The sequence below is a fragment of the Lineus longissimus genome, chromosome 10, assembly GCF_910592395.1.
Source record: "Lineus longissimus chromosome 10, tnLinLong1.2, whole genome shotgun sequence".
Taxonomy (NCBI): Eukaryota; Metazoa; Nemertea; class Pilidiophora; order Heteronemertea; family Lineidae; genus Lineus; species Lineus longissimus.
Window position 1 is genome coordinate 11,037,237 of NC_088317.1, and position 144,179 is coordinate 11,181,415.

The 144,179-nt window shown below is 43.4% G+C and overlaps 3 protein-coding genes and 2 long non-coding RNA genes across 6 annotated transcripts; 4 read left to right on the forward strand and 1 right to left on the reverse strand.

Annotated features, from left to right (window-relative positions):
* The first annotated feature begins 3,227 nt into the window (after nt 1-3,227).
* On the forward strand, nt 3,228-7,181 carry LOC135494314 (uncharacterized). Its single transcript, XM_064782227.1, has one exon. It carries the CDS (start codon nt 3,228-3,230, stop codon nt 7,179-7,181), a length of 3,954 nt encoding a protein of 1,317 aa, XP_064638297.1.
* Nucleotides 7,182-29,297: 22,116 nt separating this feature from the next.
* Nucleotides 29,298-43,581, forward strand: LOC135494767 (uncharacterized). Its single transcript, XR_010448453.1, has 3 exons — nt 29,298-29,373; nt 42,479-42,570; nt 42,839-43,581. It is a non-coding gene; the product is annotated as an uncharacterized LOC135494767 (long non-coding RNA).
* Nucleotides 43,582-57,709: 14,128 nt separating this feature from the next.
* Nucleotides 57,710-60,415, forward strand: LOC135494763 (uncharacterized). 2 transcript variants are annotated; one of them, XR_010448447.1, is made up of 5 exons: nt 57,710-57,751; nt 58,419-58,482; nt 58,833-58,908; nt 59,116-59,186; nt 59,407-60,413. It is a non-coding gene; the product is annotated as an uncharacterized LOC135494763 (long non-coding RNA). The 2 variants fall into 2 exon arrangements; XR_010448446.1 differs by having other exon boundaries at nt 59,116-60,415.
* Nucleotides 60,416-67,509: 7,094 nt separating this feature from the next.
* LOC135494315 (uncharacterized) lies at nt 67,510-109,225 on the forward strand. Its single transcript, XM_064782228.1, has 25 exons — nt 67,510-67,532; nt 70,826-71,170; nt 72,601-72,863; nt 73,735-73,794; nt 74,432-74,500; nt 75,785-75,853; nt 75,998-76,111; nt 77,485-77,553; nt 77,832-77,960; nt 78,094-78,258; nt 78,573-78,602; nt 78,800-78,829; nt 79,021-79,050; nt 79,236-79,319; nt 79,690-79,761; nt 80,156-80,235; nt 82,497-82,598; nt 82,910-82,999; nt 83,368-83,445; nt 83,752-83,823; nt 84,214-84,419; nt 84,694-84,967; nt 90,532-90,689; nt 106,672-106,909; nt 107,249-109,225. The coding sequence occupies exons 2-22, from the start codon at nt 70,966-70,968 to the stop codon at nt 84,699-84,701; spliced, it is 2,025 nt and encodes a 674-aa protein (XP_064638298.1). The 5' UTR covers nt 67,510-67,532; nt 70,826-70,965; the 3' UTR covers nt 84,702-84,967; nt 90,532-90,689; nt 106,672-106,909; nt 107,249-109,225.
* Nucleotides 97,995-101,871, reverse strand: LOC135494316 (uncharacterized protein K02A2.6-like). Its single transcript, XM_064782229.1, has 2 exons — nt 98,970-101,871; nt 97,995-98,704 (listed from the first exon to the last, which is right to left on the reverse strand). Exons 1-2 carry the CDS (start codon nt 101,869-101,871, stop codon nt 97,995-97,997), a joined length of 3,612 nt encoding a protein of 1,203 aa, XP_064638299.1.
* Nucleotides 109,226-144,179: the final 34,954 nt, after the last annotated feature.

Below are 144,179 nucleotides of genomic sequence, written 5' to 3' on the forward strand. Positions count from 1 at the left end.
ACTTAAGGACGTGTTGTTTCGTTGTGTAGAGTTGAGCAACGCATATGTCATTTTTTATAAACTTCTTTCATTCCAGTGCCCTTGATGAACGGTTGAATGAAATGCGCCATGCAAGACCAGCGGCACGATGGAGAGACTTACCAGCAGCTCCAAATCCCAATGACGCCATGCAGCAACCACAACGAGTTAATCCGCCAGTACTCCGCTCATTGGGCAGACAAGCGGCAGGTGAAATGAGAAACCCGTTAGATGATCCCGATGCTGACCAGCTTCCTGATTTGTTCCAAGACGCAGCGTTTCCACCCATTTATGAACTTGCTGCCCCACATGTGCCCCAGCCAAGACCAGCAGGGATCCGTGCGCATACCCCATACAGCCTCCGCCGCAAGAGGCTGGTAGACAGCATCAGCCCCAGGAACCCCAGCCAAGACCAGTGGGGACCCGTGTGCCTGCCCCCATACAGCCTCAACGACTTTGTAGACAGCAGCCCCAGGTACCCCAGCCAATACCAGTGGAGATCCGTGCGCCTGCCCCAATACAGCCTTAACGACAAGAAGTTGGAAGACCGCAGCCCCATGGACTCCAGCCAAGACCAGTGGGGATCCGTGTGCCTGCCCCCATACAGCCTCAACGACAAGAAGTTGGAAGACCGCAGCCCCATGGACTCCAGCCAAGACCAGTGGGGATCCGTGCGCCTGCCCCCATACAGCTTCAACGACAAGAAGTTAGAAGACAGCAGCCCCAGGTACCCCAGCCACGACCAGTGGGGAACCATGCGCCTGCCCCCATACAGCCTCAACGACAAGAAGTTGGTAGACAGCAGCCCCAGGTACCCCAGCCACGACCAGTGGGGAACCGTGCGCCTGCCCCCATACAGCCTCAACGACAAAAATTTGGTAGACAGCAGCCCCAGGTACCCCAGCCACGACCAGTGGGGAACCGTGCGCCTGCCCCCATACAGCCTCAACGACAAGAAGTTGGTAGACAGCAGCCCCAGGTACCCCAGCCAAGACCACTTCGTGCGCCGAGGCCGGAACCTGCGCCTCCTCAGGTAGCTCCAGAAAATGATCAGAATGATGTCCAGGCCGCGCAAAGAAGGGAGCCACTTTGGGCTATTGCCAGAAGGAACCAAGAAAGGTTCCAAGATAATCTTGACGCGCATGAGCTGCGAATGCAGCGTATCGATCTTTTTTTAGATCATATTGGGGTGTAAATTAAATGGCATTCAGTAGAGTCAGAGTCTTTTTATACAGGGTCTGGTCACTGGTTTCAACATCAAAGCCACAGCCCCGTTGGGACAGAGCTCTCTCGGGTACGCACTTTCCGAAGCCAATTCCGCACAACTGGAACATGATCAGTCAATCTTCGATCAGTTGAAGAACGCCATTACAAAGCTCCATTTTAAAGCAAAATCAAGCTTCAAAAGCACTGATTTCTATAAAACTAATCAGATGTAGTGTCAAAGAAAATATTGATATGAAAAGCGATATGTTTCGACTTTTACTTTTCGGCTGTTTTGGATGTGATGTGATGGAGCTGATTTGAGAAATGTAGAAATGTTTTTTTTTGCTCTAAATCATCGCATAAACTTACGTTTTAAACCTTACATGCATTTATGATGTGTACATTTTGAGTACATGAATAACGTGTCGGGTCACTAGTTTTGCCATTGAGTACAACCCAATTTAAAATGAAAAAAAGGAAAATACTCGGAATTCGTTGTAAAATGGTAAGTTAGGTTCAAAAGTGTGACATTTCAAATTTGGTCAAAATCTTGTTCATGGTTTGTTATTTGATCAAGTTTCAAACTGATCTGTGAGTGCATGCAGCTTAATTGTCTTTTAGTCTTTTGTTTGGCAATTAGCAGCCAATCGAAATTCGCTAAAGACGCCTGCTTTAAAAATTGTTAGATCGTTCACATCACATTGATACAAATGTCAACCATTTATAATGAATGATAGTATTCGTAACTCGACGAGTATGGTATTTGTTGTTGAATTTTTAGTCATTCTCTCATTGTTTTGCCCCTAAGCTCAGTTTGTTGCTGAATTGAAATAGGCATCATGATGGCTTCTAGTTAATTGCCCGAGACAGGTGTGGGATCAAAGAAAACTTGCCGGTGACCAGACCCTTTATAGAAAGACTCTGGTAGATTGAACCATCATGCAGTTGAGCAATCTGTATGGCACGCCAAAGCGGAATCAATTGCACATGATTAAAAACACATCAACATTACAAAAAATTGGGTCCATGATTTTTAAAAGTGGTCAAGATTTTCTGAAAACATATCAACATTTTTGAAAAACTAAATTCAACTTCAACAGTTTTTTAAACATGCCACCTCTTAAAAAAAAATTTTTCAACTCTAAAAGGCCAGGAATATTGTTCGTTCAACACTGAAAAATCGGCAAGACCGCGCACCCTCTGTCGTCAGCTGACGGAAACCATAGGCAGACTGGATCCTGGTTGCAGTTTACCAACTTCGCGCTCAGGGTGTATACAAGATGTGTGCAAACTCCCAATGTAAAATGACACGTGAATCCCTGGGGACGAGGTGTTTTTCATCAAGTGGAATTGATTCCGCTTTGGCGTGCCATACGCGATAGGTAGGCTTAATCATTTACTTGATTTTATTAAATGATCAGTGTTTATGTTTTATTATTTTTTACGTTTTATCATTTGTACCGAGAGTGAGAAATACTTCAGCCTTATGTTTACGTGACTTGTTAAGTTTAAATAAAATTCATTATAGACATTACATAACCAAGAATCCCATTCATTTTATTAGTCTACACAAATACTCGTAGAAGTGGCTGGACGTTGTAAAATGCAACACCTACATGTATGGTTGTTCCTGTCAGGAATTACGCATTCCTGAACCAAGTCATTTCCTGAATCAAGTTATTAGTTCGACAAGTCGCTGCAGCTGCATGGAGCCAAGAAGTCTGAGGAAATCCTTGCGGATTAAGCTAAGCTTAATCGTCTAAGCACCTTCTTTCATCTCTTAACATCTGTTAATTTGTAATCTTGTTTACTTAGTCAATAGTTTGTAGAAATAAAGTCAGTTGTAAAAAAGATACGATAGAGTCAAGTTCACCATCAATTTGTAGTCAGCAACTCCCCAGTAGAAAACCCGAAGTGCGGAGTTTTCGACATGGTGCCGTGACCAGGATCTGGGAAATTCACCGAGTAAATACACAACGCAATGTACTAACGTAAAGGTCGAAATGGATAAAATCGATCAACTCAAGAAAAACAGAGACTTGTTACAGGAAGCCTTGGACACCGGTTTCGAACAGGCAAATGCCGTGATTGAAAAGGAGTCACCAACGAAATTCGAACTGTCAAAAGTTGAAGCATGTTCAACAGAAATCGACGAAACGTTCGTCAAGTTACAAAGTCTAAACGTGGAAATAGCGAAACTAGTTACAAAACAGAAGGAAGATGACCTAACCAAAGAGGAAATCTTACAAACGAAACAGAGGAATATAGACAATCGAACTAAACTAGTGCACGTGAGTAAGTTTGTAGAATTACAGTCCAAGAAAACGGTCGCAAAGCCAGCGACAGTCGACGCGCCAGCCGCGTCAGTACCCAAAACAGCGCAACTGCCACAGTTGAAATTACCGACATTCGATGGGACTTACACATCATGGAAATCCTTTTGGGACACGATTGAAGCAGATGTTCTCAGTGCTAACTATGCGGATATCACGAAATACAATTATATCAAGGGACAGTTAACGGGCTCAGCGACAGACGCTGTTGCTGGTCTTCAAGCTTCAGGGGAAAACCTGAAAGTACTGGTAGAAATCTTGAAAGAACGTTTCGGACAACCCCGAAAAATCATTCGATCACATGTGAATAACCTCTTAGAAATGCCAGGGCCTGCAGGACATTATAATGCTCTCCGCGAATTCCACAACCGAGTAATGGGGGACATACGGTCCCTAGAAAACCTCAACGTCGATATCTACAAATGCGCTCCGTTTATTGTTCCAATCATCGAAAAGAAGTTACCGAAATTCTTCCGGGAAAAAATGGGAACCTCAGGGCAACAGGATGCTTTTGACTTAAAGCGATTCATGCAGTCTTTCTCGGAACAGCTTGAAAACGTTGGAGAACGCGCAGATGCTCCTCCACAGTCGGATATCAGTCATAGGAAAAGTACGCAGAATCAGAATCGAAACCTGAACGGGAGTAAAGTTTCATTGGATTCGTTTGTAAGTGTGCCCGCAGCCAAACTCAAAATGTGTCAATTCTGCAACTCCGGTCACAGTTGTTTTGAATGCACTCTATCACCAACAAACCGATACAATGCCGTTTTCAACAAACGCCTGTGCAGCAACTGTCTTCGAACATCTCATATCGCCAAGGAATGTAACAACCGCAGCAAATGCCACACGTGTGGTAAAAAGCACCACACCAGTCTTCACGAATACTTTGAACAGAAATACAGAAATTCAAGTAACACAGGAATGTGTGCCGTAACCCCCAAGTACTCCGATGTACGAAAAATCGATATCAATGATCACGTGGGATTTAAAACAACAAACGTATACTCCAAAAAACGCGCAACCAATAGGCCGTCCACAGTTCTACTAGAAACAGGGTATGTTACCTTACAGAATAAAGGGAAGGAAGCCACAGCAGGAGTGCTGATTGATAGAGGAAGCATGTCCTCTTACATTCGCAAAGATACAGCACAAAAGCTTCAACTCAACCCGGTGCGTTCCCAATCCATAAGTGTTAATGGCTTCGGAGGCCACTCTTCAAAACGGCAATACGACATTGCAAATGTTGAAATTGCAACCACTGACGGCATCAAAATAATTGAAGTTCTCATCACCGATGAAATAGTCAACCCCATCAATCAACGAGGATGGAATACATGTAAGGAGTACCCATACATAGCGAACATTGAAAACAAGTTAGCAAATAACTTTAGTGCCGATGAATTCACCGTGGACATCATGATTGGATGTGATCATGCCTTCCAGTTCCTTGAAAATCGTCTAGTGAAAGGGGACGGGCCGACAGTACAGTATTCAAATTTGGGATGTTTTGTGTCAGGACCACTGTTTCCCGTTAAAATCGAACACTCCGTGATTACATCAGCAGATCGAATCAACACAACCGCAAACGAACATATCATCGAGGACAATGATCCCGAGATACAATCACTTGAGGAATTCATCAACAGCAGCACTCTTCAGCCGACGGATGAAAATGACACTGATTTCGATGAACAGTTTAAATCGGACTTCATGCAAAAAATCGAGTTCAAGGATGGGAACTATTCGGTTCCGTTACCATGGAGACCAGACCACGCGGAACTACTCACTAACAGAAGGGAATGCGAAGCCAGGCTACGTCAAGTCATGGCAAGATTACGTAAGTTAAACCTTCTCAACAACTACACCCAAGTAATGCAGGAAAACCTGGACAAGGGTTTCATCTCAGAGGGCAGCCCAGATGACTGTGACACCGGCCACTATTTGCCTCATTTTCCCGTACTCCGTGACAGTGAAACAACCCCCCTGAGAATCGTTTTTGACGCCAGTAGTGGCAGCCCATCGCTCAACTCATGCCTTTATGAAGGACCTAATATGCTTCAGGACCTAACTGAACTGATCATGCTCTTTCGGACCAAACGGATTGGTCTGTCCGCAGATATCGCTCGTGCCTTTTTAGCTGTGCATTTGTTAGAATCGGAGAGGAAGTGGGTTAGATTCCTCTGGTATAAAGACAATGATGTCTCGAAAGAACTGATTCCTTATCACTGTAACACTGTCATATTCGGAAATGTTTCCAGCCCATTCGCCCTCGCTACCACTCTGCACAAGCATCTGTCTAGTTACGATACCCCAGTTGCCAAGGATATGAAAACAAAATTCTACGTTGACAATCTGTTAACCGGAGTCGATTCAAATCAGGAAGCTTTGGATTACTTCCAGGAGTCTCGTGAGATCATGAACCACGCGTCTTTCAATTTGCGCCAATGGAGTTCAAACTCGGACACACTCGATGAAAGAATCAGATCGGAAGGAGTACAAACAAAATCTGACATTGTAGGGGTACTTGGACTGAAATGGGATACCAAATCTGATCAGATTTCAGTCGCGAAAAAGGATCTCAAATCATCAGGAGAACTTTCAAAACGTAAAGTAACATCTCAGACCGCATCAATCTTCGACCCGCTCGGAATTGTAGCACCGCTGACAGTCCCTGCTAAGTCTTACGTGAACAACCTGTGGAGAGGCAAAAAAACCTGGGATGAACACTTGTCAATCACCGAACGGGAAGAATGGGAAACAATCAAACAGGAGTCCCTCTCTCTCACGCACATGCTATCTATACCCCGTTGGCTAGGGGGTGACACCAGCAAACCGTTACAAATCGTAGTATTTTGTGATGCATGTCCCACCACCGCCATTGGTTGTGTCGCTTACGCTAAACAGAACAATAAAGTCGCCCTCATCGGCTCTAAGAACAAAGTCATCTCGGAGAAAAATGTCAATTTCACAGTCCCTAAGCTTGAACTGATGGCCATGGTCTTGGGGGTAAATTATGCAGAGACCTTGCGAAATACCTACATCACGCAGTATCAGACAATCGAAGTGGTATACAGCACTGATTCAGAGATAGCGCTTTATTGGCTCAGATCCAATAAAAAACTCAAGCAGTTTGTTCACAACCGCGTGCAAACAATACGTCAGAAGTCAGACTTGACTTCTTGGTACCATGTGTCAACCAAACAAAACGCTGCAGACATCTTATCACGTGGTGCGACACATCAGGAATTGAAGGACTCTTCATGGCTGCAGGGACCAAAATGGCTCAAGGATGATAAAACCACGTGGCCTTTAACCGCACTTTCCGACCTAACCTTGAACAGTTCCGTCTCTCTGACAGCCGCGTTTGAAATGCAAAATGACTTCGTTGTTACAAGCATGGTCGCAACAACACCTGTCGCAAGTATCAGCGACGTTATAGCACAGGACAAGTTCAGTTCATGGAATAGACTTCTGAGAATTACCGCCCTAGTATCACGCGCTTTCAAACCCGGACTCAAAAACAGGAATAAACTGTCTGCACAAGATATCGCTAACGCGGAAGAAAAATGGATTACAAATCTTCAAAACGAACACTATAAGCACGTTACGGATTACTTGAAGTAAGAACAAAGTGGAAGGCATAAGCTGCCTTCTCGACCCACAATCATCAGTCAATTAGGGCTCGTTCTTGACAAAAAAGGAACAATTCGTTGCGGCGGGAGGCTTACTAATTCAGACGTCAGCTCAGACAGGAAGTACCCAATTCTCCTGCCAAATCAATCCTACATAACAACGTTAATCGTCCGGAACGCCCACCACAACGTGGTACACTACGGCTTAGGGTCCACCATGGCTTATCTTCGGGAGAAGTATTGGGTCACATCAATGCGCTCAACCGTTAAGAAAATCATCGGACATTGTGTAATCTGTAAGAAAGTGTCTGGGCGTCCATATCTGACTCCCATCGCACCACCACTGCCAGACTTTCGGATTAACGACTTGTCAGCTTTCAAGTCCACTGCTGTAGATTTTACATCACACCTCTACGTACGAATTAAGGACTCGATACAAAAAGTGTACGTTTGTCTCTTTACGTGTTGCACCACGCGAGGCATACATCTTGAAATCACGCCGGACTTAACTGTTGAATCATTTCTAAGAGCTTTCAGACGTTTCACTTCAACACATTCAGTGCCTAGCCTCATTTACTGTGACAATGCCAAAACGTTTACAAGCGCCGACACCGAGCTGAAACGGCTGTACAACATTGTGGGAACAGAACAATTCCAAAACCACCTGTCTAAGAAAGGAATAACATTCAAATATGCACCCGTACAAGCCAGCTGGTTTGCTGGCGTTCATGAGAGACTGATTGGTGTGACGAAACTTGCACTTAAGAAAACCTTGCGTAAATCACTCGTTCCAATTGATGAGTTTCAAACTCTCATCAAAGAAATTCAAGCAACGGTAAACAACAGACCACTCACATATTTGTCATCAGATCCAAATGAACTCAAAGCGATAACACCGAATAATCTGATATACGGACATGATATGTCTTTGTTGCCACACGAAGGAGAAGATAACTTGGATGTAACATACGCCGGCAGAGATAAACTTGAGAAATTGGCGTACAAACGCGCAGAACGACTACAAACATTCAAGAAACGTTTCTATGACGAGTATCTCGCTAGGCTACGGGAACAACACCAGTACGAACTTAGCAAACAAAATGCCAAAGCTGACATCATTAAAATTGATGACGTAATTCTTGTACACGACAAGGATGCCAAGAGGAGACACTGGAAACTTGGGATCATAAAAGAACTCAACAGAGGCCAAGATGGGCTGACCCGATCTGCGCTTGTCAAAACTGCCACAGGGCAATCTAACCGAGCAATCGGAAAATTGTATCCGCTTGAGTTAACCGTTGACGAGAGCATCGAACGGTCTGCGCAAATCAAATCTGTTCAAAAAACAAAATCTCGACCAAAACGGTCAACCACTGACATTACGAGGCTCAAAATCAGAGAGCACTTGGATTACTACGGACAGTAGATATTGTGGCGTACGTGACATTCCGTTTTAATATTCACTTCGTCAAAGCTATACACTTGGGCAATGTATAGTAATGTGGATGCTCCCCTCCGTCGGGGTTACGACGCCTGTCGTCCATGAGAAACTGAAGAGACAATCAACATAATCGAATTGACATTTGAATTTCATCTATATTGAAATACTAGAACATTATCATGGAATATTAGTTAGTTGTAACATGTTTGACACCATCGTGCTATAGATATTCATCTTTTGATCATCATCATCTCGACATTTAGTTTAGAAACTTTAGAATCTCAATACGGATTAATCTCTTTAACGTACTTTGCATGAAGCTTATCTACCATCTCATGTTTACTTCAAGTATTTTGTGTAGTTAGCGGTTTCGAACACCGTTTAGTATCAGTCAGTCTGGATTGCAGACCACCGAGGATGATTAGCCAATCACTGTTTAACTATTCAGGGATTAAAATAACCATGTGCTTGCGGGCGGGGGGAATGTCAGGAATTACGCATTCCTGAACCAAGTCATTTCCTGAATCAAGTTATTAGTTCGACAAGTCGCTGCAGCTGCATGGAGCCAAGAAGTCTGAGGAAATCCTTGCGGATTAAGCTAAGCTTAATCGTCTAAGCACCTTCTTTCATCTCTTAACATCTGTTAATTTGTAATCTTGTTTACTTAGTCAATAGTTTGTAGAAATAAAGTCAGTTGTAAAAAAGATACGATAGAGTCAAGTTCACCATCAATTTGTAGTCAGCAACTCCCCAGTAGAAAACCCGAAGTGCGGAGTTTTCGACAGTTCCAATCCCATATTAGCAGGGGAAAAGACAGGAAATCATGTCACTCTGTCTTTCAGCGCACAATCCAGGAAACGCCCGACAAATGTTCGCACTCGGGATGTCTAAAAGACAGCCTTCGTCGTTGGAACGCCTACTTAATCCCAGTCTTTGCTCCCTGCTTTTGGATTCAGGGACATTGACACTCCCCGCCCGATATTCGGCCAGGAAAACATAAATAATATTTCAATACTATGGAAGTTTGTGCATATTTATTGTTATTCGTAATGTTCCGGTATTGCCTGGGGTGTTTTTCCTAAGGGGGGACAGGCCCGGGGACAGGACGATGTGCATGGATAAATGGCAGCAGGCAAAATGGAAAAGAGTGAAGACAACGCATAAGTAAATAACGATTTGTGTTTGTACGAAGTTATTGAAAATGATAATGTTTGCATTTACAATCGTTACAGAGGCTGTCATTTGAAGCGGACTCCCTCATCAGGTGACAAAGAATTAATTTAATTGCATGGTTTTATGTAGTGTGATGAACCCCACCTGTGCCACTTGTCCGGCTTCATGATCGTGGTGACGTCACCGGGAAATTATCAATTACTGGCCCAATTTGAAGATTTGTTCAAGAAGCATTTTAACCTTGTGACGACCTAACGAATTGTGTTTATCAACTCGATATGGCCCTGTGCCAGGCAAACACACACATCGGCCACTTTCGAGAAAAGGTTTCTACTATTTCTGTACCGTCCTTTCATTATCGAGTACGTCTTTAAATGTCGTATTGCGTGTTCAACCGTGATGCGGCACGTTGCGTGTTCTCGGTTGAACATGATACGCCTCTCTCGTCCTTCTCCACGCAGTCGATTTGCTTTAAATGGCGGCAAGATTGGATCTTCACATGGGTATATCCTGTCTGCCAGAAGGTATGTGCCAGCAGGTAGGTGGAGCTGGCGGTTGTGGCCCAGGGTTGGCATAAGACGGAGTTGACCGACATCGTTCAGATGGCCAAGGAATCCAGACTAAAATGTAAAAGTATTTTCTTTAAATATATCTTGAAATATACATGGAGCAGCAAGAAATACGGACTGTTTTTCTTTCTGAATTTTTCAAAAGCAATTAATTGCCAAAAAATAAGTAATGCATGTACGTGTATGCACAAACTTTACACGTTTTCCTAGTAAACACACGCAGAACGGCCGTGCAGAAAACAATACGCGGGAAAGCAATTATTGGCAGAAATGTAGCCAAAATGTGTCCGCCCAAGATGGCATCCGCCGTTGGTTTATATTGGAATAGGCTAGAGAAGCAGGTCCGGTTATGTCCAAACAATACTTACCTGCAAATATCGAATGTTTCCTTTCACATCCGCAATTATCTGTGTCGATAGAGCGTGACGATGTCGGTGCCCGCTGTAGTATTGGTGTTGTGGTTCTGTCTCGGGATGTAGATTTCCGTCACAGTACCATCAATGGTACCAACAGCATCTGGAAATGATTCCCATTGACCTCTCATCCTCTGCCACTCGTCACCAGTTGGCCATTTTATGCCTTCTTGAAGGTAGTCCCAAAGACAGTCGATAACTTGCCTTGTCGTCCTCATCACCGTCCCTTTACTAACGTCAAACATGGCACAAAGGGTGTTAAAGTCAGGGTACTTTCGCAACCAAATCAACGTCATCAGAAGTCTGTTCTCGGGCGACAGCAAATATCGTTCGTAACCATCTGTGATTAATCGATCCTGAACATGATGTAGTACTTCTATGAAGGATTCTGGCGTTTCCCCCGTCTCCAACCAAAAGACGTGATGGTGGTGCTGCAATCTGGCGAAAACGTCATTTCCAACAAACGGGTGACCAGGCTCTGGGAACATAATCGTTTTAAATGACGGAGGTGAGACATTTGGGAGAAAGCTGCTGGCATCCAAATTGGTGAACGCTGCAAGTGCTAATGCAAAGCAATCCTGGCTTTGAACGGGAGGAAACAGAGACATCGACGCTTCACACATCACCCGAAGACGTTTTAAAGTCTCTCGATGTTCCATCTTCAAAACTTTCAGAATCCAAAACAATGCAACAACATTGACTATGCGCGGCTAAATTTGATCGAATATTGGTCAGGCTTTCGAACACCTCTGCTTATGACAAATTGGGGTGGAATCAGTGCATGGTGTTATGAGATTACTCAATAATGGTCAATTAAGTTGTTTTCAATCTAGATGTCTATTACTACTAAATTGAATTGATTGGCGCAATTGGCGCTATTGACAGTGATCTCGTTGAAGCTTTAAACCGCTGGCTTGCTGGCGAGCGATGGTTGTATACATTATGCGCTAACCAATGGGAGTGAAGTGGGGTAGTTCATGAATATTTATTACACCGAGATTGACCAATTGTAGTACAGTGCCGCGATTACGGTAAGCGATAAGGCGATGACCTAAGACTCTCCAGCACAATTTATGTGATCACTATTGTATTTATTTTGTAAGCTGAATAACCCTTTTTTTGAAGAGTATGCAGGTCGACGCAGGTTACGCGGTATACGTCCGTCCTTTGGTCATGTCGTGGAGGATACCTAGTGGCCCCTTCGTGTGAATGTAGAAGATGTGAAATTGATTTACTTGTTTCGAAAGAAGGTGGATATGGTCATTTCACCTAGAAGTAGTGTCTATACGGTATACCTGTCCATCACTTCAGGAAATTCAAAAGGGCTACACTGTTTTCAAGAGGCAGAACAAAGAAATCCTTTAAAGATTTCTTTGGTAGTTAAGAATTTCATGCAAAGTGATGTTTTAATATGTTTGTTCTCAATGGGCAGCTGGATATACACCTCGTCAAAAAATTAAACAATTCAACAATGTGTTCAGGTTAAATTTGACAATGATGATTTGTCAAAACTCAAGTACATAATCATTTTCGGAGGAATGACAAAATTTTGATAATTGATCCCCGTAACTTACATGTATTTACCCAAGTCGAACTTTATCAAAATCTCTTTGTACAAATCAAAACAAACAACACGTGTATGAAAGCTAAAAATAAACTGTCTCGTTGGAAACTCCAGTCATGTTGTAGGCTACTCTGTAAGAGTAAAGGCGGACACAGACTACACACTGTTTAAAGTTCTAGCTCACCAAGTATTGAAGGCAGATGTGGCCAAGTTGGTCAAGTATCTAAACAGAGCATGGACAGACAGACTAACATCTAACTCTCCATTTTAATTGAATCCATTCATCTGCGGTGCGCTACCCAAGAATAAAATCCCCTTGACCTTGATGATTCTGGAGGGAAAATACAAAGATGGCTACTGTTGATATGCTGACATTGCTTGTCCAGAGGAAGAGAAGGGCAATTTCGAATTTATTTAGGGATTTGATATGCTTGTTCTTGTATTCTTTTGACGTGACATCCCATATCCCTGGTCGATCCTGTACCAGCTCTATGAATTTGAAGGTTTCCGCCGTAGATATGTTACAAGTATCTGCCAGAGCTCTTCTTCTATTCAGTATACAGGATACTACTGACCACATGCCCACTACACAGCATCTTCAGACAAAGGAATGCAATCTGGTATCACTCAAAACACCAGAAATAGACCTATTTTGAGGTCATTACCATTGACCAACTCTGTTTAGATACCAACACACCTGTCAACAACAGGCTAAGATAAACAAATTGCTTGGTGAGAATAGAGCAGTCTCCCTAAGCGGCCAACACTTGGCAAAGTACCTCCCCGGTATCAAATTACTTTGCAAAGAAAACTTTGTGGACCAGACACACTGCCATGGAAGTTACCTGAAGGGATGGTATCAATTAAAACACTTTAGATAGATGGTAGTCTGTGTCCGCCTTAACACCGAATTCGTGAGTCATCATAGGCCTACCTCGCTTCGACGCCGACTCCAAGCCCATAGTTCATAGATTAAAGGCCTTTTCTGTGCAAATCAGATCGTTATCACCGTGACTTTGCGGTGTGATCATGTCAATGAGATAGTTATATATATGCCGGGTGAATCTCAGATAGGGGTTAGCTTCCTGTCTAATGGAAAGCTTAAATGTATTTTCTGTGAATTATTTGTTTTTCAGGTTAAACCCCCACCTTGGCTATAAAAGGAGCTCATTGGCCAAGATGGCCGTGATGTCATCTGGAACAGTTTTTGAAACCAGAAGAAATGAAAAAGCTCCAGGAAATTTTTACAGTACTCATTTTATCATAAAACAAATTACCAGATTTGGCAGAGATATTTATGAATATTCAGAGAAAGCAAATATGTGATCATTTTATAAATAAACCCTTGGTTATAATGGAATTAACAGTAGAAAATTCGAAAATTTCAATATATTTTGTCAGTTTGGAATATTCCATATGAATTTGTAGGGATGGTGAGGTTTTGCCTCCATGGTAACCATTTGTTTACAAAATGGCTGCATATGCTCATTCAGTCCATGCCAGAAATCGGGCGCGATCACGCCCGCGCCCGCAAACTACTCCGCACGAGCGCTATCCATAACGCCCGCCGGACACTTGAGGGGCGTGTGCCGCCCGTCATAAAAAAACACCAGCGCGATAACGCCCGCCGATTCCCAGCATGATCGTGATTCATTTCCCGGTATCCATAGTTCCATTTCGCGGAAATCCAGAAGTATTAAGGTAGCAGGAAGGGTTGGGCGTTTGTGGTTTCTGAGTCTGAGGGGGTTGGTGTCTGTTGACTGTGCTTTAAGAGAGACTAGGCATGGCGCCAGTCTCTCTTAAAGCACAGTCAACAGGCATTTGGTCTCAGTATTTGGGTTTTGATTGCCATGACTGTACCCATGTAAAAGTCCGAGGAGGAGAAGTTTGGAATGATGAAAGCATTGAAGAAGAAGAAATGTTATTATTGAGGAAAGCAAAATTTATTATGAGACTAGAAGGCAGTGTCCTGACTTGATTATTTTGAAAATGGCGGTCTGAACACATTAAAAGGTGGAACATGGCATTTTATCGACTTTGAAGTGTTCCGCAGTTAAAGGGAGACTATAGGCAGCAGCTAGGTAGGCAAGATAAAGTCATACAAATTTGCCAATAGGGGTCAGTCATATCTCTAGGCATGGCGCCAGTCTCTCTTAAAGGACAGTCAACAGGCGTTTGGTCTTAGTATTTGGGTAAGTACAGAATCAAGGCAGCTCAGAGAGCAATGATTGAACGATGCTGTGGACAAGTCCAAGGATACTGCATCAGTCACGACCAACTTCTCATCAGAAAGCGTCACCACCAGCATATTCAATGTTCAATTCCAACCTGTACCAGTCCAATGCACGCCTGTCATGGTCAGCAGTGGTCAGCTTAGCGCGATATGGAACATTCTTCCGAAACTCAAGCGAGGGAAGTCTGCTCATTAGCCTATCTCGCGCACAGCTCCTTCTTGTCAAACATCGTAGTGAAATCGTGGTACAGTGGGGCGTCCTCGAGGATTGCAGCTGGTCGGACAGACGTGAGGTGGAATGTGGGCGGCTGCACTTCTTCGTTGATGTGCGATGGCAGATAGCACAGTTGTTGCGTTGCATGACAGCTGAAAGTGAATGTGATATCATAGAACTGAGGCGTTTGCAATGAGACTATGGGTGAAGTAGAAGGAAGGAGTGAAATGGGCCATCTTCCAGTGACTAATATACAGAGTAAGGGCACTGGGTGTTGTTAGATTCAGCATTGAATGTATTCCTCGTACAAGCGTGAATAGTGTGGACATACAGTGAGAGGTGAGAGACCCCTATTGACTACTTCTTGTAACTTTATCTTGGATAGTGCCCCTTTATCAAGACTGAAACCCACTGTGCGGGGCTAAGAAATTACCTTTATAATCCTAGTTGGATAACCACTGTGTAGATGATTTGAAGAGTGCTCTGTGGATGTGTGCCTGTAATGTCAATGAAAGTATGATGAGGTGATGACGATAGTGGAATGACGAAATATTGGAAAGAGATCTATTCCTAGAAGAACATATGTCCTGTTTTGACTAGGTGGCGCATTTTAGAATCAGCAGTGAGCACTGTGTGTAACATGATGGAGGCAGCGGAGATAATAACTGTGTCGAAAGTATTGTTATAGGGCCTTCCCTAGGCCCATGGGGTTAAATTTACAATCCACGATTGAAAAGACGTAGTTTGATCGCATTCAACTATAAATACATTGAACAGTTGTGTTCCTTTAGTCAACCGATGACCTTTTGTTGGGCCATGATCGGGGATTGTAAACTGTAAATGTATTATGGACTGGGAGACGGGGGAAACACAAGTGAAACTGAAATAGACCAAAACAAGTGATTTTGGGGCTTTGGTTTAGACGCATGCCCCACATGCGCCATGCGGGATTATACGGTTCATGTGAACTTGTTGACATCTACATGATCTAGTGCTGTTATTGGTCATGGTACATGGTAGGCCTAATCATCATGGCTATATGTTTCAGGAAAAGCTCGGAGTAAAATGAACTGCCGATGAATAATGATGTTGTTCATGTTTACCATGTTTGCTAGTACATAGCCATAGGGTATGCACTGGCCAGTGCACTTTCTGCACGTCGTCATGGTCATGTACGTGATTACCTTGCATATTTTGTTTTTTGAATGCGCATGCTTTTTGGGCAAAATCACTTGTACCAACACTAATGAATAATGTCTTCTTATCCCCATGACTCCATACACAGTGAGGGCATTGTCCCATTCCCATCAAATGGTAACTTATTGTACCGTATTAGGGTGGAAGTTGGGGAGCAGATACCTACCGTTGCACGCCTGTCATAATCAGTAATGATGAGCTTAGCGCGATATGGAACATTCTTCAGAAACTCAAGCGAGGGAAGTCTGCTCATTAGCATATCTCGCGCACTGCTCCTTCTTGTCAAACATCGTAGTGAAATCGTAATGGAAAACGTCTGGCTTTGCGCCAGAAGTTGAGACTAATAAGTGAAGAACTAACAGGTAAAGAACTTCTACTTGCGCGAGACTGATCTGATAAAATTATCATTGCAGAGACTACGGTGACGTACACATATATTTTTTACAATCAAAAATGCCCTCAAAAGACGAAATGGAATGATTATTTTATTGATATTTCCTACTATATACCTTCCGATTATCACTTTATACAAATAGATCGGCGTTAGGTCGCATGCTTTTCTTTCCTGGTGACACTATAAAGCAAAATAGTTGCAACCCCGTAAATGCGCTATAAGTCCAATAATAAGTGACGGTGACCCGTTATAAATGTTTCGCCAGCTTCGCTTTTTTGCCGCTACGCGGCGCGTTGGGCCCTTGCGTCTAGAGTCTCACTCAACGCGGTAATTATGCCGTTTAGCGCTGGGTACACGCCAGGCTGTACACTTCGCTATAGTTTGCGGTTGCTGCAGTGCGCGGTTCTAAGCACGTTTTGACATGCGCCTGGCAACGGCAGCATTCCTTCAAGATGAAACTAAAGACAATGTTGGGATAGTCGATCGACAAATAAACCATTGGGTATAAACTCAAAGACGATGGTGAGACTTTAGACACTGTTTGGTGCAAATTATGTGCCAAGCATGTAAAAAAGGTCGAAGCTAACAGGTGTCTCAAAGGCCGCGTGTTGGGGGAGTGGAGGAAGGCATACGTTCAAGGTACGACCTAAATAACAAAATATTCCGTCACCAAACACTTTAGCAGATCCCAGGCGCATACAATTGCTATGTCTTTTGAGAAACTTGAGACTGCGACTGCTAGTGGTGGGCCCTCAGTGGCCGAAGGCACAGCCACCGAAGGGCCGCCACCAAGAAAGCAGCCACGCATCGACGACACCATAGATAAACAGGCAAGAGTTGGTTACAGAAAGCTACTGAACACTGCGTACATAATGGCAGTGGAGGGCATGCCGCTCTCCTCCTTCCACACTTTAGTGAAAGTACAGAAAGCTAATGGTGTGAAACTACTGAAAGGGATAGACGACTCAAAGAAGGCCAAAGAATTTGTGTGGTATTTGGCAGACGCCATTCGCGACAAACTAGCCGTGATATTGTCAACATCCAGAGCTTACTCTGTCCTAACTGACGGGAGCCAAGCACGAAAAACTGGTTCAGAGAAAGAGCTAGTGTTCGTGCGTGTGGTTCAAGGTGGAGTACCAGTGTACTACGCCATTGCTCCTCAAGACATCGACGAGTATGGGGATGCGACGGCGGAGCACATCAAGACAGCAATTGATGATGCCTTCATTGAGAAGATACACTGCTCGGAAGAAAGGTAAGTGTGGGCCTAGCTAATTCATGCCAATAAATAAATAAATAATCATTGCACTTACTACAATTTTTTGGTTTGTTTGAAATTACATGTACATGCAGTTGCCGCATTATTTGTGTGTTTACTGTCACTGTGTCTTCATTACGCATATGTCTGTTTTCTTCAGAAAACTAGAGCGCTTTTAGACCTCTGATTAGCTGTGCTGTAACGATAGCAACGTGGGATTGTGGTTATATTGTAAATTTATTGTTTTGATATTTTGATAGTAATGTACATTTGGGTGTTTCGTGCCTTATATGCAAAGATTGTGTTTTGGCCAATAAATTTCATTTCATTTCATTTCATTTCATTGCTTGTTGAGTGCAATGGTCGCTAAAAATAGAGCATGCTAATCAACGAAGTCATAATTAATGTATACGCTCCGCCCCGCGCGCTATTGGCCAGCGGTTGTAGGTACGATGACACGGTATAATGATGATTGACATCGTAACGATGGCAACGTTCTATTTGACCGTTATGCTAGACACACACCCTCCCGACGCACCTTGTCTAATGTTGTTGAATCTGATATCGTTATCGGTGGGAGTGTGCGTTATTTATGCACCGACTTCAAGGCACGCCGGCGGGAAACGGGCAATGTGAAGTCACAGGCAGCTCCACAGGCAATTGGATTTTTTGTTTCAGTCTTGATCTGTAGGCTTATCATTTCTTTTTCTTACAGTTATGCATACTCGCTCATCAGTGCCACATCTGTGGGTGCCAGCGTGAACTTCGGCATATACAACGGGATTCTGACAAGGATGAAAGCCACCAGACCGTGGCTGATAACCAACCGTTCATTGCGCTTTGCATCGTGTTGAATTGTCGCTGTCTGACTCTCTCAAGAAATTTAAGTCCTTCAAAGATATGCACGACTTCATGGTCACCTTGTTCTACACTTTCAAAAGATCGGGAAAACTTAAACGCTGCCAAGGCACTTGACGTCACCTCGTATAACTTCCCCAAAGTGCACGGCACCCGTTTCATAGCCCACACGAGGCGCGGCCTAAATCACTTGCTGAAGAATTGGGTGTGCCTTGCAAATACAATTGAAACCATGTCTGCAAATCGGGAACATGGCAAAATTAAGACCTTGAATGCTAAACTTGGTGGTATTCTTAAGAGGCTATTAGATTTCGTTTTCTCGCTTACTGTTGCTTCTACAGTCATGTTCTCAACATTGTAGCACAACTGTCCCTCAAACTTGAGGACAGTAAGCTTCTGGTGTTCGAAGTTGGCCCACTGATTGAAATGGCTATTAGCAGTATTAATGATCTAGCTGAGGGCCCAGAAGATGTGTTGTTGCATGATGACCATTTGCCAGCAGCGTCTGTTGACTTCAGAGTCAAAGATACCGGTACTTCTAAGAGCATTGAGTGTGACCTTGTGAAGTATGGTGACATGAAAAAGAAGCCTGCATCGCGTGAGTCAAACAAGGTGCAATTGGGAAACATGAAGTTTGTGCTTGAGAATACAAATGATGTGATTACAGGTCTAAGTGGGCAGCTGACACAAATCAGTGATTGCTTGGAGGACAGGTTTGGATCATTTAGGGAGGAGGTGTTCATGTCTATGAGTTGGGTTGATCCAGCTAACGATAGACCAGAGTCTAATCTCGTTGACATTGAGAAGCTTGCAGACTTCTTTCAGGAGCCCCTTCAGCACAGTTCTTTTGATAAGTCGAAGCTCCGTCGTGAGTGGAAAGACTTCAGAATCTTGGCGCGCAACCTTTACAGTGGTTGCACATGTCGAGAACTTTGGAGGAAAGTCTTTCAGTTCCAACAAAAGTCGTTCCCAAACATCTGCATTCTTGCAGAACATGTCTTGTGCATTGGAGCCACCAATGGCCTAGTCGAGGCTGGCTTCAGTCACCTCACCGCTATGTTGTCTGATCGCCGCCTCAGCACCAGCCACAATACTATGGAAAACCTTCTCCTGATCAAAATCAATGATTTCAGTTGGTCTGACCAAGATAGGGATGAAATCATTGATTCTGCTCTGGAGAAGTACATGGAGAAAAGGCGGTTCCTGAGGACAGAGTCTTCCTCATTCAGCGCTGTAATGTCCAGGGGTCTTGATATGCATGAGCCGGTAGAACCAGAAGACCCTGATATAGAATCAGATGAAGATGAATCTGATGCTGAATCAATCATGTCGTCGATTGATGATGAGGATGAGATTGGCTGGGATGAGGATGATGATCTGCTGGATGACCTAGATCTTGACATTGAAGACTAATCCAATGTCCTCGATCCCGATCATTCACACATGGAGGAGGAGTTCGACAGCGACCATGATAGGAATCACCAGGAAGACCAGGAGAACCTGGTTGACATGGGCCGGAATGACGATCAAATGGTAGGCTAAGCAGGTACATGTATTCATAAATACATGTACTGCATTTGGGTTACTGTTAGTATTAGATGTTATGCTGTTCTTGTCGTGTCATTTCATGATGTTAGAGCCACAGTTTGTTTTAGGCTACGTTTCAACTTTTCTATTCTTGTAACATGCCATATGGTTTATTGTAAGTTCATTACAGCAGCAATGGCTAGTTAGGTACTACTAGCATATTGATTTATTTGGTAACCTGTAAGGCACTATTTGTAGTGTCTGCTCTGGTCTCTGGTTTTAACTTCTTTGTAACGGTACAGTGTTTGTGTAAGCATTCAGGACAGCCGAAAAATCATTAATACTTACATGTTAGTGTCATTCTGATCAGATTTATATCAAGGCTTTTAGCCAGCCACAGTCAGTAAGTTTTGACTTTGTGTTTAGTTTATTCTGTAACCATGCCTGGTTTGGTGTCAAATTTCAGTTCAGGGCAATTTGCAAATATCGTTTTGTTTTAGTTCTTCTTGTTAAAGTTCTTCTTGTTTTAGTAGTTGACATTGATTGTCGTTTGATTCAGTGATAATATAAATAAAGCAATTTTATAGAGTATAAAAGTTTATTGCCTTCTCTCTCCTTATTTACACTTGTATAGTCAGCATAATCAAGACATCAAGCAGCAGTAATTTTTGGCACCCCTCACACTTCAAGGCTACGTGTGGGTCCTCGGCTGACAGAGTTAAACCACACTGCCTTCTTCCAGACTTGGGACTGGCCACATCATTATTCTTCTTTGTCCTACGCTTGGTGAATTTTACAGTATGATACATACAGTGCGACTAGGAAATGTGTTATCTATAGCTGTTTCGTTAGGACATCTAAAGGACAGACAGGATAAGGACAGAGGAAGAAGAATGGTGTAGGTGGTTTAGTACCAAAGGAAATACTACAGGCATGCAGGGAAAGTACCAGCACCTAAGCTACATACATGCAGAAAAAATCAGGGATGCCGAGATAGCCTGGTTCTTCTGGCCTACTCCAGAAATACGTTCTGACTCATCTGCGTCGCCATCGGGAGCCATCGGAACCACATTCCGCGCATCAATTAGGTCACATCCGGGTACCTGTCACAGCCGTGTGCGGTAATGGCATATCGAATCAGGATGGAACTAATGGTGTGTTCACACTGGATGCGAATTGAAACCGAATTCCGTAGAGCGCTCTCCGGAATACGAATTGGTTAATCCAGTTTCAGAACGGTCGCGTCACACTGGCCCGAATACGCATTCAAATCGGTTTAAAACGCGCCACACTCAATGCATACTAACGACGCGCCATCTATTATTATTATTATTATTATTATTATTTATTAACCTCCCATATGGGGGAATAAAATTTACAAGTACAAAACATATAAGTGTATAATATCACAGTATCACACAGTCATTATTAACAAGTTAAAATCGCGTAAGGTGCTTGACCATTTCCATCTCCCGGCCATGCCTATTGCCAAAGTTCGGGTCAAAGAGGAGTGTCCTCAGCGAGTCGACACCACCGTCGCTAAATGCGGAGAATCCCGGCCTCGCCCTCGAAAACGAGGCCAAAACCGGGGAAAACCCCGCCGCGACGATGTTGCTGACCAGTGTACCTTTGACCAACGAACCGGCGGCAACATACCTTGCCAGGAAATGGAAATGCAAGTCACGTGCAAGGGAGTTGATTTTCCCTATTCTATGGCATAACGAAAAACGATTTGAGTTAATGAGATAATTTAAATACATCAGTTAACTAGTTCGGAGCACTAGTTCCCGCGGTCAAAGGTCACTTTCCATGCGCCGGGCGCATGCGCAGTGCGATCGAAAACCTTAATTCGTATCAAGCGCGTCACACTTGAAATCTCAATACGGTTTCGTTGATTCGGATTAGCTGATTCGCATTCAATTCGGTTTAAGAACCGTGTTGGTTTAAGCGGATTGAGATCGGTATGAACCGAATTGAGTGTGACGCCCCAATACGTATCAACGTTTTAATTCGAATTCAATTCGTGTTAAAACCCCAGTGTGACCACGGCATTAGCATTACAAAGTGGATTGTAGGCGTTTTGAGAATGTTTCTTCGCCGGGAGTTGGCTGCAAAAAGTGCATAGCAGATAAAACTAGTTTTTTGTCTAAATTCCTTGTTCATAATGTAATAAATTGCCATGCCCGACGTGCAGCATGACTTAGTCCTGCGACTTGCCTAGAAATTGTTTTACTCTTGAATTGCTTACAGGCGTCTCATGCGGCCGGAGGCGTGATCGCGCCCGTTTCCTGGCAGTAGTTTGCGGGCGCAGGGGGCGTGATCACGGGGGCGGGCGTGATCACGCCTGTTAACTGGCATGGCCCGCCCACTGGACAGCTGGCGGGAGTGAAAAAAATAGTGCCCGTGGAAAGGGTTGCGGGAGTGACTGATGGTACCCGTGGATTTTTCTCATGGCAGGCACTGATTTTTCATGTTGCCGTAAAAAATCAAAAGTGGCTCTATCTGCTGTAAACTTCCTCGCATTTTGCCCGAGGCAATAAGATCATGTTATGCAGCCATGATACCAATTGTTACCAGATCTAAGAATTTAGAGCTTGGGGGTTAAGGGCCTAGTTTTATTTATTTTGGGTCATGTCAGGACAATGGTTCCTTACAGGGTAATTCAGCAGTAGGCCTATTTCCTTTGTGATTCTAATATTGGGTGTAGGCCTATGTGGCTTCTCCCTACCTGTGTTCTGGGCCATTTGACCAGTTCATGTCCGTGTGAGAGGTTTAAAATATATATCTATATCATTTACAGAAGTGTCATAAGTTATTGCTCTGAAGAAGAAAGTCTATTGTCATCCGGAAGAAGCAGTTTGTCTGTCTCCGGCTACACAATCATTGTGAAGGCTATTCATTTAAGGATCTATGTTTTATTTTTGAACTTTGGTACTGTTTCCATTTCCCCTGGTAAGAAAGAATTTGCTCTATTTCACTCCTTGTTCAAGACATGGGGTGACAAGTAAACTGCCGACAGGCAATTGCTGCAGGCTATTTTGGAAATTTCAGATTAGGTTATCATAAGAAAAATTATTAAAATCTACTACTTTGGGAGCTATATATGCATAGCGAGAACATGACCTCAAAATACATTGATATGAAATGAAAGGGGTCAATCAAGGCCATTTTTGAAAACCTGTGGTCACCTGTGTGTGGGAGAGAGTCCTGTGCACTTAGGAAATATAATGCTATGTCGGTAATCATATTAAAATCTTCATTTGTAGGTGACAGCAGAGATAGAAAAAACAACAAGAACGCCGATGATAAAATTAAAGAAATTATGGACAAGATACGGCAACGCAAAGGAAACGTGAAATCAAGCTGTGGAAAAAAAGCGAGGGTAAGTTTGAGGAACAAACAACTTGTCTCTTAACAACTTGAAAATGATTGTTGGTGGTTGAATTAACCCCTTGCCTACGGGGGCCCGTCATATGACGGCATGCATGGGAGTTTTAATAGAAAACGTGGCTCTCCGTGCTTTTAGTTATCTGGGCTTCTCGCAGATTGCTCTACTGCTCAGTGGTTTATAGTTTACGTTGATCAATGTGCGCTCCAAGTTGATGCAAACCTGCAAGCTCCACCAGGTTTCAGTCGCAAGAGCCCTCCTTCAATGCTGTGGGACCTTGAAACCAATGCCATCTGCGTGGATAAGTTGTAATTATTTTAATGAAAATGTAATAAAGTATTTCAGTCACTAAGGTGTACTGGTATTATACGAAATAATGTTTAAAAGAAAAGAATTAGTTATGAGCTGAATAGAACCAAGCGCGACTCCGGCTGAACACCGAGAATACGCTGTCGTAAGTTTTTCGCCAGGATTGAATGCAGGCAGCAAAATTTACACAGTGTTGCAGGGGATATTTATTTTTCTTTTCTTATTATTGCAGAAAGGCAGTGATGTGTCAGTCGAGGCAAGGATGACAAGGACAAAGAATACCATTATCAGAGTTGGCTGGAAACATCACAAGCCCACTGGCTATAAGCAGGTATTTGCATCTGATGGGGGCAAGGTGAGAAAAATTCCACAACATACGCTAGATTTTAATGTGTGGAGGATATCATCGATGAAGCGAAGGTGTTGTTTTTTGAGGGTGGAAAATCAAAATTCGGATCACTTGCAGATATGGATTTAAGTCTGGGCGATAGGGAAGGAAACATACCGACTCACTTCGTGGACATTCAGGGTAACCCCTGTAATTATGGCCAATATCTTAAAGCACGTTGATTTTACACGACGGACTGTACACTTTATTTGATGTTAAGGAAAAAAGCTGTGGTTGAAGATGCCCCAATGACTAGTGCAAATCCCCCAACAGACCTTGGTGGCGCTTATTCAACTAAGTCCGAAGCCGGTGGTGAGGGTGTGCCAGCAACTGAGACCAACAATGGAACGTCATTTGATAATCAATCTCGAAAGGAACCATCTCGAACCGCGACCATGTACTCCAACAACTGGATTGTTCCTGATGATATTCTTCCAAAGAGAGACCGACTAATTGTACAGCAGGACGCTGGTAAGGAAGATGAACAGGAGGCAGAAAGTAGCCAACGCGAAGCAGATCCAGAGAGATCAGGAGCAGAACGCGACGGTGAGGAGGATGAAGATATGGAAGACCAATGCCGTGGCAAATCGAGGTCAGAGAAAAAATGTTCCAAACACTTAGACAATGAGGGTAAAGACATTGATGAACGTTACGGAAGTGAGTCGGGGTCTAAGATGAAAGGTGCTGTAGACATAGGCAAGGACGGTGAATATATAGGAGAAGGTCGCATGGAGGGCAGGGCAACAAGAGAGGACAACAAAAGTCTACAAGAAGAAGACGTTGGTGAGGGCAGGAGATATCTTGGTTTTGCTGGAGGAAAAGGTGGGCTTGAGGGAGTTGCTAGAGAGTTGTGGGCAAATAGACGGGAGGCTATTATAGGAGACAGAGATGAGGGATTGGAACAGATTGCAGATGACATTCCAATTAGTTATCAGACAGTAGAGGCTGCAATCGGAAAGGCCATTGACTATGAACCTGAAATCCCCCAGCGAGCCACTTTTCGCATAACACAGGAACAGTGGGATACTATGCAAGAAGGGGCATCTAAAAACTACCTTAAAAGAGGAATGTGGTACAAACCGATCGTCAGGGGAATAAGGGAAAGTAACCCGTACTGTACCATGTTGGTGAGGAAACACACCAGAGGAAAACAGGATCCGTTAACCGCACATCCCGATTGTGCGCATTTTAAAACGGAGCTATGTTCAATCGACGCAGTCGTTAAACTCGATCGGAACCTAAATGCGAGGGTTATATACAGGGGAACAGTTTGTCACAAAATGCGTCAGCAGCATGCGCGTCCAGTCCGTGGCCAAGAACGACGAGATCTCCAAAGAATTTTTGCATCTGGAGAGATGCAACACAATGAATATCTCAAGCGCATCACTGAGAAGGGTTCAGACCTGTTGGGGGTGCATGGAAATTGTGATGATATTGGAAAGACTAGTCAGGTTTTCCGACAAATAGCGCATGAGGCAAACATGCAACTTGCATTCGACAGAGATGAAACGACGAGTCTATTCAAGATGAAGTCCAAAATGGCGGCTGATAATAATGAAATGGTCCAGGGACCATGTGCTCACCTGTGTCGAAGGGGAGGCTATGGAGTCAGTGATTCTGACATTGGTAAAGCTGTATATATCATTTTATGGTCAGACCAGCAATTGTCAATGATCCCTGTATGGTGCACATGATGTGCATTTGTAAATACAAGGTCTAATTTGGTGTGGTAATCAGTTGTTGACCTTTGGCCCCCTATTGGCCAAACCGTAAATCGTATGACGCCACGATTCAGTCTCTGAGTAAAGGTCACCCAAGGGTATATATGTACCAAGTTTGAGTTCAATAGCCTCAGCGGTTACAAAACGTGCCACCATTGACTAACAGCGGTGCCGTCGGCGAACTTTGACCTATCTTACCTTGAAAATTAGGTCAAATCAAAAACTCGGAGGATATGTGATGTCCCATTAGTAGAAGTACCTACCATATTTTTTTCAAATATTTCGGACCAGTAATAAGGGAGAAAACGCATTTCTTCATTTTTTACCTTTGGCCCCCTGGTGGCCAAACCGTGAAACATATGAGACCGCGTTTTGGTCTCTGAGTAGTGGTCACCAAGGGGTACATGTGTACTAAGTTTCAGTTCAGTGGCTTTAGCGGTAACAAAACGTGCCACCCATGTCTAACGACGACGGACGACGACGGACGACGACGACGGACGACGACGACGGACGACGACGACGGACGACGACGGACGCTGCGTGATGGTAAAGGCTCACAGATGAGCCAAAAATGCAAAAATACCTGGCTTCATTCAGTTAATCGCGTTAGACCCATAATTTGTCTTCTACTGGCGGGAAGATGGGATCCGCCTTTTCCACGATCTAAGTCAGAGGGATGCAGCGGTAATCGATGCAACGGGGAAACCCAAGAAAGGGAAGAAGTATTTGTTCTATGAGGTTTGCATGCGGAACCCAGTGGCAGGCTCACCGCCAATCCCTCTGTTTTCAATGCTTAGCACAGTTCAATCTCTTCCCCTCATTCGATACTGGATATCAGAGTTCCGTCGGCATGAAACGTAGATATACGGTTATAATCGAGCAGCAATCCCATGTCAAATAAATATGGACCGGGCTATGGTGTTCATCTTGGCTATCCTCCAGGAGTTTAATGGAGAGACCCTAAAAGGGTTCCTTGAAAGATCATGGAGAATTGTTAAGGGGCAGGCAACAGAATATGATTTGACGAAGAAAACACTTCCACACGCATGCTGCAGCCATGTCATGAAGGACGTCAAAGGTATATTCAAGAAATATTACTCAGCAGACATGGAATGTACTGCTTTAGCACCATATTAAATGCCGGTTTTCTTTATGAGGCTGAAGCAGCTTTGCTGGATTTGTTTATCATCGCACATGGAACTCACCTCACAACCACCGTCCGCGAGGCAGGCGAAAGAATGAGCAAAAGAATAAACAGCATCAAAAGAAGTGAAAAGAAACAAGCGGGGCGGAAATCTAAGGATACTTCAACCGATGAGTTCGGATCAGTTGATGAATTTCTCGTTGAATCGCTTGAAGACACTAATGATAGCGAAGAGGACTTCCATAATAGGGCAGAAGGAACTCGATATACTGAGTGGGCTAAGGTCACAGTTCAAAAAGGGTGTGATATTGCCGGAGAAGATGAGGTCGTCGACGAACCGGAGAATGCCAGGTACAGCCCAAAGTTCATTGAGGAATTGGTAAGGCTCCTCTTACCAACAATCCCACTCTGGTCGGCACTCATGGTCAGTGATCTTTCACAACATAGAGTGTCTTATCCATACCAAAAATATCATTTTCCAGGAAAGGGGAATAGCGGAGAATACCAGAATATAATGAAGGCTAGCATGACGACAAGTCTGCAGGAAGGACGCTTCAATATTCTGAAGAACACAATTCTAAGGGGCGGGGCAAACAACAGGCTTGATGTCTTCTCTTCCAAATTGGAAGAAAGTACCAGAGTGCTTCACATGCTAACGATAAAGTCATATCTGAAGGGAGCAGCAGGCAAAAAGGAAGACAAAACAACTAAACCTGTAGAGGAACAGTGGGATAAAAAGAGCAGGGAACCACCGCAGGTGAAGGACAAGAAATTAGGAAAGTACCAGCAGCCCCGAACAAGATCGATCCCGGTCGTAAAACCTAAACCGACAAAGAAGAAAGAGGATGTCCGAACGACAAACGTTAAGTTTTCTGACATACCTAAAATCCGAATGCCGCAAGAAAAGGAGCCAGGTCCAAAAATTAAATCGCTGGCAAAGGATAAAAATGATGTTGGAAAGACAAGTGCCAAGCCTTTCAAGTTTTCTGACATGTCGGAAGAAAAGAAGCAAGGTCGAAACCTTAAAGCGAGGGCAAAGGCTACGACAGCGACCACACCAATCCGAGAGCCAGTGGTTAGACATGGTAGTGATTTCTTTTCAAGCCTTGTAATCAAACAGATGTTTAACCGCGATAATAACTGTTAGTTCAATGCAACAGTTCAGGCGGTACTGGCTGTTCCGTCTGCAGTGAGAAAAATGATCGGATTTCCAGTAGAGCAGTTCAATGACATTGGTGAGGTACTACAGGAATTCCTTGACTATATGACCAGCAATAAATGTCATAGTGTTCCTTACAACACACTAAATGAAATGGCCAGGGCCATTGTGCTCACCTCATGTGGAGGAAAGATGGATAAAGAGCATGGTATTGTGTCATGTAGTGTTAGGTTTGATGTAGGTCCAAGCAATTACAATTTCCCCAAAATGGCCAATTTACAGTACATTCGACCTCTGTGACCTTGAAAAGTAGGTCAAATCAAAGAAGACCCGGGTGACACACTGAATGGTTGTTAGAATTAGATGTACCTATGATATAAAATTGGTGCCAATCGGGCAAGTAATTACTAGGAATAATGGCATTTTGAAGAATTTAGGATTTGGCCCCCTCCCTGGGGGCAAATCAGATCGCACCAAACTTCGGTACCTGAGATCACCTGACCAAGGGGTACATGTGTACTTAATTTGTGATCAATAGTCATTGCAGTTAAGAAACGTGCCATAGTTACGGCCTGACGGCGAATTTACGCCATTTGACCTCTGTGACCTTGACAAGAAGGTCAAATTAAAAACCTGTGTGACATATACTGTATGGTGGTTAGATGTACCCATGATATCAAATTGGTGCCAGGGAGTTCAGTGAGGCCCAAAATGGCGTCACGCCAAGGGTTTTCCAGAAAATTCACATATTTTCAGTTCATTTATTTTCACAGAAAAATACCATAAAATATCTAACCTTCAAGAAATAAAGCGTAGATATATCATATCTCTCACCTTCATGTGTCATAAATTCATTTCTTGGCGATTAACAAACAAAATTATTCAATTCTGACAGATGATAACAACATGTTTTCCATCCACGTTTAATTGCCGGTAGTGACAAAAATACATTACCGGGAAATTCGTGACCTCAAATGAACTGGTGCCCGATTGGCTATCACAGCAAATGATGGCTCATTTTGCTGGGAATTCCCTAGTCTTTCCCGGTATCCAAGTGGAATTTTTCAAGAAACAACAACCTTGTCCTAGGTACCATATTTTACACACATCACATGGCAACGACCCGGAAACTTACCGTGCATAATGCCGACATCCAGACTGGAAACGAGGTTGCCGATACCGCTGTTCACGGCGCTCAAAACAGTGAATTCGTCGTGATTTTATCGGGGTTTTCGTGAGTAACTTTTTATTACACTTTAACATCTATGAGGATTAATATCTTGTCCATCTATTTAAACCCATTTCACTGATGATAGCGGCCAGGAACCGAGACATTTTGACAATTTTATCTGGCATGACAAGCGCTTCTCGCTTCCGCGATTTAAAAATGGTGTGGTGCGGAGGGGTATCGAGTGCGTCGCCAACAGCCGGTATCCCGTGACGTCAGCAGGTGGAGGACCCAGTGACGTCACTCCCGGACCGCATAAAAGCCCTCGCAGGCCCAGTCTCGGGGCAGAAAAACAACAGAAGTCAACAGAGTAAGTTTATCCCGTATCTTGTCCGGTTTCGTGCACATTTCATACATAATGCACCGTATCATGCTCGCACCTGAATATTCGTGGTAGTGCACACCTGAATCAGCCCGTGGGTCACCCCGTCCGGCCTCTCGCTAAAAGTGGCCGGCACTACAATTGGCGACGAGGATTTCTTAGTTAGAACCCACTGCGGCTGTAGTTTTGCGATGGTGCAAGTCAGTACACTGTGCTGACAACTTCGGGCGAATGTATTTTTGCCTTAGTAAATATATTTAGCTCAGACATTTTGGGTGTGGCAATTAGTATCTCTCGTATCTGAAGTTTTGTAAAAGTTTGCGACTAATATTTCACTTGCACATTTTGAATTTGTTGGTTTATTCCGCACTGTATTTTTGTACCGAGCACCGGCGACGTATACCCGCATATTCAGTCGTATCAGTTTCATTAGTCAGATTGTGAATTATTATTGTGTGCCACGCCCGTCTAGGCCTTTGAATTATTTCTCTCTCGTCTAGTGAATACCTAGGCCCGGTTCTTAGAATTTCTATTCTGATTTCGTAATATTACTATTCGTCCGCCTAGTTCTTATTATTATATTGTTATATTACCATTTTCGTCATGGCGTTTAGATTTGCTTCCGCTTCGGAAGATTATGACAATCCGGTTTCAATAAATAAGTCCTCGGATGAGGAGTTGGATCGTTTGCTTTGCTTTCCTTCTGCCGCTCCGGCGAGTCGGACGGAGTTGGTATCTTTGAAAGAGGCGCGTGCGCGGGGTCAAATATTTCGTTCCTACGACAACTTGTTGTCCATCTTTAACTATAGGACTCTTGACATTTGGCGTAACTTGTCTATTATTGATTTCTCTTCTCCATCAAAGGACCAGAGTGTTCGTCCAAAGGGACGGAATATCACTTGGGGGAACCCTCCTCCTGCCAATGTCGAGGAATTAGGCCGTACTGTAGGCCTATTAGCTCCTAATGGGAGTTATTCTCTTAGGCCCACTGCGCGAGCTCCGCCAGGTTTTGATGCGCGACCACAAGTTGTAAGTACGCCATCGCACGATCGAAGAGACTGGTCTGAATTCGATTTATCGGACGGTCTGGAACCGATTCTGTCACGTGGGCCACCCACGTCACAGTATCATGGTAATCCCATGTTGCGTTCTTCGGTCCAATCTCCGGACGGCAATGAGCTGGGGAGGCGACTGGAGGACGTTGGGATCCCGTCATTGTCTACGTATTATCCACCTCATGTACCACAACGTCCTTGTCCTAATCCAAATGTTCAACAAGGAACATATCACCAGAGAAGTGCTAGTACTGGATACCCAATACCTCCCCCGAATTACATTTCAGGTCAGCACGGACAGGTGTTGAGTCGTGCCCCATTTCCACCATTTCAGGTTCCTCCCTATTTGAGTGCAGGTCCCTGTCCAGGCTTGACTGCGACACCACGTCTCCCAAATCATTTTCAGGACAATAGACAGCCGGAATATAATCCTCAATATTCCCAATATCCCCAATATTCTCCGTTTACAGCTGTGGTTCCACCTCAACCCGGTGTCCAAGTACGTCCATTTACTCCTGCTCCTCCACATCTATCTGCCCATTTTCAGTCACCCGAGGTACGACGAGAGGATGTTCATCGATATGATTCTACTTCCATGATGCCCCCCGTTTCCCATTTTCAGATCCTGGGCTGCAACATCATGCAATTCCGGAACAGATGGATCACTCCAGGGACGACTCACGTCATTCTCATTTCCGTCCATACAATCCACCCCCAGCCCCGCTCCCTATTTCCGATGGTGGTGGCCAGTGATCAACCTTTGATTTACAGATGCAGAGGGCGGCTACCAAGTATAGCTGGTCGGAGGTGGAGAAATTAGATCGTCTCATTGACGCTCTTCGGGGGAGGGCACTCGAGTTTGTGGCGGAGTTGCCTCATTATTACCAGAACGATTACAATCAAATTTATATGAAACTACGTTCCCGTTTCGGGAGGACCGAGCCTCCGGTTTCGTATCACCGTCGTCTGGCTGAGCTTGAACAATATGAAAACGAATCGTTGGCGGAGTTCGCGGAGCGCGCGCAACGTCTTTCGTCCCGTGGTTTTTCCTCTGCGGAGCCCGCGATTATTGATGAGTTGGCGGTGGAGGCCTTCTTCCGAGGCTGCCGGGAAAAGAATGCCGTCATTTTTGCTATGGACAAATGTCCTCTGAACATTGATCACGCCCTCAGATTAGTCCAGTCAAATCTGGATAATCAAAAAGCTATTTGGGGCCGTACAAAACAGTCAAAATTTTATAGTCGTACTACTCTTCCTGTAAGTGATGGTCCAAGCATACGTGCTGTCTCTGCTGGTGGTCTGGAGGGACGTGTTGGAGTTCTGGAGACCGATGTCTCTGTCCTCCGCTCAACCGTCGAGGCGACACGAGAGGATGTCTCTACTATAAAAAACACTGTGTCCTCGACGGGTGAGAAGGTGGACAGGGCACTCCGTTCGCTTGACGGTCGGCAGCGCTCCCGTTCCCGATCCTCCAGTCCACGGCGGGGCTGTTCAAATTGCGGTTCAATGGATCACTTCTTCAGAGTCTGCCCGGATGTGTCATGTTACTTCTGTAAAGAAAAGGGGCACATCAAGGAGAACTGTCTTAAATTGTCTCCGTCACCGTCCCCAAATGCTTAGGGACTGAAATGTATGGCCAACATTCAGTCCCTACCATCGTAAGGCCAACTTTGAGTCATGTTTCTCCCACCATACGGCAATTAGCTGAGTCTCATCCGTGGGACTCGGACAGTCGTATGGTTCAGGTTCCTTCATCTGGATCTGTAAGTGAATATAGTCTCGGTCGCAACTTGTTGGAAAGTCAGTCAGGTTATGTGTGCAAGTCGTCACCGTTTCAGGTCGTGTATGACGAACTACCCGACGTTGCGCCGGAGACTGAGTGGACTAGTGAGTTAGCAGAAGAGCTTTGTCTTGCTGGGACACCAGCCCCTGGCCTACCACCTGGTGGTTTGGACTACAGCGACTTTGGGGATTACGATTTTGTTATGTCTCGGAGGTCGTCCCAAGCGAAGTGGAGTGGTGACATTGTAGCTCCAGATAGTTACATTTACTCTGAAGGTTGTGGCGTGGCTGTCCCAAGTAATCCGTCTCCTGTAGAGTCCAGTTTGCCAGTCGGTTGTGACTTTGTCCCTCCAAATATATCCGGGATGTCCCATGATAGTGTCTGTCGGGTTGTGTCTCGGCCTGTTGAAGGTTGTGACATTGTCCCCTCGGAGGACTCTCGGGGGATGTCTCGTGTTGGAGGTGGTGAAGTGCTTCCCCTTGCTGACTACTTTTTACCATTTACATCAATGATCTAAACAAAGCAAGTAAATTCTTCAATTTTATAATGTTTGCGGACGATACAACTTCACTTAGCGAATTACATTCTTTCTCTACCAAGGTAAACCACATATTAAACACCGAGCTATTAAACATAGCAAACTGGTTAAAAGCAAATAAATTATCTTTAAATATCTCAAAAACTGAATTTATGATCTTTGAACGAACACACAAAATTTTTAATGGCATCCTAGATTTACAAATTGAAGGCACGAAACTCGAATGTGTTGAATCGTTTAACTTCCTTGGATTACTTATAAATAAGGATCTTACTTGGACTTCACATATAAATCATATTTCAAAAAAAATATCAAGGGCAACCGGCATTATCAATTACTTAAAACATTTTATTCCACAGAAAATTCTAATAACGATTTACCACTCTCTTATCTCTGCTCATCTCAACTATCAAATATTATCTTGGGGCTATGATCACAACGAAATTTTAAAATTACAAAAGAAAGCTATTCGTGCCATTACTCTCAGTCATCCTATTAGTCACACTGACCCTTTATTCATAAAGCTGAAACTACTCAAACTACCGGACTTACACAAATTAATTGAAATAAAATTTCTCTATAGATTTTTAAAAAAGGATTTACCAGTGTACTTCATGCACAATTTTTTCTCATTTAACAGTGATGTTCATAACTATCCCACAAGAATTAATGATAAATTTAAAATACCAAATGTAAGACACGAATATGCCAAAATGACACCACGATACAGTTTAACTAAATTATATAATTCTCTCTCAAAACAAACTCTAAGCAAACTCCACTCAAATTTTAGCTTAAAATCCTTTTCAACATACTACAAAAATGAAATTTTGGGTTCCTATAATAAAAAGTGCCAAATTCGCAACTGCTATGTTTGCGACATTCGTTAAACTTTTTTCGTCTTATAACTGTTATTACTCACTCCTTCACTGTAAAATAGAACTGTCTTGTAAATTAAATTGTAAATCCTGTATATAATAATTAACATTGTACTACATGTAATTCATAAGGGAGCAGGCATTAAGCGGCCAATCTGGTCTTGTTCTGCTCCCGACCACAATCAATATCATGTATTTCATTAATGCACCTTGTAAATTTTGTTGGTCGAATAAATATTCATATTCATATTCATATTCATATGACGGGATGCCCCGTTCTGTTAGAGGTTGTGACAATGACCTTTCGGGTCTTTGTCAATCTGTGCCGTTCCAATCCTTTGATCCTGGTAAGAGATGATTGTCACCCGCCCCTGATTCTTCTCCGGACGATTTAGAGCTGGGGAGGGAGGGGGGAGGTGTGGTTTCATCATCTAATCCCGTTTCGGTTATCTCTCATTTTGACCTCGGGTCACCACCAGCCCCTGATCCTTCTCCGGACAATTTAGAGCTGGGGAAGGGGGGAGGAGGCGTGGTGTCATCATCAAATTCAGTCTCACTCATCTGCCCTTTCAATCCTATATTGTCACTTGGTTCCTCAACCAACACTGGAGACATTGGCTGTATCCGGGAAGTAGATTTTGGGGGTGTGGGCGTAGTGGGGGAGAGTGCCGTGGTCCTGGCTTCAATACAGGGAATGGTGGCTGAAGCGACAATAGACAGTGCTGCTCAGGTTACCGTATTGAGTACAGACTACGTGCGTTCACTCCCTGTTGCTCTCATTTCTAAAGAATCCGTAAAACTTAAAGGTGCAGCCAAGGATAGTGACATTATTGCTTCGTATGTGGAGGGGGTGGAGTTCAGGATTAGTGATCAGGTGTTCTTGGTAAACGCGTACATTGCTCCGATATCAGATCCCATTCTGTTGGGGTTGGATTTTCTCAAGGCACAAAAGGCTGTTATTGACCTTCACCTTGAGAATCTAATCTTGAATGATATCCCAATTCCGATTAAGCTGGTACCCAATGTTCCACCGGTTTCCGAACCCAATGTACGCAACATCCGTATGGACTCATCCTCCCACGTTGTTGGGAACTTGGATGAGAAGTCTGATGTGTTGTCTTCGGGACTTAGAACTCCCATTGATCTCTCTCCTAGTTGTGAGTCTCTTCCTCCCGATCCGGATCGCAAGGCTCCTGTTCCTGAGTATTTAATGGATCTATATCTCCGTTCCATAGTACACCTTACGGACGAGCAAGCAGTGAAAGTTGCTGACCTCCTGAATGAATTCCAAGATGTCTTCTCAAAAGACGAATTCGATATTGGAACTTTTTCGGGGGTGCAGCACCATATAGACACTGGTGATGCTGAGCCCATTAAGGTCCCGACTAGACGAACTCCTGTTGCTTTTGATGATGAGGAGAGGCAGAATCGCACTTTGATGTTGAAGGCCACTGTCATTGAGCCTGCTTCATCTCCCTGGTCTGCGGCCCCGGTGTTGATCCTAAAAAAGACGGCAAGGTCCGCTGGTGTTGTGATTGGAGGGGTCTGAACTCTGTTACAAAAAAAGATGCATACCCTGTCCCAAACATTGAACAATGTTACCACACACTGAGGGGGTGCAAGTACTTCAGCACCCTAGATGCTACTTCCTCGTATTGGCAAATTGAGATTGCCCCCATTGATCGAGAAAAAACTGCATTTTCGTCTAGCAAATACGGTCTCTTTCAATTCCGGAAAATGGGGTTCGGACTTTGCAATGCTCCCGCGACGTATCAACGTGCGATGGAGCATATTCTCTCTGATCTGTTGTGGGACAAACTGGTTTGTTACTTGGATGACGTCATTATGGGAGAATTGACTTTTGAAGACCACCTGGTACTCCTCCGTAAGTCACTTCTCAGGTTCCGTGAACACAAACTCAAGTTGAAACCTCGAAAATGCAACCTCTTTCAACTAGCGGCTAAGGTTTTGGGTCACATTCTCGATGAGCGCGGGATTGCAGTCAATCCCGAGAACATCGAGAAAGTAAAGTCATGGGCCCCACCTAGGTGTCTCCGAGAGTTGCAATCTTTCCTCGGCTTCGCTAATTACCACAGATCTCACATCAAGGATTTTTCGGAGATTGTGGTTTCACTCACCGAATTACTCAGTAAATCAGTCCCATTTCAGTGGGGAACAGAGCAGCAGTCCGCTTTCGTACGGTTACGGGAGGCCCTGTCGTCTGCTCCGGTGTTAAGTTATCCCAACGATTCTGACCCCTTCATTCTAGATTGCGATGCTTCTGATCGCACCATAGGAGGGGAACTCCTACAGGTTCAGAATGGGGAGGAAAGAGTCATTGCATATGGGAGTTATACCATGACACCGGAGCAACGGCGTTACTGTACCACCCGTAAGGAGTTGTTGGCGTTGGTAAGATTTACCCGGAAATTCCGGCACTTCCTTCTCGGGAAGAAATTCACGGCCAGAACAGATCATGGCAGTTTGGCTTGGCTTATGCGATTTAAGCATATTGAGGGCCAGTTGGCTCGTTGGTTGGAAGAGCTAAGCTGCTATGATCTCCAAATTATTCATCGTCCGGGTAAATTACATGCCGACGCTGACGCTCTGTCTCGACTCCCTGATTTGCTCCCCGCTTGTGATTGTTATAGGGCGGGTATCTCCTTAGACAGTCTTCCTTGTGGTGGTTGTGCTTACTGTACCAGGGCGCACAATCAGTGGGCACGCTTCGAGGAGGAGGTGGATGATGTTTTGCCTTTGGGAATTGGGATGGTTTCATTAAATTCCTCAGACGACTCTCCTGAGGACCCTATGTTGAACCCCATGTGTAATCCTTTTCTTAGTGTCTTACAAGATCAAGATTTGGACTCAGAGTTGATTTGGGATGGTGAGGAGCTGGATTTTATTCCGGACATTGTCACTTCGGGTACTGGTCGTGTAGACGTACTGCCTTGTTTGTTTGAAGAGCTGGATCATTCAGATTCATTGGTTGAGTTGTGCGACGGGCCTGGGACGGTCGGGGGTGGTTCTGTTTGTGACCCTGTTTCCCCCCCGGACGTATCTGAGCTGGAGGGGGAGCAGGATCTGATAGAGCCGGTGTGCCCCCGGTCCCCTTCTTCCCCGGCGGACAATTCTGGTTGTTCAGATGTTCCCGATCTTTCAAAATATTAATCTCCTGTGAATTGGACGGATAGTTTCACACGTGATGAACTAGAGGCGTCTCAGACTCAAGACCCAGATTTGGGAAAAATCATTGGTTGGCTTAAGGAAGGTGTTGTGCCGTCCAAGTTCATGCTACAGTCATGTGGGCCTGTGGTTAGGCATCTTTGGTTATGTCATACTCAACTGGTATTGGAGAATGGCCTCCTTTGGTATCAGTGGGATGATGTTGTTAATTCCCGTTTGCTTCTTATGGTTCCCTCATCTCTCAAAGAACGTGTCTTTGGTATAGTTCACGATAACATCACATCCGGCCATCTGGGGTACAAAAATACTCTTTCTCGTCTCAGACAATCATTTTATTGGCGAGGTATGGGTCAAGATTGTTATGCATATGTGGCCTCGTGTTCCATATGCAGTATCAATAAGAAACCCTGCCGTAAAATGAAAGGCGCTCTTGTGCCATTTACGGCTTCTGTTCCGATGGAAAGGGTCCATCTGGATATCCTAGGTCCGTTTATTCCGAGTTCTAATGACAATCTTTACATTCTCATGATTATAGATCAGTTTACCCGTTGGATTGAGTGCTTTCCACTCCCCACTCAAGGAGCTGAGCAAATTGCTCGGACGTTCGTCTATGAGTTTGTCGCACGCATGGGTTGTCCGTTCGAGATACACACAGATCAGGGCCGTAACTTTGTTTCAAAGTTATTCGGAGCTGTCTGTCGTCTCCTTCAGATAGCAAAAACCCGCACTACGCCTTATCATCCTTCGTCTAATGGTCAGGTTGAGCGATATAATCGCACTCTTCTTCAATTAATTCGTTGTTTCCTGGGAGAGGACCAGCGGGATTGGGATAATGATTTACCCCTTCTCGCTGGTGTTATCCGCTCTATGCCGAATCGGAGCACTGGTTTCACCCCCAACATGCTTATGTTGGGAAGAGAGGTTCACATGCCCTCCGACCTGGTCCTCCGCCCATTCCTAAAACAACCTCCCGCAGCATCGGCCGGCGAATACGTACTGAAGCTGCGGGAGAAACTTGAGTTTGTACATCATATCGCTCGGCAGCACTTGGGTGTAGCCGAGCACCGTAGAAAAAAGGACTATGATGTACAACTCCGGGAAAAGAGGTATCAGGCCGGGGATATCGTGTACAAGTCTGACACTGCGTCCAAGGTTGGGCAAAGCTCCAAACTTAGACCGCCTTGGCTTGGTCCGTTTCTGGTTGAGAAGGCAATCTCGCCGGTTTTATATCTCATCGACGGGCAGAGTAAGAACCAAGTCGTTCATCATGATCGGCTTAAGCTCTGTCGAGATCGGATCTTGCCGTTCTGGCTTCGGAGAAAGCGTCATCATCTCCTTGGTCCGGACGATTCAGTGATTGCTCCATGTACAGATTCCCCTGACATGGAAACTGGGGTGTTTCCCTTTTGTGCTCTGGATGAATTGGAGTTTGCGGATGTTGCCCAGGGTTCATTAGAGAATATTTCTCCTTCATTACTCTCAGTTTCTCCTCCGTCCGATGATGCGCTGCCCGGACGATCTGTAGAGCTGGGCGGGGCTTCCCGGTTGGAGGAGACAACTTCTCACCATGAAGCCGAGTTGGACCACAGTCTGTCTTCCTCCCCGTCAGTTAGTCTCCCTGAAATCAGTTTCTCTCAGGATATGCCCCCGATTCCAGGGTTACCACTCTGGGGGGTACGTGATGGGTACGACGAAACTGACGAACCACCCTGGAGACTGTCTGATGGACGCGGTGGGAGAAGGCGGCGGTTGCCGGCTTATTTGGGAGATTATATTCTCTAGATTACATGAAACTAGGCATTCCATAGTTGCGGGCTTGGGTTATTTTTTCCCTTTACCTTTCTGTGTTCAAACACTATCTTACGATACGTCCAATTCTCGTCTATCGGCGTATCGATTTCCACTATTTCAAGCTTCTTGAGACTGATTGTTGAATTCTGCCGGAATCAAATTGCCGAAGTTGAATTTCTCGTAGTCCGTCTTTTCCCCAATCGGTTACTCCGTGTTAGTACTCTGTTCGTTTGTCTTGTTCTATGGGGGATTTTATATTTTTTATCCTGTCTGAAATTCAAATTGGTGATCTGTTCCTTTTGTCGATCGTTGATACCTCATTTGTTTCAACATCGATTCAGTGTTGTCAAATTTTAAATTTACAGTTTTGTAGCAAGTTCCTGCTTTGCAATCTTGTCCGTGCCGAGCTGAGATGAATCTCGGACTAAGCACGATTTCCTTGCGGTAACAAAATAGGTTTGTTTGCAATTTCCATGTTAACTGGATCAGGCATGATTCAGCTGGTTTGACCGGCTTCGTAAAATAATTTTTTTTGTGTAAAACCAAAGTCCACTAAAAATCTAAATCAAGCCATTTCTGCATTAAAGCTAAACCGTTCTTTATCAGGATGGTTCAATACCACATTGCGTCATCAGTGTGTTTACACTTCATAAAATCGGTCATTATTTCCTTGTTTCTGGTTACCGCATTACCGTCTCAATGGGGTTGAGTGGTGAATTACAGTTGCAGATAAGCAACCTTCATTTCGTTCTCATTTTTTTAGTTGAGTTCAGTTTTCCGTTTGGGTTCTAATTCTGGTTAAATTAAGACGGGAACCCCATTTTCGTTCTAGTTATTTTCTGTTCTCAAATATATTCGATTCACCATCCGACCCTATTGGTAAAAAGGTTTCTTTCGTTACAGGCAATTATGTCACCAACTAAGGTTCAGTGTCCGGTTTGTCCAGCCAAGGCTGGACATGTCAAGCGCCATGTCCTGGAGGCTCATCTCCCCCCTTTTTTTAACATCAAGATTTTGATAGCCGATAGAGCTAATCAGTATTTTGGATTTCTTCATAAAATTTCTAATTTTGCGTGTGAGGGGGACTTGCGTGAGCTTGTCCCCTATTTGTACGAACGCGGGGTATGTCCGGGTCCGTCTGACACCATCTGGTCGGACCACGAGATTTTATTCGTTCGGGAACTGCGTCTGGCGGAGTGGCTCCCCCCAACCTGGGACCTCTCCGTCGGATTCAGTCTAGCGCACTTATGGCATTGGAGGACGGCGTGTCGGGTCTTGTCGCTGTTCCCGGAGGCCCTTCGGGCCTCGTTCTATCTACCTCCTTTAATAGCGCCAAGACTCGCCCCGCCGCTCTTCGATGCGCATTTCCATCTGGACCGTCTACCTGGTGGGGTGGGGATGGCTATCGATCCCCTGGTTACCGGGGCGGTCGCTAGCTATTGTTTCCCCTCCTCCTGGCCTCGCGCGGGTGGTCCTGGGGTCTCGGATGGCAGGGTCTCTTTTGCTGTGGGACTCCATCCCAGGATCGCCCATAATATTTGCGCGACAAATTTTGGTACCAGATTGCAGGCAGAGGTGGCGCTTCTTGGACCGAGGGTGGTGGCCATCGGTGAGGTGGGGTTGGATTACGTTAGTAATCCAACGCCTCAGGTTCGGGAGGCACAGTTCAGGGTTTTCCGGGTTTGTGTGGGGGTGGCTAAGGACCGGGGCCTTCCCCTTGTTTTACACTGTAGGGGTAACAAGTTGTCCCCGGACTCCGCCGGCCTCGACTGCCTGGACTATCTGAAGACTGTCCTCCCCTCCTCCCACCGCATCTATCTCCACTGCTTTACCGGGGGTTGGGAGGTTGCCCTTCAATGGCTGTCCGCTTTTCCTGCGACTGTCTTTGGCGTGACCATCGTTCGAAATTTGCCGGGGGTGCGGCGAACTCGTTTAATCGCGTTTGGAACTGGCTTCACTGGTGGTGGAGACGGATTCCCCCTACCTCCTTCCTAGCCCTGGCAAAATTACCGAAGTGGTAGAGTATCTGGCCGGGATTGTGGGCGAGTCTAGGAGGACCGTCGCTGAAGCCACCAGCGAGGCGGCTCTACGGTTCTATTCGTTGTAGACCTGCATTTTCGAGCGAGCAGGCCAGGCTTTGTGCAATTTTCCAGGTAGGTCTGGCCTGTCCCGTCGTCCGGTATTTCTCTTTCCGAGGAACGACCAGTGTTGTCATTTTTTAAATTTATTCCGGTTCATTCCTGGGGAGGGTTTTACACTCGGTTTACTTATACGGGTTTGGCCCCTTCGGACAATCAAAGGCTGAGGAGGCCCTAGTTTTTTGTACTAAAATTAAGTTGTCTTGGTAACGGGGTGTCCTAATTTAGTATGCTCCTCGGACTTTGTGAGCTGAGGGGTCCTTAAGGACATTCCAGTTTCCTTTATGTATCTATTAACTTGTCTTTGGAACGGGGTGTCCTACTTTAGCATGCTCCTCGGACTTTGTGAGCTGAGGGGTCCTTAAGGACATTCCTACTTCCCTCCGTGTATATAGTTATTATAATCATGATCTAAAGTGCCCTTGGAACTGAGTGTCCCATCGTAGCACGCTCCTCGGACTTTGTGAGCTGAGGGGTCCTTCTGGGCATTCATAGTCCAAATTTTGTATAATATACTATAAAGTCTAGTTTTTTCATACATATTATAGGCCCGAGTGGGGTTAAGTTTTTTTTTTGGTAAAAAAGCCGGCGTGTCTCTTCGGATATAAAAAGGCTGAGGAGGCTCGTGCAGGGAATTACATTGTACAGTACATCGACAAGATCATGCAGCTCCCAGAAGACGGTGACCACCCTCATCTTCCCGAATCCCGAGACGACCTAAGGGGGAGGAATGTGGTGCGGAGGGGTATCGAGCGCGTCGCCAACAGCCGGTATCCCGTGACGTCAGCAGGTGGAGGACCCAGTGACGTCACTCCCGGACCGCATAAAAGCCCTCGCAGGCCCAGTCTCGGGGCAGAAAAACAACAGAAGTCAACAGAGTAAGTTTATCCCGTATCTTGTCCGGTTTCGTGCACATTTCATGCATAATGCACCGTATCATGCTCGCACCTGAATATTCGTGGTAGTGCACACCTGAATCAGCCCGTGGGTCACCCCGTCCGGCCTCTCGCTAAAAGTGGCCGGCACTACAATGGCGGACGGTTGGTGAAGTTGAAGCGAGCGGGCAGAACGATCGTTCTAACTGCCGTTTCCCCCAAGATTGAACACACAAAATACCTGCATCAACATTTGGAGTAGTTTTAGCGATCAAAACATCATGATATGTGTGCAATGTGATCGGAGAAACGGCACACGGACGGTGAATGTGTAGTGGGGAGTGAGTGCGAATATGTAAATAGCAGTGTACACGGCACACAGTAATGGAATTGCATCTTCATTTTCTACGGTTCGCGCATGCGCATGAGTGCCTTTTTCGTGCCATTAATTGGTTTTCCCCCCTCTGTTATGTGGTACTGCAGGGGTTGAAAAAAAATTTGTTATGAAATGAGCTTGATACTACAGGTAGTCTTCTTTTTTTCAGTTGAGACATGGTAACCAAAGATGAGCTTCTTGCATTGTCTGGATGGCAGTTGCAGGTTATTGAAGATTTGGCACACTAGAAGCCCGTCGAAGGTATGCAGACATGACTGAGTAGGCGTGTGAATTATGTATTGGTGAAACTTGCGCGTCTCATGTTCAGAGAGCTAGAAAATAAATGAATATTACATGTACATGTATAAGAAATGAAAAGTCAGAAAACAGATTTGTTCAAAAATTTATTTCTCACTTTAATGTAAATAAGGAATACAGGAAAAATACTATAGTAGGTCTAATACTTTCCACAAGATAAGATGTTTTTTGTTCTCAATGTCAATCTCACAGTTGATTTGTTTCTTTACAGGTTCATCTCTGGCTGGTCTCGTGCCGGACAATGCCTTCTTCTCATTGCTGATAGAGACAATTGAAGAATCAGCATATCTTTCATTCAAAGACAGCCTTCCATCTGTAATTACAAGACACACGACATCAGACCCAGGGATTCGAGTCTGAGGTTTTATCTTCTTGAGGACTGTACTGCCATTTCACGCCAAGAGATTTATGACACCTTTAGAAATAAGATGGGATGGGTTTAAGTGACCATGCATGTTTAATGTACCGAGCACAATGTCTAATAATAATATTGACGACGTCTTATATTGACAATTCACCACTTTTGAAATGAAAAGTTTCAAATCACTCAGACACACAGTCATGGTCATGGTCATAAGTGTGGGATCTTTTTTGAAAGTAACAAGTCATATACTGTACCTGACTATGCTAATGGCTGGTGTTATTCACTCTAAATGGAAATTAGCTTCTGTGAAAACTTCTGGGGAGTCTTGCATTTTAGAGAGTAGGTATTAAAAACACTGCTATTTTTCCAGAATATGTGGTCTTTATTTTGATACCATACATGCAGTGGTTGGTGTAAAATCTGATTTTAACAGTGCTTGCCCACAATCAAGGCGGCTGACAAAATATAATGTGACCACAAATGTCTTGCCATAGTCTTGGACTCTGTCAGCCATCTTGAATACCTTTAAAAGCTGTAGATTCTTTATAAACAAAGTGAGACCTTCATTTTGATACCATACATGCCACGGTTAATGTAAAATCTCATTTCGACACTGCTCGTCTGAAATCAAGATGGCCGCCAAAATCCAATATGGCTGCCAAAATCCAATATGGCCACCTGCATGTGACATAATGCCATGAACATTGCTTATTACTTCCAACAAATACTCATAATTGTTAAAAGTATGATCATGGTATGGTACAAATTGATACTTACGTGCCTTGAAAGGAGCAATGGCAGCCATCTTGGATTTTGGCGGCCATCTTTGATTTTGTCAGTCATTTTGTATACTTGAAACTTTTGAAACACAGAATTGATACAAAAAACTGAAATTGCACTTTAGTTTGTCAGATATGCTTCCCTTGTTGACATGGTTACATAGTGCTAATTGTGAACCAACATGTTGTGTCGGCCATCTTGGATTTTGTCGGCCATATTGAATCTAGCAGAACTATTTCAAATGTGGTTTTTTGTTCGGTAGGTCATTCTGAGGTTGTGTCCCAAATTTGGTGGTAATCTGTCAAGGCTTTTAGAAAATACAGCATTTTAAACATGTTTAAACAGTGTTTTTTGGCTAAAAACCTTACCATCACATGCCTAGAGATAGAATGCTATGTATTGTATTATGTACAGTGAGATAATGACTGCCTTTGTCTCAAGCCAATTAACGGTGACGTGAAATTGACCGTAGAATCCTAAATAATCAACCGATTTTCAAAATTTTTGCAGTGTTTTCTTTCTTTTGCTCAGCTCTTTCTGGAAATACACTGTATTTCTCTATATACTCAAGTTTAAATTTCTCACTGAACTCCCTAACTGGTGGCAATCGGGCAAGAAGTTAAGGAATAATCACATTTTTAAGTTTTTGGATTTTGCCCCCTGGTGGTCAAGTGGTGAATCATATTGGACCAAACTTCGGTCCCTGAGATCACCTGACTAAGTGGTAAATGTGTACCAAATTTGGGATCAATAGTCATTGCAGTTTAGAAACATGCCGTCGTGTACATCCTTACGGTCAATTTACACCATTTGACCTCTGTGACCTTGAAAAGTAGGTCAAATCAAAAACCCGTATGATATGTGATGTATCCTTGCTAGGAGTACCTACCATAAAATTTTTATTGAAAACGGATCATAAGAGACATATCACACTTTTTATGTTTTAAGTTTTAGCCCCCTGGTGGCCAAGTCATGAACCAGACCGGACCGAAATTCAGTGTCAGAGTACCTCTGACCTAGGGGGTCATGTGTACAAAGTTTCAAGTCCATAGCACAAGCGGTGAAGAAACGTGCCACACAGGATACGGACGACGACGACGACGACGACGACGACGGACACAGGGCTATCGTATAGACTCCCCTAACGGTGAGCCAAAAAGGTGACTGAGAAATCAGGTGGCAGCCTCAGGTTTGGCTCACAAAATGATGCCCATGAGTTCATTTTGCAAGGCTTTGGGGCCATGATGCAATCACTAGGGTTTGTGATGGTTACAGAGCAAGTGGTAAGGTGTGATGCCTGTGGGTTTGAAGGGCGACCAAAAATCATCGAAAATACCGAGGTTGTGGTGCCAGTCACTACAGCACCTACCATCAAATTGCAAGAGATACTTGACGAATATCCAAAGGAAGAATGGCTCACTGGATTTGAATACCAGTGTCTGGATGATGTCAGCACGTACAAGCATACTGAAATACTCAGTCCACCAGACGTGCTTGTCTTTATCGTCTCAAGAAATCAAGGAAGTGGCATTGGAAAGTTGCTAACACCAGTTGAACCATCTGACCAGCTTACGGTAACCGATAGAAAAGGCGTCACAACGTACACTCTGCGGTCTGCTATAGTTCACAAAACACATGCGAACGGACAACATCGGATTGGACACTTCGCTCTCCGTTTACGCAATATGTTTACAGTCAAACCGCAAAGGTGCCCAAATGTTTTCTGTTTTATACTGTACGGGAAAACAATACACATAAATTTGGTGACCAATGGGGTGCTTGCCTGGGTCATATTTGATGTCTCGAATTTTTTTTTCTCAATCAAATCTGTTTTTAATGTGTTTTGCGGAACATATTCCAAAGGGAAAAGGGTTTAAAAGTGTAAACTTCAGGGTTAACTCAACTCACAGTGGGAGGTCAAATTCAGGGATTAATGGAACTATTGTTAACAACTTGGCTTGCCACAGCTTTCTTTGATATTTGACCTCACCCAATGTAAGCCGTGATTGGGTTACAAGTACTCAATGAGAGGTACATTTGAAAAGCACAGTGATTGAGTAAATGTTTCTTCGGTCACATTGACTAAAACGTTTGTGAAGCTTTTAAATTGTAGAGTTGGCCTCCTTCACCATGAAAATTAGGTCTAGGTCAAAATGCTTCTTGCACAATGCTAGACTTGGTAAGAATAACTAAGGCCAGAGCCCTCTATTAAAAACTGTGTACATTACGTGTACATTGTTGTGCATAAGTTTTGGTAAAAAAAGTACACCTTGGACAATCAATCCGCACAAAATTTTATATGTGTCAAGAAGAACCCTTTGCCAATAGCATAATAAAGTTTAAAAACATTCCAATACCGATTGCCTGAGAAAAAAAGATTTCCGTACACCATATCCATCAAAACGTCACTGGCGCATTGATATGGCCCTGTCAAAATACAAGTTCTAAACTGACCAGTGAGACCACATTTTCTTAAATACTGTCTTCTCCCACTTAACCGAGCGCCAGGAAAATGGCTCGAAAATTACTAAGTCCAGAAACATGGCAGTCTGTAATATTTTACGGGTGGGCTGCAAACATTCAATATGACAGCCAATTATAGTGATCAATGGATACAGGAAGACAACCTTGTAAATGTTGTCAATTCAATAACGCCTTGTCGCGGCCAGGGCCAGTAATCCCTGCAGTCAGGGTGATGATTATTGAAGTTACGTAAGTCTATTACAAGTCCATGTAAATGGTTGACCGATCCAGAGTCTTTTAAATGAATTTATTTTATCTAATCGATTATGGAATCGTTTTCTTGTGGGGAAAATCCAATAAAGGGAACTTTCGTGTCAAATGTCATAATTGTTTTCTGCCATCTTGCTTTGACCACGTTCTTCTGGTAAGATGCACGCAATCCGATGGAGTTTGTGGGTAGGCCTAGCAGGCACCCTGATGATCTTAACGTATGGAATGGAGTATGGAGATGATGTTGACAGCCCTGACCCTGATACCACTACTGATGATGATGATGTAGATGATGCTAACCAAGCTGTACCGGGTGCACGTAGGCACCAGAAAAGCTACAGTCTCAATCAGAAGATTGACCTTATCGAGACATACCAATTGGAGCATGCTGTAGGATTACGTCATGCTGAAACTGCGACATCCTGTGCTAGACACCACCACATAGCACCGCAGACATTTAGACGTTCGATAAGCACACAGGATGACTTGTTTGCCCTCAGAGATAGATCAACTCAAGACCATAGAAGACGGAGGAGACAACGGCAACACGGAACTGATGCTCAAGGTAGTTTTTCGTCAAGCATTCTATTCCTCGCTAAATGAATTTCCTTCTTTGTTGGCCTATACTGACTGGAATAAGTCCGCTTCTGTGTCATGGACGGAAGAATAAGTCGCATGATACATCAAAGCGACTGACCCTGACCATGCCTTTTACAATCAGTATTATCGTTCCAGGGACCTTTATTCTTAGGACTAACATTGCGTTCATACCAGTGGTCATCACCAATATTTCCAAAGATGTTAAACGTGTTAGCTTTTTTATTTCAGCATATTCGCCCGAAATGGAAAACAATTTGAACACTTGGTTCCTTGAGCGCCGAAGACTTGGTTTCCCTGTTCCCGGTGAGGATATCAAAGGGCAAGCTGGAAGAGAATTTCGGCAATGGTTGGCAGAGCTTCCGAACGAAACAAAGGCCGAAAGACAAGAACGGAGACCCCTGCGATACCTTTTCCATGCATCTGCACATTGGCTTAGCAACCCTATGGAAAGGTGAGCTTTATTCCTCTGTTGCACGGATCGGCCTTAACGTACGGAATGGATTGTATTCGGTGAATTTCAATAATATGCAAATTCCATTTCAGGAAACAAATCAGCTATCGAAGGAAGACCAAATATTCAAGGGGGTTACCTGATGACAACGCCCAGGCTTTGGTTGCCAACTAAAATATGTCAAGAGTTTCAGGAAAATGGAATTTGCATTTGGGCCATTTCATGGTATTTTGGAAGTGGTATCAAAAATATAAATGTTGGAATCTTAGCAAAATATGAATTGGACATGTTAGAGAGATGTCTGAACCTACTGGAAATCAAAAATCTGGGTCAAAATTTCCACTTCTTCATTATGCAAATTCAGTTTTTTACACGAAACATTGAAAATCAGTGTGTCGGACAGGACACTTGATTTTCTTAATTCTCTCCAGTTGTATTTGATTTCTGATACTTTTTTCTTGTTGACAGGTTAGGTTTCATGTCTAAGTAGATATCACACCAACTTTTTTTTCAGTTTCCAATTTCAATGCCCTCTTAATTTCAACTCGTAGTAGTCAAGTGTCCTGTCCGATGTAACAAGAGGTCCAAGGGCCTGGCGCTCAGCTGGATGACCTAATAACATAGGACGGAGAGTGTAAAGTAGTAAATATCGGCTTTATACTACTGTTTGAAGGTCAAGAGAACACGTTATACCACTAAAATTTCCAATGCAGAGCTGCCAGCTGGATGAAATATGATTGAACTAATCAGCCATGGTATGTAAATATTACAGGAGGCAACGGAAGATATCCCTAGTTCAGTATGTTGTTACGGTAGCTTTACAGAAAAGAAGTGTCAGAGAGGATGAGACTTCTCCATGGACAACGGTGGTATGTCCAGGCTGGGTTGTACAGCACAAGGATACAAAATGCTGTCTGTAATTGAGAGGTATCCTGATTTAACAGAGTTCAAAATAAATAGAAATGACCAGTTTGGGACGAACACCACTGTTTTTTTTTTTAAAAGGTAGAGATTACAGGAGTCAACAAAATTAATTTTATTGAGAGAAATTGACCTTTCCTGCAGGTGATTGGAATTTACAATACAAAGGGTCGTTTTTCATGACATTGTGCTCTACTGCGTATCCCTAGTGAGTCGATCGGGAACCAATCTATCCTTGGCGCAGACAGGTTCAAATTGGCTATATCTTGAATAGATTGAATTGCGATGAAAATCTAATGCAATAAAGGAGCAATATCAAAGAGACAAATTAATCGAACCAATTTTCCACAGACTCTGACCCTGCAATGGCGTGATGTATGCGTGCATATAAAAGTATATCAATTGGTCCGATAGAGATGATGAGGCAATGTCAATATGCCTCGTTCCTTAGTCAGCAATATTCCCCTTTTTATACGGAGAAGAAGGAGAACCCAGATAGGCCTTCACACGTCGGCTTCCAGATGGCTCGAACCAACTGTACTATCACTACTATAACTTTAAAATGCGTGCTCCTCCTACATGTAGCAATGTCTCGGCCAAAAAGGCACTTAGTCGACAGGCAAGCTAGAAGTTCAGCACCGTGAGCAGCTCCTTGGTAAGGCCATGTCAGGTTCCGCACGCCTCTTCAGATACATCAAGTATTGAAAGCCGTGGTGAGCATATAAAAAGACCATGGTCACCTTAATTTGAAAATCCCTTCATAATCAAGGGCTACCTCTGACTAAAACAGCACCCATAAACAATAGACCACCAATTTGACCCCAGCTCCTAACTGCGGGAAAACCCAAGTCCAGCAAAAATACCAAAAATACATTTTTGTTTACATTTGAACTGCACACATGCGTTTGTTTACAATTTCATTTCCCGCGAAATCTCGAAAATCAGGTGACCTGCAATCGTGGATTGAAAATAACATCAACCTGGGTTCAGCAGGTCAGCAGGTATACCGGCTGTTCCAATCATCCCCCTATAGCCAGCTGTTCAAAAGGTAATGTTATTCACCCCACAGGGAGTGCAGGTAATTGATTAAGCCCCAGCATAACTTAACAGCAATGGCTTGGCTTCTGTGAGTGGTAAGGAGAATTGACAGTGTCCGATTAAAAATCCCTCATTACTGCTCCGCTGAAGTAAATTTTTGAATAAAACCAAGACGTTGCATCAGGGTAAGGTGTCACCACCATTCATGCAAAATTTCAAGGCGATCCAACGCCTCTAAGTGTGACTTTATTCGTCCCCCTTCTAATATCTATCATCATGGACTTTAGCAAGGCCTTCGACAAGGTCTCGCATGCAAGGATCCTCCTCAAACTAGAGCGATATGGAATCTCAAAGCAAGCCCGAAGCTGGATCAACAACTTTCTAACCGGACGCAAGCAGCGGGTTGTCATAGAAGGGGAGGCCTCAAGGAACGAACCAGTTACATCAGGAGTTCCCCAAGGCTCCGTCATTGGCCCTCTGTTATTCCTGATATACATAAATGATCTTCCTGAGTGTGTCAGGTCCCACGTACGCCTATTCGCGGATGACACAATCGTGTACCGGCTCATAAAATCAAGATGCGATGAAAAACAGCTTCAAGCCGACCTCCTCGCGCTCGAGATCTGGGAAAGTGAATGGCTCATGGAATTCCACCCTAAGAAATGTGTACTTCTGCCTATATCGAGAGGAAGAGCAATACCACCGCCTGAATACCACCTTCACGGCCACTGCCTCGACAAGGTCGACTCTGCCAAATACTTGGGCATAACCTTCACCAAAGACCTAAAATGGAAAGAACACATTGACAACATCGCCAAGTCAGCAAATTCCACTCTTGCCTTTTTACGAAGAAACATTAGAACCTCTAACCAAAAACTTAAATCCAAAAGCCTACACCACCTTAGTAAGACCCAAGCTAGAATATGCAGCACCAGTCTGGGATCCACATTACCAGAACGAAGTCCACAAATTAGAGATGGTCCAGAGAAGAGCGGCCAGATGGGCAACTGGCAGGCACCACAACACCAGCAGCGTGACCGAGATGATAGGCACCCTAGGTTGGCCCATCCTTGCGGAACGAAGACGCCAAGCCAGGCTCCTGCTCTTCTTCAAAATCCTCCAGCTGCAGGTCGTCGTTGAACACCACCTCATCGCGACAACCAGAAGGACCAGACATGGCAACTCAAGATCCTTCAGGCAGGACCACACCACCACCGAGGCCCAAAGAAATTCCTTCTTCCCGCGTACGACCGTCGACTGGAACAGCCTACCTGAAGCCACAGTGACGGCCGAGAACACCGACGCCTTCAGGAAGATGCTCACCACTTAGACCAGCGCTGATTTTAACTATTTTACCTTGCACGACCTTACATTTTTATCAACTTTTACCATTCACCAACCAAGCTTTTATCTGTTCAACATGCGCCTGGGACTAATGGTCTGCTTAGACTGAAACCCAGTATTGGAAGAAGAAGAATATTATTATATAGAAGATTTAGATCAGCGATGACGTCATTACTGGTGATTCCCAACGTTGTCCAATGAGCGCTTTTTAAAGTGTGCCATTTGGCATGTATTAGCATGCAATGTATTTTATCAGCGCTGCCAATTGTCGAACAGAATGCCGTAGCTCCGTCAATTTTGAATCAATTTTTATGGGAGTAACATTATTGTGTTGCTTAAAACGTCTACTTTTTACTCATGTAAGAATCGTAGTACTAAAAACTAATATGCAAACAGAATCATGCCGATTCACTGCACATACTGTGGGAATTCTCCACTTCAAAATACATCGCAAACAGAGCGTGCACTTCCGATATCGTTTTCACAGAATTGTGGCCAAATTTTCAAGAACTAATTTCTGAAAGTATTCCCTTAAGACCTTATGACTACCCACTGAAAGGAACTAGTGATAATATCGCCTACTTGACTACTTTTTAGCAGAAAATTGGTTACTTGTTGCAAAATCAATCTTCCATCTTTAGACTGGTCACAGTGAGTATGCTGAAATATAGCCTGGTTCCTTGGCCAATTCAATGCGCAGAATACAACTGCGCAACTATACGTCATAACCCGGGCTTTTAAATCGTCAAAAAATCTGTCAAATGTGCCTGTAGCGCCAACTGGCGGTGAAAACTAAACTAATTCCATTACAAGTCAAAATGAAAAATTATTTTAAAATATTCGGCCAGATTTGAAAACAATATTTCCTCTGTGGACCGAGGTATAAAGGAGAGGAAGTTTAAACTTCCCGATGACCTCATTCGCCGAATGTAGGTCGGATCGCGCTGATTTTTGGTTTCTGAGTTCCCCTTGGGCTACTCCTAATTTAGCAGCGCCAACAAAGTGCCTAGGTCTTACGGTTACAAAATGCCCAAAATTGACATGGAAGGAAGGATGGCAGGAAGGACGGACACCATTCCCTTAGTAATATGACAAGCTTCGCTGACTTTGTCAGCTGAGCTAAAAAGGTTTGTTTTTTTTCAAAACTAAGAGACTTATGAAAACAGGATTCATTTTCCTCCTACCTAAGGCAGTATACAGTAATATCATGAAGAAATTTTTAAAGAAAAATGACACACCTCTCAGTCTGCAATCTAGGCCATATTATATCCTTATCTGCTAAAACTCAGCCTCGTTGCTAAAACTCAGCCTCGTTTTGGTACCAATGCATGATAGTGCATTGGTACTGCAATGTACTACCTGTCTGATAGAGAGTAGCCAAATGATTATGTGCCACTAAAAGTGTCCCCTGTGACCATACAGTAACCCACATCTGTTTCAATCTTGCTGATATTGGAGAATAAGTTACTCACTGACTGTTTATGATATTTATCCTCAAACATATTATCCTATTTAGCTCCAGTAGACAGAATAATAATCCTAAATAATCCTGAAGGGTGTGGCTGCCCTTTTTGGGCGTGTTCTGGGAGGCTTAAAGAGCCTTGAGGGTGAAAAATCCACTAGGCCTCTCTCTTGATATCTTGACTAATGGTATGCAAAATGTTGATTTCATATCTCAACTGGTCTCTGCTATATTATTGGTTATAGTCATGAGGGGCAGGGTTCTAAAATGCCAATCAACAGAAAAAAGCTGTCGTCTAAGCGTGGTCTCAGCCAATTAGCTCAGTATCTATGCACATTTTGGCACATAATGATGCCTTCTTTCAGATGCAAGCGGTCTGATGGCTTGAAATTAAAATAGTTCTGAGAAATCTTCAAATAAACAGTGGCTTGATAGATGGGGTCAAACATGCTGAGAGACACATGTTGGGTGCCATGTTCTGTGAGGCTTAGAGTTCAAGACAGTTGATGTATGATATCCATGGGTACATAATGTCCTAAGGTACCAAAATATAGTAATCTTAAACTGAAATATACCACACATGATGTAAAATCAGTACTTTGTTGGTGCTCATTTTGCAAATCAGAGTTAAAAATCCAGGACATGACCTACTTCCTTGATGCACATTCTGTATACCCTGCACTAGTATGCATGTGTCAGTTAGGCGTTGGTGTAGTGGTTGCTATGGCTAGGGCATTTTCACCATTAGTTAAGTTAGTTCATTGTAGAGTTTGAAGTAACTGGTACATATACCTAATTAATAATATATCCCAAGTGTCCACTTATATTAGTTAGCATAGCCCCATAGGTTAATAATATTCATGAATTTTTTTATCTTTCACCCATGGGTGGATGGAGCCCATGTGGTCAGCATGAGCTAGTAGCTAGTTAGTTGTCCAACAGACAACATGCTTGGGGTTGTTTCTTTTGGATTGCTATCCAGTCATCACGGATGCCTCTCTATCCCGGAATGGCTATATTGAGCGTGTCCTAATTAGAGTCTGGCCTGCTTGCAGCAGATATGCCACTCAGCGTAAACCATACCGAGGCCATCAGATTACGCGGGAACTGATATCAATTACATATTCCTGGTCTGGATCGTAGACTGTCTTGGAAAATTTAAAACCAATTTTGTCCTGTCCGACACGTTCTGCGTGTCGGACAGGACAAAAGCCTGGCGGACAGGGCACAAATCCTCCTTTGGTTGACTAATGACTACTTGTTTTGATAGCTATTGCATGTTTCACAATGAATTTACCTTATTAAAGGTTATTTTGACCTTTTTGATTAAATCAGGAACCTCGAAGGATGATTTAATTGCCAATAAATGGCATCTAAAAAAGGGAAAATGGCTTCCAAATAATGAACTTACTCGCAGCCAATCTTTCAAGATTGTATGCCCAGCTCTTTCTGATTACATATATATGTCAGAACTTGTGAATGAGGGAGTCGATACTCCACAAGTGGACGGCGGATCAAGATGGTCCGAATTTGCCAGCAAAAGGGTTAAGATTTAGCAGTGAACAGCTTTTTTAACACTTGACCTCATGCATTACCAGCTTCTTTATTGGTCTATCACCATTCAAACATTTACAACTGCGGTTAGCTTATCCTAAAACATTGTCATGATCAATCTCATCGAAAATGCCCCGGATGTGTTTCATCCACCAAATCAAAGACTCCATGAACATGAGGAATCCTGCTGCCTCAACTGAATGGAGACACTTTGCATTAGGATATGTTGACCAGACTTATTACATTAACAATCAAAGTATATAGTTTGATGAAAGGATGTTGTCAGTTTGACCTGTTCATACAGGTAACAAATGTATGCCTATATCCCACTACATGTATCAGTCTCTGGTCTCATTGTCATCTCACCTCTGCCACAGTCACAACTGATATATACCAGGCTGGTTGTTAGTTTCCTGTGTCTTTTCACGGAGAAGATCAGGGATACTTTCAACCTTCTGCCCACATATCGTACTTGTAGTTGATCTTCCTTCACTGCAATAAACAAGCAATATGACACTTTTTAAAAATGTCTTTATTCTCATTCTCACACAATCAGAACAGTTGATACAATAAGAAAACCGACTGAGTGACCAGTCCGAGTCACCGGATCAGCACCACAATGCAAAAGACGCAAAAGAAAAAATGTCAGGAGCCAGACATGATGCAGAATCGTTGCTGGTTGACACTGTAAAATGTCAGATAGTTACAATAGATCACATTCACATAGATCTTCTTAGAATTCTAGAATGTACTTACTCAAATTGTATTCAAAAGATATCAGCCAACGACTGGAATAAACTGACAAAATTTCGTTCATTGGGTGCAATACCCATCACTGAGCATCTCCGCAGCATCTTCTTCATTTGATCCAAAAATTTTATAATTCCGCCCATGCTGAAAAAAAAATTCATTTTAAAATTCATGATCTATCTCCTATTGGTAACATGCTTTCCATTATCCTCATGATCATTGGTCATGTTGGTGTGGTCTAAATTACTCACTTTTCAGTGAACTGCAAAGTACGAAAAATGACCGATCAGTTTTTATTAACAACTCCCTTATCTTTATACACCCAAATGTCATGAAATTTTCAAGAAAGGCGTCTTTGGTTTATTTACTTCGTTTGCGATTAATTTTGATGACTTTATATCCGACTTTAAACTTATTTTGATGACTTTATATCCGACTTTAATCTTGGTGGATGCTACTGGACACTGGTGGACGCTGTTTAGGATGACCGTTCAAAACCGACAAAAGTGTAGAACTTACCATGTATATGTTGTTAGGCTATCCGGGCCAAGTGAACCTGATCGAAGCATTGAGCACTTATGACTATGAGTCACAGTGCAGTTGATCCGATAGAGACTTTTCAACTTGATCCAGGATGGACTTCTCATCTTCTTCAAGTTCAATACCGACAACATTTTTCGGACTCTCTAAAATTTCCATTGCAGTTTTAGAGGAGTTCCCAGCATGCCTGATGTCGAACAGAAACTGCGACGAGAAAACATCTTTCAGTTTCCTAAGGCTTGGTGACAGAAACATTCCCATTTCATCGGCATTAATATCCGCAACTTTGAAAAATATTTAAGCGTAGTCCAAAAACATGTGAAAAATCCTCCAGTTTACAAAAATCATCAGGGACACATTTGCTGTCCAATACACTATACAGCAGGAGGAGTTAGACGTCCAACATTATTTGTCCAGTGGTCGCACTTTTCAAAACACTAATAGCACCGGTACTAGGCCTGCTAGTATTACATGAAGCGATATTACTGGCACTGGCAGTAATATCTCCAAAGCGATCATATCTCTATAATAACGACATGACGATATTATTTACGACATGTCGATATTATCAATTACGACATGTCGTTATTAATTTCGTCATGTCGTTATTATTATTTCCGACATGACAATATTCGTTATTAATATTGTCATGTCGGGTATTTTGAGCGTTATTTTCGACATGACGATATTACAAGCGCTCGAAAGCGATCACAATTATATTGGCTAGTCCCGCCCACCAATTACTCTGGCCAATTGAAATCCTCCTTACAAATTGATTGGCTGCTGCTCGTCAATCCACGCCATTGTTTGAAGATTCTGTATCTATAGTCACGTGTAGGGGATTGGGATCACTTCTCATTTTTCTTTGAGGAAGAAAGGAGGAAAGCGTTTGATATGGATATGCCTCTGGATTTAACTGTTGATAATGGGCGCATGCCTTTGGCTTTGCCGACCGCTGCACCTCCCCAAGAACCAGCACTTGTGTCGCTCTCACAGCCACGACCAGCAGTGTCACAGCCGCACCCGGTTCCAATTGGTGAGCACGATTCTATAACTATAGTAGTTTGCGTAAATATTTACTGTTAAATATCCATGTAAATCACAGTCCAGCAAACAATGTCAGAAATAATAATATCCTTGAAAATGTCAATGTACAATCATGCTTTTCAGTGCATTTTTTCAATTCAAATATCAACATGAATGATTAATGGCAAGGGTGAGGGTGAGGGCCCGGGTGAGGGAGAGCCCTTGCCCAACCAAATTCCATTCTCCATTATGCCTCGCGTGCGTCGTCAGTCCCGATGATAACCTGAAGTCAGTGAAGATGCCAAATTCCGACTGAAGCGGACGCCAAAAGGCGTCACAGTCGAAGTATAAAGCACTAGTTAGATGCAATCCAGGGATGCAACGGGAATGTCGCGCTGCATGGGCAGGCGGTATTTGCACTACGCCACCACGGGCACCACGCGACCACCACGCCACCACGCGAACAGGCGGAGCGATCATAATGACGATATCAAAACAGACCATCAGACCACAGACACTTGAGAGTTGTGGTTACACCTACCAATTATAGATGGCATGTTGGTATACTGCGTTGTTGCCTGACGGGATTTACGAGTATTTATTATTCACAATGTGATCTTATTTCTGTTCCTGAAAAGTTGTTTTCAATGTATTTTCTCCTTGAAATCGATCACTTCAGGTACTATTACTGTGCATACCTAGCTAAATTAGTGTCTAGTTTCGTCTCTGATGACATTTATTTCGTAAAAATCGCTGTTTTTTTCTAAAAAGGTGTTTTTGTGGTCATTTTGGCTGTTTATTTCGAGGGTACGGTAGGAGGTCATCGTTCACTCGATAACTCTTTTTAAAATGAAATAAAAGCGTTTTAAGATACATGATATGAATTGATATTAATATTCGTTAAGTGGGATTGTCGGTGGACGTTCATTGGTGAACAGTTGTGCTGGAATTACGAAAATATATCGATATCGTTGAGAGTTCATTCATTAGGGGCCTGCTCTCAATTTTCCTTACAACGCCTCTAGCACTGGGCAATTGCCACCATCTTGAAAAGCAGTGCCGCGGATGGCTATCGCATCGCCACTACGCATGAGAACACGATGGCTGCCCTGCGCTGCATTGATAGTTCGTAATAAATTCACATAAAAACACACCAGAAGATCTCCGATTTTATTTACAAAGATCATATTTTGTTATTTATTGATAAAACAAGCCATTTTACCACAGCAGGTGACACATATTAGGCCTGAATAAGACTTTAGAATTTGAAGTGGTGGTGACGATGCCGATATCCAAGATGGCGGAATTATACCAGTGGTCAAATCTCATCTATTTTGGGTAATTGCATCATTATTTCTTTTTGTGATTGGTGATTTGTAAAATTGAGAATGATTGAAAAATCAGTATTTTTTCACCCAAAGGCATGAGTGAACATTTGATAAGTTTATTGTGATTTAATTGGTAATTTGGTCGACATTTTGACAATTATGTTTAGCAATATTTCGATAAATGCGGACCTGCTTCTTCCTCTTTTCGCAGTGACGGTGTTTCGATAACTCAGGTCAGTTTCACGGCAAAAATAAGTGGTAGTTTTGAAATTCGAATGTGCATTTATTGATGTAACGATAAAGTACATTTCCGAGAATAATTAGTGAAAGTTTCAGTAGGTGTCGATTTTTGTAAAGTAGTGTATAGGCGATGGATTGGCTCAGCCATGTGCTCGTCGTGTCAGCGGGGCGCAAGCCGTCAATGGGATGGGGGATGTACACTACTACAATGCACGTGATTGATGGTTGAACATTCATTCTCGTTGACAGTGTAATATTGAAATATTTGATTGTGATGATGGTGTATTGTACTAGGCCTTGCATGCTCCCAACGTGTGGCATATTTCACATTGATACTACCAGTATCAATTACAAAAAAATAGATTGTGAGTAACAATAGGCCTACAAACAATGCTACATGTCATGAGGGTGGGAACGGGGAAGGGGGGGGTAACTGTCTCGACGTCCCGTTAGGAAAAAAGGCTTATCCCGTTTCCCAATACGCAATTTTAGCCGAATCGTGACGCAAAACACGGCTTGTCTCGAATCCCGCTAAAATAAGGGTGTCTATCCCGAATCCCGACAGTTATTTTCGGCCCATCCCAGTGTCCCGAAAATACCCGTTCTCCCCCTCATACATAGTAGACCATATTGTCACATTGATGTTTTCTTTCATTACAGTTAGACTTCGAAATCTACATTTTCGACAAAGGCCTGGTGTAATATTATTACGTACTTGATGAAGGTAATATCAATTTCTTCAAATTTGAAGCATGACGTTAATGGAGTACCAGCACAACTTCATTGACTGCTACGTGGCGCTGGTGGAAACTAACTCCATCGCTCATATCACTTGAAAAAAACATTTACCCTAGTTACGACCAAAGCTGCTTAATAGCAGAGGGCGATACCTCATCAGGAGCGCCACAATCATATCATTGGTGTGAAAGCATTTGTATGAAGTTTTTCAGTTCTCAATGTGTTCGAAACCTTAATTGTGAATTTGTGCACTTCGAATTCAAATTTACGTCACTACGTTAGTTTGACATCCATTGATGTCACGGTAATTTCACTGTTATGCTGTGCTGCTTTCAGGTTTAATGACACGAATGAGTACAAGTACATTACATTTTTCGACGAAGGCCTTCTGTAATTTCATACGCTTCTTACGGTTAGTATTGATTCATAATTTCTAGTAAAAAAGTTAATTTTGAAAGTGAAAAATATGTTACAATACAATAGACCTGCAAATACCATATACGCAAGTTTTGAACAAATATCACACATATTCCCCAGTTGACTTGTGATGATATTGATAATGGTGGTGGTGGTGTTATCATGTACATGGCTTCTAACGTAGTAAGTGTTTTCTTTTCAGCAACATTCAATAGATTTATTTACTGTATTATCATTTCGACCAAGGCGAATTCGACACTTCAATTACACAAGGTTAGTAACTTTTGTTCACAAAATCCAAATGGAGGCAAATACAGAACAATCAAACTTAGTCATTCCAGTCAGTTACTGAAGCACAGTGAAAACTGTCGGGAGCAGTGCAACTGATGGCATGTCAAACTTCCAGTGACTGTCCCTGTCCATATATTTCAAGACAGTACAAATCTTGTAATCATTTTGTTTATGCAATGTACGTTATTATGTATCATTTCAGCACAATCAAACTTAGTCATTCCAGTCAGTTACTGAAGCACAGCGAAAACTGTCTGAATTAGTGCTGCTGATGGCATGTAATTACTCTACTACCACTACCAGTGGCAGTCAATGTCCAAATATTTTCAAGTGTGCGAAATTAGTACTCGTCTACTTCTTAGTGTTATTTGAATGCAATGTATGTTATAAAAATATTTTTTCAACACTATATCAACATTCTCATTCCTGTCAGTTTCTGAAAATCAGCTAAAGCAATCGCTACCAATGCAGCTGATAACAGCAATTCTTTTTGTTCCCAATGCCCATCCATGACAATATATTTCACGCATGTGACAATCATGTAATCATCCTGTTTTTTGTGTTCTATTCATGCAATAAATAAATTCAGTATTTCAAATCATTGGTGCTACAAAACTATTCTCATTATAGATTATTCATATTTTATAAAATGCTGTCATGTCAAATTTTGTGTCCTATAAATCAAAATGAAGTCGGCATTTTATATACAACTTTTGTACTCCTCCTAAATAAACATACAAATCTTGTTTTATGTAAACTTTGTATATGTGACCCGTCACAGCAAAACCAGGCGCATGTCGCTCTGAGCTTGGCAGGTTGAGACGGACTGTTCTAATCTTTCATTAGCGACACCATTTCTTACCAGAGTGCCTCCTTCATTCATACATCTTGTACTTTAACTCAAGATACCCATCTTTGAATATTTTTAGTATACCAAGTACTACAATGTCAATGTATTGAAGTCATGTTCTTGTAGTGTTATTGGCTTTCTATTATCTTGTCAAAATACCACTTGGTTCTCGCAAAATCTCAATAAAAACAAATGCTATTGCATGTATTGCATATTCTAACAGCTATCCACTGTATCGATTTATCCATCATCTGTACTATTTGTCACAAAAATGTTATATTATGTAAATCATATTTCATTACATAATGCACACTGCCAATTACTGCTGAACCATTCATATGTCATTTAAATAAATAATTTTCAACTTTTTAAAACCGTCTTATAGTACTGTTCTTTTCACTTAGCTGAACCAATTGCTCTATAGCATGAAATTTCCAGAAATGCCCCAGGGACTGAAAAGTGCTGTTTTAACAGAGAGGTGTCCTAAACTGAGAAGTCGAGTTGAATGGAAACAACCAATTTGGAACCAAAAACTACTGTCCTTATTAAAGAGGTTGTCCTCAATAGAAAGGTGTCCACAAAAAGTAGGTCCACTGTATATGAAAGTACAAACCCTGGTACATGTAGTGACATCATCTACTCCTCGATGTGGACACCTGCAAATGCAGCGACAATGTCACATCAGTTATTCATTCATCGTCCTTTGTGCAGATGGCACCACCCATCAAACATGTTGGTGACGAATAGTGTCGCAGCATTTCGTCACCGAGCTTTCACGAAAATGCACTGTCATTCATTCAGCCATAAGTGGCACAACACCAGAGCCACCTGCAATGGAATGGGTGTCAAATTGTTGAATATCAAAAACATAAGTTAGACACTGGAATAGAAGGGGTTAATGATTAGCTGAAGTAGAAAAATAGGGATTTGAAATATTAAACTGGATTCAAGCTTTAGAATAAAATTCATTTTGGACAGGGGTTTCGTCCAACTAATGCCAGGGGGCAGCACAGAGGAGAGCTTCTGTACCAGTAGACAGTTTGACTGAGCGTGTGAAATCTGAGGGTACATTTTTAAAAATCAATATTTCTCAAAATTTCCGTGGTGAACCCCACGCAAAATTTTCAGGGTAAGTGGCCCGGATGATGTATATTGACCCCCTAAAGCGGTTTGGTTTGAAACCCGGATTTGATATTTTTCGCTGATTTTTGAAACAACTGGAAAATGACTTAAAAAACGATACCGGTGTTGTGCCAAGTGTAAGACTGTAGGGTTGTTTCCAACCAAAACATGTTCGAAATGTGTCAAGCATTCGGAACACCCAAAGACTGATTAGAGAAGTCAAAATTGAATGGAAACAACCAATTTGGAACCAAAACTAGTGTCCTTATTGGAAAGGTTGTCTTTAATAGAGAGGTGTCTACTAACGGAGGTTCCACTGTATATAATGTAGGAACCCTGGTTGTGACATTGTCCACTCCTCCAGCTGCACACCACCAAATCCACAACAATGTCACACCAGTTATTTAGTTCATCATGCTTATGGTCATTGTACTTTCATCTTATGTGAAATGTAACTTTTTACACGGTTTCAATAAACGATTTGTAATTTGTAAATTATAAATTTCACTAATAATTTGACGCCGCCAATTCCACTGGTCTTCGAAATACGTAAGCTACACTGTTGACGACTATGACACTCCTCACAAACCACATTGTGAATCAGACGCCGATAGGCTTGTTACTTGTTAATGGCAGTCGCAAAAAGCAGGGCTATTATTAAGCCGCTATACATCCGTGTCCAACCGTTTTTCATGAGAGATCTTATCACACCATTATTGTTATCACAATACTGTCACTGCGGAGAAAGTATAGATCGGAGACCTATTATTGCGAATTCGTGTTGTACAGAGACTTGTCCCCGGTAAGGTCCTGTACGGCATGTACGCTTATGCATTGAAGGCCTATTTGGTACACTGATGTGAAAGTAAATATTGTGACCTGTTTTAAAGGTCCCGCCCTATTGTTCGACAATGGTTCAGTGATTTCAAATACCTGACGGGCTCATCTTGCCTATAGGTGTATTGTCTCATGTGTGAACAGTTTCGACGTCCTGTGAGAGGTGAGAGACCCCTATTGGCTACTTCGTGTAACTTTATTTTGCCTACATAGCTGCTGCCTATAGCGTCCCTTTAAACACTATGAAGACTGTGACACTGGTGTGAAAGTAAATATAGTCCACTATTTAAAAGTCCTGGGCCCGGTTGTTCAAAAGAAGAAATACATTTTTAAAGATAACTTAACGTTAAAATTCCTGACTTGGCGTTAAGATAACGTCAAGTTTTATTTTGAGTTGTTCAAACAATATTAGCCTAACATTGGCGTTATCTTTAACGTTAGATTTAACTTACCTAAAACCCTAAGTTAAATCTAACGTTATCTTTAACTTGATTACCTATACCTACCATGGCAACTAACATCAGTGAACCAAGATGCAATATTTACTAACATTAGCGTTAGTTTACCCTAACGTTGTTTTGAACAACCCAAATTTAACGCCAAGTTAGCTAACGCCAAGTTAAGGAATTTAACGTTGATATTTAACTTAACATCAATGAAATTCTTTTGAACAACCGGGCCCTGTTCTATTGTTTGATGGGATTTCATGAATAGCAATATGGGCCCAGGCTTATACATCGTAGACGTATTACAGTCATTTGAAAGTCAGTATAGTCTTCAAAGGTCAGGTGGGCGCGTCGATTATAATAATAATATACAATGTATAATAATGATCACAATATTGAAGATAAGAAGAAGAATTCCCAAGCTTGTTGGCTTGGGAAGCCTAGTGATTCACCTTCCCTAAAGAATGCATAAGATTCGAGACATGTCCATTAAAGGGGCACTATAGGCAGCATCTTGGTAGGCAACATAAAGTTACACAAAGTAGCCAGTGAGTCTCTCACCTCTCACAGTTTGTCCTAACCTAGTCACGCCTGTAACAGGGATACATTCAGTGATGAATCAAATAAGACCTAATGCCCTTACTCTGTTTATAAGTCAGCTAAAGTTGGCCAATTTGACCCCCTGCTCCTACATAGTCCCCCTTTAATAGTAAACTATAGGCAACAGCTAGGTAGGCAAGATAAAGTTACACAAAGTCGCCAATAAGGGTCTCTCACACAACAGTATGTTGAAACTATGCACACGTGTTCGAGTGAGTGATAAATCTAACTCCTCCCCCCCCCCCCCCCCCCCCACCCCAACCCACCCCACCCAAACGAACGGCCACCCCTTTAAAGGGAGACTATATAAGCCACTCGTACTCGTATGGTTTTTGCAGGTCAGTCGTCAGTTGGAGTAGGTCTAGTTACTCAACGGTAATTCAGTACGTATTTCCGTAGTTGGCGTACGCCTTTATTCCAATAATCCCAAGAACGGGCATCAGAGAAGCTAGGATAGCAGCCAACGCCATCTATAATTGTTCCAAGAAACCATGATCCAATGAATCGACCGCTATTTTGATATCGTCATTATGATCGCTCCGCCTGTTCGCGTGGTGGCGTGGTGGTGGCGTGGTGCCCGTGGTGGCGTGGTGCAAATACCGCCTGCCCGCTGTATGGCCTAGGGTGGGTTAAAGTGGCGGAAAAGACGCTACTGGACGCCAATTCTGATTAGTGTGCTATGAGCGCGATCCACTGCAGCCAACTCTGGCGTCGAGCGGCGTTCAGTCGCGTTCAGTCTGACAATGTCAATGTACAATCATGCTTTTCAGTGCATTTTTTCAATTCAAATATCAACATGAATGATGAATGGCAAGGGTGAGGGTGAGGGCCCGGGTGAGGGAGAGCCCTTGCCCAACCAAATTCCATTCTCCATTATGCCTCGCGTGCGTCGTCAGTCCCGATGATAACTGTTATGTCTTGATATACTTCATGTGCCTGTGCCAGCTAACGCGCATTAGTATTTCATGCGCCTGTGTAATATTGGTACTTCTGTTGTGTGTTGCTTAATAAATAGTTTGTTCAAGAAGCCGATTCGTAGATTGTTTCTGTGGCCTTCACAGGCCTACATAGGAACACAACAATAACCTGAAGTCAGTGAAGATGCCAAATTCCGACTGAAGCTGACGCCAAAAGGCGTCACAGTCGAAGTATCAAGCACTAGTTAGATGCAATTCAGGGATGCAACGGGAGGGTCGCGCTGCATGGCCTAGGGTGGGTTAAAGTGGCGGAAAAGACGCTACTGGACGCCAATTCTGATTAGTGTGCTATGAGCGCGATCCACTGCAGCCAACTCTGGCGTCGAGCGGCGTTCAGTCGCGTTTAGTCTGACGCGTCTTGCCGCCGAAGTTGGCGTCCAGTGTAAGCATGGAGTCTGTCAAAGGGGATATAATGGGGAAAACTACGCACTCAAATTAAGTCGGTAGATGTACCTGCGTATGGTTCTTGATGAATATACATTTAAGGCAGGCCCATTATAGGGTGATTAATTGGCCATTTTCAGGTGAAACGAACCCGGGCACGAACCTAGACTAAGCAAACCACTCGCGACAACCTATCAACAGTTCAAAGTTAGACTTAGAGCAAAGACCATAGAAAAGAGAGACTCTGCTTAGAGTAACTAGGCTATTGCCGTATCACTGTACTGCGGAATGTATGGCAGACTGCAGGCCTTGCTTGTACATCATTCGTTTTTTTCATCCAGACAGTTAACACTTTTGGTGGTTTCATTTCACACCTTCCTTTCTGCGGAGATTAGTTAATTGCTAGTCATGCGCCTGGGCCTGGGTGCGCTTGGATAAAGACTTTTCTTTTTGTTATCCCCGTTGTTCTCCACCTGTCATTATGTAATCCTTTGTTACTCATATCAGCCTGGTATGACTGGTAACCCACTGTCTAGGCTATAGCTATGCTGGACCTCAATTATAGAGGCCCTCTCGTTTTACGAAGTCTAATATTAAAAACCTAGATGTTGTAGATGCAACACTTTTAATCAAAGAATATTATTCTTGGTGTATTACCCATCCGCATATTTCCCTACCTTCAATTGACGAAGGAGTAATAGAACTAACTGCATGCTTAAAAAATGTTGACGACATCCGCAAAAGGCAAGGCGATAGAAGCTTTGTAAACACAGGTCTGTCCATAGAGTAACTAAACTCTAAGGTCTGTTGAATGTTCTTTTCATATCTGAAGAAAACACAGTACGTATCGTTGCCCCTGCGAGTAGGGGCAATGCCGAAAACATATCAATTACTCTTGACAGCTAATTCGCATATTCCTTTGCACCCAATAGCATGTTTATAAATTAAGGAATATAAGCCATTGTAGTCACATAATTCACACAAGCCAAAATAATGACTTTTCAAATATTCAGAGATGACTAAGAATAGAACAGTTACTGTTGGAACTAGGGTGTCTACAAAACCAAGACCCGAGACCTACAAAACCAAGACTCCCCACCTACAAAACCAAGATCTACAAAACCAAGACCCCCACCTACAAAACCAAGGCTATTGGGCAAATTGCAATGCCAAATGCACTGCACTGTGAGGAATTTCCAGCAAACATGAATCTTTAATTTCAATATTCTTCTATTTGTATCAAAATCTGTTTCTAAGATCGACAAATAATTCCCGCCAAAAAACTTGTAAAATTTCTCGCCCAGCAGCATGGTTTGTCTTAGCACCGATAGAGGCCCCTCGGGTTTGAAGTTTATGATGCGGGTGACGTGAGCAAACCTCCCTCACTTTTCGGATGTTGTTTGGGCCGGGTGACTTCATGACTTTCGTTACTTCATAGTGGTTACTCTTTCGTTCTTGCACTGGCAATTTCGAATTATGTCACGTAACCATTAGACTCACACTTGTTAAATTGTGTTGCACTACTACTATCCACCTGTTGTTGTGTGAGTTAGGATTCTGTAACGTTGTCGTTAGGCGCCTGTAGCCATTCCATGGTAGTTGATAAAGTATGGAATTAGTGAAACCTTGGAAACACTGATAAACCGGTAGTTGATAAAGCTTGGAATCAGTGAAACCTTGGAACCAGTGATAAACCTTGGAATCAGTCCTAAAAATGCATAAAAACATGAAATAATGCCATTCGAACCTAACGTGGTTACGAATCAACATTTGGAGCTTATTCTTACATGATCAGATCGGAATTTTATGGTAATTTAGAAATCTGTCGCATATCCGATTCAATAGTCTATATTTTAAAACAACCCAGTTGTACCTCGCCTCCAGTGTACAGTACTGATCTCCCAAATATGGGAAGACACGCCCACCACACACCCATAATATGGACCAATAGCGCTCCGCTTATAAATACGCCACCACCACACGGGGCCTTTTCGGTCAGACGAGTTGCTTGGGAAGTTGGGGGCCTGTCATGCATTATGCATGGATAAGGTTGACGACTATGTCTAGGCCTGATTGTCTATGATTGACTGATATTTTATAACAAACGATGAATAAAAGAAGCCTAGTCACGTATGTTTATTACCGAAGTTTGCGGATGAAAATTTCCTTCGCCGTGAGCGATTTCTTACATCTTCCAGTACGCATCGAGGGATGCAGAGATCTTTGTGACGTCACCAGTTCTAAGCGGGTTTTTTTATTCACGTGTGTGTTTGTCCTATGATCTCGTGCATCTAGTACCGAGCATAATACTTTATCGTCTATGGAATACAAAACAATCATAAAAACTAATTTTTGCTTCCATTGAAGAGAAATAAAATATTTTAACGACCACAGCGCATTGCCAATTGATGACGTCATCCTCCACATTAAAAATGTTGGCTTCTGAACTAACTGGCAAATTGCTATCAATAAAGTCAGCTGGGACGAGACTGTCAGTTGGGAGGGTATAAATCGTGGAAGGAACGCACCCGATTTCCCGCGCTATTTGCACAGTGATTCCATGGTTTACATTGAATATTCCAAGGTTTATCAGTGTTTCCAAGGTTTCACTAATTCCATACTTTATCAACTACCTGATAAACCTTGTAATATTCAATGTAAACCATGGAATCACTGTGCAAATAGCGCGGGAAATCGGGTGCGTTCCTTCCACGATTTATACCCTCCCAACTGACAGTCTCGTCCCAGCTGACTTTATTGATAGCAATTTGCCAGTTAGTTCAGAAGCCAACATTTTTAATGTGGAGGATGACGTCATCAATTGGCAATGCGCTGTGGTCGTTAAAATATTTTATTTCTCTTCAATGGAAGCAAAAATTAGTTTTTATGATTGTTTTGTATTCCATAGACGATAAAATATTATGCTCGGTACTAGATGCACGAGATCATAGGACAAACACACACGTGAATAAAAAAACCGCTTAGAACTGGTGACATCACGAAAAGATATCTACATCCCTCGATGTGCAGGCCTACATGAAGATGTACGAAATCGCTCACAGCGAAGGAATTTGTTCACATTTTTCATCTCCAAACCCTTCCAAAACCTTCGGTAATAAACCTTCATCTCCGTTTCTTGTCATGTATAAGGTGATGTACGGATAAGTGCCAGCCGGTACTGCATGATGTAGTCAATCTTCTCTGTATCACCCTGTATGATAACACCGCTCCGTAGCTCAAGAAATAGGCCCCGTGTGGTGGCGTAGTAAGCGGAGCGCTGATTGGTCCATATTATGGGTGTGTCGTGACGTGAATGCCCATATTTGGGAGATCAGTAATGTACACTGGAGGCGAGGTATGACTGGGTTGTTCTAAAATATAGATTGTTGAATCGGATATGCGACTGATTTCTAAACTACCGTCAAATTCCGATCTGATCATGTAAAAATAATCTCCAAATATTGATTCGTAACCACCTTAGATTCCAATGGCATTATTTCATGTTTTTATGCATTTTTAGGACTGATTCCGAGGTTTATCACTGGTTCCAAGGTTTCACTGATTCCAAGCTTTATCAACTACCCCTATCCATGACCATGTACATCGCCGGGGTACATCGAGTACCTGGCGCGGCGTGTGTACAATACATACATAACACCATGGAGGTATTATTAATAATACCTCCATGATAACACTAACACGGGGCGGTGTAAATAGAAAATAGTCCCTTGATCATAGAGTCCCCAAGCAAATGGTAGAATGATTAACCCCCGTGATTTTGACGTGTGCTTCAACAATCATTCTCACCCTCCTTCATGCCGACAGCATGATACCTATTTTAATCGATGCAGTAGGTCGAGTCGTCTGCTTCTTATCGATAATTTTTCCGTAATCATTGTAATGTTTTGACGATTTTGGGGGTTTTATGAATTTTTGTAGCCTTAATATCACAGGTACATGTAAGGAGGGGGTAGTAAGATTAGATGATGTTTTGGCTAAAACAAAGGTGTGTTACTTCTAAAATAATCACAATTTTAGCTCGGATGAGGAAAGTGACTTGAAGCCAACATTCCAATGCTGTTTTATTATGTAGGTGTACTCAGCAGTCTGGGCTGGCGAAGGGTGTAGTAGGAGGTTGGGGGGTCAATTCTATGCCTATGGATGTATTGTAGGCCTAGGGGGTCAGGATCCTGGCTTTAACCCCCTTGTACAAGCAAAATTAGGCCTACAAGGCTAGCTGCATTACCATTTCCATTCATAAAGCCCTGGTGTGGCAATTATAGCCCTCAATCTGGGTAATAAAAATAATGTCTGGGTAATAAGAATAATGTCTGAGGACGTGAGGTGTCGAGCGGGGGGGGGGGGGGGGGGGTCTTCAGTTTAGCCTGATCATCACTAAAATTAGCCACCAGCTGTCACTATGCATGTACTGCAAATTTTCTCTCAGGTTTGTTCTACCATGCATATTCACCAATCTGTGACAAAAAACAGAGGTTGAAATTTATCTCAATTCTGAGTGAAATCATAGGAAATCATGATTTTTAGCTCACCTCTTAGCAGAGGTGAGCTTATCCCATACCGTGGCGTCCGTCGTCCGTCGTCGTCGTCGTCGTCGTCGTCGTCGTCGTCGTCGTCGTCGTCGTCGTCGTCGTCGTCCGTCGTCCGTTAGCAGGGCACGTTTCGTAACTGTTAGAGCTATTGAGTTGAAACTTGGTACACATGTACCCTTATGTAATGACACCTTGGAGACGAAGTTTCGGTCCGATTCGTTTCATGGTTTGGCCACCAGGGGGCCAAACGTTAAAAGTGAAAATATGCAATATCTCCCTTAATAGTAGTCGGGAAATTTTGAAAAAAATATGGTAGGTACTTCTAGCAAATGTGCATCATATATCCTCCGGGTTTTTGATTTGACCTCCTTTTCAAGGTCACAGAGGTCAAATGGTGTAAATTGGCCGTTAGGATGTAACGATGGCACGTTTCTAAACTGCAAAGACTATTGATACCAAATTTGGTACACATTTACCCATTAGTCAGGTGATCTCAGGGACCGAAGTTTGGTCCAATATGATTCACCACTTGACCACCAGGGGGCAAAATTCAAAAACCTTAAAAATGTGATTATTCCTTAACTTCTTGCCCGATTGCCACCAATTTGATATCATGGGTACATCTAACCACCATACAGTATATGTCACACAGGTTTTTAATTTGACCTTCTTGTCAAGGTCACAAAGGTCAAATGGCGTAAATTCGCCGTCAGGCCGTAACTATGGCACGTTTCTTAACTGCAATGACTATCGATCAAAAATTAGGTACACTTGTACCCCTTGGTCAGGTGATCTCAGGTACCGAAGTTTGGTGCGATCTGATTTGCCGTTTGGCCTCCAGGGAGGGGGCCAAATCCTAAATTCTTCAAAATGCCATTATTCCTAGTAACCACTTGCCCGATTGGCACCAATTTTATATCATAGGTACATCTAATTCTAACAACCATTCAATGTGTCACCCGGGTCTTCTTTGATTTGACCTACTTTTCAAGGTCACAGAGGTCGAATGTTATGTAAATTGGCCATTTTGGGGAAATTGTAATTGCTTGGACCTACATCAAACCTAACGCTACATGACACAATACCATGCTCTTTATCCATCTTTCCTCCACATGAGGTGAGCACAATGGCCCTGGCCATTTCATTATCATATACCCTAAATGCACTGATCCGGCAGAGATGATCTGAAAAACATCAAAATTTGCCACTAAAATTACATGCAAACTTATTAGTACCACCATGTACATGTGACTCCCTATTGGGCAGTACCCATTCACTTGTTCCCTGGGTACTCCCTGGGTACGAATGTTACCTGTTTAACTGTTGTTGTTTTTTTAATTCATGTCAAAAATTGGTGAAATTGAGAATTTTATTTACTTTGCTTTGAAAGCCATTTTAGGGTGACTTTATACTGTCTCACATTACTTGGAGTTGGAGTGCCCATATGCCAGAGTTTGGTCTCATGTTCACAAGGGTTTCCGCCTTTGGCGCCTATATTTTTGCTTAGCCCCTGTACAACTACAAGTGCTAAATGACTGGGTACATATTTAAAAGATTAGAGATCTGAAGAAACCCAAACAAGAAAATATGTCGCCCAGTTTGAGTTTTGTGAACTTATCCAACCCACAGGCACAGTCGAGGTTCTTGAAATCTGTTTTCAGCTCAGCAGCTGACTGCAAGATACATTAGATGTCCACTGCCAAAACTGTACCCCTTCACAGCTTCCCAATGGCCTAGAAAATAGAATACAAACCAAATATACATACCTCACGACCTGACACTAAAGAATATTGCTATTTTATGCTGAAAACCTTTTTTTGTTGGTTTTATATGAAGTCCTTTTTTACTCTTGCAGGCCAATACAGTAGACTCCGTGCCTCGGTAAATGGGCTAGCAACTGGATCGCAAGCACTTTTAAATGGACTATTGGACCATGCTGAAGCTGCCAGGCCACACAGTTATTCAACTGTGGTCCCAAGGTATGAGATCCCCTCCATGGCCATGGAAATAGGACAGCGATTCACTCGTGAGGTTGTTGAACAACCACGGAAGAAACGAAAGACCAGCAATAAAAAGAAAACTCACGACCGTGCTGGACGGCCGACTGCAACCGTCACCTTTCTTGTTACCTGCTATGATGACCCAGGAGCAGTGATGACGAATAATGTAGATTTGCCATTGCTGATTGAAAATGGTCTTGGTAAGTCCCATTACTACATTTTAAACTCGGTGTCCATCGTCTGACGTCCTTTTGCTGGGCAAGTTTTGTAGCTGTTAACCTGAGCCAGTGAAGTAAATCTACATAATCATGCCTTTGAATGTCATGTATCTTATGACCTTGTGACACTGCATGACGTTATAGTCACTGTTTGAAACTGGCTGTGGGTGGCACCTCTCTGCTGGTGGTGAATATTGTAAAGATTATCGATCGTATGAAGTATGATCCTCACAGAATTTTTTATTTGGGATCTGTTAATTGACTTTTATTCTCCATGTGCACTAGGTGTCGAAACTTTGAAATTAAATGAAGAGGTTTATGATATTGGTCAGAGAAGAAAATGTAATTTTGGTTGGCCTCACTTTCAATGACGCCATAAAGTTTTACCTACACGAAATGGGTAAATATTCTTCAGCCTCAAAAAGTCTTCAGCTGTGCCCTTGGGCCTTTTGTTAATTGAAAGCCTTCTGTCATGTCTGTCATTGTCTGTTTGACCAAATATTGTATTTTGTGGAATGGGAAAACTTTGACATTTCATGCGAAATGCAAACCCAAGGGAAGAACGGCATTTACCTGCCCTTGCTAATTTGGAACTGACGACAAATAGTAAATGTGGTTTCAACTTGACTATTCCCTACTTGTCCTACCATTAACCATGATGTTACCCGCCATGGCATAATGAGTTGCATACATGTCGCTCTGATCTTGACAAGTTGAGATGGACTGGTTGTTTTTTTCACTATTGTCTGCCTCTTCTGAAATTTGAGTAGGCCTACTGGTATGTTATTTTCTTCTTTCATCATAATATGTCTCGTCCTCATTTTGCTGTCACATACACAATGTAATTCGAAACTGTGGACAAAATAATGGTTGGTTTAAATTTTCTCTCTTTAAAACCTATCTTACATGTACCTAAGGTGCAGTGATCCGGTCATGCCGGTGGCGGTTGACTAGACATTGAAAAATTAAGAAATCGATAAACTGATACTGTCTGTCGGTGTGTGCTGTGTCCCAGCTTAAACATATCATTGTGTTTACACCATTTGAAAATGCCAGTTCTGGCCCGGCTTATTTGCATTTACATCTTTGAAATTTTTATATGGATTAGTTTAACCCAGCAAAGATCGTAGGGTCTGACCCCAGCAGGAATGTGAAATTTAAAGTTAAAACCTGAAAAAAATGTTGTGCTTTCTAGGATATTCTATTTCATTATGGTGTGAACAAAAAAGTTTGATTTTGGAACTAGGTTATGCCGGGTCAAATTTGTATGATGCAAAATACTGCTATCGTCTTCTTTGTCCCCCTCTTCATTTGGTGAGAGATTTTTTGTCAAAAGTGAAAATATAAATGCCTTTTAGTTTTAATCAATATTTTTGTGGTATTTCTAAGATGAAATCGTTTTATCTTTGTAGGTGCACCTCAATCAGAAATAACTAATTTGGGGCGTAGAGGGACTAAATTCCCCCTCAATCTGACTGCAGAGGAGTTCCATGCAGCTTTGATAGCTCTGTTCCCTGCCGTCAACCTCATTAACTACCAGATCTGTCGGGCTGGTGTGTCGAAGCGATTGAGCACAATGACAGGGAAAACTCCAAGTGAATTGAAAGGGGAGTTAGCAAGTCGCTCTACCAGGTGTATCTACCTTGTCCCAGATAGGAAGATCACCTCCATTCCGGTAAGTGTTTGGATTTGGATTTTTCCTTGCTTTAGGTTTGTTTTCTGAGTCTTTGGATGAGGGCTTCATGTCGATCTGTTGGAGTTGGGCGAAGGTTTGCCATCTTCACCGCAGAGTCCAGAGGATCGGTGTCAGACAGTGCTACACTAGTCCCTGTGCATTATCTTCCATGCCATCATAGCATGCAGTTAACAATGGGCTCGTGGGTGACGCAGGAGACTAGTGCTGACCTGGCTGAAATAGTTCATAATTTGTGCACTAATTGGGTTTAGAAAAAGACTGGCACATCGCAAGGCTCTTTCCCTATTTTTGCGTGCACAAGCCACATCTGTGCCTACCTATGGGAGGTTATATCGACGGACATCAACAACCAGAGCTCTTGTAGAAAGCCATGGTACTGACACACTATGAATTGCTGCTGTCTTTGCCATTGCAACCACTTCTGGACCCAGATCGATGCGGTGCTTCCCTTTTGGCTTTCAGCGCCCCCTCCCCAGTCAGCCATTTGCGTGCTCCAGTTTTATTGGGTCAGGGTCATTCTGATCAAAACTAGGGTGTAAATTCCCCTAGAAAATGATAAAAAGAGTACTTTTTCAGAAAGATTTCTTGTAACTCAGCCACTCACGGCACAGTTGTCAGTACAGTTCACCTGATTGGTTGGCAATGTGCCAAAGTAGTGTTGTTGCAGTCGTTATTCAGCCACTGCTCAAGGCTCTCGTGTTGGCAGTGCTTAGCATGGTATAGTGCGTTTTGTGGGAAACGACATTTTGCCCCCTGCCCCCCCCCCCTCTTCTCTCGGACAACGTGACTGGCTTCTATATGCTATGCGCTCACATTACATTTTATGTTTTGGTTTTTTTTAATTTTCCAGGATGCGTTATTATACAATCATAAAAGAAGTGCCACACCTGTGAATGGAGTTGTTGTTACAGTAAGTGCATTTTTTATTGTGTCATCAGTACACTTGTAGATTGTATAGTGGAGTTTCCCTCAACCTCTGTTGTCGTGCCTGTGGACTACAATCAAACAGAGCTTATTACCCATCTGGAGTATAAAAGGTTGCGTTAAACAGGTAACCTTGTCATTTGCTCTTTGGCAGGACAGTGATAGGTTAGCACTGTGTATCATGCTATGCATTATGGAACTATGCACTAGAAGCTACCTGGATGAGTCATTGGTCGAGCCCAGGGCTCGAGAGTTGGGGGTTAAACCGCAAAGTCGATTCTTTGTAGTTGACGCAGCACATTTTTTTGTGCTGTTCCTGGAGCTTGATAACCAATCCCCAACTCAACAAAGTTGAGATGGGGCTATTATGTTCTTCTCTGGTTTCGGTGTCGGTGTCTGCACTCCATTCTGCTCTATAAGTAAAATTTAAAAACTGCTCATCCAGCAGACTTGCAATTTTTGTTGCCTCAAATGTTCCCTTTTGATTTTGGCCCGAACCCAAATCCAAGATGGCTGCCAGACACAGACTTTGTTTTTGCATTCCACTGCGTTATTAGAGAACCGAGTGAGTGACTCTTCACAATTCACTATTCACTTATTCACTATTAACTCACTATTTGCAGCCTCCGCCAGAACCCCAAGCCCAGGTACACCCAGAGCCTCAAGTTGGAGTTCAAGATGATCTTTTGCAGGTATGTATCAACTTGTTGTCCTCTGCGGCATCAGCTGTCTGTCTGTGGGTCTGTCCACTGTCACTGAGACAACGTAAACGCTCTAACAGGAGACTGGTTCAAGATTTTCATTTCATATGTGAAGTGTTGACGGACAATGTTTCATCATCATCATCATAGTTGTACCGCTTTTTTAACTGAATGCATGGTGTATGTAAAGCTTATCAGTAGGAGCAGGTCGCTATTGAAAATCGCCTTGATCCGATTCACCGTTTCACTCCAACAGCTGGCTGACAACAGAAAATTAGCAATAACTCCTATTTTATATAACTTGACCGAATTTGATGAAATTCACGTGGTAGGTGTATCTGCTAAGGATGTATCATATAATTGACGGGTTTTCAGTTTGACCTCATTTTCAAGGTAACAAGAGGTCAAAGTTCAAAAGTCCCTTGACCAAGGACGTAAACGCTCTAACTTCAGACTGCTTCAAGATTTTCTTTTCATATGTTGTAAGTGTATTGCATATCAGTGGGAGCAGATCGCTATTGAAAAGTGTCCTGATCGGCTGCATGGTTTAAGCCCTAGGGCCTGGGGGTGTTACCTTGAATTGCAATAACTCCCATACAAATTGACGGAATTTGATGACATTCACATGACATGGTATGTCTATCTGTTAAGGATGTGTCATATCATACGTCACACAGATATTCAGTTTGACCTCATTTTCAAAGTTCAAAAGTTCAAAAGCCCCTTCACCAACAACGTAAACGCTCTCTCTTTAGACTGCGTCAAGATTCCCTTTTCATATGTGGTAATGGTAATGCATTTTGGTAGGAGCCGTTCGACACTAAAAATTGACCCCATCCAATTCAAAAAGTGCAATCATTCTTATGAAACTTGAGTGAATTCCATGAAATTCAAGTGGTAGGTGAATATCATGTGTCGCTCAAGAGCCTTGTTTCACCACATTTTCAAGACCACAGATGTTTCAACGTAAACCACTCTTCCACTTTTCACCCACCGTTCTCAGCCTTTTGCCGAGGGGTATCACGTACGACTTAGCACGGCATTTTTTGTTTTTTTGTTGCTGCATGTACATTTGAGTTGACACAGCACATATTTTTTGCAGTTCCTGGTGCTTGATAATTATCAATAATGTTGTTTGGATGTCTAACTGACTGTAAAAATCTACAATAGAGAGACTCACCTCATCTCTGTCTCAAAATATTATCTTATTAGTCCAAAATCATCATCCCTTGTCAGAATTGTTTTCAACTGTAACGAAGCATAGTTCATTTGCAGCCTCCGCCAGAACCCCAGGCCCAGGTACACCCAAAGCCTCAAGTTCGAGTTCAAGATGATCTTTTGCAGGTATGTATCAACTTGTTTGTTTATTTGCTACATTTTACAATTAGTTGTTATCAAGGCATTAAATTAAAAGCAGCCTGCAGTTTATGAACATGATAAACAAGCAAGACTGGGGCTGGTGCAGAAACTGAAAACTTCTCTTTTCAGAACCCCCCAACCATTTGTCCTACATGCCATCGGACAGATGTGACAGCATCAGGCTGTCAATTCTGCATGTTACAGCAAGCTCTTGAACAGTCTCTTGAGATGGACCGTGCCAGGGTAAGAACATTTCATCATCTACTTCAAGTATTATATAACGATGGAAAATAAATATTTGTCTCAGTCCCCAGGCCAAACCTTGGCACTAACGGCCGAGCTTATGTAACCTGTGCGCTGCGCCATAGTTTTTTCACTTTAACCTATCATGGCTGATATAGAGGGCGCTACTCAAAAAAAAATCATGCATAGACCCTCATGGCACCCAGAAGCAACTGGGAACCTACTGGTTGCACTCTGTTGTTAGCAAAAGTATCCTCAGGAATCTCCTTATGAGGGGTCACAATAAGGGTATAAGTTGTACCTACAATACATGTTAGTATCATTTTTTACATTTAGTTATACCACTCTGGTTATACTTACGCAGTATGCAGGCAGACATATTTTCCGGGTCATGATATCCTTTCCAAAGTTTGTTTAGACTTCATATTTTGTAGCACTTTAGAATCGAAATGTAACCTGAAAATGTTCAGACATTCTACGGCCACAATTTATGATCATCAAAATTGTGGTGTGCTTGTTTGTGTAACCAGCTTATGAAAAACAGACGGTTGTGGGTGATATTTCCTTTGATTTTGGATCTCTGGTTTCCGTTTTTTACCCCTCAGCCCATAAAGGCTAGAGGGGTATTGTCGAGGCGTTCACCATCTGTCTGTCTGTCTGTCCGTCTGTCTGTTGATCTCGTTTCCGGAGCATATGTCCGTAACCATAAATGCTAGGCATTTCATCCCTGGGTGGTTTGAAGGTCTTTTGGTACCATTGTGCCTTTTGGCAGTTTTGACGGTTTTCGACCAACACTTGGCCCCAGGGGGCGCTTCATGCGAAAAACTACTTTTGGCTATATCTCATGAATTATGCTAGCTAGAATCATGATATTTTTACTGAGGACGGGTTTTTGATTTGACTTACTTTTCAAGGTCACAGGGGTCAAATAGCGTAAGTTGACTATCAGTGGTTTCCGGAGCATATCTCCATCTAGGCTGTTGAAGCTAAGCTATCAATCTCTGGGTGGTTTGAAGGTACTATGGATGGTGCCACTGTGCCATTTGGCAGCTTTGACTATTTTTGAACTACATTGTATTCTTGGCCCAAGGGGCACTTCATGTAAAAAACTACTTTTAAGTTATATCTCCTGAATTATGCTAGCTAAGAGTCATGAAATCTTCACCATTCTTACATCTCATCCATCGATCACATCACTCCAGGCTTTTGATTTGACCTTCTATTCAAGGTGTTATTTACACGTACCCCAGAGCCACATCGCGTAAAAAATTACTTTCACCATTATCTCACCTTCGACCTTTTTCGGCTGAGGGGTTATGCACGCTTTGCGATGCTATTTTTATTTCTTCAAATTGCTATTTCTTTCATTGAAGGAGCAAAGGGCTATACGGGAAGCTGAGCAGTTAAGGGAGGCCAGAGAGTTATCTGATCGGGCAGAACAAGTGAGTGTTTTGTTTATCTTAGCTGGGGGACTTAGGATTGCTTCTAAAAACGAGCACAACTCCTCAAGTCAGTGTTTTTCTATGTTTAGTGTACAGATGTAGGTAATTGTAGCTGGATTATATGTCAACTTCAATCTTGTACAATAAATGTACGCCTTGGCCCCTAAAAAAGCATGAAAATAGGGGAGTATTCTCCCTATTTAAACTAGCCTGGTGGATCTGACTGTTGCCTCTTGTCTATATGAACATATTCAATTTTTATTTTTTTTCTCATACAGATACGTAACGAGAGAAGAAGTCGCTCTAGTGTATTTGTTGGGCCGTCAAATCAAGAGGGCTTCACCCTAAGGATAAGAACAGACAGGAACAGTCTCACTGGGCAGTTTCGGGAATCTGACAGTTTGTCTGTGAGTACTTGTATTTTTTGTCTTCAGAGTTCACCTGTCACAATAATTTGGCTTACATTGTCCTTTTTGCAAAATATTTGAAAACTCTATCAATCAAGTGACTCCTAAAAGGTTCTTTACTCCTTCTTTGCAGGATCTGATGAACTTGATTGGGTCTGAGGATGAGGCCACTAGCCAATTCTATGTTTCCTCCCTGGACAAAAGGATTTTGTGCTGTGTAGAAAATGCTTCAAAGACACTAGATTATTTTGGGATTGTTCAGAATGAAGTCCTGAATGTCAACTGGATTACCGATGAGGTATAATATCATAGTTTTTTACTCAGCGACCTGCTATAAGTAATCTGTCATTGGTGGGGTGGATTTGAGTTTTTCTGTCACTACCAGGCGTCGGCTTAGATTTCGTATTAAGAACTGTGAGTATGACCATTGCAGGGGGGGGGGTGAGGGAAGTTCCCATGGTTTCGAATACTGCCAATTTTCAGTATAAGTCGGGGGTCGTAACAAAACGTCAGCACTCCCTTCAATGGAACCTTTACATAGGAGTTGGCAATTAACCAACGCTCATTTCATTCTAGATATATTTTAATCCAGCTTTTGCTCATATTTTTCAGACACCTACCCAAGCTCCTTCATCGGAAGTCGTAAGTGATTTTTTATTCTTTTGTCTTTACACCTTTAGCATCCTGAAGGCGAGGTTGGACATGGAAAGCATCAAAGCCACTCCAGGTTTTCAAAACATTGGCACTCCCCTGAATGGAACCCTGACAAATTGGCCAGTGAACCAACGCTCATTTCATTCTAGATATATTTTAATCCAGCTTTTGCTCATATTTTTCAGACACCTACCCAAGCTCCTTCGTCTGAAGTCGTAAGTGATTTTTTATTCTTTTGTCTTTACACCTTTAGCATCCTGAAGGCGAGGTTGGACATGTAAAGCAGGTTTTCAAAACATTGGCACTCCCCTGAATGGAACCCTGACATATAAGTTGGCCAGTTTAATAACCAAAGCTCATTTCATTCTAGATTTATTTTAATCCAGCTTTTGCTCATATTTTTCAGACACCTACCCAAGCTCCTTCGTCTGAAGTCGTAAGTGATTTTTTATTCTTTTGTCTTTACAACTTCAGCATATGGTATGGCATGTATGGGTATTGTTTGTGCACTGAGAGACAGTTTTTTTCGCTTAGGTGATAAATGATAACCTGTGATCTGAGATACAGTCCACAACCTATCGTTATAATTGTACACTGAGAGACAATTTTTTTCTCCCTTAGGTGATAAATGGTACCTCTGATCAAAGTTACAGTCCACAAAATGAACCTATCTCCCCTGAAGACAGGATCTACATCCCTAGTGTGGTGAGCCCTGATTTTTTTTTACTGACTCCTATGTTTAAGAATGTGATAAGAGACAGATAAAACCCTTGCAGCAGTGCAAATTTAGTGCCTCAGAATATTGCTTTTTGTCTTCATTAGAAAGAAATGGGGATCATGGACACCGAACATTAACATAGAGGAGAATGGTGGCATTGGAAGACATCACTTGTGATCGGAATGTAATTAGTTTGAAGCCCAACCAGTGCCTCTTTGCACTTGCAATCTCAGTTGGCCTTGAATGGTTATGCGCAGCGCACTGCTTGGTTTTAGAGAAAGGTACGTGGATAAGACTCCGAGAAGAGTATAAAGCGTGTAGAGTGCTATAAGAAGTACCATTTTATTCCTCTTACAGATTCTCAGACCACCACGAAGGACGTCAGCTTTAAATGCAGCCAATTTTATTTCAGCTGTTGCACATGACACGGTATGTTGACCCTAACCTGAATTAAAATAATAGCCGTGCCAGATTTCAAGGTGATACTGATTCTGACTTAAGGGGAAGCTATCGAGAAACGCTTATAAAAGTGAAGTGTGAAGTTTTGAACGGCCCGGTCAAAACCTAAGGCGGGAATAAGCGTCTTTTGTTAGATATCAATAGTTTCAAGGTCCCCTAGGTAGTTGCTGATGTGAGCTGTTCGTTTCGCTAACATTGCATAACGGGTAATCTCCAATTTAGTTAGTTTTACTACGTTCAGCCAGGCGAAATAACGGCTTGGGTCACGACAGGATCTCTTTGGACTTTAACGCACCCCACTTCCAGTATTAGTATCAGAGATTAGTATTTGGTAACTTACTACATGTATGTTTTCATATTTCAGTTACCTGAATTACGTCCCACATCTTCATTGGCGAATGGACCTTCTGTTACCAGAGGTGCACTTGATGAGCCTGCTGATTTGTAAGTGCACATTCTTTCATTTTCAAATTGGGGGATAAAAACAAAAAACAGAGTAGTTGCACCAAGACTGATCTGATAGAAAGTGTGTGGTACCGCAGAGACCAATGAATACTACAATCTGGATGTACAGTACCGGAAAGGCTGGTGGTACATCTTTAGATTATCCACAAGTCTTATCCACAAGCTTCCCCAGTACTGTAAGAGCAAACAGTCCCTGATAACCCCATTTGTGCATTGTCCCTTCCGTGATCAAGTTGATTGCTAATATTTCTTTTTTCATCTCTTGAGAGGTAACATAGTTATGCCCAAATGAAACTACACACGCCGTCAGTATTGGAGGATTCAAATGTTTTAAGTACTGTAGTCCAAATGTCCCTTTCCGTGACTTCTGAATACCATGGAATCACTCTGCTGCCTATTCTCTGGCCACTCATTGCACAGTTTTTTCCTTAAGGGCAAAAGCTGTTCTCCTCAAAACTAGTACTCATCCCTTATTGGCTCACCGTAAGGGGAGTCTATATGATAGCGCTGTGTCCGTCGTCGTCGTCGTCGTTGTCGTCGTCGTCGTCGTCGTATCCTAACAGTGGCACGTTTCTTAACTGCTAGGGCTATTAACTTGAAACTTTATACACAGAATGCCCTAGGTCAGCTGACCTCTGACACTGATTTTCGGTCCGATCTGATTCTCTGTTTGGCCACCAGGGGGCCAAATGTCGATATCTAAAAAGTGTGATATCTCGCTTATTAGTGACTTGTTTTCGATAAAACTTTTGTTGTAGGTACTCATAGCAAATATACATTTTATAATATACGGATTTTTAATTTGACCTTGTTTTCAAGGTCACAGAGGTCATATGGCGTAAATTGGCCATTAGAGTGTGAACTATGGCACGTTTCTTAACCACTAAAGCTATGAACTTGAAACTTGGTACATATAACCCCCTATATCACATAGCCTCTGGTGCTGAATTTTGGTTCGATCTGATTCCTAACTTTGCCACCAGGGGGCCAAAAGTGGAAATCTAAAAAGTGTGATATCTCGCTTATAAGTGACTTGTTTTCGATAAAACTTTTGTTGTAGGTACTCATAGCAAATATACATTTTATATTGTACAGGTTTTCAATTTGACCTACTTTTCAAGGTCACAGAGGTCATATGGCGTAAATTGGCCATTAGAGTGTAAACTCTGGCACGTTTCTTAACCACTAAAGCTATGAACTTGAAACTTGGTAAATATAACCCCCTATATCACATAGCCTCTGGTGCTGAATTTTGGTTCGATCTGATTCCTAACTTTGCCACCAGGGGGCCAAAAGTGGAAATCTAAAAAGTGTGATATCTCGCTTATAAGTGACTTGTTTTCGATAAAATTTTTATGGTAGGTACTGTTAGGAAGAATACATCACATGTTATACGGGTTTTCAATTTGACCTACTTTTCAAGGTCACAGAAGTCATATGGCGTAAATTGGCTGTTAGAGTGTAAACTATGGCACGTTTCTTAACCAGTAAAGCTATGAACTTGAAACTTGGTGCATATAACCCACTACATCAGATAACGTCTGATGTCGAATTTTGGCCTGATCTGATTCTTTATTCGGCCACCAGGGGGCCATAACGGAAAAAGGAAGAAGTGCAATATCTTGCTTATTTGAGTGAATTGTTTTCGATAAAATTTTATGGCAGGGACTCCTAGCAAGGATACATCACATTTCCTATGATTTTAGGATTTGACCTCCTTTTCTATGTCACAGAGGTCAAATGGCGTAAATTGACCGTTCGAGTGTAACTATGGCACGTTTCTTAACTGCTAAAGCTATGAACTTGAAAGTTGGTACATGTAACCCCCTACATCAGATAATCTCTGACACCGAATTTTGGCCTGATCTGATTCTTGATTTGGCCACCAGGGGGTCAAAACTGAAAAAGTAGGACGTGCAATATCTCGCTTATTAATGACTTTTTTTCGATGAATTTTTTATTGCAGGGACTCTTAGCAATCACACGATATTGATCTTGTTGATGTCATAGACAATTATTGGTTGGATCATAAACTTATATATACTGCCCTGTCTTATTACTTGACATCAATACACATCTAAAAAAAGTCTTCATGCCTGATTGTGTTCACCATATTCACCTCTAAACTAAGCATGATCCTGCCTACTAAAAGATATATACGGTGAGCACAATGGCCCCTGGCCGTTTCATTAATTATGGTTTTGCGTATTATCAAATGCCCATAATTAAACACATTTCAGGACCACATTGGATACTGGTAGTGGTACCACACATGCAAGAGGTCGTGGACGAGGCCGAGGCCGGGGACGGGGTGCAGGACGCCAAGATGGCCCAACCCAGCTGTAAGTCTTGCTCTTCTTAACTCGATCACCGCTCAGAAGATGCGCTTTTTTTTGGTGATTTTGCACAGAAAAATTCAAATACCGTAAGCATGGTTAGCCCGAACCATGTTTCATCACTATTATGACTATTTCTGTTTGATCCATACCCAAGTGCAAACAGGTTTTAAAATAGCCTGCATTCATGTGTTATTGCTGCATATTCTTTGGTCACTCATTAGGCAATTATTTTCCTTAAAGGTGTTCTCCATGAGACTAGTACACATCCCTGACTTCAGTTTTGAGTATTATCAAATGCCCATAACACATTTCAGGACCACATTGAATACTGGTAGTGGTACCACACGTGCAAGAGGTCGGGGACGAAGACGGGGTGCAGGACACCAAGATCGCCCTACCCAGCTGTGAGTCTAGCTCTTCTTAACTCGATCACCGCTCAGAAGATGAGGTTTTATGCATGTAATAACGTAGTGTCTGTAGATGTGTGTTAGCTTGAACAAGAAAAAATTGGATGAACTTTACCTTTGACCAAAGGCATAATCTCTATCAATTTTAGAAACCCAATTGGCTCTTTTACCATAGTATCACTTAAAGAAAATGCCCATCTCGCTTTAGGAGATGAATACATACTTGTACTTAGTAGGGAATAGCACCTACACTAGTGCCAATACTTTTAAAAACTAGTGTCAAGGTCAAGGTTGGACCACAAACTGTTTGCATCATATTGGTGTTTTGAGCAATATTTGATAACCCTAATAAAAAAACATTTCAGGGCTACTCAAGACAATGCATCAGATAATATGGGAGCGGCTCATGATAGTGAAGAACGAAGACATATCCCTGTTCATCAGTAAGTGTCCCTCTTTCTCAATTGAAAAATAAGGGTAAATGGCTCGCACAAACGATACCATAAAGTTCTACAATTCTCTCAGGGAATTAACTCCTCCACGTGGAGAACCAAGAAGAAAAATTGTTTTATCAATTGCATCACACAATGGATTTTATTGCAGGGCCAAAGACATTGTATCAACAATCATGTGAAAGGAAGAAGCCAAGAACTCTATAATTCAGTCAGAGTCGTGAACCACTATATCGTACACCTCTGGTACTTTGGCCATCTACAAGTATCTGCACCTTTTTGTTCAAAACTTTTCAGACACACAGCTGATAATTTGCCACACCGTCGTGACATGAGGTTGAGACCAAACATCAGCAGACCAGATAACAGGTTAGTTGAATTAAATGATTGGGGCATATACAACGCTTTGGATTGCTCTTGTTTGCTAATTGCCTATTGCCTAGGACTTGATTTGTTTCGGACATAAACCTGTAACAATCTAAATAATTTGTCTCTCTCTTATTTTTTTCGTATATTTTTCTTGTCTAAACACAAATAAGTCCACATCATACTTGCAATCATACTTGACTTCATTTGAGCCCTCTCTGAGGATGGATTTGATTGAAAGAGGATGTGGAATGTTCCACAGCACATGCGTTATTGGCCAACATCTTCCTTGATATTGTGGTATTGGTAAACAAGGAAAACAGGGTAGTAATGCGTGTGTGTATTTTGTTGATCTTTCATGGTACATTTGCAAAGTTCACATTCTATTTCCAGCTTGTTGAAGCTTTCCCTCACTGAGTTCCAGATGGCCACCCGTGAAGGAAACTTTGACCTTAAACAGAGGTTGGAGGTTGATAGAAACAATGTATTGGGTGGCACTATGGCCATTGCTAATGAGATCAATTATACGTGGGATGTGGATGTGAAATTCCTTAACGAAGAGGCAGAGGACATGGGAGGACCGAAAAAGAATTCTTCAGGTATACTTCAGTACTGCTTTTCTATACTGGGTCATTGTCATCTTCAGAATGGAGAAGACATGCGCTGAAGTCTTTAGAGCATGTTACAATGTGTGACTGCCTTCTTGTCAAAGGCAAACTATCCAAGAGGATTTCCCAGAAATTATCTTACCCAAAACAAAAGTAAATATAGAGTTGTAAGACGTTACATGGAGATGCATCTCACCCGCAGTTAATTTTGGCAAATATGTTTTCTGGAAGTTATTAAAAAGTTGTTGTTGTCTTACCTTTTCAGTATCCTAATGAAGGAACTCATCGAGAGCGACGAGCTGTTTGGAGGCCCTTCAGAGAGTCGTTGCATTATTCTAAATTTGCGCCATTTACGACAAAAGAAATATTTCAATGCAGGACGTCTGCTGTCATGGAGCCTTCTCCACTGTGGGCCAGGATTAGGGTTCCTGGATTCCAGGCTGTGGAACCTCATGTCGGACCCTCACTATCAAGTTGAAAGTGATCAACCAACCACATTCAACCTACCAGATGTGGATGCTTGCATCAATTTGATGGAGGTAGGCTGTGTATGAATAACTAGGCCACGTCCTCCTGCCATTCAATATACGTAATATCATGTCAGCATGCTGGGTTTTTATTTGCTCCTTCCACTGAAAAAAGTTGAGTAAAACTGAAAAGTTTGTCATTACTTACTGACATTGGTTGTATTCCACTCACACAGTCACTCCATATGATGGGCCGGCCCAGGTCTCTTGCTTGTGATTATTCTTTGTCGTGTACTGGTATAGTTTATCCTCTAGATAATATGTCCTCCTGACTCAATCTGTTCTCCATGAACAACTCTCCTCAACCACATTAAAAAGTCCCTCCACCCAAAAGTACACACAGATCTGTGATGTCATCACTACATCAGCACAATGTCATTATTTGTGTGTAAGTGGTCTGCTAGTCAAAGTTAACAAATTCATCCTTTTTTCTTTTTTTCTTTTGAAGAAACTTAAAATTAAGAATAATCTTGGTGCTCCTAACTAAACTAAAGTGCCAGTAAAAGTCTTCAATGCAGATACGCTTTAAAAGGAATCTTTCTCTTATTTGCTTTCAAATGTCCAATTTTCCGCTTTCTAATACTTTCAGTAACCGGTTTGCTGATGCTCCTTTCTTTGTTAATACATCAGCCAGTTGTTCTTTTCCATTGATCCATTTGAATTTCTCTATATCCTTTCTTTCAATGGCTTCTCTGATACCACTTATTTCTATTCTCAACCTCTTTTCTGAGACTCCTTTGTTAGATCTGACAGCCTCATGGAGTGATTTGCAGTCTGTCACACAAGTTATTCTAGGGCTTTCTTTTATGATTTCCGAAATCAGAGAATTGATAAAGAAAGCATTATCCATTGCATCTGCCATTGCCAGGGTTTCTCCAGCCAGTGTGCTTCTCACCACTCGTCTTATTTTCTTAGAACTCCAGCATAATGGTGAAATTTTCTGTTCTTCTCCTTCTAGACATGTGAAGTGTCCTCCTTGAGTAGCTCCATTTTCCAAATTTCCAAATGATGCATCACTAAATACAGTCAACTTGGGGTTCTTCAGTTTACTAAACTTAAGTGTCACCTTCTCACTTTTGGCTTTTCGGATTACTTTGTTTGTCTCAAACAGATCTCTCACTTTGGCTTCCTTGACTCTTGAGGCTATATTACAAGTATCAAAGATGATGTCTGGCCTGCTCTGTCTCCCCAACCATAGAAGTTGGCCAACCTTTTCTCTCATGATCTTTCTTTCCGATTCTGTTACTTCAGCATCCTTTTGGTCCCATCTTTCTCTTCTCAACTCTATGTATTCTAAATTGTCCTTGTAAAAATTCTGATCCAATCTGATTTGTCCCTTGTCACACTGTACCTTTAAGCCAACATACTTGAAGCTTTCTTTGTCCTCTCTCCCAACAACTAGTTCTTTTCTCACGTTCTCTATCACTAGTTTCTCAAACTCAGGTGTCCCAGCCCATAGGAAGTCATCTACATGACATGCAAGAATTCCTCTCAGTTGTTCCTTCTCATCATGCCATATGAACACAGCTGGTTCAAGTTTGGACACCACTCCTTCGTATTTGTTCATGCATGATTTCACCTTTTTGTACCATTGAAGGGAAGCATCTCCAAGTCCATAGACACATTTTTCTAACTTCCACAGTTTTCCTTCCTTTTCTTTAGCTTCTTTTGGAGGTTTTATGTATATCTCTCTTTCTAATCTCTCACCTTGGAGAAAGGCAGATTTTATATCCATTGATTTTGGGGTCCATTCCTTCTGTGCCATTATGGCAAGAATTATCTTCAAAGCCTCTGTTGAGCAAGTGGGAGAATCTCTCTCCATTTCAAGATCACTTTCTTCATAGCCTCTCGCTACAAGTCTTGCTTTTGGCACCAATTTTCCATTCTTTTCTTTCATACAGCATACCCATCTGGTTGAAACAGTTCTTTGTCCTTCATCATTTACAGTTGAGTATACCCTGTGATCTTTCCAACTAGTGAGTTCTCTTTCTTTAGCTTCTTCAAAGACACTCTGTTCTGTTATATAAACATCATTTTCTTGCTCCCCATTCTGTTCATCAGTTGTTATTATTGTGACTTTCCAATTATCTAGTTCTTCAAGATTCACTGACATGGTCTCAACTTCTCCATTTTCACTAGTAACGCCCATGTTGTACCAGTTCTTATACTGTCCCGTCTTTTTTCCAGCTCTGTTGATGACTGTAGCTTTCCTTGTTTCTTCTTCATCTTTGAACTTAATCATTACATGCTGTCCTGGTTTGAGAGATGTTGTTTTCAATGTCAATGTTGGAAGTTCTGTGCTGGCATCATCTTCTCTCATTCTTTCTGCATTCTGGTCATCTCCCCTTTTTCCTACTATCTCTTCATCTTCGTTGTTCACATCAAGATCACTATCTCTCTCTTCTGTTGTCTGGTCTCTTCTCTCATCTTCACTGTCTATCTCTTCTTCATTTGCTGCCTCTTCTAGTTCACTATTCTTGCCTTCTACTGATTTCATTTCCTTCTCTTCTTCATCAATTTCTATTTTCTTCTCCACTTTCTTCAGTCTGCATACATGTACTCTCACTAGCTGGCTTCCATGTCTGACAAAGACTACTACTCCATCTTGTCCTATCACACGACCTGGTCCCCTCCATTCAGTTTCATTGGGTCTTTTGTAGAACACTTTATCATTGTTCAAGTACACTACATCGCGGCTGGTCCGAGTTTGTTTCCGCAGAGCTCTTCTGATTCTTTCTGAGCATTCAGCTTCTGTGTATGCACTTCTAGCTGCATGCATTGCTGTCAGATGTTCTCCAACTTTCTGGCTTGTTGTTACCCCTTCAAGTGCTGGTAGGCTTTCTTCAAGAACAGAGGGTAAGTTGGGATTAACACCGAACACAAGTTGGTAGGCACTGAATCCATGTATATTGCTCATAGTGTTTTTAGCCATCAGAGCCCAACTCAATGCAGTCTCCCAGCTACATTGTTTGTCTGCTTTAACTTTGGACAATGTTTCTGTCAGTGTCATGTTGTGCCTTTCACATATTCCATTGGACCACGGACTGTAAGCTGCAGTCGTGAGAATTTCTATACCAAACAAGTGACCCATCTGCACAACTTCTTCATTAGCGAATTCCCCTCCGTTATCTGAAAATATTTTCTTTGGAGCACCAAACCTGCCTATCCATTGACTGATGAATTTCTCAACAATTTCTGTTCCTGCTTTTGTTTTGACAATTGCTCCTGCACTGTATCTTGTGTAAATGTCTCTGATGTTTAAGAACCAAAGTGAAGGTTCAAGCTGATGTAGATCCATAGCTACCATTTCATTCCAATTTGTTGCAAGTGGCAAAGAAACTACAGGTCTGCTCGGTGTCTTTTGAAATCGTTGACATATCTCACATTCCCTCGAAACCTTCTCAAGCGTCTTCATCATACTTTGGTCCTTGATGCCCGCTTTCACCAGCAGCATTCTCAGTTTCTCTTCTGAAGGATGTCCAAATTGACGATGAAGTTCACTATTACTTTCTCGTTTTCTTTGGTGCTGTTAATCATCAGTACTTGTTGTGAATTCAGTTCTTCTTTTATGGTTCTTCTCTCAAGCAGATTCAGACAGTAGTGTCCACTCGAGGTTTGTTCTAAATGTACAGTCCTACCAAACAGTTTTGCTTCATCTTTGTTTAGGTCTAAGATGGCTCCAGCCTTTTTCAACGACTCCTTGACAATAGAGGCAAGTCTAACAATAGAGGCAAGTCTAATTCCACAACGTCAGTTGTAATGTTGCATTTTGTATCACCTATGTAAGCTGGGATAGTAATCGTCTTGGAGGCTGTCACCTTGACCCCATCACCGAATCTGTATACGCTGCTGCTGCTTTTTGTTTGTTTAACTGTTGATGATCGTTCTCTGTCATTCAAAGTTTCAATGTACTCATCAAGCCATTTATTTCCACAGACAGTCTTAGTGCATGCTGTATCTAATATGGCTGTGCCAAATGTTTCAGTCATGAATATGAGGTTGTGGTTGTCTATTTCACTGGTAAACAATGTTACATTGCACGACTCTTCTTCTGTTACCAATCTTACTACTTCCTTTGAGTCCTTATGCTCACAATCCCGAGCCCAGTGATATGTACTTCCACAAACAGCACATCTGGATCTCATGCCTTTCTTATCCATTGGATTTGTTCCACGCTGTAAATAAGGCTGTCTCTCTGTTGCCTTATTCTTGAAGTAGTGGCTCCTGCTATTTCTGGTTTGGTTGTTTGTGAACATTGCTTCCTGTTTTATTGTCACACCATAGTCATTTAAACATTTCGATGCATCGTTTTCTCCAAAGATCCGTTTCAAAGCTGATTTCATACTTTGGAAGTTCAGTTCCTTCGCCGCTGTTAGTGCAAGTTGTTTCTCATTTTGGCCTAGACCTGCTTTATCTAGAATTTTGAAGGCTAGAACAGCTTCTGGTAATTCCATTTTATGTTTCTTACTAAGATAGTACAGTCTTTCAAACTCAATGATATACTCCCCAATTGACTGTCCTTCAACTCTTTGGAAATTTTCAAATTTGGTGTAAATGCTGTAGGCTATATCAATTTCATCCTTTTTGTAAACCTTGTCAAGGGCTGCTAGAAGTACTTTCATTCCATCATCAGTATTGAGTTCACTTGTTTCAAGTTCTAATGCAATGGCTCTCGCCTGACCTTTTAGTGATAATGTGACTGCAAGAGCTTGTTTCTTTATATCAAGTTCTGTCACAAGTTGCCACATAGAAATTTCATTTTTCCATGTCTCATAATCGGAATGAGATTCACTTCCAAAGGTTGGGGGGTTTTTATATCCGGCGGCCATCTTTTTCTTTTGTTTGCTATTAAGTACAGGCACTGATGTACAGGGAATGTAAATGTATATGCACACAAGTATCCAGCTAACACTACACAGAGGTCCTCCTTGTAGATTGTTACACAGCCTCTGCTACCATGAAAAGTTTGTCATTACTTACTGACATTGGTTGTATTCCACTCACACAGTCACTCCATATGATGGGCCGGCCCAGGTCTCTTGCTTGTGATTATTCTTTGTCGTGTACTGGTATAGTTTATCCTCTAGATAATATGTCCTCCTGACTCAATCTGTTCTCCATGAACAACTCTCCTCAACCACATTAAAAAGTCCCTCCACCCAAAAGTACAAACAGATCTGTGATGTCATCACTACATCAGCACAATGTCATTATTTGTGTGTAAGTGGTCTGCTAGTCAAAGTTAACAAAACTGCAGTTGTAAGACATCTCCTCTGATCACCAATCATTTGAAATACTAGTTCTTCCAGTACAATGATGGTTGAAAACAAAATTTGTTACATCGAGCATTAGAGTAGGCCATTCAAGGGACAATTATCTCAAATGTCTAAAAAAATGATGTCATTCGTTGGTGCTGTGATGGAACCAATTCTCTGAGGATGTACCAATGTCTCATTTGCGCATTAAACCAACAAGGCATGGGAAAAGTTTACAAGGTCTTTAACATTGTGTTGTGTTCAAAACTATTTCGACTAAATATTTTTAGATTTTGTAGTACAGCATTTTTTCATTTACAGTTGGAGGCATGTGAAAATGATGAGGATTTCGCCTCAAAATGTCGAGACCTCACAACTTGGGGAGAGTCCTGCGGATATCCTGAAATATCTGAACTGATACAGCTGAGCCAGAGAAAAGAACTTGTTAGCAGTATCGTAACTTACTTCCTTATGGACAGGTAAGATACTTCCTCCTTTTTTGGCTCCTCTGTCATTAGACAGTTAGGCTGATTTTTGCCAAATGGTGACATTCATGAAACTGACCAAAGTACGTATCTTGTATAATCAACACATGGTACAATGATTTTTTAGTGACTTTTGAAAGAGTGTGCTGAAGGTACAGTAAAAAAGCAGCCAACATTTGATGACTGTGGATCAGTGCCAACTGTTGGTAGAAGAAATGAAAACAAAAAAATTGCTCACATCAGAATTAGGGTGCAAAAGACGAGGCTTGGTTGGAAAAATGGTCAAGTTCCTAATGTTTCAAAATTTAATTCATGTAGGGCCAATGTCAAGATTGTGAAGTTATGTTTCAGGGCCACTTAACAGAAATCACATGTTTATCAGCGCTTCTGTTTGGTTTAGGTGGGAGCAGACCTCTGTTTTTAGCTCAGCTGACAAAGTCAGCGGAGCTAGTAGAATAGCTGTTCAAATGGTGTCCGTCCTGCAATCCATCCATCCATCCATCTAGGGACCCATCTGTGGACAAAATTGGACATTTCTGATTGGGAAGGCCTAGCCACTTCGTTGACGGTGCTAAATTAGGAGTTGCCCAAGGTGAACTCAAAACACGAAAAATCAGCGCGATCCGACCTGTATTAAGAGAATGAGGTCATTTCGCGTTTAGATTTCTTTCCCTTTTTACCTCGGTCCACAGAGCAAATATTGTTTTCAAATGTGGCTGAATATTTTTTAATATTTTTTCATTTTTTACTTTTAATGGAATTAATATAGTTTTCACCGCCAGTTGGCGCTGCAGGCACATTGACTGAATTTTGGCGATTTCAAATTTGGCGGTGGCTCAACTTTTTGCAAGCAGTGCCGCTGATTGGCCGATCGATAGAAGAGACGCCACCATTTAAAAATGGCGGTAGTCGCTGCTTCAATGAAGAGGAGTGAACTTTCTCATGTTCAATCGGTTGATACTCTTTTAATCAACATGACCATGTACGTGAAATTTGTTTAGGTACTGAAAAGAGTCTATATAATTCAGATTTATCGATAGTTTTTTATAATATTGCGGAAATTTTGTGCACAAATTTGCGAAAGTTGGTGCTCGTCTCATGTCATTTTAGAGCGAGAAATTTGTTTCCGTCGATCTCTACCACTGAAAAATCGCTTGCATAGCTTCGAATTTTTGTGAAAATAAGTATCTGAACTTGGTTTCAAATAGTCTAGAGAGTTACCTTTGTGGTGATACATATGGTATGTGATAAATATTTGTGGAATTTGTGAAATTCGGTTTTCAAACGTGCCGATGATGCAAGCGATCTCGCGTGAATTTTGCAAGTCCTGATAATGAGTGATATGTCGACCGGGTGTCAAAAATCACTCGCCTAAATTCAATTCAAAGATCAAAAATAATATCTGAACTTAGTTTCAAATAGCCTACGCAATTATCATTTCGGTGATATATAATGCATGCATGTAATAACGCGCTATTAAAACGGCGAAAGATCGTGATATTCTGATAAACACTCTGGTGGCGGTCGCACTAAATAACGACCGGTAGGGCCCGGCGTCTGGCGGAGAAAAAAAGGTAGCGCCCGGAGGTTGAAACGGGATTTTTAGCTCAGCTGACAAAGTCAGCGGAGCTAGTCAAATAGCTATTCGATTGGTGTCCGTCCTTCCATCATGCCATCTGTAGACAAAGTTGGGCATTTTGTAATCATACAACCGAGGCACTTCAAATCTAGTCTTGCTTATAAACACCGCAGAAAATGTTGCTTACGGAAAAAAATTTGGGCGATTCGACTCAAATTCAGCTCCCTAGGGGGCAAAATGCGTAAATGAAAAAACAATTTTTTGACGCTCTATTCCAGCAGATAAAAGCTTGAAATAAAGTTGAAAAGGTCTTCATGATACAGAAGTTTTGATATAAAATAGATTAGTTTCGATTTATATCACCAGTTGGCGGTAGTGAGCAAAACTGTTGTTTGACCCCGGATGACCCCGCTTTAAATTTCCCGCCGAGGTTACCTGGAGAACTATCGTCAAGAAAATGGCGGTGACATTTTTATTTCTACCGGAGTGATGATTTTGTAAGTGACGAATTTTCTTTTTTAAGCCTTTACGGAAACGTATTTTGGTACGAAACTTCACACGTTTATAGAAAAGATCAACGAGAATGTGTTCAAATGCCCTCATAACGATGAGTTCAACAGAATTTGGTCAAAACAACCTTCGAATGGAGTCAACTTTCTTTGCGAAATTGAAGCGACGACCTCATTATTTATCGTAATTTATGCAGATCTGAGTCCAGCTGATGGGTGATGTTCTGATTTGTGTTCAAACTATTGGAAACTTCGGAAATTAGTTCTATTAGTTCTACTATTCTGCAGGAGTATATTATAGCCATTGATGTTGACAGCTAAAAGCACGAAAACTTTGTTCAGGTTTCTCGTCCAATCACGTGACCTCTCCAACACTCGATAATGCACTCTTTTCGTCCACGTTTTAGGCCAATCTTCGGCCTGAACATGAAATCTAATAAGCGCAGTACTTAAAGGCCGTGGTTTCCCTCGATGTTTCTCTCGCCTTGAAAACATTCCTGGGTAAAATCCATTGAGATTAGCCGAGTTAATCCACTTTTTCCGTGCCTAAATCTCTGCCGCTGAATTCTATAAATAGAAATTATTAACATCGCGGCAGTGTGGTTCCCATTGTGCGCCCTCCCACTTCACACCATGTCAGGAACTTTTACGGAGAGAGAGGGCGTGCGGTAAGAAGAATGGCCAAAATGACGTCACATTTTCCTGGCAATGTCTCTTGCCAGACCAGTGAAAGCATCTTTACAGACAACGTTAGAACTAGAAAACGAATATGTTAATTTGCAAAATTAAAAGCAGATTTCACCACTAACCAGCCAAATCGGAATACGACGGCGCAAAATGTTCTCGCTTTCCTCCTGCTAAAAAACCCTGTTCCCGCACTCCTATTTTAATTTATGCCAAGGAATATGATATGATCTGTTTTCACTTTTTTGTAATTAAATGGTATTCATATAATGAGATCAATAGTAGTGTCCGTGTCAGATCCCATCATGGAGGTATAAATAATTATTTATACCTCCATGATCACATCGTTCAACTAGTCTTCTCTCCCCAGGTGCCTCACACGGACCTTCACGTCCCCATACTCAAGACCAACTCTTACAATATCGCCCTCAAAACAACCCTGGAGTCATGAATTCACAGGTGCTCCTGTGAAATCTCAGTTCTAGTTTATTTATCAAACTTTATCGAGGGTTATCGAATCGAATGGATGTGTCGATCGTCGGGGCGGATTGATATGTGGTTAGGTTGTGCGTCCAAGGCGATTAGGTCATTCAGTTAGTTTGAGAAAGATCATGATCATGAAGATGCGTGTTGTGTTATCATAACTGGAAAATAAGTTGAAGTTATTATTAGTAGTACTACAATTCTTACATGAGTAAAAAGTAGACGTTTTAAGCAACACAATAATGTTACTCCCATAAAAAAACTGTCAATTCTCCTTACCACTCACAGAAAGCAAGCCATTGCTGTTAAGTTATGCAGGGGCTTAATCAATTACTTGCACTCCATGTGGGGTGAATAACATTACCTTTTGAACGGCTGGCTGTAGGAGGATGATTGGAACAGCCGGTATACCTGCTGACCTGCTGAACCGAGGTTAATGTTATTTTCAATCCACGATTGCAGGTCACCTGACTTTCGAGATTTCGCGGGAAATGAAATTGTAAAGAAACGCATGTGTGCAGTTCAAATGTAAACAAAAATGTATTTTTGGCACCTTCGGTTGCTGGACTTGGGTTTTCCCGCAGTTAGGAGCTGGATCAAATTGGTGGTCTATTGTGCTGTTTTAGTCAGAGGTAGCCCTTGATTATGAAGGGATTTTCAAATTAAGGTGACCATAGTCTTTTATGTGCTCAGCTCACCACAGCTTTCAATACTTGATGTATCTGAAGAGGCGCGCGGAACCTGACATGGCCTTACCAAGGAGCTGCTAACTTTCCCTTTTTGGCTGAGACATTGCTTCATGTAGGACTAGGAGGAGCACGCATTTTAATTTGTCTCTTCGATATTGCTCCTTTATTGCATTAGATTTTCATCGCAATTCGATCTATTCAAGATATAGCCAATTTGAACCTGTCTGCGCCAAGGATAGATTGGTTCCAGATCGACTCACTATGACTAGGAATACGCAGTAGAGCGCAATGTCATGAAAAACGACCCTTTGTATTGTAAATTCCAATCACCTGCAGGACAGGTCAATTTCTCTCAATAAAATTAATTTTGTTGACTCCTGTAATCTCTACCTTATCAAAAAAAAAGAAAGTGGTGCTAGTCCCAAACTGGTAATTTCTATTTATTTTGACCTCTGTTAAATCATGATACCTCTCAATTACAGACAGCATTTTGTATCCTTGTGCTGTACAACCCAGCCTGGACATACCACAGTTGTCCATGGAGAAGTCTCATCCTCTCTGACACTTTTTTTCTGTAAAGCTACTGATACAACATGCTGAACTAGGGATATCTTCCGTTGCCTCCTGTAATATTTACATACCATGGCTGATTAGTTCAATCATTTTTCATCCACCTGGCAGCTCTGCATTGGAAATTTTAGTGGTATAACGTGTTCTCTTGACCTTCAAACAGTAGTATAAAGCCGATATTTACTGCTTTATACCCTCAGTCCTGTGTTATTAGGTCATCCAGCTGAGCGCCAGGCCCTTGGGCCTCTTGTTATGCACTTTTAACTGTATATATATGTTGTTTGGATGTATTTTTAACAGTTCTGTAACTTTGATGACCAAGCTTGCGCCCAAAGTTGGTAAAATTGATGCTTGTTTATGGACTGCGCTAGCGACCGGATAATTCGCCGTCGGCCATTTTGGCTACGGTCCCTGAGTTGTTGTGGTTGGCAATTTTGCAACAAATCTCGCCATTTACGTTTGTTTTCTCCCTGTCTGGTCATTGGCCGTGAAAAAAATTATTTTGAAAGTCACATTATGACATCGTAGTATGAATTCCACTGCAGTTTCGTTAGGCAGCAATGCTCATGTTTTTGGTTTGCAATCCTGTACTGTCTGTACACTGCGCTGTGCATGGTTGTACTGTTGGCTGTAAAAAACTGCGCTCAACTGCCAATTATGCATTAGTCTGGTGGACACGAGGTTGGCCTTAAACTTGCTTGAAATCGAAAATTTGGACAACACACGTGTACTACAGCGCAAACGGCAGCATTCTGACATATAGAAACATGTGGTCTGATTCTATTTTTACTTGTCATTTAGTGATTACGCGTCCAACCTCGTATGCAGGGTAATGTGGCTTTCTCATTGGTTGAACGTTAATTTTGTTCACAGCCTTATAAGGCACTTGAGCGCAACGCAGTATTTCTCTGAAGGAGAAAAGCTTGATGGGTTATATCCGGTACGCGCGAGACTACCGCAAAAAGACTTATGGGTACGTACCGCCAGCTCCCCCGGTCTGTACATCTTGACGCAAGGGCCCAACGCGCCGCGTAGCGGCAAAAAAGCGAAGCTGGCAAAACATTTATAACGGGTCACCGTCACTTATTATTGGACTTATAGCGCATTTACGGGGTTGCAACTATTTTGCTTTATAGTGTCACCAGGAAAGAAAAGCATGCGACCTAACGCCGATCTATTTGTATAAAGTGATAATTGGAAGGTATATAGTAGGAAATATCAATAAAATAATCATTCCATGTCGTCTTTTGAGGGCATTTTTGATTGTAAAAAATATGTGTGTACGTCACCGTAGTCTCTGCAATGATAATTTTATCAGAGCAGTCTCGCGCAAGTAGAAGTTCTTTACCTATTAGTTCTTCACTTATTAGTCTCAACGTCTGGCGCAAAGCCAGACGTTTTCCATTACGATTTCACTACGATGTTTGACAAGAAGGAGCAGTGCGCGAGATATGCTAATGAGCAGACTTCCCTCGCTTGAGTTTCTGAAGAATGTTCCATATCGCGCTCAGCTCATCACTGCTGATTATGACAGGCGTGCAACGGTAGGTATCTGCTCCCGAACTTCCACCCTAATACGGTACAATAAGTTACCATTTGATGGGAATGGGACAATGCCCTCACTGTGTATGGAGTCATAGGGATAAGAAGACATTATTCATTAGTGTTGGTACAAGTGATTTTGCCCAAAAAGCATGCGCATTCAAAAAACAAAATATGCAAGGTATCACCTACATGACCATGACGACGTGCAGAAAGTGCACTGGCCAGTGCATACCCTATGGCTATGTACTAGTAAACATGGTAAACATGAACAACATCATTATTCATCGGCAGTTCATTTTACTCCGAGCTTTTCCTGAAACATATAGCCATGATGATTAGGCCTACCATGTACCATGACCAATAACAGCACTAGATCATGTAAATGTCAACAAGTTCACATTGTAGTGGCTTCCTTTCTACATAAGATGCGTACCTCTCCAATAAGAACAGACTTCTTATATACTAAGATGAACTAGATTTAATCAAGCTTAAATCATAACATACATTGACCGGAACACGCCATTTCTCCGAAGCCCCGACCCACGCATGCGCAGAACAGACCAAAGCCGAGAAAACCCCAAGATGAATCTTGGTGACTACTACATCATCCCCCCTTTAAGCTTGACTTAAATCCTGGAGATGCACTTCGAGAAAGGCTTAACATCATTATATATTGATTCACACTAACTTTAAACAAACAGGGTTTTGTTCTAACAACCACAACCTTTGGAATTCCCATCCACAATACTGCAACCAAGGATTAAGCAATGTTCCAAGAGTCCAAGAGTCTTTAACCCTTCCCTGGCTGCATAAACCAAACACTAAATGATTAATAATCAACAACCGAACATATGGAAACACAACACACCTGAATGTCACACAGGTCAGCTCAGAATACTAATAATATTACACACAAAGTGAGTTGAGGGGTAGACCACCCTCAACACCAAATGTGGTACCAAGGCATTATTCTGGCCTCACTACACTAGTAACCGCAGTGAGTAGAACTTAAACGGATTATATAGATATCCTTGAATCACTGAATCAATTTTACACCAACCTGGCAGCAACACTAGATTTCAAAAACGTTTTCGCTTCTCGATTTATGACATTATGGATTGAACTGACTCATACATGTAAGAACACTAACATTGGTGTGTGTCTTAAATATCTCCTCCCCCACAAAAACGTCACAACGTGGAAAGGGAGAAAAGTACCAGATAATACATGAATATTGTGATTACCACAGCTTCAATTGGCTTACATTTTTGGTGACAATCTTATCACCAACCTCTATCTGCACATTCACTGGATTCACCACACGCACAACCCTGTAAGGGCCCTCATATCGCGGCGCTAACTTCGCAGTAAAGCCCTTTTTAGAATCAGACAAGTAGTGCGTCTTCACAAAGACTTGATCATCAACCTTAATGTCAGACTCCCTTCTGCGTTTGTTGTATCCCTTAGCCCGAATGTTCGCAGCGTCCTCATGTAGTCTCCTCGCATTTTCACATTTTTCCTCGTATCGGTATTGCGTTTGTTGATCCTGGGGTCGAACCAAGGCATTTGCAAGAGGGTTCCTGAGTTCTCGCGCGAGCATGAGTTCAGACGGACTACAGCCGATAGTGCGATTAACAGCTGTATTCACAGCTAACCGGAATTCCGCTAAATGTGTATCCCAGGACTGGTGGTCCTTACCCGAGACATAAGAAGCGAGCATAGCTTTCAAATCTCGATTAACGCGTTCAACGAAATTTCCCTGGGGGTGATAGGTAGTGGTGTGAATGAGTTCTACACCCCAATGCTGACACACAGCCTTCAGGAATTTTGAAGTAAACTGCGATCCATTGTCCGTTAAGAGTTTTTCTGGGGGTCCATAACGACTGAAGAGTTCTCTTACGAGGATTGTAGAAATTGTCTGTCCGGTTGCTCGACGTAAAGGAAAAAATTCTACAAATTTCGAAAAATGGTCTCTAACCACAAAGATCTGAGTGTGTCCCACATGACTTTTGGGTAGGGGGCCTACCAGATCTGCAGCTACTAACTCCCATTTTCTGGTAGACTTGACTGGCTGCATTATCCCCTGTGGCTTTCTATACACTGGTTTTACAACTTGGCAAGTGCGGCATGCCCGTACAAAGTTTTTAACATCACAAGACAAGTAAGTGTTCCCACCAAAAATAGCGAGCAATCCTTACAGTGGTCCTATGCCGACCTCCATGACCCGCAGTCGGATCTGTGTGACACTGAAATATCACTCGTTTCCGTAAGCTTTCCGGGATCACCAACTTTCGCATTGGTCTGTCCCTGCCGTAATGATATAGGGCCTTGTCCCACACAAAATTGTCAGCAGTTGCGCTCACATGTTTCCGAACATTAACTGGAACCTCAGTTATTGGCAATTGGTCTCTTAACATTTTAACATACCACTTAGTATTCTCATCAGTCTCCTGCGCAGAAACTAATTCAACTAAACTAATCTGAATAGAGTCCCCATTGTCATACTGGAAAGTACTCCAGCCACGAGATTTGTCACACATAGGGCAAATGTACTCATCAAGTGTCTGTGCTGTATCTGGGGTAATCCCAACACAGCTATCGTGGAACCAACGGTCACAACGGTCGCATTGTACCCAATCAACAGAGTCAGAAACAGCACCAGTACATCCTGGCAATGCGCACTTGTCATCACCCGTATCATCGGCCACAACTGCTGGTATAACTCCAACCATAAGAACAGGGTCAAAACGTCCGTCCCTGGACAATGTGTCAGGAATGATATTCACCTTTCCAGGACGATATTGTACCTCAAATATGAAGTCCTGAATGCGTAGTACCCAGCGAAATAACCGTCCACTGAGCTCTTTCTTAGATGAAAAGAGCCAAGTCAAGGCCTGATGATCTGTAACTACCACTGTCCCAGTTTTTCCTTCAACCACATTTCTCCACTTTTCTAATGCCAACACAACTCCAAGGATTTCCCGTTCACTTGTGCTATACCTGCGTTCGGCCATAGAGAGAGTCCTGCTAGCATAAGCGATTACTCGAAGTTTACCCTCCTGACGTTGGAGTAACGCGGCGCCAAGACCAACACCACTAGCATCTGTATGGACTTCAAATTCACCGTTAAGATCAGGGTGAGCCAACACGGGAGCAGAACACAAGTCTTTCTTGATCTGATCGAACGCTAACTGAGTCTCTGCGGTCCATTCCCAAACAACGTTGTCACGGCGCAAACAGTTAAGCGGTTCAATCTTAGTAGCCAGGTGAGAAATATACTTACTCACCCAACCTACCATACCCATAAACCTTTTCAATTCTTTTCTGTTTCGCGGCACAGCAAAGTCATTAATTGCTGAAACTTTGTCCTGGCTCACTGCAATTCCAGCCTCCGAAATACCATGTCCGAGAAAATGCACCGATGTGCGCATCAGTTTACTCTTCTGCGGGTTGACAGTAAGTCCCGCCTCACGCAACCGTTGAAAGATCATTTTCAAATGTCTTAAATGGTCCGCGACAGTTTTGGAATATATAACAATGTCATCTTGATATACAAAACAAAATTTTCCGATGTACCCATGGAGAACTTTCTCCATCAACCGACTAAACGATGCCGGCCCATTTACCACACCCATGGGCATGACCTTATACCGATAAAGCTTTTGGCCATCAGAAAAAGACGTAAAGTCACGATCTTTTTTCCGAAGAGGAATTTGGTAAAACCCGGATTTCATGTCTAGCGTTGAAAAAATCTTTCCGCCATGCAATGAAGATAAAAGTTGGTCCAAGTTGACCATCGGATAAGCGTCAATCTTTGTACGACGATTCAGTAAACGAAAGTCTTGACAGATACGATACTTATTTTGACCTGGTTTCGGCACCATCACAATAGGAGTCCTCCAGGGGGACTGGGCCTCCTCAATTATGTCCATCGCATGAATCTCCGCCAGCGCCTGTTTGCAACTGACGCGTTTGGCAGGTGATAGTTTATAAGGTCTCTGAGCAATCGGAGTGTAATCATAAAGTTCAATAACATGTTCCATGACATTAGTACGACCTGGGGTCTCAGTTAGAACATCTTCATATTGTGATAGAAGGCTTTCAAACTCAGTCCTCTCACTAGCACTAATTTCTGCAAGAGGGGGATCAACACCAGCGGGTGTTTCCTCCTCAGTAAGTTCAGGTTCTGGCGATTGTGCAGGTACAGGTTCAGGCTGCTTCAAGCCCAAGATAGGCCACTTGATTGTCGGGTTTGTCCCCTCCAACCAATAACTGTTTGTTTTGAAATCCAGTGTCAAACCAATAGCAGAGATGAAATCGCGACCAAGGAGTACTGGGGTCGGTAATGTCTCCATCACCACACACTCAACTACACGTTTGGCTCCACAACATTCAATCTCTACCATAACACACCCTTTTGCTGTTATCTCAGACCCTTCAAACCACGACAACTTCCTGTTACAGTCCCTTACACCGCCTAGTTCCAAATGGATGACCAGATCCTCACGTATCAACGTAACAGCCGAGCCAGAATCAGCCAATCCAACAGTTTTATGCCCATTTAATGAAATGTTCAACAATGGCCCTTCGCTGTCAATCAGAAATGACTTCTGAATCGGAACAAATTCCGGCGCAAACACATTCAAACCAGACTCAGCATGCTTAACAAATTGAACTGGACTCGACTTAGAATCAGAAGAACCTGACCCAGATTTTCTCTGCGGACAATCACGCTTTTTGTGACCAAGCTGGCCACATTTATAACACGCGTCTGAAAATTTAGCACCACTATTACTCTGACCAGACGAGTTGTTCCACTTAGGTTTGTCCGTTTTGACAACCTTAGAATCGGTATTTCCAGGCGACTCCTGCTTGGGTTTACCCTCGTTGGGCTTTCCACCTTTTCTCTCTGCATCGTCGCGAACCAGTCTTCGTTCAAGGACGTATGTATCTGCAAACCTTGCTAACTCTCGTAGTGAGCACTCCTCCTTTTCGATGAGTTTCAGACGCAACGCCTCATCCCGTACCGTCTGAATAAATTGGTCGGCCACCAACTTATCAAAAATACCCTTAGCTTCTCTGTTGGCTTTCAAATCATCCGACGGCTTAAGCCACATCTTGAAATATAGTTCCAAGCGTGCCGCAAAATCTAAAAATGACTCGGAGGCCTTCTTGACCTAAATGTGGCACGTCCACTAGTGCAGCAATCTTGGCCTCTTTATCCTTCAACTTAGAAATGTCTAAATTGTTCAATGTGCACAACTGACAGATGTATTCATTCGTAAACCTACGTAAGTATTGGCCTCGATAGGCCAAGTCGACCTCGACTTTTGCTTGGTGAGACATCACACAACCAGCGTAGTATTCGACACTATTGAAAACGGAAAAGAGTCCCGAAATTAAACAGCAACACAGCCGAAAGTATGAAGAAAACGAAAAATCCTAGCCTTGTGTTTCGACTAGATCTATTACAGCCTGGGTCAGCTGAGTAGCCGCCGCCAGCAACGACGAAACCCACGTCCGGGTTGACGTGATCCACCTCTTGGGTGATGCACCTGTGTACACGGGGCATGTACACACTGTATTGAAACAAATGGCCGGCGTGGTTGACAGCGGGGCCTGTCAACAATGGTCTGCACTGCTACAAAAGTTCGCTTTTATAGCCACGTTGGGCGCCATTTATGTAGTGGCTTCCTTTCTACATAAGATGCGTACCTCTCCAATAAGAACAGACTTCTTATATACTAAGATGAACTAGATTTAATCAAGCTTAAATCATAACATACATTGACCGGAACACGCCATTTCTCCGAAGCCCCGACCCACGCATGCGCAGAACAGACCAAAGCCGAGAAAACCCCAAGATGAATCTTGGTGACTACTACAACATGAACCGTATAATCCCGCATGGCGCATGTGGGGCATGCGTCTAAACCAAAGCCCCAAAATCACTTGTTTTGGTCTATTTCACTTGTGTTTCCCCCGTCTCCCAGTCCATAATACATTTACAGTGTACAATCCCCGATCATGGCCCAACAAAAGGTCATCGGTTGACTAAAGGAACACAACTGTTCAATGGATTTATAGTTGAATGCGATCAAACTACGTCTTTTCAATCGTGGATTGTAAATTTAACCCCATGGGCCTAGGGAAGGCCCTATAACAATACTTTCGACACAGTTATTATCTCCGCTGCCTCCACCATGTTACACACAGTGCTCACTGCTGATTCTAAAATGCGCCACCTAGTCAAAACAGGACATATGTTCTTCTAGGAATAGATTTCTTTCCAATATTTCGTCATTCCACTATCGTCATCACCTCATCATACTTTCATTGACATTACAGGCACACATCCACAGAGCACTCTTCAAATCATCTACACAGTGGTTATCCAACTAGGATTATAAAGGTAATTTCTTAGCCCCGCACAGTGGGTTTCAGTCTTGATAAAGGGGCACTATTGCTAGCAGCTAGGTAGGCAAGATAAAGTTAGCCGAAGTAGCCGATAGGGGTCTCTCACCCCTCAAAGTCCGTCACAACTATTCAAGCTTGTACAAGGAATACATGCAGCGCTGACTCTAACAAGACCCAATGGGAATGTCGCACAGTCATCTGTCAAAAACAAGACCTATGTTGTAGTATGATCTCTTGCCAATATTTAATAATTGCACTATCGTCATCACCTCATCATACTTCATTGACATTACAGGCACACATTGACATAGACCACTGTTGCAATCAATGACACAGTCGCTATCCAAGTAGCATTATAGAGGTAATTATCATTATCATTCATACCTCATTAGCATGTGAACCAATCGCGTCGCGTCCTTTGCGATCACGGCAAAGCCTCATGGAATAATGTCTTTCACCGTTGTATAATTTTTCATATTCCATGCCTACAACTTCAATTTCTTCATATTCCATGGCTAGAAGTTCAATACTAATATAATATCCAAGATAAAGTTACAAGAAGTAGTCAATAGGGGTCTCTCACCTCTCACTGTATGTCCACACTATTCACGCTTGTATGAGGAATACATTCAATGCTGAATCTAACAACACCCAGTGCCCTTACTCTGTATATTAGTCACTGGAAGATGGCCCATTTCACTCCTTGCTTCTACTTCACCTATAGTCTCATTGCAAACGCCTCAGTTCTATGATATCACATTCACTTTCAGCTGTCATGCAACGCAACAACTGTGCTATCTGCCATCGCACATCAACGAAGAAGTGCAGCGGCCCACATTCCACCTCACGTCTGTCCGACCAGCTGCAATCCTCGAGGACGCCCCACTGTACCACGATTTCACTACGATGTTTGACAAGAAGGAGCAGTGCGCGAGATAGGCTAATGAGCAGACTTCCCTCGCTTGAGTTTCGGAAGAATGTTCCATATCGCGCTAAGCTGACCACTGCTGACCATGACAGGCGTGCATTGGACTGGTACAGGTTGGAACTGAACATTGAATATGCTGGTGGTGACGCTTTCTGATGAGAAGTTGGTCGTGACTGATGCAGTATCCTTGGACTTGTCCACAGCATCGTTCAATCATTGCTCTCTGAGCTGCCTTGATTCTGTACTTACCCAAATACTAAGACCAAATGCCTGTTGACTGTGCTTTAAGAGAGACTGGCGCCATGCCTAGAGATATGACTGACCCCTATTGGCAAATTTGTATGACTTTATCTTGCCTACCTAGCTGCTGCTTATAGTCTCCCTTTAACTGCGGAACACTTCAAAGTCGATAAAATGCCATGTTCCACCTTTTAATGTGTTCAGACCGCCATTTTCAAAATAATCAAGTCAGGACACTGCCTTCTAGTCTCATAATAAATTTTGCTTTCCTCAATAATAACATTTCTTCTTCTTCAATGCTTTCATCATTCCAAACTTCTCCTCCTCTGACTTTTACAGGGGTACAGTCATGGCAATCAAAACCCAAATACTGAGACCAAATGCCTGTTGACTGTGCTTTAAGAGAGACTGGCGCCATGCCTAGTCTCTCTTAAAGCACAGTCAACAGACACCAACCCCCTCAGACTCAGAAACCACAAACGCCCAACCCTTCCTGCTACCTTAATACTTCTTGATTGTAGTATACTCGAGCATTTTTTCCCTAAATTCACAACAAATATTTAGCCCGGAGTTTAGCACAAACTTGAAAAAATAATGACTCCACCCATGTAGCGAAACGACCTACGATGTAGCGAAATTACCTACATCCATGTAGCGAAACGACTCCACCCATGTAGCGAAACGTCCTCCATGTAGCGAAACGACCGTACCCATCATGTAGCGAAACGACTCCACCCATGTAGCGAAACGACCTACCATGTAGCGAAACGACCGCCACATGTAGCGAAACGACTGGTAGCGAACTGGCAATGTAGCGAAACGACAGTAAACCCCTGAGTTGCTGTGGTTGGCAATTTTGCAACAAATTTCGCCATTTACGTTTGTTTACAATTATTTTGAAAGTCACATTATGACATCTTAGTATGAATTCCACTGCAGTTTCGTTACGCAGCAATGCTCATGTTTTTGGTTTGCAATCCTGTACTGTCTGTACACTGCGCTGTGCATGGCTGTACTGTAGCTGTAAAAAAGACAAAAACCATAGCCTAGCCCTATAAGGCTATAGGACAGGCTAAGAGTATAACTCAACAGGCCCTCATGATTCATTTGATGGACACCTTATTTGATAGTACCTTATCATTAAGTCCACTAGATCCTGTTCTGTCACATGTCGTAGACGATAGACAATTTTCAAAATGTAGTACACCACTCGCTCATCTTTAAGCCCAGCTCTCGGCTCACATCATGTGGGCAGGGTTGGCTGTTGAGTGTTATGGTTCAGTCTGTGAGACTAATTTAAAGAGGTTACACTTTTATTTTGAATTGGAAAACAGCCCACAGGACTGACTTTTCACTGAGTAATAAGTGTGCCCTTCGAAGGTTCAGTCTCTTTCTGGATTTGTTTCCATGGATGCCTTGTTCAGGATATCATCTGACTGATGCCTGATCAAGCACAGACTGTATCCGGTGGTGTACATTTCCCCGTCTATGTCACCCTTTTTTATTCAGTCAGTGTTAATTTCTCTTCTCTTTTTTTACAGATTAACTGTTGTTGGTTATTGCAAGAGGAGTCGTTGGCACATTTCAAGTCCAGGAAAGCACTTGCTGTTCCCACATTCAGAGTAAGGTGTGCTTACTCGTTTTACTGCTTTCCATTCCCGGAGAGCGTTATCAAATATCTGCCGCAAGGCAACAAATATCTGCCGCAAGGCGCTTCAAATATCTGCCGAAAGGCATCAAATATCTGTCACACCAATAAAGTTCATTTTGTTAACCAACTCTTTATCTTCTTTTCTTCACATACAAAAAAGACCGTCCCAAACATTTGGCTGCATCCACTTCATCAATGTCCAGACAACAGTCGGTTCATTTGACCATTGTAAAGCACCAGGCCCCACCTCACAAAATACACTGTAATAATTATGTACCTTGTGTCCATGTGCATGTTATTAGTTCCACCTACGCTGCATGAAGACAAGGACTCCACTCTTTGACGTCACCACACAACTCCTTGACGTCATCACACACCCCACTACTGCAACGGCAACGTCATATAGCAGGGTGACGTCAACTCAGTACTTCAGCATGCACTGATATAGCAAGAAGGTCTTCGCACCAGCACTTCTGCGTGCTAGACGTTATAGCTTCACGTTGCCTCATAATAACGGTACCGACACACACTTGGCCCTTGCCTTCACCTATCCATTTCAGCTGAGCGCCAGGCCCTTGGGCCTCTTGTTTTATAGTGTGTTTGATCACTCTATTTGATTTTGTGTGACAGCCCAATGGTGATTACATGTAAGCTATCACAATCACTATCTTATTTCCTCAGGGCACATGCTGCTATCACCCAATTTCATGAAGGTATGAATAGTCTGGGGGGGGTCTATTCAACATCATGAAAAGAAATCCCCAAGTATTCGAGCCTGAAATGTGTGGTGCGGGGAAGAAGATGACAGCTGAGGAGCTGACCGCCATGTTTCGGGTCAACTACCGCGACGATGATGATGAGGATGATGATGAGCATGCTGTCATGAAATGCATGACTAAATTCCTCCAAGATTGTGAAAGTAAGTTTTTTGGGGAGCCTGTTGCTATGCACATTTACGTAGTAACTGCTAGGTTCAGATGGCTGAAACTAGGCATGGTATATATATTATCAAGGTCAGAATGCATGGATGAAATAGCCTAAATATCTGGTTTCTAGTTGTGGTGATATATATGTCATATTCAAGTAATCAAAATAATCCCTGTATTTCAAAACATAGTAGTGATTTGGTATGTTTGCCAAGTGGAACAAATTCTTTTACTGTTGAATAACATCCACTATTCCATGATTTGAAATGCGATATTTGTATAATACTCATTCTGTTCCTGTAGTTTACGCTGTTTTTCAATCGCTTCCACAGGTGGAAAATTGAACGTCAGTGTGAACGACGTATTGATGTTCATCATTGGAGCCAACCGAATTCCTCCACAAGGCTTGGGCATCATAAATATCGAATTCTTCAATCAGATTCCTGGGGAAGAACGCCTCATCACACCTTCAACATGTGCTCTGCTCCTTCGCCTGGACAGAGGACTCCAGGTGCAGGAGTATTTCGATACAAAGGTCGAGTTTGCTGTAAGAGAAGGCCTTGCAGCAGGATTCGGTAAAATTTAATGTGTGTACATAACAGAATGTAAGGTAAAGTGGGGGAAAAGCAACCCCTGGCTATGTTTCTGATTAATATATCCATCATAATTGAAGATATCTGCCCATCAAAGCATGAGTATGAATGCAGTAACTCCTAAGCTACTTCACATAAATTATTTGTAATTATGTAACATATTATGTAAGAGCAGTAGCCATGAGAAGTCAACAACTTTCACACATGGCGAAAAAAAGTTGGAATAGAACTTTTTACGGTTCAGAATTTTCCACATTTATAATTCAAATCCATATGTATAACTTGATTCAAGTGAACCGGTATCTAGTCAAGAGAAGGTTACATGAGGCATTTGATGCCTCTGTTGACAGAAATAAGAGATAATTTTCTGAAGAAGTTACGGTTGGGGTAAAAGCAACCCCTGGGTCGATGTAAAGGCTGTCCCCATGAATTGCTTGCTCAAACTAGTTTTAAAGCGCAGAAATGTTAGATTCTTTACCTCTTGGCATGAAATCTATTAATTTCAGATAATTGATATTAGTTTTTTTGATAGAAATACAATGTTAACCCTTTTACCACTAAGTATGAATACATTGCCCTCTACATTTTTGAAAGTACCATAAGTTTTTCAACCCACATAGAAAGTAATAGGTTTAAGTTCTGGTATGAGGTCATCTAATATTCTCCTTCATAAGCTCAAATAAGAAAATTGGCATTAAAAGCAAATTATCATGAAAATATCACTTTCTCAAAATATCGCTTCAAAATGTCATGATAGGAATTTTTGACATTTAGCTTTTTTCTCGCAAAAACAAAATGTTATATTACTTGCTGATTAATTCTATGGCTTTTTGGCCCAAAAAAATTAAATCCATAGTTTCAGTTTGTTGAAATAAGTGATTATTAAAAATCTAAAGCTTGATATAGTTTTGTTTGATGATAGGCTTACTGCAGTTACAGACCAATTTTGTCATAAAGCTAGACAGGATAGTACGAAATAGTTTTATCACCAATTTGTACCATAAACCTGTGGAAAAAAATGTGTTCTTATGCTTTACACAGTCAGTAAATATAAAAATTTTCAGGGGTTGCTTTTACCCCAAAGCCAAGGGGTAAAAGCAACCCCTGATCAGCGGTTTTGCATTGTCCCTCACAGGCATTGTTTCAGACGCAGTGGCTTGAAGTGCAGGTATTATCTTCAGAAGACCTGCCACTACAATATCCAGGCAAATTTTACTGCATCTGCCAAGACATCTCTCGTGTAATTGAAGTTATAGTGAAAAAGGGGGTTGCTTTTCCCCCACTTTACCTTACAGATATCATGAATATGCCGTGCATAGTTATCAATCTTTAGTTGACAATACTTAACCCTTTCCCTTCTGACCGCGCAATATTGCGCGTTTCTGGGGATTCCCCGTTTTCGTGACGTTAGTTTCGGTTTAGTGGTGGTATTTCGGTCGCTCAACTAGTCACGAAGTTTGTACTTGTTCTCCGCTGATTTTCAGTGTTTTGTTCTCGATTTTTGGTTAAAAATGAGCAAATAAAGGGGGTTTGACCCGAGGGAAGTTGCCAGACGACAGGGACACCAGCAATAATCCCAATTTTGATTGGGAATTACGGCGATTTATGTGATGTTTTAGAGTGTTTTTGATCGCGCATTGGATAGCACACCAGCTATAGTGTAAATGCACGTAGTTTTAGTGTTGGTGGTGACACCACAACCCCTCAGCTCAGGGGTCCAAGGCTGGGGGGGGGGGCAGAGGGGAAATTAACGCTAATTAACAATTACTAATTAACCAATTAGTTGTAATTACTAACCAAACATATCATTCTGGAAACTACATGTTCTTACAGAAAATGTATACTTTTCTGTAGTTTAGCCAGCAGGAACTCATGGAAATGAAAAATATAATGTTTTTTGTAAAAAAATGTGAAAATTGAAAAAAGTTTCAGAAGGGAAAGGGTTAAGAACTATATCATGTTGAACTTGTAATTATAATTTACAGGGTATTTTGTATCAACTGAATCATACTGTTGGGAAATAATTGTCCATGCAACTTTTATCTTTATCTTTTGTGTAAATATCAAAATTGAGTGCTTAGGTTTCACGGAACAACAACTGGAAAAGATCTTTTGAATATTTCATTTCAACACGCCTGTAAATATGATATCTTAATTGAGTACATGTATCTACTGTATATCTGCAAAACAAGTGAACAGGTACTTTGTCCTCTCCTCCAGTGGTGTAGTAATTGGTATTTGAGTCTTGATCTCGAAGTATACATAGTTATACATTATTATGGGATTTTAAGCAGACTGGTTTTGATAGATTTTTCATGAGATATTGCTCAAAAAGAAATGTTCTGAGTTCACAGACATTATGAATATGCTTTTATCTTTATCTTTTGTGTAAATATCAAAATTGAGCGCTTAGGTAGCTTTCAGGAGTTAGAAGTGTGTTCATGCACCTTGCAACCCCTAACCGTAGTTCCTAAAAAATAGTGGATTCCCTGTTGCTCACGTTATCTATCACTGAACGAACACCTGCACGAGTTGGGACATGCCGTGAAGACTTCCTGAAACCTCTAGCACCGTTCAATAGATTGGTGTATTTCATAAACGCATTTTCGTCATAATGGCTGCGTAGGCGTTCACTGCATTGGGAGTGCATCGGCCAGGTGATCAGCTGTTTCACAGTCAAGTTTTTGGTGCATTTTCCGTGTTTTGGACAAAAATCAAAATAGTTCGAAAGTAAGCTGACTAAACTAGATATTTTTTGCATTTTTCTCGAGCCTGAGCTATTGCCTTTTATGCGAAAAACCGGATTTTTGGATTTACCTGTAAGAAAACGTTTAAAATTCGCACTTTTTAGTGATTTGAGGGTCTGGCTTGAGATTTTTAGTTTCGGATGGCATCAAGTAGTGGGAACAAATCCTGTGCTAATTATTGACATGTATCCCTTACATTAATGAGGTTAGTTCCTATAGAAAGAAGAGATCACGGCCTTTCCGATGGTATACAACAGCGGCTGGTCATTCTTCGAAATGTGCCTTTAAAACCCTAAATGAAAGGGGTGCCATTTGCTATTGAGAGAACATCCTGGCGTCACGCACTACCGGGATAACTGTTGAGTCTTACCTTACGTTTCACATAACAACAGCTGGAAAAGATGTTTTGAATATTTCATTTTAACACGCCTGTAAATATGATATCTTAATTGAGTATCTACTCAAGTTAATAAATAATGTTTACAAAACCAACCATCGCTTGATTTATTTGCATTTCTGATCTCGGGACATCAATATCAGTACAGTAATAGTCACATATTGGAGAAACCACATAATCTGAATCTGTGGCACATTGATCTTGGAGCATACAAGATGGCACAAACTTTCCTCACTTGAGCCAACTCCTACAACTGCATCAGAGGATATTTCTGGTGGAGCCCCTACATATGTCTTTGGTGAAAATATGCTCCAGGACAATCTTACCTGGATATATGCATATTTTCCTCTGAGGAAATAATTTCCGAGAAGGAACTTTGGCCTTACAGACAAATTTATAGCCACATCGTCACAACCTAACTTGTGTGTGCCAGTTGGCTTACTATCGGAACCCAAGTTGGGGTATGCAACATTGGGCCATATGAATAAAGACCAGTATATGCTTTTACTTCAAACTCTATGTACATTTACACTATGTCTTTCTGTACAAAACTGGAGTAAAAGCATTTACTAGTCTTTATTCATATCACCCATTGTCTGAGACTGTCAAAAGCATGTTTTGAGAGAAAGTCTCGTCATCACTCCTATTGCATTCATACATTTGTGTTTGACCCAGGTACAATCATGTGTCTTTAGTGTCACAGAATGTTTCATGAGAGAAAGTCTTATCAATATTCCCAATGCATGCAAACAATTGTGTTGTATCCCATCTCTACCCAGCTATCTCCAGTAGAGTACATCATGCAGAAGAGACTGCCTACCTCTGGCAATAATATTTCAGAGACAGGCCTGTTGTGACTGTCTTAAAGCTCTCTCATTTATCTGACAATATGATGGAGGTCCTAGGCTAAATTCTGCTTGGTTGTGACTGTCTTTCTCTCTCCGTGGAGTTTCGGAACGAGAGTCCAATTGCCACTGTCTTATGTCTCACACCTCTCATAGCATTGGCAACATGGGGAAGCTCCCAGGCTCAATTTTGTCCGGTTGAGGATGTCATTGATTACAAAACTCAGTGGAGCTGCCAAGCAAAAGGAGTCCTGGTCCTGTCTTATCTGTTATCGTGTTGGAGACAGTACATATACCTACAGGCTCAATTCTGTCTTATCTCTATGGTATGTATTTCATCATACTGAGCCCAATGTAGTAAGGACACTTGATAGATGCCAAACTTGTCTCACAGGAACTGATCTTAACTAAGGTTCCGACAAGGTCCTGATCGAGACACTTTGGTCATGTCAGCAGGTGTCTTAAGAGTCTTTGTGACATCATATCGAGATGTTGTTGACACACTTGACTGTACACTGTCCCCAGGGACTGATCTATGCTCAGGTTGTGGCATCATATCAAGCAAGGTTCCCGATTAAGACACTTTGATCGTGACGGCAGTTGCCTACAGGGTCTTTGCGACATCCTACCGTGTGATCTGATGTTGTTGAGACACTCGATTGTGTGTCCCCAGGGACTGATCTATGCTCAGGTTGTGACATCATATTAAGCAAGGTTCCCGATTGAGACACTTTGATCATGTCGGCAGTTGGCTACAGGGTCTTTGTGACATCTTATCGCGTGATCGGATGTTTTGGAGACACTCGATTGTGTGTCCCCAGGGACTGATTTATGCTCAGATTGTGACATCATATTAAGCAAGGTTCCCGATTGAGACACTTTGATCATGTCGGCAGTTGGCTACAGGGTCTTTGTGACATCTTATCGCGTGATCGGATGTTTTGGAGACACTCGATTGTGTGTCGCCAGGGACTGATCTTTGCTCAGGTTGTGACATCATATCTGTTCTGTAGGGACTGTATATTGATATAACTCCTCAACCTCTTAAACAAAACTTGCTACAAAATCAATCAAACTTTACAAATGTTCATCGCACGTGCTCTCATGTCTTAACTCCTCGCCATTACTCGTTGTTGCCGTCGTTACACATACAACCGTCTCAACCAAATACACAACACTCCCCCCTGAAAATCGAGGAGGCGAGATTTTCAATAACACAATGAACCTCACCCGCCGTAAGGCTTAATTCTGAGAAATGTATGCTGAACACAATAGCTCCAAAATGCAAGACCTAGCATACATAAGTAAACAACTACACCTAATTCTATACCCTATAGAATATACCGTCAAATAACTCAAATACACATAATGACAAATCTAATGCTAAGAGTATTCCCCCCATTTACCAACCTGGGAAATGTAAATTACAACCTTCTGGTAAGAAACTCTGATGATGATATACCTAGTAATAGTAATAATAGTATACTAATACATGTAATCAAAATGTTAAGAATTTTGACCCCTTGATAGAGATTTGGCAATCAGTTGACATGCATGTATCTGACAACTACGACTGAGTAACCAAAACTCAACTCCAATTCTTGTATGTCACTCTGGATTAAATGTCTATTCTGCGGGTTCCAACAAACGCAACTTCTGAATAGGCCTTCTCATCAATCCTCTCTTGGTTTTCACTGTGACTGACCTAACCAACCCGTCTCTTCCTGGGTGTGTGGCCATCACACGTCCTAGTGCCCAATCTAGTTTTCTGATGTTGTCCTCCGCCACTAGAACGATGTCTCCCTCTTGCAGATTATCTCGTATCTCTGTCCATTTTGAACGGCGCTGTAATTCCACAAGGTATTCACTTGTCCACCTTTTCCAAAACTGTTTGGATATCCTCCGTTGATAGGCCCATCTCCTTTCAAGTGACAACTCTGGCTTGTATACAGATGGCAGCAACTGCAGATTTCTTCCTATGATCAAGTGACCAGGGGTTAATGGAAGAGGATCCTCCTTGTCAGCCGAGATATCCGATAAGGGTCGAGAATTGATTTGAGCTTCTGCATCAGTGAGCACGGTCTGAAGCTCGGTAAATGTCAGGCTGGCCTTTCTGAGAATCTTTGAGAGAGCTCGTTTTACACTTCCAACAAGTCGTTCATAAAATCCTCCATGCCATGGAGCCCTAGGAGTTATGAACTTCCACTCGATTCCTTCCAGTCTGAGTTTATCCTTGATTCTCGCATTGTTGTGGAACAAACGCTAAAGCAATGAAGCTGCACTCTCAAATGTTTTTGCATTATCGGAGTAGATGGTACAACACTTTCCACGCCGATTCATCATGCGTCTCAATGCTTGTAGGAACTCCTCTGTTGTCAAATTTGCTGCCCTGGTGCGGCTGTTATAAAACGCGGATTCCGCGGATCCGCGGAATCCGCGCGTACCTGGTTCCGCTGGCTACCGTCAGATGTAGTGGTAGTCGTTCACACGCTCTCTGCACGGTCACTGCACGCAGCACGAATTTAGAGAACTAAATCGTGCCGTAATAACTGTATTTCATTACATTATTTTGAGGGAAGGTAAGTACTATAAACAGACACTGTGGACTGAAATACAGACATGACTGTTATTCTATTAATCACATATACATTGTACTACGGTTTTTTGAATTTTTTTTACCAAGGATGAATCGTTGCCTGAAGATGGCTAAAGATGGCTAAATTAGCCCCACTGCTGCTGCCTATAGTCCCCACCGCATTTTGGTATATTCATTAAATAAAATACCACCATGCGAATGGTTAATTGACAAGGACATTTAAATAAGCCTGGTTATCATTTCATGTCGGATTAAACGTAAACTGAATCACACACTACCCTGGGCGATCTTCGGTCCGAGTAGCTAGACCTACCATTGAGAGTATAAGAATGTTCCAGAAGGGCGCCAATGGCTAATATTCATAAAAAACGAGGAAAAGTTTTTACTTTAAACTTCATGTATACCATACATTTACACTAGCCATCTCTGTAGAACAATGTAGTAAAAAGCATATTAGCACATGATATAATTACAGTTGGCTGGCATTGATTATTGTATGTTGGAGCTCTCGGCCTAGCGATAGATCAAAACACAGTTATCATTACATCTGACTACCACTACATCTGACGGTGGCCAGCGGAACCAGGTACGCGCGGTTTCCGCGGATTTCCGCGGAATCCGCGTTTTATAACAGCCGGCCCTGGTGGCCATACATGTGAATATGAGGATGTAAGCCTTGTTGCTTCCAGCTCCATGTTTTCCACTGACATGTACTTCTCTAACATAGAGTGGTCCAGCATAGTCCACTCCAATGTTGGTAAATGGTGGCGATACCTTAACTCTTTCCTCTGGCAACGGCGCCATTTTCTGCTCTAATTTTCTGGCACTTCTACATTTCTTACACGGTAGGACTCTGCGAACTTCCTGCCGGCCACATACTAACCAGTATTTGCTTCTCAAGTTAGACAAGGTTTGAACAACTCCTCTGTGTCCAAAGATGATGTGATAGTGGAATATCAACATTTCCACAAATCTATTGTGATTAGGCAGCTGAGGCCGCAATTTTGAGAGTCTGCAACGAGAAGTTGTCATTCAACTAACAATATAAGACTACTGGCGATGACGGTTGGTCGGCGATGGCGCTCGTCGCGACCGATCACGCTCATTTTCGTTATACAGAGTCGAGATGCCCGATTGGACAAACTTAGACCGCAATTTCGAGATTCTGCGATGATAAGTTGTCATTCGATAGCAATATTACACTACTGGCGAAGGAAGTCGGTCGGCGATGGCGCTCATCGCGACCGATCACACTCATTTTGGTTATACAGAGTCGAGATGCCCGATTGGACAGACATAGACCGGAATTTTGAGATTCTGCGATGATAAGTTGTCATTCGATAGCAATATTACACTACTGGCAAAGGAAGTCGGTCGGCGATGGCGCTCATCGCGACCGATCACACTCATTCTGGTTATACAGAGTCGAGATGACCGATGGACAAACTGAGACCGCATTTTCGAGATTCTGTGATGATAAGTTGTCACTCGACTTGAGATATTACACGACTGGCGATGACGGTCGGTCAGCGATGGCGCTCGTCGTGATGATAAGTTGTCATTCTACTAACGATATAAGACTGCTGGCGATGATTGTCAGTCGGCAATGGCGCTTGTCGTGATCGATCAAGCTAATTTTGGTTTTTCAGAGTCGAGATGCCCGAATGGACAAACTGAGACCGCAATATCGAGATTCTGCAATGATAAGTTATCATTCGACTAGCGATATTACCCCACTGGCGATGACGGTCGGTCGGCGATGGCGCTCGTCGCAACCGATCATGTTCAATTTGGTTATACAGAGTCGAGATGACCGATTGGACAAACTGAGGCCGCAATTTTGAGAGTCTGCAACGAGAAGTTGTCATTCAACTAACAATATAAGACTACTGGCGATGACGGTTGGTCGGCGATGGCGCTCGTCGCGACCAATCACGCTCATTTTCGTTATACAGAGTCGAGATGCCCGATTGGACAAACTTAGACCGCAATTTCGAGATTCTGCGATGATAAGTTGTCATTCGATAGCAATATTACACTACTGGCGAAGGAAGTCAGTCGGCGATGGCGCTCATCGCGACCGATCACACTCATTTTGGTTATACAGAGTCGAGATGCCCGATTGGACAGACATAGACCGCAATTTTGAGATTCTGCGATGATAAGTTGTCATTCGATAGCAATATTACACTACTGGCGAAGGAAGTCGGTCACTCGACTTGAGATATTACACGACTGGCGATGACGGTCAGTCGGCGATGGCACTCGTCGCGACCGATCACGCTCATTGTGGTTATACAGAGTCAAGATGCCCGATTGGACAAACTGAGACCGCAATTTTGAGATTCTGCGATGATAAGTTGTCATTCGATAGCAATATTACACTACTGGCGAAGGAAGTCGGTCACTCGACTTGAGATATTACACGACTGGCGATGACGGTCAGTCGGCGATGGCACTCGTCGCGACCGATCACGCTCATTTTGGTTATACAGAGTCAAGATGCCCGATTGGACAAACTGAGACCGCAATTTTGAGATTCTGCGATGATAAGTTGTCATTCGATAGCAATATTACACTACTGGCAAAGGAAGTCGGTCGGCGATGGCGCTCATCGCGACCGATCACACTCATTCTGGTTATACAGAGTCGAGATGACCGATGGACAAACTGAGACCGCATTTTCGAGATTCTGTGATGATAAGTTGTCACTCGACTTGAGATATTACACGACTGGCGATGACGGTCGGTCAGCGATGGCGCTCGTCGTGATGATAAGTTGTCATTCTACTAACGATATAACACTGCTGGCGATGATTGTCAGTCGGCAATGGCGCTTGTCGTGATCGATCAAGCTAATTTTGGTTTTTCAGAGTCGAGATGCCCGATTGGACAAACTGAGACCGCAATATCGAGATTCTGCAATGATAAGTTATCATTCGACTAGCGATATTACCCCACTGGCGATGACGGTCGGTCGGCGATGGCGCTCGTCGCAACCGATCATGTTCAATTTCGTTATACAGAGTCGAGATGACCGATTGGACAAACTGAGACCGCAATTTTGAGAGTCTGCAACGAGAAGTTGTCATTCAACTAACAATATAAGACTACTGGCGATGACGGTTGGTCGGCGATGGCGCTCGTCGCGACCGATCACGCTCATTTTCGTTATACAGAGTCGAGATGCCCGATTGGACAAACTTAGACCGCAATTTCGAGATTCTGCGATGATAAGTTGTCATTCGATAGCAATATTACACTACTGGCGAAGGAAGTCAGTCGGCGATGGCGCTCATCGCGACCGATCACACTCATTTTGGTTATACAGAGTCGAGATGCCCGATTGGACAGACATAGACCGCAATTTTGAGATTCTGCGATGATAAGTTGTCATTCGATAGCAATATTACACTACTGGCGAAGGAAGTCGGTCGGCGATGGCGCTCATCGCGACCGATCACACTCATTTTGGTTATACAGAGTCGAGATGCCCGATTGGACAGACATAGACCACAATTTTGAGATTCTGCGATGATAAGTTGTCATTCGATAGCAATATTACACTTCTGGCGAAGGAAGTCGGTCGGCGATGGCGCTCATCGCGACCGATCACACTCATTCTGGTCATACAGAGTCGAGATGACTGATGGACAAACTGAGACCGCATTTTCGAGATTCTGTGATGATAAGTGGTCACTCGACTTGAGATATTACACGACTGGCGATGACGGTCGGTCGGCGATGGCGCTCGTCGCGATGATAAGTTGTCATTCTACTAACGATATAAGACTGCTGGCGACGATTGTCAGTCGGCAATGGCGCTTGTCGTGATCGATTAAGCTAATTTTGGTTTTTCAGAGTCGAGATGCCCGATTGGACAAACTGAGACCGCAATTTCGAGATTCTGCAATGATAAGTTATCATTGGACTAGCGATATTACCCCACTGGCGATGACGGTCGGTCGGCGATGGAGCTCGTCGCAACCGATCATGTTCATTTTGGTTATACAGAGTCGAGATGACTGATTGGACAAACTGAGGCCGCAATTTTGAGAGTCAACAACGAGAAGTTGTCATTCAACTAACAATATAAGACTACTGGCGATGACGGTTGGTCGGCGATGGCGCTCGTCGCGACCGATCATGCTCATTTTCGTTATACAGAGTCGAGATGCCCGATTGGACAAACTGAGACCGCAATTTCGAGATTCTGCGATGATAAGTTGTCATTTGATAGCGATATTACACGACTGGCGATGAAAGTCGGTCGGAGATGGCGCTCGTCGCGACCGATCACATTCATTTTGGTTATACAGAGTCAAGATGACCGATTGAACAAACTTAGACCGCAATTTCGAGATTCTGCGATGATAAGTTGTCATTCGATAGCAATATTACACTACTGGCGAAGGAAGTCAGTCGGCGATGGCGCTCATCGCGACCGATCACACTCATTTTGGTTATACAGAGTCGAGATGCCCGATTGGACAGACATAGACCGCAATTTTGAGATTCTGCGATGATAAGTTGTCATTCGATAGCAATATTACACTACTGGCGAAGGAAGTCGGTCGGCGATGGCGCTCATCGCGACCGATCACATTCATTTTGGTTATACAGAGTCGAGATGCCCGATTGGACAGACATAGACCGCAATTTTGAGATTCTGCGATGATAAGTTGTCATTCGATAGCAATATTACACTACTGGCGAAGGAAGTCGGTCACTCGACTTGAGATATTACACGACTGGCGATGACGGTCAGTCGGCGATAGCACTCGTCGCGACCGATCACGCTCATTTTGGTTATACAGAGTCAAGATGCCCGATTGGACAAACTGAGACCGCAATTTTGAGATTCTGCGATGATAAGTTGTCATTCGATAGCAATATTACACTACTGGCGAAGGAAGTCGGTCACTCGACTTGAGATATTACACGACTGGCGATGACGGTCAGTCGGCGATGGCACTCGTCGCGACCGATCACGCTCATTTTGGTTATACAGAGTCAAGATGCCCGATTGGACAAACTGAGACCGCAATTTTGAGATTCTGCGATGATAAGTTGTCATTCGATAGCAATATTACACTACTGGCAAAGGAAGTCGGTCGGCGATGGCGCTCATCGCGACCGATCACACTCATTCTGGTTATACAGAGTCGAGATGACCGATGGACAAACTGAGACCGCATTTTCGAGATTCTGTGATGATAAGTTGTCACTCGACTTGAGATATTACACGACTGGCGATGACGGTCGGTCAGCGATGGCGCTCGTCGTGATGATAAGTTGTCATTCTACTAACGATATAAGACTGCTGGCGATGATTGTCAGTCGGCAATGGCGCTTGTCGTGATCGATCAAGCTAATTTTGGTTTTTCAGAGTCGAGATGCCCGATTGGACAAACTGAGACCGCAATATCGAGATTCTGCAATGATAAGTTATCATTCGACTAGCGATATTACCCCACTGGCGATGACGGTCGGTCGGCGATGGCGCTCGTCGCAACCGATCATGTTCAATTTGGTAATACAGAGTCGAGATGACCGATTGGACAAACTGAGGCCGCAATTTTGAGAGTCTGCAACGAGAAGTTGTCATTCAACTAACAATATAAGACTACTGGCGATGACGGTTGGTCGGCGATGGCGCTCGTCGCGACCGATCACGCTCATTTTCGTTATACAGAGTCGAGATGCCCGATTGGACAAACTTAGACCGCAATTTCGAGATTCTGCGATGATAAGTTGTCATTCGATAGCAATATTACACTACTGGCGAAGGAAGTCAGTCGGCGATGGCGCTCATCGCGACCGATCACACTCATTTTGGTTATACAGAGTCGAGATGCCCGATTGGACAGACATAGACCGCAATTTTGAGATTCTGCGATGATAAGTTGTCATTCGATAGCAATATTACACTACTGGCGAAGGAAGTCGGTCGGCGATGGCGCTCATCGCGACCGATCACACTCATTTTGGTTATACAGAGTCGAGATGCCCGATTGGACAGACATAGACCGCAATTTTGAGATTCTGCGATGATAAGTTGTCATTCGATAGCAATATTACACTTCTGGCGAAGGAAGTCGGTCGGCGATGGCGCTCATCGCGACCGATCACACTCATTCTGGGCATACAGAGTCGAGATGACTGATGGACAAACTGAGACCGCATTTTCGAGATTCTGTGATGATAAGTTGTCACTCGACTTGAGATATTACACGACTGGCGATGACGGTCGGTCGGCGATGGCGCTCGTCGCGATGATAAGTTGTCATTCTACTAACGATATAAGACTGCTGGCGACGATTGTCAGTCGGCAATGGCGCTTGTCGTGATCGATTAAGCTAATTTTGGTTTTTCAGAGTCGAGATGCCCGACTGGACAAACTGAGACCGCAATTTCGAGATTCTGCAATGATAAGTTATCATTCGACTAGCGATATTACCCCACTGGCGATGACGGTCGGTCGGCGATGGCGCTCGTCGCAACCGATCATGTTCAATTTGGTTATACAGAGTCGAGATGACCGATTGGACAAACTGAGGCCGCAATTTTGAGAGTCTGCAACGAGAAGTTGTCATTCAACTAACAATATAAGACTACTGGCGATGACGGTTGGTCGGCGATGGCGCTCGTCGCGACCAATCACGCTCATTTTCGTTATACAGAGTCGAGATGCCCGATTGGACAAACTTAGACCGCAATTTCGAGATTCTGCGATGATAAGTTGTCATTCGATAGCAATATTACACTACTGGCGAAGGAAGTCAGTCGGCGATGGCGCTCATCGCGACCGATCACACTCATTTTGGTTATACAGAGTCGAGATGCCCGATTGGACAGACATAGACCGCAATTTTGAGATTCTGCGATGATAAGTTGTCATTCGATAGCAATATTACACTACTGGCGAAGGAAGTCGGTCACTCGACTTGAGATATTACACGACTGGCGATGACGGTCAGTCGGCGATGGCACTCGTCGCGACCGATCACGCTCATTGTGGTTATACAGAGTCAAGATGCCCGATTGGACAAACTGAGACCGCAATTTTGAGATTCTGCGATGATAAGTTGTCATTCGATAGCAATATTACACTACTGGCGAAGGAAGTCGGTCACTCGACTTGAGATATTACACGACTGGCGATGACGGTCAGTCGGCGATGGCACTCGTCGCGACCGATCACGCTCATTTTGGTTATACAGAGTCAAGATGCCCGATTGGACAAACTGAGACCGCAATTTTGAGATTCTGCGATGATAAGTTGTCATTCGATAGCAATATTACACTACTGGCAAAGGAAGTCGGTCGGCGATGGCGCTCATCGCGACCGATCACACTCATTCTGGTTATACAGAGTCGAGATGACCGATGGACAAACTGAGACCGCATTTTCGAGATTCTGTGATGATAAGTTGTCACTCGACTTGAGATATTACACGACTGGCGATGACGGTCGGTCAGCGATGGCGCTCGTCGTGATGATAAGTTGTCATTCTACTAACGATATAACACTGCTGGCGATGATTGTCAGTCGGCAATGGCGCTTGTCGTGATCGATCAAGCTAATTTTGGTTTTTCAGAGTCGAGATGCCCGATTGGACAAACTGAGACCGCAATATCGAGATTCTGCAATGATAAGTTATCATTCGACTAGCGATATTACCCCACTGGCGATGACGGTCGGTCGGCGATGGCGCTCGTCGCAACCGATCATGTTCAATTTCGTTATACAGAGTCGAGATGACCGATTGGACAAACTGAGACCGCAATTTTGAGAGTCTGCAACGAGAAGTTGTCATTCAACTAACAATATAAGACTACTGGCGATGACGGTTGGTCGGCGATGGCGCTCGTCGCGACCGATCACGCTCATTTTCGTTATACAGAGTCGAGATGCCCGATTGGACAAACTTAGACCGCAATTTCGAGATTCTGCGATGATAAGTTGTCATTCGATAGCAATATTACACTACTGGCGAAGGAAGTCAGTCGGCGATGGCGCTCATCGCGACCGATCACACTCATTTTGGTTATACAGAGTCGAGATGCCCGATTGGACAGACATAGACCGCAATTTTGAGATTCTGCGATGATAAGTTGTCATTCGATAGCAATATTACACTACTGGCGAAGGAAGTCGGTCGGCGATGGCGCTCATCGCGACCGATCACACTCATTTTGGTTATACAGAGTCGAGATGCCCGATTGGACAGACATAGACCACAATTTTGAGATTCTGCGATGATAAGTTGTCATTCGATAGCAATATTACACTTCTGGCGAAGGAAGTCGGTCGGCGATGGCGCTCATCGCGACCGATCACACTCATTCTGGTCATACAGAGTCGAGATGACTGATGGACAAACTGAAACCGCATTTTCGAGATTCTGTGATGATAAGTGGTCACTCGACTTGAGATATTACACGACTGGCGATGACGGTCGGTCGGCGATGGCGCTCGTCGCGATGATAAGTTGTCATTCTACTAACGATATAAGACTGCTGGCGACGATTGTCAGTCGGCAATGGCGCTTGTCGTGATCGATTAAGCTAATTTTGGTTTTTCAGAGTCGAGATGCCCGATTGGACAAACTGAGACCGCAATTTCGAGATTCTGCAATGATAAGTTATCATTGGACTAGCGATATTACCCCACTGGCGATGACGGTCGGTCGGCGATGGAGCTCGTCGCAACCGATCATGTTCATTTTGGTTATACAGAGTCGAGATGACTGATTGGACAAACTGAGGCCGCAATTTTGAGAGTCAACAACGAGAAGTTGTCATTCAACTAACAATATAAGACTACTGGCGATGACGGTTGGTCGGCGATGGCGCTCGTCGCGACCGATCATGCTCATTTTCGTTATACAGAGTCGAGATGCCCGATTGGACAAACTGAGACCGCAATTTCGAGATTCTGCGATGATAAGTTGTCATTTGATAGCGATATTACACGACTGGCGATGAAAGTCGGTCGGAGATGGCGCTCGTCGCGACCGATCACATTCATTTTGGTTATACAGAGTCAAGATGACCGATTGAACAAACTTAGACCGCAATTTCGAGATTCTGCGATGATAAGTTGTCATTCGATAGCAATATTACACTACTGGCGAAGGAAGTCAGTCGGCGATGGCGCTCATCGCGACCGATCACACTCATTTTGGTTATACAGAGTCGAGATGCCCGATTGGACAGACATAGACCGCAATTTTGAGATTCTGCGATGATAAGTTGTCATTCGATAGCAATATTACACTACTGGCGAAGGAAGTCGGTCGGCGATGGCGCTCATCGCGACCGATCACATTCATTTTGGTTATACAGAGTCGAGATGCCCGATTGGACAGACATAGACCGCAATTTTGAGATTCTGCGATGATAAGTTGTCATTCGATAGCAATATTACACTACTGGCGAAGGAAGTCGGTCACTCGACTTGAGATATTACACGACTGGCGATGACGGTCAGTCGGCGATAGCACTCGTCGCGACCGATCACGCTCATTTTGGTTATACAGAGTCAAGATGCCCGATTGGACAAACTGAGACCGCAATTTTGAGATTCTGCGATGATAAGTTGTCATTCGATAGCAATATTACACTACTGGCGAAGGAAGTCGGTCACTCGACTTGAGATATTACACGACTGGCGATGACGGTCAGTCGGCGATGGCACTCGTCGCGACCGATCACGCTCATTTTGGTTATACAGAGTCAAGATGCCCGATTGGACAAACTGAGACCGCAATTTTGAGATTCTGCGATGATAAGTTGTCATTCGATAGCAATATTACACTACTGGCAAAGGAAGTCGGTCGGCGATGGCGCTCATCGCGACCGATCACACTCATTCTGGTTATACAGAGTCGAGATGACCGATGGACAAACTGAGACCGCATTTTCGAGATTCTGTGATGATAAGTTGTCACTCGACTTGAGATATTACACGACTGGCGATGACGGTCGGTCAGCGATGGCGCTCGTCGTGATGATAAGTTGTCATTCTACTAACGATATAAGACTGCTGGCGATGATTGTCAGTCGGCAATGGCGCTTGTCGTGATCGATCAAGCTAATTTTGGTTTTTCAGAGTCGAGATGCCCGATTGGACAAACTGAGACCGCAATATCGAGATTCTGCAATGATAAGTTATCATTCGACTAGCGATATTACCCCACTGGCGATGACGGTCGGTCGGCGATGGCGCTCGTCGCAACCGATCATGTTCAATTTGGTAATACAGAGTCGAGATGACCGATTGGACAAACTGAGGCCGCAATTTTGAGAGTCTGCAACGAGAAGTTGTCATTCAACTAACAATATAAGACTACTGGCGATGACGGTTGGTCGGCGATGGCGCTCGTCGCGACCGATCACGCTCATTTTCGTTATACAGAGTCGAGATGCCCGATTGGACAAACTTAGACCGCAATTTCGAGATTCTGCGATGATAAGTTGTCATTCGATAGCAATATTACACTACTGGCGAAGGAAGTCAGTCGGCGATGGCGCTCATCGCGACCGATCACACTCATTTTGGTTATACAGAGTCGAGATGCCCGATTGGACAGACATAGACCGCAATTTTGAGATTCTGCGATGATAAGTTGTCATTCGATAGCAATATTACACTACTGGCGAAGGAAGTCGGTCGGCGATGGCGCTCATCGCGACCGATCACACTCATTTTGGTTATACAGAGTCGAGATGCCCGATTGGACAGACATAGACCGCAATTTTGAGATTCTGCGATGATAAGTTGTCATTCGATAGCAATATTACACTTCTGGCGAAGGAAGTCGGTCGGCGATGGCGCTCATCGCGACCGATCACACTCATTCTGGGCATACAGAGTCGAGATGACTGATGGACAAACTGAGACCGCATTTTCGAGATTCTGTGATGATAAGTTGTCACTCGACTTGAGATATTACACGACTGGCGATGACGGTCGGTCGGCGATGGCGCTCGTCGCGATGATAAGTTGTCATTCTACTAACGATATAAGACTGCTGGCGACGATTGTCAGTCGGCAATGGCGCTTGTCGTGATCGATTAAGCTAATTTTGGTTTTTCAGAGTCGAGATGCCCGACTGGACAAACTGAGACCGCAATTTCGAGATTCTGCAATGATAAGTTATCATTGGACTAGCGATATTACCCCACTGGCGATGACGGTCGGTCGGCGATGGAGCTCGTCGCAACCGATCATGTTCATTTTGGTTATACAGAGTCGAGATGACTGATTGGACAAACTGAGGCCGCAATTTTGAGAGTCTACAACGAGAAGTTGTCATTCAACTAACAATATAAGACTACTGGCGATGACGGTTGGTCGGCGATGGCGCTCGTCGCGACCGATCATGCTCATTTTCGTTATACAGAGTCGAGATGCCCGATTGGACAAACTGAGACCGCAATTTCGAGATTCTGCGATGATAAGTTGTCATTTGATAGCGATATTACACGACTGGCGATGAAAGTCGGTCGGAGATGGCGCTCGTCGCGACCGATCACATTCATTTTGGTTATACAGAGTCAAGATGACCGATTGAACAAACTTAGACCGCAATTTCGAGATTCTGCGATGATAAGTTGTCATTCGATAGCAATATTACACTACTGGCGAAGGAAGACGGTCGGCGATGGCGCTCATCGCGACCGATCACACTCTTTTAGGTTATACAGAGTCGAGATGCCCGATTGGACAAACTGAGTCCGCAATTTTGAAATTCTGCGATGATAAGTTGTCATTCGATAGCAATATTACACTACTGGCGAAGGAAGTCGGTCACTCGACTTGAGATATTACACGACTGGTGATGACGGTCGGTCGGCAATGGCGCTCGTCGCGACCGATCACGCTCATTTTGGTTATACAGAGTCGAGATGACCGATGGGACAAACTGAGGCCGCAATTTTGAGAGTCTGCAACGAGTAGTTGTCATTCAACTAACAATATAAGACTACTGGCGATGACGGTTGGTCGGTGATGGCGCTCGTCGCGACCGATCACGCTCATTTTCGTTATACAGAGTCGAGATGCCCGATTGGACAAACTTAGACCGCAATTTCGAGATTCTGCGATGATAAGTTGTCATTCCATAGCAATATTACACTACTGGCGAAGGAAGTCGGTCACTCGACTTGAGATATTACACGACTGGCGATGACGGTCAGTCGGCGATGGCACTCGTCGCGACCGATCACGCTCATTTTGGTTATACAGAGTCAAGATGCCCGATTGGACAAACTGAGACCGCAATTTTGAGATTCTGCGATGATAAGTTGTCATTCGATAGCAATATTACACTACTGGCAAAGGAAGTCGGTCGGCGATGGCGCTCATCGCGACCGATCACACTCATTCTGGTTATACAGAGTCGAGATGACCGATGGACAAACTGAGACCGCATTTTCGAGATTCTGTGATGATAAGTTGTCACTCGACTTGAGATATTACACGACTGGCGATGACGGTCGGTCAGCGATGGCGCTCGTCGTGATGATAAGTTGTCATTCTACTAACGATATAAGACTGCTGGCGATGATTGTCAGTCGGCAATGGCGCTTGTCGTGATCGATCAAGCTAATTTTGGTTTTTCAGAGTCGAGATGCCCGATTGGACAAACTGAGACCGCAATATCGAGATTCTGCAATGATAAGTTATCATTCGACTAGCGATATTACCCCACTGGCGATGACGGTCGGTCGGCGATGGCGCTCGTCGCAACCGATCATGTTCAATTTGGTTATACAGAGTCGAGATGACCGATTGGACAAACTGAGGCCGCAATTTTGAGAGTCTGCAACGAGAAGTTGTCATTCAACTAACAATATAAGACTACTGGCGATGACGGTTGGTCGGCGATGGCGCTCGTCGCGACCGATCACGCTCATTTTCGTTATACAGAGTCGAGATGCCCGATTGGACAAACTTAGACCGCAATTTCGAGATTCTGCGATGATAAGTTGTCATTCGATAGCAATATTACACTACTGGCGAAGGAAGTCAGTCGGCGATGGCGCTCATTGCGACCGATCACACTCATTTTGGTTATACAGAGTCGAGATGCCCGATTGGACAGACATAGACCGCAATTTTGAGATTCTGCGATGATAAGTTGTCATTCGATAGCAATATTACACTACTGGCGAAGGAAGTCGGTCGGCGATGGCGCTCATCGCGACCGATCACACTCATTTTGGTTATACAGAGTCGAGATGCTCGATTGGACAGACATAGACCGCAATTTTGAGATTCTGCGATGATAAGTTGTCATTCGATAGCAATATTACACTTCTGGCGAAGGAAGTCGGTCGACGATGGCGCTCATCGCGACCGATCACACTCATTCTGGTCATACAGAGTCGAGATGACTGATGGACAAACTGAGACCGCATTTTCGAGATTCTGTGATGATAAGTGGTCACTCGACTTGAGATATTACACGACTGGCGATGACGGTCGGTCGGCAATGGCGCTCGTCGCGATGATAAGTTGTCATTCTACTAACGATATAAGACTGCTGGCAACGATTGTCAGTCGGCAATGGCGCTTGTCGTGATCGATTAAGCTAATTTTGGTTTTTCAGAGTCGAGATGCCCGATTGGACAAACTGAGACCGCAATTTCGAGATTCTGCAATGATAAGTTATCATTGGACTAGCGATATTACCCCACTGGCGATGACGGTCGGTCGGCGATGGAGCTCGTCGCAACCGATCATGTTCATTTTGGTTATACAGAGTCGAGATGACTGATTGGACAAACTGAGGCCGCAATTTTGAGAGTCTACAACGAGAAGTTGTCATTCAACTAACAATATAAGACTACTGGCGATGACGGTTGGTCGGCGATGGCGCTCGTCGCGACCGATCATGCTCATTTTCGTTATACAGAGTCGAGATGCCCGATTGGACAAACTGAGACCGCAATTTCGAGATTCTGCGATGATAAGTTGTCATTTGATAGCGATATTACACGACTGGCGATGAAAGTCGGTCGGAGATGGCGCTCGTCGCGACCGATCACATTCATTTTGGTTATACAGAGTCAAGATGACCGATTGAACAAACTTAGACCGCAATTTCGAGATTCTGCGATGATAAGTTGTCATTCGATAGCAATATTACACTACTGGCGAAGGAAGACGGTCGGCGATGGCGCTCATCGCGACCGATCACACTCCCATTGGTTTTACAGAGTCGAGATGCCCGATTGGACAAACTGAGTCCGCAATTTTGAAATTCTGCGATGATAAGTTGTCATTCGATAGCAATATTACACTACTGGCGAAGGAAGTCGGTCACTCGACTTGAGATATTACACGACTGGTGATGACGGTCGGTCGGCAATGGCGCTCGTCGCGACCGATCACGCTCATTTTGGTTATACAGAGTCGAGATGACCGATGGGACAAACTGAGGCCGAATTTTGAGAGTCTGCAACGAGAAGTTGTCATTCAACTAACAATATAAGACTACTGGCGATGACGGTTGGTCGGTGATGGCGCTCGTCGCGACCGATCACGCTCATTTTCGTTATACAGAGTCGAGATGCCCGATTGGACAAACTTAGACCGCAATTTCGAGATTCTGCGATGATAAGTTGTCATTCGATAGCAATATTACACTACTGGCGAAGGAAGTCAGTCGGCGATGGCGCTCATCGCGACCGATCACACTCATTTTGGTTATACAGAGTCGAGATGCCCGATTGGACAGACATAGACCGCAATTTTGAGATTCTGCGATGATAAGTTGTCATTCGATAGCAATATTACACTACTGGCGAAGGAAGTCGGTCGGCGATGGCGCTCATCGCGACCGATCACACTCATTTTGGTTATACAGAGTCGAGATGCTCGATTGGACAGACATAGACCGCAATTTTGAGATTCTGCGATGATAAGTTGTCATTCGATAGCAATATTACACTTCTGGCGAAGGAAGTCGGTCGACGATGGCGCTCATCGCGACCGATCACACTCATTCTGGTCATACAGAGTCGAGATGACTGATGGACAAACTGAGACCGCATTTTCGAGATTCTGTGATGATAAGTGGTCACTCGACTTGAGATATTACACGACTGGCGATGACGGTCGGTCGGCGATGGCGCTCGTCGCGATGATAAGTTGTCATTCTACTAACGATATAAGACTGCTGGCAACGATTGTCAGTCGGCAATGGCGCTTGTCGTGATCGATTAAGCTAATTTTGGTTTTTCAGAGTCGAGATGCCCGATTGGACAAACTGAGACCGCAATTTCGAGATTCTGCAATGATAAGTTATCATTGGACTAGCGATATTACCCCACTGGCGATGACGGTCGGTCGGCGATGGAGCTCGTCGCAACCGATCATGTTCATTTTGGTTATACAGAGTCGAGATGACTGATTGGACAAACTGAGGCCGCAATTTTGAGAGTCTACAACGAGAAGTTGTCATTCAACTAACAATATAAGACTACTGGCGATGACGGTTGGTCGGCGATGGCGCTCGTCGCGACCGATCATGCTCATTTTCGTTATACAGAGTCGAGATGCCCGATTGGACAAACTGAGACCGCAATTTCGAGATTCTGCGATGATAAGTTGTCATTTGATAGCGATATTACACGACTGGCGATGAAAGTCGGTCGGAGATGGCGCTCGTCGCGACCGATCACATTCATTTTGGTTATACAGAGTCAAGATGACCGATTGAACAAACTTAGACCGCAATTTCGAGATTCTGCGATGATAAGTTGTCATTCGATAGCAATATTACACTACTGGCGAAGGAAGACGGTCGGCGATGGCGCTCATCGCGACCGATCACACTCCCATTGGTTTTACAGAGTCGAGATGCCCGATTGGACAAACTGAGTCCGCAATTTTGAAATTCTGCGATGATAAGTTGTCATTCGATAGCAATATTACACTACTGGCGAAGGAAGTCGGTCACTCGACTTGAGATATTACACGACTGGTGATGACGGTCGGTCGGCAATGGCGCTCGTCGCGACCGATCACGCTCATTTTGGTTATACAGAGTCGAGATGACCGATGGGACAAACTGAGGCCGAATTTTGAGAGTCTGCAACGAGAAGTTGTCATTCAACTAACAATATAAGACTACTGGCGATGACGGTTGGTCGGTGATGGCGCTCGTCGCGACCGATCACGCTCATTTTCGTTATACAGAGTCGAGATGCCCGATTGGACAAACTTAGACCGCAATTTCGAGATTCTGCGATGATAAGTTGTCATTCCATAGCAATATTACACTACTGGCGAAGGAAGTCGGTCACTCGACTTGAGATATTACACGACTGGCGATGACGGTCAGTCGGCGATGGCACTCGTCGCGACCGATCACGCTCATTTTGGTTATACAGAGTCAAGATGCCCGATTGGACAAACTGAGACCGCAATTTTGAGATTCTGCGATGATAAGTTGTCATTCGATAGCAATATTACACTACTGGCAAAGGAAGTCGGTCGGCGATGGCGCTCATCGCGACCGATCACACTCATTCTGGTTATACAGAGTCGAGATGACCGATGGACAAACTGAGACCGCATTTTCGAGATTCTGTGATGATAAGTTGTCACTCGACTTGAGATATTACACGACTGGCGATGACGGTCGGTCAGCGATGGCGCTCGTCGTGATGATAAGTTGTCATTCTACTAACGATATAAGACTGCTGGCGATGATTGTCAGTCGGCAATGGCGCTTGTCGTGATCGATCAAGCTAATTTTGGTTTTTCAGAGTCGAGATGCCCGATTGGACAAACTGAGACCGCAATATCGAGATTCTGCAATGATAAGTTATCATTCGACTAGCGATATTACCCCACTGGCGATGACGGTCGGTCGGCGATGGCGCTCGTCGCAACCGATCATGTTCAATTTGGTTATATAGAGTCGAGATGACCGATTGGACAAACTGAGACCGCAATTTTGAGAGTCTGCAACGAGAAGTTGTCATTCAACTAACAATATAAGACTACTGGCGATGACGGTTGGTCGGCGATGGCGCTCGTCGCGACCGATCACGCTCATTTTCGTTATACAGAGTCGAGATGTCCGATTGGACAAACTTAGACCGCAATTTCGAGATTCTGCGATGATAAGTTGTCATTCGATAGCAATATTACACTACTGGCGAAGGAAGTCAGTCGGCGATGGCGCTCATCGCGACCGATCACACTCATTTTGGTTATACAGAGTCGAGATGCCCGATTGGACAGACATAGACCGCAATTTTGAGATTCTGCGATGATAAGTTGTCATTCGATAGCAATATTACACTACTGGCGAAGGAAGTCGGTCGGCGATGGCGCTCATCGCGACCGATCACACTCATTTTGGTTATACAGAGTCGAGATGCTCGATTGGACAGACATAGACCGCAATTTTGAGATTCTGCGATGATAAGTTGTCATTCGATAGCAATATTACACTTCTGGCGAAGGAAGTCGGTCGACGATGGCGCTCATCGCGACCGATCACACTCATTCTGGTCATACAGAGTCGAGATGACTGATGGACAAACTGAGACCGCATTTTCGAGATTCTGTGATGATAAGTGGTCACTCGACTTGAGATATTACACGACTGGCGATGACGGTCGGTCGGCGATGGCGCTCGTCGCGATGATAAGTTGTCATTCTACTAACGATATAAGACTGCTGGCAACGATTGTCAGTCGGCAATGGCGCTTGTCGTGATCGATTAAGCTAATTTTGGTTTTTCAGAGTCGAGATGCCCGATTGGACAAACTGAGACCGCAATTTCGAGATTCTGCAATGATAAGTTATCATTGGACTAGCGATATTACCCCACTGGCGATGACGGTCGGTCGGCGATGGAGCTCGTCGCAACCGATCATGTTCATTTTGGTTATACAGAGTCGAGATGACTGATTGGACAAACTGAGGCCGCAATTTTGAGAGTCTACAACGAGAAGTTGTCATTCAACTAACAATATAAGACTACTGGCGATGACGGTTGGTCGGCGATGGCGCTCGTCGCGACCGATCATGCTCATTTTCGTTATACAGAGTCGAGATGCCCGATTGGACAAACTGAGACCGCAATTTCGAGATTCTGCGATGATAAGTTGTCATTTGATAGCGATATTACACGACTGGCGATGAAAGTCGGTCGGAGATGGCGCTCGTCGCGACCGATCACATTCATTTTGGTTATACAGAGTCAAGATGACCGATTGAACAAACTTAGACCGCAATTTCGAGATTCTGCGATGATAAGTTGTCATTCGATAGCAATATTACACTACTGGCGAAGGAAGACGGTCGGCGATGGCGCTCATCGCGACCGATCACACTCATTTTGGTTATACAGAGTCGAGATGCCCGATTGGACAAACTGAGTCCGCAATTTTGAAATTCTGCGATGATAAGTTGTCATTCGATAGAAATATTACACTACTGGCGAAGGAAGACGGTCGGCGATGGCGCTCATCGCGACCGATCACACTCATTTTGGTTATACAGAGTCGAGATGCCCGATTGGACAGACATAGACCGCAATTTTGAGATTCTGCGATGATAAGTTGTCATTCGATAGCAATATTACACTACTGGCGAAGGAAGTCGGTCGGCGATGGCGCTCATCGCGACCGATCACACTCATTTTGGTTATACAGAGTCGAGATGCCCGATTGGACAGACATAGACCGCAATTTTGAGATTCTGCGATGATAAGTTGTCATTCGATAGCAATATTACACTTCTGGCGAAGGAAGTCGGTCGGCGATGGCGCTCATCGCGACCGATCACACTCATTCTGGTCATACAGAGTCGAGATGACCGATGGACAAACTGAGACCGCAATTTTGAGATTCTGCGATGATAAGTTGTCATTCGATAGCAATATTACACTACTGGCGAAGGAAGTCGGTCGCTCGACTTGAGATATTACACGACTGGCGATGACGGTCGGTCGGCGATGGCACTCGTCACGACCGATCACGCTCGTTTTGGTTATACAGAGTCAAGATGCCCGATTGGACAAACTGAGACCGCAATTTTGAGATTCTGCGATGAGAAGTTGTCATTCGATAGCAATATTACACTACTGGCGAAGGAAGTCGGTCGGCGATGGCGCTCATCGCGACCGATGACACTCATTCTGGTTATACAGAGTCGAGATGACCGATGGACAAACTGAGACCGCATTTTCGAGATTCTGTGATGATAAGTTGTCACTCGACTTGAGAAATTACACGACTGGCGATGACGGTCGGTCGGCGATGGCGCTCGTCGCGATGATAAGTTGTCATTCTACTAACGATATAAGACTGCTGGCGATGATTGTCAGTCGGCACTGGCGCTTGTCGTGATCGATCAAGCTAATTTTGGTTTTTCAGAGTCGAGATGCCCGATTGGACAAACTAAGACCGCAATATCGAGATTCTGCAATGGTAAGTTATGATTTGACTAGCGATATTACCCCACTGGCAATGACGGTCGGTCGGCGATGGAGCTCGTCGCAACCGATCATGTTCATTTTGGTTATACAGAGTCGAGATGACTGATGGGACAAACTGAGGCCGCAATTTTGAGAGTCTACAATGAGAAGTTGTCATTCAACTAACAATATAAGACTACTGGCGATGACGGTCGGTCGGCGATGGCGCTCGTCGCGACCGATCACGCTCATTTTCGTTATACAGAGTCGAGATGCCCGATTGGACAAACTTAGACCGCAATTTCGAGATTCTGCGATGATAAGTTGTCATTCCATAGCAATATTACACTACTGGCGAATGAAGTCGGTCACTCGACTTGAGATATTACACGACTGGCGATGACGGTCAGTCGGCGATGGCACTCGTCGCGACCGATCACGCTCATTTTGGTTATACAGAGTCAAGATGCCCGATGGACAAACTCAGACCACAATTTTGAGATTCTGCAATGATAAGTTGTCATTCGATAGCAATATTACACTACTGGCGAAGGAAGTCGGTCGGCGATGGCGCTCATCGCGACCGATCACACTCATTCTGGTTATACAGAGTCGAGATGACCGATGGACAAACTGAGACCGCATTTTCGAGATTCTGTGATGATAAGTTGTCACTCGACTTGAGATATTACACGACTGGCGATGACGGTCGGTCGGCGATGGCGCTCGTCGTGATGATAAGTTGTCATTCTACTAACGATATAAGACTGCTGGCGATGATTGTCAGTCGGCAATGGCGCTTGTCGTGATCGATCAAGCTAATTTTGGTTTTTCAGAGTCGAGATGCCCGATTGGACAAACTAAGACCGCAATATCGAGATTCTGCAATGGTAAGTTATGATTTGACTAGCGATATTACCCCACTGGCAATGACGGTCAGTCGGCGATGGCGCTCGTCGCAACCGATCATGTTCAATTTGGTTATACAGAGTCGAGATGCCCGATTGGACAAACTGAGTCCGCAATTTTGAAATTCTGCGATGATAAGTTGTCATTCGATAGCAATATTACACTACTGGCGAAGGAAGACGGTCGGCGATGGCGCTCATCGCGACCGATCACACTCATTTTGGTTATACAGAGTCGAGATGCCCGATTGGACAGACATAGACCGCAATTTTGAGATTCTGCGATGATAAGTTGTCATTCGATAGCAATATTACACTACTGGCGAAGGAAGTCGGTCGGCGATGGCGCTCATCGCGACCGATCACACTCATTTTGGTTATACAGAGTCGAGATGCCCGATTGGACAGACATAGACCGCAATTTTGAGATTCTGCGATGATAAGTTGTCATTCGATAGCAATATTACACTTCTGGCGAAGGAAGTCGGTCGGCGATGGCGCTCATCGCGACCGATCACACTCATTCTGGTCATACAGAGTCGAGATGACCGATGGACAAACTGAGACCGCAATTTTGAGATTCTGCGATGATAAGTTGTCATTCGATAGCAATATTACACTACTGGCGAAGGAAGTCGGTCGCTCGACTTGAGATATTACACGACTGGCGATGACGGTCGGTCGGCGATGGCACTCGTCACGACCGATCACGCTCGTTTTGGTTATACAGAGTCAAGATGCCCGATTGGACAAACTGAGACCGCAATTTTGAGATTCTGCGATGAGAAGTTGTCATTCGATAGCAATATTACACTACTGGCGAAGGAAGTCGGTCGGCGATGGCGCTCATCGCGACCGATGACACTCATTCTGGTTATACAGAGTCGAGATGACCGATGGACAAACTGAGACCGCATTTTCGAGATTCTGTGATGATAAGTTGTCACTCGACTTGAGAAATTACACGACTGGCGATGACGGTCGGTCGGCGATGGCGCTCGTCGCGATGATAAGTTGTCATTCTACTAACGATATAAGACTGCTGGCGATGATTGTCAGTCGGCACTGGCGCTTGTCGTGATCGATCAAGCTAATTTTGGTTTTTCAGAGTCGAGATGCCCGATTGGACAAACTAAGACCGCAATATCGAGATTCTGCAATGGTAAGTTATGATTTGACTAGCGATATTACCCCACTGGCAATGACGGTCGGTCGGCGATGGAGCTCGTCGCAACCGATCATGTTCATTTTGGTTATACAGAGTCGAGATGACTGATGGGACAAACTGAGGCCGCAATTTTGAGAGTCTACAATGAGAAGTTGTCATTCAACTAACAATATAAGACTACTGGCGATGACGGTCGGTCGGCGATGGCGCTCGTCGCGACCGATCACGCTCATTTTCGTTATACAGAGTCGAGATGCCCGATTGGACAAACTTAGACCGCAATTTCGAGATTCTGCGATGATAAGTTGTCATTCCATAGCAATATTACACTACTGGCGAATGAAGTCGGTCACTCGACTTGAGATATTACACGACTGGCGATGACGGTCAGTCGGCGATGGCACTCGTCGCGACCGATCACGCTCATTTTGGTTATACAGAGTCAAGATGCCCGATGGACAAACTCAGACCACAATTTTGAGATTCTGCAATGATAAGTTGTCATTCGATAGCAATATTACACTACTGGCGAAGGAAGTCGGTCGGCGATGGCGCTCATCGCGACCGATCACACTCATTCTGGTTATACAGAGTCGAGATGACCGATGGACAAACTGAGACCGCATTTTCGAGATTCTGTGATGATAAGTTGTCACTCGACTTGAGATATTACACGACTGGCGATGACGGTCGGTCGGCGATGGCGCTCGTCGTGATGATAAGTTGTCATTCTACTAACGATATAAGACTGCTGGCGATGATTGTCAGTCGGCAATGGCGCTTGTCGTGATCGATCAAGCTAATTTTGGTTTTTCAGAGTCGAGATGCCCGATTGGACAAACTAAGACCGCAATATCGAGATTCTGCAATGGTAAGTTATGATTTGACTAGCGATATTACCCCACTGGCAATGACGGTCAGTCGGCGATGGCGCTCGTCGCAACCGATCATGTTCAATTTGGTTATACAGAGTCGAGATGCCCGATTGGACAAACTGAGTCCGCAATTTTGAAATTCTGCGATGATAAGTTGTCATTCGATAGCAATATTACACTACTGGCGAAGGAAGACGGTCGGCGATGGCGCTCATCGCGACCGATCACACTCATTTTGGTTATACAGAGTCGAGATGCCCGATTGGACAGACATAGACCGCAATTTTGAGATTCTGCGATGATAAGTTGTCATTCGATAGCAATATTACACTACTGGCGAAGGAAGTCGGTCGGCGATGGCGCTCATCGCGACCGATCACACTCATTTTGGTTATACAGAGTCGAGATGCCCGATTGGACAGACATAGACCGCAATTTTGAGATTCTGCGATGATAAGTTGTCATTCGATAGCAATATTACACTTCTGGCGAAGGAAGTCGGTCGGCGATGGCGCTCATCGCGACCGATCACACTCATTCTGGTCATACAGAGTCGAGATGACCGATGGACAAACTGAGACCGCAATTTTGAGATTCTGCGATGATAAGTTGTCATTCGATAGCAATATTACACTACTGGCGAAGGAAGTCGGTCGCTCGACTTGAGATATTACACGACTGGCGATGACGGTCGGTCGGCGATGGCACTCGTCACGACCGATCACGCTCGTTTTGGTTATACAGAGTCAAGATGCCCGATTGGACAAACTGAGACCGCAATTTTGAGATTCTGCGATGAGAAGTTGTCATTCGATAGCAATATTACACTACTGGCGAAGGAAGTCGGTCGGCGATGGCGCTCATCGCGACCGATGACACTCATTCTGGTTATACAGAGTCGAGATGACCGATGGACAAACTGAGACCGCATTTTCGAGATTCTGTGATGATAAGTTGTCACTCGACTTGAGAAATTACACGACTGGCGATGACGGTCGGTCGGCGATGGCGCTCGTCGCGATGATAAGTTGTCATTCTACTAACGATATAAGACTGCTGGCGATGATTGTCAGTCGGCACTGGCGCTTGTCGTGATCGATCAAGCTAATTTTGGTTTTTCAGAGTCGAGATGCCCGATTGGACAAACTAAGACCGCAATATCGAGATTCTGCAATGGTAAGTTATGATTTGACTAGCGATATTACCCCACTGGCAATGACGGTCGGTCGGCGATGGAGCTCGTCGCAACCGATCATGTTCATTTTGGTTATACAGAGTCGAGATGACTGATGGGACAAACTGAGGCCGCAATTTTGAGAGTCTACAATGAGAAGTTGTCATTCAACTAACAATATAAGACTACTGGCGATGACGGTCGGTCGGCGATGGCGCTCGTCGCGACCGATCACGCTCATTTTCGTTATACAGAGTCGAGATGCCCGATTGGACAAACTTAGACCGCAATTTCGAGATTCTGCGATGATAAGTTGTCATTCCATAGCAATATTACACTACTGGCGAATGAAGTCGGTCACTCGACTTGAGATATTACACGACTGGCGATGACGGTCAGTCGGCGATGGCACTCGTCGCGACCGATCACGCTCATTTTGGTTATACAGAGTCAAGATGCCCGATGGACAAACTCAGACCACAATTTTGAGATTCTGCAATGATAAGTTGTCATTCGATAGCAATATTACACTACTGGCGAAGGAAGTCGGTCGGCGATGGCGCTCATCGCGACCGATCACACTCATTCTGGTTATACAGAGTCGAGATGACCGATGGACAAACTGAGACCGCATTTTCGAGATTCTGTGATGATAAGTTGTCACTCGACTTGAGATATTACACGACTGGCGATGACGGTCGGTCGGCGATGGCGCTCGTCGTGATGATAAGTTGTCATTCTACTAACGATATAAGACTGCTGGCGATGATTGTCAGTCGGCAATGGCGCTTGTCGTGATCGATCAAGCTAATTTTGGTTTTTCAGAGTCGAGATGCCCGATTGGACAAACTAAGACCGCAATATCGAGATTCTGCAATGGTAAGTTATGATTTGACTAGCGATATTACCCCACTGGCAATGACGGTCAGTCGGCGATGGCGCTCGTCGCAACCGATCATGTTCAATTTGGTTATACAGAGTCGAGATGACCGATTGGACAAACTGAGGCCACAATTTTGAGAGTCTGCAACGAGAAGTTGTCATTCAACTAACAATATAAGACTACTGGCGATGACGGTTGGTCGGTGATGGCGCTTGTCGGGACCGATCACGCTCATTTTCGTTATACAGAGTCGAGATGCCCGATTGGACAAACTTAGACCGCAATTTCGAGATTCTGCGATGATAAGTTATCATTCGATAGCAATATAACACTACTGGCGAAGGAAGTCGGTCACTCGACTTGAGATATTACACGACTGGCGATGACGGTCGGTCGGCGATGGCACTCGTCACGACCGATCACGCTCGTTTTGGTTATACAGAGTCAAGATGCCCGATTGGACAAACTGAGACCGCAATTTTGAGATTCTGCGATGATAAGTTGTCATTCGATAGCAATATTACACTACTGGCGAAGGAAGTCGGTCGGCGATGGCGCTCATCGCGACCGATGACACTCATTCTGGTTATACAGAGTCGAGATGACCGATGGACAAACTGAGACCGCATTTTCGAGATTCTGTGATGATAAGTTGTCACTCGACTTGAGAAATTACACGACTGGCGATGACGGTCGGTCGGCGATGGCGCTCGTCGCGATGATAAGTTGTCATTCTACTAACGATATAAGACTGCTGGCGATGATTGTCAGTCGGCACTGGCGCTTGTCGTGATCGATCAAGCTAATTTTGGTTTTTCAGAGTCGAGATGCCCGATTGGACAAACTAAGACCGCAATATCGAGATTCTGCAATGGTAAGTTATGATTTGACTAGCGATATTACCCCACTGGCAATGACGGTCGGTCGGCGATGGAGCTCGTCGCAACCGATCATGTTCATTTTGGTTATACAGAGTCGAGATGACTGATGGGACAAACTGAGGCCGCAATTTTGAGAGTCTACAATGAGAAGTTGTCATTCAACTAACAATATAAGACTACTGGCGATGACGGTCGGTCGGCGATGGCGCTCGTCGCGACCGATCACGCTCATTTTCGTTATACAGAGTCGAGATGCCCGATTGGACAAACTTAGACCGCAATTTCGAGATTCTGCGATGATAAGTTGTCATTCCATAGCAATATTACACTACTGGCGAATGAAGTCGGTCACTCGACTTGAGATATTACACGACTGGCGATGACGGTCAGTCGGCGATGGCACTCGTCGCGACCGATCACGCTCATTTTGGTTATACAGAGTCAAGATGCCCGATGGACAAACTCAGACCACAATTTTGAGATTCTGCAATGATAAGTTGTCATTCGATAGCAATATTACACTACTGGCGAAGGAAGTCGGTCGGCGATGGCGCTCATCGCGACCGATCACACTCATTCTGGTTATACAGAGTCGAGATGACCGATGGACAAACTGAGACCGCATTTTCGAGATTCTGTGATGATAAGTTGTCACTCGACTTGAGATATTACACGACTGGCGATGACGGTCGGTCGGCGATGGCGCTCGTCGTGATGATAAGTTGTCATTCTACTAACGATATAAGACTGCTGGCGATGATTGTCAGTCGGCAATGGCGCTTGTCGTGATCGATCAAGCTAATTTTGGTTTTTCAGAGTCGAGATGCCCGATTGGACAAACTAAGACCGCAATATCGAGATTCTGCAATGGTAAGTTATGATTTGACTAGCGATATTACCCCACTGGCAATGACGGTCAGTCGGCGATGGCGCTCGTCGCAACCGATCATGTTCAATTTGGTTATACAGAGTCGAGATGACCGATTGGACAAACTGAGGCCACAATTTTGAGAGTCTGCAACGAGAAGTTGTCATTCAACTAACAATATAAGACTACTGGCGATGACGGTTGGTCGGTGATGGCGCTTGCCGGGACCGATCACGCTCATTTTCGTTATACAGAGTCGAGATGCCCGATTGGACAAACTTAGACCGCAATTTCGAGATTCTGCGATGATAAGTTATCATTCGATAGCAATATAACACTACTGGCGAAGGAAGTCGGTCACTCGACTTGAGATATTACACGACTGGCGATGACGGTCGGTCGGCGATGGCACTCGTCACGACCGATCACGCTCGTTTTGGTTATACAGAGTCAAGATGCCCGATTGGACAAACTGAGACCGCAATTTTGAGATTCTGCGATGATAAGTTGTCATTCGATAGCAATATTACACTACTGGCGAAGGAAGTCGGTCGGCGATGGCGCTCATCGCGACCGATCACACTCATTCTGGTTATACAGAGTCGAGATGACCGATGGACAAACTGAGACCGCATTTTCGAGATTCTGTGATGATAAGTTGTCACTCATCTTGAGATATTACACGACTGGCGATGACGGTCGGTCGGCGATGGCGCTCGTCGAGATGATAAGTTGTCATTCTACTAACGATATAAGACTGCTGGCGATGATTGTCAGTCCGCAATGGCGCTTGTCGTGATCGATCAAGCTAATTTTGGTTTTTCAGAGTCGAGATGCCCGATTGGACAAACTGAGACCGCAATATCGAGATTCTGCAATGGTAAGTTATGATTTGACTAGCGATATTACCCCACTGGCGATGACGGTCAGTCGGCGATGGCGCTCGTCGCAACCGATCATGTTCAATTTGGTTATACAGAGTCGAGATGACCGATTGGACAAACTGAGGCCACAATTTTGAGAGTCTGCAACGAGAAGTTGTCATTCAACTAACAATATAAGACTACTGGCGATGACGGTTGGTCGGTGATGGCGCTCGTCGGGACCGATCACGCTCATTTTCGTTATACAGAGTCGAGATGCCCGATTGGACAAACTTAGACCGCAATTTCGAGATTCTGCGATGATAAGTTGTCATTCGATAGCAATATAACACTACTGGCGAAGGAAGTCGGTCACTCGACTTGAGATATTACACGACTGGCGATGACGGTCAGTCGGCGATGGCACTCGTCGCGACCGATCACGTTCATTTTGGTTATACAGAGTCAAGATGCCCGATTGGACAAACTGAGACCGCAATTTTGAGATTCTGCGATGATAAGTTGTCATTCGATAGCAATATTACATTACTGGCGAAGGAAGTCGGTCGGCGATGGCGCTCATCCCGACCGATCACACTCATTCTGGTTATACAGAGTCGAGATGACTGATGGACAAACTGAGACCGCATTTTCGAGATTCTGTGATGATAAGTTGTCACTCGACTTGAGATATTACACGACTGGCGATGACGGTCGGTCGGCGATGGCGCTCGTCGTGATGATAAGTTGTCATTCTACTAACGATATAAGACTGCTGGCGATGATTGTCAGTCGGCAATGGCGCTTGTCGTGATCGATCAAGCTAATTTTGGTTTTTCAGAGTCGAGATGCCCGATTGGACAAACTGAGACCGCAATATCGAGATTCTGCAATGATCAGTATCATTCGACTAGCAATATTACCCCACTGGCGATGTCGGTCGGTCGGCGATGGCGCTCGTCGCAACCAATCATGTTCAATTTGGTTATACAGAGTCGAGATGCCCGATTGGACAAACTGAGACCAGAATTTCGAGATTCTGCAATGATAAGTTATCATTGGACTAGCGTTATTACCCCACTGGCGATGACGGTCGGTCGGCGATGGCGCTCGTCGCAACCGATCATGTTCATTTTGGTTATACAGAGTCGAGATGACTGTTTGGACAAACTGAGGCCGCAATTTTGAGAGTCTGCAACGAGAAGTTGTCATTCAACTAACAATATAAGACTACTGGCGATGACGGTTGGTCGGCGATGGCGCTCATCGCGACCGATCACGCTCATTTTCGTTATACAGAGTCGAGATGCCCGATTGGACAAACTTAGACCGCAATTTCGAGATTCTGCGATGATAAGTTATTATTCGATAGCAATATTACACTACTGGCGAAGGAAGTCGGTCGGCGATGGCGCTCATCGCGACCGATCACACTCATTTTGGTTATACAGAGTCGAGATGCCCGATTGGACAGACATAGACCGCAATTTTGAGATTCTGCGATGATAAGTTGTCATTCGATTGCAATATAACACTACTGGCGAAGGAAGTCGGTCACTCGACTTGAGATATTACACGACTGGCGATGACGGTCGGTCGGCGATGGCGCTCGTCGCGATGATAAGTTGTCATTCTACTAACGATATAAGACTGCTGGCGATGATTGTCAGTCGGCAATGGCGCTTGTCGTGATCGATCAAGCTAATTTTGGTTTTTCAGAGTCGAGATGCCCGATTGGACTAACTGAGACCGCAATTTCGAGATTCTGCAATGATAAGTTGTCATTCGATAGCAATATTACACTACTGGCGAAGGAAGTCGGTCGGCGATGGCTCTCATCACGACCGATCACACTCATTTTGGTTATACAGAGTCGAGATGACTGATTGGACAAACTGAGGCCGCAATTTTGAGAGTCTGCAACGAGAAGTTGTCATTCAACTAACAATATAAGACTACTGGCGATGACGGTTGGTCGGCGATGGCGCTCGTCGCGACCGATCACGCTCATTTTCGTTATACAGAGTCGAGATGCCCGATTGGACAAACTTAGACCGCAATTTCGAGATTCTGCGATGATAAGTTGTCATTCGATAGCAATATTACACTACTGGCGAAGGAAGTCGGTTGGCGATGGCGCTCATCGCGACCGATCACACTCATTTCGGTTATACAGAGTCGAGATGCCCGATTGGACAGACTTAGACCGCAATTTTGAGATTCTGCGATGATAAGTTGTCATTCGATAGCAATATTGCACTACTGGCGAAGGAAGTCGGTCACTCGACTTGAGATATTACACGACTGGCGATGACGGTCGGTCGGCGATGGCACTTGTCGCGACCGATCATGCTCATTTTGGTTTTACAGAGTCAAGATGCCCGATTCGACAAACTGAGACCGCAATTTTGAGATTCTGCGATGATAAGTTGTCATTCGATAGCAATATTACACTACTGGCAAAGGAAGTCGGTCGGCGATGGCGCTCATCGCGACCGATGACACTCATTCTGGTTATACAGAGTCGAGATGACCAATGGACAAACTGAGACCGCATTTTCAAGATTCTGTGATGATAAGTTGTCACTCGACTTGAGATATTACACGACTGGCGATGACGGTCGGTCGGCGATAGCGCTCGCCGCGGTGATAAGTTGTCATTCTACTAACGATATAAGACTGCTGGCGATGATTGTCAGTCGGCAATGGCGCTTGTCGTGATCGATCAAGCTAATTTTGGTTTTTCAGAGTCGAGATGCCCGTTTCGACAAACTGAGACCGCAATTTCGAGATTCTGCAATGATAAGTTATCATTCGACTAGCGTTATTACCCCACTGGCGATGACGGTCGGTCGGCGATGGCGCTCGTCGCAACCGATCATGTTCATTTTGGTTATACAGAGTCGAGATGACCGATTGGACAAACTGAGGCCGCAATTTTGAGAGTCTGCAACGAGAAGTTGTCATTCAACTAACAATATAAGACTACTGGCGATGACGGTTGGTCGGCG

Coding starts and splice junctions, on each gene's coding strand:
- LOC135494314 (XM_064782227.1), top strand. CDS start 3,228: ATGGATAAAATCGATCAACTCAAGAAAAACAGAGACTTGTTACAGGAA.
- LOC135494315 (XM_064782228.1), top strand. CDS start 70,966: ATGGCCATGGAAATAGGACAGCGATTCACTCGTGAGGTTGTTGAACAA. Junction 79,051..79,235: donor AAGCTCCTTCGTCTGAAGTC/GTAAGTGATTTT, acceptor TTTCTCCCTTAG/GTGATAAATGGTACCTCTGA. Junction 83,000..83,367: donor CAAGATCGCCCTACCCAGCT/GTGAGTCTAGCT, acceptor AAAACATTTCAG/GGCTACTCAAGACAATGCAT.
- LOC135494316 (XM_064782229.1), bottom strand. CDS start 101,871: ATGTGGCTTAAGCCGTCGGATGATTTGAAAGCCAACAGAGAAGCTAAG. Junction 98,705..98,969: donor TCCGACTGCGGGTCATGGAG/GTCGGCATAGGA, acceptor CGAAATTTGTAG/AATTTTTTCCTTTACGTCGA.